This window comes from Mobula hypostoma, chromosome 1 (assembly GCF_963921235.1).
Source record: "Mobula hypostoma chromosome 1, sMobHyp1.1, whole genome shotgun sequence".
NCBI lineage: Eukaryota > Metazoa > Chordata > Chondrichthyes > Myliobatiformes > Myliobatidae > Mobula > Mobula hypostoma.
The window spans coordinates 213,092,435-213,236,613 of record NC_086097.1 but is presented as its reverse complement, the minus strand read 5'-3'; the positions used below and the strand labels follow the sequence as shown (position 1 = coordinate 213,236,613).

The following is a 144,179-nucleotide window of genomic DNA, read 5'->3' as shown; positions in this document are numbered from 1 at the left end:
GAACACAGATCAATAAAGATGACTGCCATTAAAGCAGTAAGTTCTTCTAAAAGTCCTGTGAGAAAGGTGCCGCTCAGAGAATAGATTGTTCCGAATACACATCAAATAGGACTTGCCAGCTAGTCCACCATTTCTCCACCACAGAAGACAGTTTAAGCTAAATTATGAAATATATTTAAGAAGGAGGCGATGTAGTCCTTATGCTCCAAGAGGTGATGTATACGGGGAGAAAACAATATCACTTGGATGGCCAGACAATTCATTCTGACTGGGCTCATTGGACTGAATGGCCTCTACCCATTCTTATTTACTGTGCCTCAGTGTGCAAATCCTTCCCAGGGCAGATGTATGTAAAAAAAAAGATGCATCCTTCATGATTTTGAGCCAACTCCAAGAATTCTGTAGTCAACAAAGTATTTTTGAAAAGTAGCTATTCTGATTAATGTAGAAATGTGTTAACTAGTTGTGGGCAGTGTGTAAACTCACAGACAGGAGAAGAAATGAATATTGTTAAAGATGATTACATAATGATAGATGATATTCAATACACCGATATCACAAAGTAGGAATGAACGTTTGCCACTTAACCTCTCAGGCGCATTCCACAATTATATGAGATTATGGCTGATTTGTGACCTAATTCCATAGAATGACCTTTTCCCCATTTTCCTGTAAATCTTTGATTAACCAATTTTACATTAGCTTTTAGCTTCAGTTTGTATAAGATTTGCAAAGTTATAGCACTCTGCGCATGAAAGTTATTCCTGACTTTGTCCTGAAAATTTTGGCTCTGAATTTTGGACCTCCTAGCCAAAGAGTCAACAAGTAACACTATTAGTTTCTATGACCCTATCTGTTTCTCTTAAAGCTTGTTAGCTTCAATTAACAATAAGAAAACCAATGATGAACTCATCAATTTTTATCAACTCATTTCATGCATTTGTACACTAAACATGGCTAAAAGTGCTTTCTGTTGTGTGAGTATTTCGGCAAAGACACCAAGGATGTGCTTGATAAGGGGTTAAATGATATCGAAAAAGAGAATAGGTAAATTTAATTTGCTGTTAGAGCTATGCCAGGTTTCACTGATGTGTGCATTAATTAGCGCAGATGTCAGAACAATCCCTGTGATGGGCTTGATTGACAGATCTAGTGTACCTGAATTTTCATACATACCAAGAATTTCTGAGTTAAAATACCAAACATTGAAAAGGAGTAGAAGATGATGGCCAAATGTATCCAAAGAGCAAAATGATAGAACCCAGATAAAATGCTAAAATATTAGAGACTATTGTTCATTATGGAGAGATAAACATACCAACAATATGTTATAAACACAAGGATGTCTGCAGATGCTGGAAATCCAAAGCAACACACCAGGTGCTGGCGGAACTCAGAAGGTCAGGCATCATCTACGGAAATAAGTAAATAATTGACGTTACAGGCCGAGACCCCTCCTCAGAATTGAGAAGGAAAGGGGAGGATGTCAGAACAAAAAGGTGGTGGGAAAGGAAGGAGGCAAGCTGGAAGGAGATAGGTGATTTCAAGGTGGGTGGGAAAGGCCAAGAGATGGAAAAGAAGGGATCTGATAGGAGAGGAAAGTGGACCATAGTTGAAATGGAAAGAGGAGGGGACCCAGGAGGAGCTGTAATAGGTAGGTGAGAAGAGGTGAAAGATCAGAGTGGTGGAGTGAAGAATAGAGGAAGGGGGGGGGTGACATTTTTTACTGGAAGGAGAAATTGATATCCATGCCATCAGGTTGGAGGCTACCCCGACAGAATCTAAAATGTTGCTCCTCCACCCTGAGGTTGGCCTCATCTTGGTGCAGGAGGAGGCTGTGGACCAACATGTCAGAACAGGAATGGGAATTAGAATTGAAACGATTGGCCACTGGGAAGTTCTGCTTGTGAGGGATGGAGTGGAGGTGTCCCATTTCACGATGGGTCTTACCAATGTGGAGGAGGTTGCAGCAGGAACACTGGACATATTAGATAACCTCAGCAGATTTGACAGTGAAGTGTTGCCACCTTCACCAGGAAATACTGTTTGGGGCCCTGAATGGAGGTGAGGGTGGAGGTGCAAGGGCAAGTGTAGCACTTAGGCTGCTAGCAGGGATAAGTGACAGGAGGGAGATTAGTGGGGAGGGACGAATGGACAAGGGAATCACGGACAGAGCAATCTTTGTGGAAAGTGGAGATGGGAGGGGAGGTAAAGATATGTTTAGTGGTAGGATCTCTTTGGAGATGGTGGAAGTTGCGGAGGATGACATGTTGGATGTGGAGGCTGATGGGGTGGTAGGTAAGGATGAGAGGAATTCTACCCTGTTGAGGGGGCAGGAAGATGGGGTGAGCACAGATGTCTGGGAAATGGAGGAGTTACGGGTGAGGGCAGCATCAATGGTGGAAGGAGGGAAAGCCCATTCTTTGAAGAAAACAGGACATCTCTGATGTACTGGAAAGGAAAGCCTTATTCTGGGAGCAGGTGTGGTGGAGACGAAGGAACTGAGAAAAGGGAAAAGCATTTTTACAGTAGATAGAGTGGGAAGACATAGTCAAGATAACCGTGGGTTTATAGAAGTTGTTGGTTGAAATTTTGTCTCCAGAGATGGAGACAGAGAGATCGAGAAAGGGGAAGGAGGTGTCAGAGATGGACCAGGTGAATTTAACGGCAGTGTGGAAGTTAGAGGCAAAGTTGATAAAATCGATGAGCTCAGCATGGGTGCATGAAGCAACACCAATACAGTTGTCAATGTAACAGAGAAAGAGTTGGGGAGTATTGCCAGGAAAGGCTTCCAACATGGACTGTTCTCCACAGCCAATGAAGAGGCAGGCATAGCTGGGGCCTATGTGGGTGCCTACGGCTACTCCTCGGTTTGGAGAAAGTGGGAGGAGCCAAAGAAAAAATTGTTCAGGGTGAGGATTAGTTCTGTCAGGTGGAGGAGGTTGGTGGTGGAGGGGAATTGGTTGGTTCTTTTGTCAAGAAAGAAGCAGAGTGTTTTGAGGCCTTCTTGATGGGGGATAGAAGCGTACAGGGACCAAATATCCATGGTGAAGATGAGGCAGTCGGGGACAGGGAGTTGAAAGTTACTGAGGAGATCAAGGGCATGAGAAGTGTTGTAGATGTAGATGGGAAGGGACTGGACCAGGAATTGAGGTATGAGAACACAAGTTCAGTGGGGCAGGGGCAGGCGAAGACATTAGGTCTACCCGGATTTTTAAATCTGGTCTATGACATGTTGGATATTCTGATAGTGGCATAGTACCAAGACGTGGCTGCATTACTCACAATGGATTTGAAATGAATTTTAAAAGTAATGCATACATTTGAAATTGGTTTTTAACGCAGCTGCATAGAATAAAGAATAATTCTGTTCATTACAATATAACCATAATAAATATCAACAGCGGCAGTAGAAGGCAGGCGCAGCACCACCAAACACGATGAGTTCTTTCTCCTTGCATTGGGGTTCTTCTTAAAAACAGTAGCCAGTGCGCAATGCGAGGCATCAGCGGCAGCAGAAGGCAGGCGGAGCACCACAAACCACAGTGAGTTCTTTCTATTTGTGTGTGGATTTTAAAAAATTGTTTTAAACCATAAAAGAGAGATAGAGTCCAGAGGAACAGCCATTGTTGGAGTGGGGGCTAGAGTTGGAGTGGGAATTTAGAGGCTTTGACTCAAGAGGCTGAGGCCAAATAAACAGGTGAAAAGGGTAGGTTTTTCCTTTCGTTATTGCTGACTTGGTCTTGTTTGCCCATTGTGCAGTGCAGTTAGGATGGCAGCTGTGACAGTGGACTGTAGGAATTCATGGAACCTGTGGGAAGTGCAGCCAACTCCAGTCCTGGAAAGACCATATTAAGGAGATGGAGCTGGAGCTGGATGAACTGAGGATCATCCGCAGGGCAGAGCAATTGACAGATAAGACTTTTGAGCAGGTGGTTACACCCAGAGTGCAGAAATTGAGGAGTAGTTGGATGAACACTGCGAGAGGTAAAGGGAGAAAGAAGTCAGTGCGGGGTTCCCCTGTTGCCATTCCCCTCAGCAACAGGTATAGCCCTTTGGATACTGATGAGGGGGATGATCTCTCTGGGCAAGGCGGCAACAGCCAGACCAATAGCACTGTGGCTGGCTCTGAGCCTCAGAAGGGAAGGGTGAAGTCAAGCGGAGCAATAGTCATAGGGGACTCGATAGTTAGGGGACAGATAGGAGATTCTGCGGCAGCAAAAATGACTCCAGGATGGTGTGTTGCCTCCCGGGTGCTAGCGTCCAGGATGTCTCTGAGCAGTTGCAGAATATTCTTGAGGGTGAGCAGTCAGAGGTCATGATACATATTGGTACCAATGACATAGGTAGAGGTCCTGCTCCATAAGTTTAGGGAGTTAGGAAGGTGGCTGAAGTGCAGGACCTCCAACTGCAGGGTCATCTCCGGATTACTCCCGGTGCAACAAGCTGGGGAAGGTCAGAACAGGAAGATAGTGCAGACGAATGAGTGGCTGAGGAGATGGTGCAGGGGGCAGGGTTTCATGTTCTTGGATCATTGGAACCTTTTCTGGGAAGGGGTAACCTGTACAAGTGGGACAGGAAGGTGGATGCACTTAGACCATGAAATCCACAAACTAACATGGTGCTCAACCAATGGAAGCAACAAGAACCAGATTGACCATTTGATGATCAGTGGTACATGGTGCAGTTCCTTGAAGGATGCAAAGGTGAAGAGAGGAGTAGATACAAGAAGTGATCACCACTTTATTGTAGCAGTGATGAAACTCAAGCTGAGAAGTACTGAGGCCAGATCACAGGTACGTTTTGACACTGAGAAGCTCAAGGACACCTGTGTGAAGACGGGGTTCACCATTCAGTTTAAGAACAGATTCCAGGCCTTGCAAGACCTTGATGAGGATGTATGAGTAGACAGGATCGACACACTATGGAAACTAATTGCCTCAGTCTTCAAGGAGTGCAGTGAGGCTTGCCCAGGACACAGAGCTGGAAAGAAGAAGAGAGAATGGATACAGTAGGAAACATGGACAGCTTTAGAAGAAAGATGGAAAGTTAAGAAGAAAGTTAAGAAGATGGAAAGTTAAGAAGCCAACACAAATTAAGTGGAAACTTTGGCTAGCGTATACTGAAGCTATTTAGAAAGTGAAAAGACATGTAAGAAAGGATAAGAGAGTCTACATGGAAGACTGTGCTGAGGAGGCCAAAACAGCAGCCATTCGAGGTGATCAGGGAAATACGTACAAGATTTCAAAACTGGTATGTGGAAAGTTCCAGGCCAGATCCAGTGGTCCCATGAGAGATAAGAATAGTCTCCTTTTGACAACTGAGAAAGAGCAAGAGCACGATGGATGGGATATTTTTACTGAATAGACCACCACCAGATGGAGAACCTGACATACAAAGGAGGCAGCAGAGGACCTCGACATCAACACAGATCCACCCAAGAAAGACGAGACTGTTGGTGCAATTAAATCAAATTAAAAGTAGAGCAAAGCTCCAGGACATGACAATCTGAACACCGAACTTTTCAAGCTGAACCAAAAGTTGCACCAGCCATCCTGCACCCACTGCTTACTATAACTCACAACACGCTGCAGGAACTCAGCAGGTCGGGCAGCATCCGTGGAAACGATCAGTCAACGTTTCAGGCCGGAACCCTCCCGAAACATTGACTGATCGTTTCCACGGATGCTGCCTGACCTGCTGAGTTCCTCCAGCGTGTTGGGAGTGTTGCTTTGACCCCAGCATCTGCAGAGTATTTTGTGTTTACTGCTTACTATAATCTGGGATTGGCGACAAGTACTCAAGAACTGGACAAAGGGAGTTATTGTGAGGATCCCCAGGAAAGGAGCACTAAATGATTGCAAAAACTGCTGTGGCATCATACTTTTGTCAGTGCCCAGCAAGATTCTCGCCCAAAGTCATTGTCCAGTGGATTACAAATGCTGTTGATGTGTGCTTCAGGAGAAACAGAGGCTGTGTTGACCAAAACTTCATGCTGCATAATATCATTGAACCATGCACAGAGTGGCAGAGACAACTGTATGTAAGTTTTGTGGACTTTGAAAAGGCTTTTGATAGCATCCACAGGGAGATCCTGTGTCGAATTCTCAATTCACACGAGATCCCTTCCAAGATTGTCCAGCTTATCCAGAGTTTCTATGCTAACTTCACCTGGGCAGTTGGGGACTGCAGTTTGAGCTTTGAAGTCAAAACAGGATTCAGGCAAGACTGTGTAACATTGGCAATATTATTTAATGCAGTGCTTGACTGGGTTATGAGGCTAACAATGAAATATAAGCAGAAAGTCATCAGGTGGACTCTTTTCTCTACGTTAGAAGACCTTGACTTTGCAGATGACATGCAGGAGAAGACTTAGTGCCTGCGTACCCTTGGTGGACAGATTGGACTCAGAACCAGCCAGAGAAAGACTGAGACCATGACCCTCAAAGTAGAGTCCCCTCCTCCCATCGAGGCATATGGTGTTGACATACCCAGCACCAACAGATTCACCTACCTGGGCAGAATCATTCGGCGGGATGGTGGGACCAGGGACAACATCCAGAGTAGACTCTGCAAAGCTAGAAACATCTTCAGATCATGAGCACCATATGGGGATCAACCAAATACAGCATCCACAGCAAGGTGAAGCTGTACCAGAGTTGTGTTCTGTCCACATACTTGTACGGGTCAGAATACTGGCGCATGACAGGGAACGAGCTTGCCAGGCTGTTATCACTCCACACCATGAGCCTCTGGAAGATCCTCTGTACTTTCTGGCCAAGAAAGATCTCCAACCACACCCTCCTCCTTAAGTGTCACCAAGAGGACATGGCCATAATCATCATGAGGAAATGTTGGATATGGATTGGCTATGTGATGTAAAGAGAGACCAATTCCATCATCAAATCAGCACTTCATTGGACCCCTGAAAGACGGAGGACACATGGAAGATCAACTTGGTGACGTACTATAGGGGCAGAAATGAAGACCTTGAACCACACCTGGAGCACAATAGAGAAGATGGCCAAGGACAGACAGAGATAGAGGACCTTCATTGCTGCCCTAACTGCCAGTGGTGTAACAGGCAAGAGCACATAATGCTGCCTGACCTGCTGAGATCCTCCAGCATTTCTTGTGTATTGCTTAGAATTTATGTATATTTGGAAGGTCAAGGGTAGATCAAGGATAGCAGACATGGTTTGGCACAGGGAGGTGTTACCATTTTAATTTGACTCTTCAAAGAGCTAACGAAGAAGATTAATGACGGTAAGGCGATAGATGTTTATAAGGATTTTAGTCAGTCATTTGACAGGGGCTTACATAGTGGGCTGGTCCAGAGGTTAAGGCACATGGGATCGAAGACAAACTGGCCAACTGAATCCAAAATTTACTTGTTGATACGAGTCAGAGGATAGCGGTGGAGGGATGCACTTTGCACTTTTTACTGATGTGAAACTCTCTGAAATGACATTAAAGTAGTGCAAATCTAAAATTTATCACAAATAAGGTTTTTAATCTCACAGAACTATCAGCTCTAATGAATGAGGCAAACAAGATTCTGTGGACACCAGAGGAACTCAGCAAGTCAGGCAGTATCAATGGAGTGAAACAAACAGGCACCTGCATTGCACAATTATCCCTAATAAGGACATGCATTTATAAATGTGTGTAAATTATATTCCTGAGAATCTTCTCCAATAGCTTCCTTACCCTTTGTACCCATGTGCCATTCCAAGGAGAGGAGTGGACCATGAGTGCTAACAAGATGTCAGGCAGAGTATGCTGAGGTCTTATGAGTAACCTGACAGTCTTGTGCTAACTCATTGCTGGTGTAATGCTCTGTAAGGTTTCACAGCTAATGTAATGGTTTCTCTGTAGAAGCAGCGTTTGGGTTATGACTAGCGATAATGGGAGCTTTGGAATGTGTGGCGTCCAGTGAGGGGAGTGTTGCTTCTTTCTTATGTGTCTGAGAGGAGGTATTTGTGGTCTTTTGTCAGGGAGAGATGAAGAGAGAAGATGTGAGAGGAGCAAGCTGGTAGACTGCAGGATGGAGTGGACTTGGAGTGAGGGTCCGAGAGTCGACGTCACTCGGAGGAAATTGATGGGGATCTAAAGGACGGGAAACTGTGAGCTCCAACATGCACATTAGACCGTTACATGAAAATGGACCCCTTTTCTTTTTGTTTTCTTTACTAACCCTATAGTCAAATTAAGAATTATAAAGCTCAATTGTTTAATTGCGTATGGTGTACTGTCTGATATTTTGTGGTACTGAGCTGTAACAGGGGAACACATCATGCAGCATCTACACAAACGAGATTTCACCAGTTTGACGGGGGCAGAGACTGTCTTCCCCTAGACTAACGCAACCGGCCGGACCTGAGGACACTGGCAATTTTTTTTACTATTTTTAAATGCTTCTGATAATCAGGGTTAAATAATTTAAAAATCAGTAACTTTAATAGAAACACCTGTACATTCTGCAAATTAAGTAAAATAATGAAGAGAAAATAAAGAAAAATAAGTCAAGCATTTTCTTGCACTTGTATTCTTTTGGCAAGTGTAATGCTGAGGAGCTGGATGCCAAGTGTCTAATCAATAGCAAATGATATATATAATCTGGCTCAATGGTGATCGTGGAATTTACTCTCTAAGAGAACTAAGGGAGATGGCCATGAGCCTTGTAGACCATTCATCTCACCTCCAAGATCTTACTGCAGAAATTCCTCAAGCCATTCCTTGGCCCATCCAACATTTGTTTCTTCGTTAACAGCCTACCATCTAAATGTCAGAAGCTGGGAGGTTTGACATTGGCTGCACAATGCTCTTCAGATAATGCAGCTGCGATGTAACAGTTACATTAATATAACAGATAATGTGCCTGTAAGCTTCTACACACTGACCACGTCCAGGCATGGATTATCAAGTGTAAGGAACTTCCATGAAACTTTAGTACAAGAGTTGACCATTTCCAAGAACAGGAAGTTTAAAATGCTTCCTGACATTCACTTTGCATCCACCATCATCAAAAATCTCGGAGACATAATTAACCAGAAACCCTTTTCTTGTGGCTAAAAGAATAGATCAAACTGGGTATTCTGCTACAGTGGCCCACAGTGTTTCCGTACCTTCAATGCAATGATGGGATGTAATAGAATACTCTTCACTTGACTGGATGACCCTATCTTCAAAACTCTTAAAACTCTCAACAGCACCCAGGGCAAAGCTACATGCAAAAGTATTACTTGGAAATCTTCCAAAGGGAACCTATTTGTCTCAGGAGACTGAGTGGTTATATCCAGGAACTGTAAGAAGTAAGCAAATCACAAACAAGAGAAAATCTGCTGGAAATCCAAACAACACACTCAAAATGCTGGAGGAGCTCAGCAGGCCACACAGCATCTAAGGAAAAAGGTACAGTCGACATTTTGGGCCGAAACCCATCCTGGAGTCCTGCCGAATGGTTTCGGCCGAAACCTCAGCTGTACAGGATGGGAGGGGTATTTGATTATGCTGTCTTAAATTGTTAAATTAATCTAGAATTTAAGAAATACAAATTTTTGCAAAGGTGACCATGAAAAGGATTGCCCTGAACACTTATCCTTTCTCTCCTATACACAAAAGAGCATAGCTGATACCTCTTTTTCATCTTTTGTGGCCTTCATTTGAGTCAGGAAAATGAATCAGAGTCATGGTGGAATTGGGAGGCAGAACAAGTTTTGCCCCTCATGTTCTCTCTCATTTGGCTAAAATTTAATATATGTTCCAGCCCAGGGTGGCAAGGGTCATGGAGTCATAGAGTACTATAGGAAAGAGACAGGCCCTTTGGCCCACTTAGTTCATGCCAACTTGGTCTTCTGCTTAGCCCCATCCACCTACACCTGATTCATAGCCCTCCATACCTCCCTCATCTATGTACCTATCCAAACTTCTTTTAAATGTTACAAATGAACCTACATCTACCACTCCGCAGGCAGCTCATTCCCACAGTCACTCCGCCTTCTGAGTGAAGAAGATCCCACCTCAGGTTGCCCTTAAATATTTCACCTTTCACCCTAAACCTATAACCTCGAGTTCTTGTCTCACCCATTCTGAGGGCAAAAAGCCTGTACACACTCACTACATCTATACACCCTCATAAATTTGTATCGAGATAAATTGCGTAGTTCCTTCAATGTCATTGCAAAATTCCTTTACCCGTTTATCGGCAAGGCTGAACAATCCTTGAACCATTCTCACCAGATTTTATGTTGTTGAATTCTTGTGTTATTTTCTCAGGGAGCAAATACGTCAACAAAGCAGTGAAATAATTCAAACATGGAAAGAGAATGGAAGAGCGTTGTCAAGTTTGTCTGTTTAAAAGAGGATTTATTTTTGAATTTCAATTGCTCTAGTATCTTGCTTGTGCCCACAAAGTTTAGCAAGCTGGCTTCCAATAGATCGCTGAGGAGCTGTCTCAGGGAAACGGCGGTAGATTCACTGGTAGGGAAAGCTTCCGTCTTCTCCCAGGAAGGCAGTGTCTGCACTATTACAGCCATTATACTGCAAGTTCCCTTGTTGTTATCTGTCTGGCAGTCAGCCTGTCCTTGGTGAGATGGTGCTGTCTGCAGCCGGATCTTCTAAGCTCACAGTTGCACAAGGTCATCCAAGGCAATCTATTTTCTGCATCAGTGAAGGACAACAAACTTCCACCAATTGTGCTCTAACCACTGGGGTAGCATCCTCTGGTAAACAGGACAGGATACTTGAGAGAGTAGATGAGCAATGGCCTAGAGAACAGCTTCCCAACTATTAATTGGGATTGCCATAGGCTCAGAGATTTTTCTAGAAGAGCTTTTTCATGCAGTATGTAAATAGAGCAACAAGGGAAAGAGCATTACTAGACCTTATCTTGGAGAATTTAGCTGGTCAAGTGGAGAGAGCATAAATGAGAATCATTTTAGAGATAATAACCATGACCAGTATTAAACCGTAACCATAACTATTATTAAGGGCTAAAGCCTATTTCATTAGCATAACGGGTGTCCTGGCAAAGGTAGATCGGGAGCATCTACTTACAGGTAAATCTAGATCTAAGGAAGTGGGAAGTATTCAAAGGAGAAATAGCAAAGTTCAAGGCCAATATAATCGAGAAAGCATAAGACCCATGGTTACAAGTACAGGGAAACTTGAATGTAGAAAGATGTTGAGCATTGGATAAAGAAGGGAAAGGAAGTATATCATGGGAATAAAGATGCCTGTCAATAAAATAAGAAATATATGAAGGCAATTAAAGATAAATTAGTAAGGCTAAGTGGGGTCATGAAAGATAAATGGCAGACAAATTAAAGTAAATCCAAAGGTGCTCTGTATTAAGGAAAAAAGAATAACCAGGGAAAAGGTAGGATCCATTCGTGACAACATAGGTAATCTGTGAGAAGAGCCAAAAGGTATAGATGAGATACAATGTGAATATATCCCATCCATATTCACATGATCAGTTGGAAATAGGGAGTAAACAGACACAGCAAACATGGATTGGTCAAAGAGAGACACAGTCTGTGCAATTTGATTGAATTCTTTGAATAGGTAAGAATATGTATCAGTGAAGGAAGGTAGGGAAGTAGATGTGATTTGCATGGACATTAGTATGGCCTTTGACAAGATCTCATATGAGACACTGGTTCAAAATTTTAGAGTCTATTGGATTCGGGACAAGCTGACAAAGTAGATCCAAAACTGGCTTGGCAATAGGAGAGAAAAGCTGATGGTAGAGGAGTAATGCAACTGAATGCTTGTGCAAAGCAGTATCCACTAGGATTGATGATAGGTTGATGCAACACTGGTAGATAACATGGTTCTGAAGGCATACATAATAAAGGCCTTCTTTAATTGGGATACTGAGGTTCTGCTTCAATTTTATAAAAATCCCTGGTCAGATACAGTTCTGGAAACCAAGCTATAGAAAGATTGTGATAGTGCTGCAGAAGGTGCAGAGGAGATTCACCAGGAATTTTCCTGTAATGGAGCAGACAGTATGAGAAGAGAAGCTAGGCCTGAAACAGAGGAGATTAAGAGGGATATGTTTGACGTGTATACAGTTACGGATATAGATAGGGTAGTTTGCAGAAAACTTTTCTCCATATCAGAGATAGATCATACTACAGGATCTAAGTTCAAGGTAAGAGGGAAAAGATTCAGAATGGGACCTTCTTCACCCACAGGTGGGTAAGCTGCTAGGATGTACTGTAAGACAGCAGTTGAAGCTAGCTTACTGACAATGTTTAAGAAATGTCTAGTTGCATCTCTGAATCACTTGGGAACATTGTGGATCAAGTGCTGGGAGGTGGACTTTACAGATTCCATTAGTCACAGGTTAGTGTGGATGATTGTTTCATTTCTGTACAATTCTATGACTTTATGACTTCAGAGATGTCTAGGACAACTTGTAGAGAAGAATTCAATGGATTAAAAGACCAAGATACCAAGTGAATTCTTAACTGCTTCAATTTACAAGTGTATAATTTAAATTGTTAATTTAATGTATAATGTCATATTAACAATATTTTAAATCACTGCATGTTTGTTTTAAGGGAAAGTGATGTTATGTATAGGATACCTTTAATAACAAGTAATATCAATTGTTATGATTGACTAACAGCTGCTTTCAGATTTTGGCTTTGGTTTAGACATGTCTTGATTAAAAGATGTTCTGCTTATATCTCTACCTCTGTCTATTTGCATAAAATGTGAGCAAAATAGCAGAAACCACAGAGACTCAGATAGCCAACTGCTTGCAAGAAGATTGCTAGTGTGGTGTTTTTTTTGGTGCTGATTTGCACTCAGTGATACACAAAATGCACTGGAGTAACTCAGCAGGCCAGGCAGCATCTATGGAAAAGAGTAAACAGTCCCGCAGAAGAGTCTTGGCCTGAAATGTTGACTGCACTCTTTTCTATAGATGTTGCCTGGCCTGCTGAGTTCTGGCAACATTTTGTCTGTTGCTTGCATTTCCAACATCTGCAGACTTCCTTGTGTGAATGAGCTTTAAACCACTATTTACTTGCATGTTGTGACCATTACACCACTATTTGGTCTTGAGATGTGCTCTTGTGGTTAATTTTCATCTTCTGCTTCAAGAGTTTGATCATTAGCAAGCTGGAAACTACTTGTTGTGATGTGATCTTAAATGGATTGCTGATTTGCATCTCCTTTGGAGACCATCTCAGTATGTGCAGTTCACAGAGTGCTGATAAGTCACATCAATGCAATAGATTAATCTTAAAACTTGCAAAGAACTCTGCTCTTATCATTACAGCTGCTCTTCGATATCAAAGCTGGCTTGGATACTTAAGAATTGTTGGGTTATATTGATCACAATATTTTTTTCTTTGTTGACACTTGTATGGTCAACAAAATCCACAGGTAATCTTCTGCGTGCTCCATTCAGATTTCAGAGAACTTCCCTGTGGACAAGATGGCATCTGCTGTAGAGTATTCTTTCTTTTTCCGCCACTTCTTTTGGTGTTTCAGACTATCATAATATGCTGCTGCCTGAACTAGTCTTCTTTGGAGAACAACCTTTTGAAGCTATGTGAAGAATAGTGACCAGTGGCTATTTTTTGTTCCATGTGGGGTCTTAGGAATACTGAGACAGAAAACACAAAAAGAGAATTAACCATCTCTGATCCCAGATTCACCTTATTATCTTTAATAATTATTTTCTAAGATAAATTGGTTGATTCTATTTATGTTTTCCATCTCACCATCCTCTAGCTAAAATAATGGAAAGTACTGAAAGGGTAGTTTATAATGTAAAAGAACAACATGGCCTAATGTGGCCTTCTTCCACACATTGAGCTTACAGAGTATCCATGTTACACAATAATGTAGACATCAGTTAGACTAAACCACTTATATTTTAATGCTAGAAGCCTGACAGGCAGTTTATTGCTTGATATACTTGGTTAGGCCCAGGGACTTAATGGTGGATAAATCCCCAGGCCTGATCAAGTATATCCTAAGATTCAACAGGAAGCAAGGGAATAAATCTCTGGGATCGTGGTAGAGATCTTTGTATTCTCCTTAGCCATGGGTGAGATACCAGAAGACTGGAAGATGGCTAATGTTTTCCCTTAATTTAAAAAGAGCTGCAAGGCCAAGCAAGGAAACTGCAGACTGGTTAGCTTCACATCAATGGTGGGAAAGTTACCGGAGGTGATTCTGAGAGACAGGATTATTTGCATTTGGAAAGACCAGGAATGATTAGAGATAGTCAGCATGGCTCTTTGCATGGGAAATTATGTCTCATGCAACCTAACTGAGTTTTTCGAAGAGGAGACCAAAGTGAGAGCAGGGTAGTATATATTGTCTATGTGAACAAGGCCTTTGGCAAGGTTTCGCAGGGTAGTCTGATCTGGTAGATGAAATTGCATGGGATCCAGAGTGAGCTAATCAAGGTAACACACACACAAAGTGCTGGAGGAAGCATCTATAAAAGAGAGTACAGTCAACATTTCAGGCTGAAAACCCTTCATCAGGGCTCATCAGAATATATTTATAATATTATTGAATTGACTTCATTACTCACATCCTTCACATACATGAGGAGTAAAAATCTTTACGTTATGTCTCCATCTAAATGTGCAATGTGAAATTATAGTAATTTGTGATAAATAGTATGTGCAACAGGACAGACAATATAACATAGAACTACAATTGTATCAGCATGACTTAATCAGTTTGATGGCCTGGTGGAAGATGATGTCCTGGAGCCTATTGGTCCTGGCTTTTATGCTGTGGTACTGTTTCCTACATTGTAGCAGCGGGAACAGTTTGTGGTTGGGATGATTCGGGACCCCAATGATCCCTTGGGCCCTTTATACACACCTGTCTCTGTAAATGTCCTGAATAGTGGGAAGTTCACATGTACAGATGCGCTGGGCTGTCCACACCATTCTCTGCAGACTCCTGCGATTGAGGGAATTACAGTTCCCGTATCAGGCAGTGATGCAGCCAGTCAGGATGCTCTCAATTGTGCCTCTGTAGAAAGTTCTTAGGATTTGGAGCCTTATGCTGAACTCCTTCAACCATCTGAGGTGAAAGAGGCGCTGTTGTGCTTTTTTCATGCTACTTGGTAGGTGAGACTTGTGGCTGTGAAACAATAGCAGGTTTTGGGGCCTCCCCGATCGTGGTTGTAGGAGTTGACTCTGCGACTGCAGGAAATGGTTCTGACAACTCTGGCCACCTTTCTTCTCTAACAATTGAATCTGGTCTCTACAACTGATTGATGTGTAATCTGCAGATGTTATCACTGCATAGAATGGTCCAAATTCTGTTGTTAATCTTTCCAAGTGCCCACATTTGATCACCTCTGTAGCCCCTCACCAGGTCTGTTTGTCCAGGAGTGAAGCAGTAAACCTCCTTATCTGAAGAGCCCTCTATTTGTCTTAGCTGTTTATCCTGCATGCTCCTTCTGAGATTGGGTTTGAGGAGATAATTGGTTGGTTTTCCTTCATATTTCATCTTTTATCTCCTTATGGGTTTTTAGTTGCCTTCTGATGGTTTTTAAAAGCCTCCCAATTCTCTAACTTCTCAGTAATTGTTGCTATATTATATGCCCTCTCTTTTGATCTTATGCTGTTTTTGACTTCCATTGTCAGCCACAGTGCCTCATCCTCCCCCAGAATACTTTTCACCTTTGAAATGTATCTATCCTGTGCTTTCTAAACTTTTACATATATCCATCCTGTGCCTTCTAAGCTTTGAAATATATCTATCCTGTGCCTTCTAAACTTTGAAATATATCTATCCTGTGCCTTCTAAACTGCCCACAGAAACTCCAGTCTTTGCTGTTCTGCCGTCATCCCCTTCCAATCAATTTTGACCAGCTCATCTCTCATGCCTCTATAATTCCCTTTACTCCACTGTAATACTGATATATCTGACTTTATTCTCTTCCTCTCAAACTGGAAGGTGAATTCTATCATATTACGGTATGATCGCTGCCTCGTAAGTGTTCCTTTACCTTAACATCCCTAATCAAATCTGGTTCATTACCTATTTTGGGCCCCCTTTTTGAGTAAGTATGTGCTGGCATTGGAGAGGGTCCAGAGGTGTTTCAAAATAGTGATCCCGAGAATGAAAGGGGTAATGCATGAGTGTATGATGGCTCTGGGCCTGTACTCGCTGGACTTTAGAAGGACCGGGGAGGGGGAGGGTCTCATTGAAACCTATTGAATATTTATAAGCCTAGACGAGTGGATGTGAAGAAGATGCTTCTTATAATGGGGCAGTCTAGTACCAGAGAGCACAGCCTCAGAATAGAAGGACGTCCCTTTAGAACAGAGATGAGGAGGAATCTCTTTAACCTACTGCATGGAGGCCAAGTCATTGTATATATTTAAATTGGGAGTTGATGGGTTCCTGATTGGTAAGGGCATCAAAGGTTATGGGGTGAAGGCAGGAGAATGGGGTTGAGAGGGATAATAAATCAGCCATGATGGAATGGTGGCGCTAATTCGATGGGCCGAATGGCCCAATTCTGCTCCTATGCCTTATGGTCTTTATAATTTCATTAACGAACATTTTGGTACCATGCTTCAGTATCTCTCACAAAGATACCAGAAATTAGTCTATAATATCAACAACAAATTAATTTAAAAAGTTATGCTGTCAGGACAGGATTTCTTACTGTGGCTTTCTTTGATACATGTGGTCAGTCTCTTGAGCATTCTCTTACTGGAAAAGTTGCAACATTAAACAGAGAATAGTTTGTCACATAATACAATAAGAAAGGGGTACAGCCATTAGACTAATGATTATTCTCATTCAATACTATATATGGTAAAGATATTACACCCCTTTTCAAATACTGAAATAAAATCAATAAGAAAGAAACAAACGTTGAAAACAGTAGACCAGTCTCTGTGCCTTCCAGATGCTTACATATAAGCAGTGGCCCTTGCAAGTTGAGTTGTCATACTCCTAGGTCATTTTTGCTGAGCTGAGGTATTTCCATTTTTCAGGGTTTGTGGTGCATCCTCTGCCATCTCTACTACTGCTTCTACGAAGCAAGACTTTTTGGTGGTTGTTCTGAGAACCACCTCCTCTGAGATGGTTGCCCTCCTCGTTTGTAACCTTATTTCATCTGTGCTGTGGTGTGGTGTGGCTGGCTGGTGAGAAACACTATTTTATAGTCAGGTTCAGACATTACAGTGAGACTGCTGTGCTGTTCATTCTGATTCCGCAATCCTCAGTCTTATTAGAGTACATCGATATGTCTTCTTATGTCTACTTATCTCACTTTAGTTTAATTATTTACTTTATTTAGTGAGACACTGCCCTTCTGGCCCTTCATGTCACACAACCCCAGCAACCCCACAACTTTGATTAACTTTACCCTAACAATGGGACAACTTACAATATCCAGTTAACCTACCAATATGTCTTTGGTCTGTGGGTGAAACCGGAGAACTCAGAGAAAACCCACACTTTCAGTAGTACAGAGATTCCATACAGAATGGCACTGGAAATGAACTCCCGACTCTGCAAAGCCCTCAGCTGTAAAGCATTGTGTTAACTGCTACACTACCGTGGCACCCAACACCAGGTGAACATTAATGTACCTCAAAACTGTGAGATTGTGTGCCAATGCAGGATTACACAAGTTTCTATAACTCCTTGGTCTTTGTAACTTCTATTAGAGATCTTGTCACTAAATGATGCTATCCTTAATGAGACTTGTGCTCCATGGAACTGATACCAGTCTCCTGATACAGTGCCTCAGAAATGTTAATAATCTGTTGGAAGATTGCTGCGACTCTCTAAAATTCTTTGAACTCTGGTAAACAGAGTTGTGCTGACAGCAGTCTGAGATTGCATGGCAGAACTCTGGATAAACAATTTTTGTTGTAGACTAAACGAATTTATCCAGTAATTTGCATAATCATGGCTGTATTGCTGGGCAGAGTTCTCAAGCAGGAATTACAAAAGAAAGGCAGCAGACAACATAGACATAGCAGATTTTAATCAACAGATTTTAATCCCAACAGTATAGAGGGAGGCCACATTTGCAGCTGTAGATCTCCCAAACATAATGCATCTGGGAGGATATGTCTTGCAGAAATAACTGCAACCTCCTGCAAGCAGAGTTCTGACCACAAACTCATGTCTTCAGAAGTGAAGATTACTGACACATATTAACATTTGTATCATTCCATGCATTCTCTGATTTCCACCATATAGCACAGCTTGCAGCTCTTTTTAGCATTAGAAACATTATTGGCACTAGCTAATCATGAATGGGGACCTTATCTCCTTCTCTTTGAAGAAAAACCGTTAGGCATATAGAGTATATTTCTCAGTGTTATGAGTTTCTTGAATGCATGGAGTGACAAATTTCATTCAAGACGTACCTTGCATTTTCCATGTGAAGTTTAACATGAATCAAAAGGACTAACACTTCCCTGACCACCTGTGACGATGAAGTGAACATTCTCTTCCCTGAAGAGATTTATGATTTTATTACTAATTATTTATGGTGCAACTGTAACGAAAACCAATTTCCCTCGGGATCAATAAAGTATGACTATGACTATGAGAAGGGTCTCAGCCCCAAACATTGACTGTTTACTCTTTTCCATAGATGCTGCCTGGCCTGCTGAGATCATCCAGCATTTTGTGTGCGTTGCTTGGATCTCTAGCATCTGTAGATTTTCTTTTGTTTGTGAATATTCTCATGAATATTCTCATGATCATTGTCTTGTTTCAGTGGAACTCGCAGCCTATCAATGCACCATATTTTAATCACTACATAACATCAAAACAAGCCTTCATGTGGACTTCACAGAATGGTGTGGCCAAGTGCATCTTAAGAGCTGAATCAGGATATGAAGTAATGCTGGAGCAATTGCACATTTGCAGAAAATGCACATACAAGGTACATGAACAAGCAGTGTCTTGGCTGGCTTACTTCTGATAAACACACTTTTTTTCATGAGTCTGATGGACTTGGTAAAACTGATCAGGTGATAATCTGTCCAGCAGTCATCTCTGCAAATCATGGCCCTTGTGATAGTCACGTTATGGCTGTCCCTAGCTCGGACAATGACATAGTCAATAAGATGCCACTGCTCAGGGATGCTGCCAAGATGCCTTGAATGTGTTTTTCTTGCAAGAGAGACTGTTCATGATAGGATTGTGCTCAGCACAAATGGTGAGTAGTAATCCATTTGAGTTGGTGTTGCCAATGCCTTCCTTTCCTATGGCACTCTTCCAAAGGTTGAAGTCCCAACCAACCCTGGCACTGAAGTCCCCTGAGAGAATTATCTTAACCTCCTTGAGGATGCTCAGTGTCACATCTAGACAAGTGCAGAAGGTCCCCTTTTCATACTCACCTAAGTCCAGATATGGTAAGCACTCACGACAGTTGACATCTTGTTATTGGCAAGTACCAAATGGATAATAACGAGACATTCACTGCTCCCCACAGGATTGAAAAACCAACACTATGAATCCTGGCAACACAAACAAAATACTGGAGGAACTCAGCAGGCCAGGCAGCATCTAGGAATAGCGTACGTTTGACTTTTTGGGCTGAAACCCTTTGGCAGGACAGATTTCCAGCATCTGCAGATATTCTCTTGTTTGTGACTATGGATCCTATCAGTTGTCTTTCCTTTCCATTAATTGCTCTTCGTCTGCTCCATTAGTTACTCTTCATCTGCCAGGTGGGTTTCAGAAAAAGCAACTAGGTCAATCTGACATCTCAGTTTTCTGGTGATAATTGCAATTTTTTCTCTCTGGTCAATCACAGGTTGCACTACCAATGAGAGTGCACACACTCCAGGCTCCAAAGGTCATGTTTCTTTATTTCCAATGGCATATGGTGATCCCAGTGGATGTGATAATCCAGCCAGGAAGTTTCCAGGCAGGCTATTTTTAGGTCACCTTTTCCTGCCCCTTCTGAGTGGGGTGAGCAGAGTGAATCCTAAATCTGGTTGCAGCTGCTCCGCCTTCACTGATGTTGGAATGTGTCATCGTCTTCCGCCAGCTCCTACTTTGGGATCTTGTTTGGATCCCACTCAATAGCCTCTTTTAGGCAAAGCAGGAATATCCTGAGGTTATTGAAGAACTCTAGGGTCTGCTTAAATCTACCACCCCAATACCTGCAAAAACATCCTTGGGTACACATCCAGAAAACATCAGGATTGGTTTGATGATAACGACATGGAGGTATAACAACTTATCTTTTAGAAAAAGAAAGCCTTCTGTGCCTGGTAGAACGATATTGGCAGCAAGGCCAAAAGGGAAGCTTGCTACAGAGCCAAGGTACAGTATCTGTCCTGCACAGGGTGAGAGAGCTAAAGAATTCTTTGTGGACTGAGAAAGGCCTGATATTCCAGACAGTGGCAGACTATTTCAGATCTCCCCCTCCCCCTCCCACTTTCAAATCTCTTACCATCTCTTCTTTCAGTTAGTCCTGACAAAGGGTCTCGGCCCAAAACATCAACTGTACCTCTTCCTAGAGATGCTGCCTATTTTTAGGTGTGTTGCTTGAAATTCCAGCATCTGCAGATTTCCTCATATTGGCAGACTCTGGTGTCACATGAGGCTACTTCTGTGCCATCAAAGTAGTCTATGATCCAAGTTACTGTCAGGTTTCGGTGGGACTTAAGTGCAGACCAATGAATACTTTTTCACCAGGATTTATTAGGGAGCACAAAGGCAACAGTCTTTCAAAAACAGAAGGCAGGCACAAATCTGAAATGGCAGGCAGAGGTCTTAACCGGGAAAGGCAATCAGTGGAGGGCAGACAAACCAGAGCGCACAGGCAAAAATCAGGTCCAAGAACAGAAAAAATCCAAAACACAGAATCAGGCAAAATCAATTGGCAGAAGTCACAATGACAGGCTAGAACAACACAGGTCAGAACTGGGACAAAATAGCAGAGAACACTACTCAAGGCAGGGTTTAAATGGACAGAGTAATGAGTGAAAATTAGAAACAGGTGGGTGCAAATGAGGACACAAGCAGGTAATTGGAGGAGGTCCAAAAAGGAAAGGGGCTGGGCCAAAACCCACATGGCCAGGTGAAAGAAAACAGAAATTAAAGACTGTTGTGATCCAGAGCTACCAGCAGAGGCCCTTGGACCCAATGTTCAGGCTGGATCCTTAACAGTTACTTTGGATTAAACCCCCTGCACTCAAAGGGTGGAAAGAACTTTCTAAAGAATTGGAAGGATATGAACGATTGATGGAGAGAGCACTTTCAGGAGTTTCTTAACCACAACAGCACAGCTGAACCAGAGGTTACTTATCAAATCCTCCAGAGAGCTGTGAGAGAAGACATAGGGAAACATCCCAGTATGAAATAGGTTCATGATGCCATCAGGAGCCTGAGAATCAATAAAGCTACTGGTCCTGACAGGATTCCAGCAGAGGTTCTTAAGGAAAGTGGACCAGCCTTCCCGCACCAGATACATGTCTTGCTCCTGAAGGCAACTCCAGGCAGAGTGCTTGCATGTTTGCTTGTCAGTCAACTCCTTCTGCGCTCTGAGGAAGAACTCGTTGAATCACAGTGTGGATTCTGTCCATCTAGAGGTAGCACAGGCATGATCTTCACAGCATGCCAACGATAGGAAAAATGCTGCGAACAAAGGCAACCTTTCTAATTGGCTTTCATAGATTTGACAAAGGCATTTGATACAGTAGACTGCCAAGCTCTCTGGCATATGAGGACAGTACTTGTCAATATATGGCTGTTCTGACAAGTATTTACCAGTACTAAGGCTGCATGACGGCATGTCAGCCATGTTACGCAGCAACAGAGGTGCTGAATTAGACCTCCTTCACTGTCAAGGTAGAAATTAAAGATGTTTGCCATCTTTACTGCTGCCATCCTTCACCTCAGTGGCCAAGACCTACCACAAGGAATCCCAATCATGTATAGAATGGACAACAGGCTTTTCAACCTCAGCTGGTTCAAGGTCAAGAACCACTGCTGTCATGGAGCTTCAGTATGCAGATGACAATACCATCACAGCAGACTCTGAAGAAGACTTCCCTTGCATCCTGAATGTCTTTGCTGAGGCATATAGAGCCCTGGGTCTTGCCTGAACATAAAACAAGACCCAGATCCCTCATCTGCCACTGCCCAACCAGCCAATTATCCAGCCCTCCATACAAGTTGATGATATCCCTCCTGAAAATGTAGGCTACTTTCCCTGCCTTGGCAGCATTCTCTCCTCAAAAGCAGACAAAGACTTACAGATCAACCATCGACTCAGTAGTGCTAGTGCAGCCTATGCAAGATTAAGGAAAAGAGTCTCTGAAGACCATGACCTACAGGTCCAAACAAAACTTTTATTCTCTAGAGTAGTTGTCCTTCCTACATTACTGTATGGAGCTGAATCATGGACCACCTACAGGAGACACCTGAAGGCCCTGGCACAATACCACCAAAAAACCTTGCAAAAGATGTTGAGGGTTAGCTGGAAGGAGAGACACAACAGTGTATAGGGGAAGGCCAACATGAACAGCATTTCCGCTATGATAAAGTAACACCAACTCTGATGGTTAGGTCATGTCATTTGGATGCCGAACTCATGTCACTCCAAACAGATCCTTTACTCCCAGTAGAACGAAGTTCAGCAAGACCCTGGAGGCAAGGAAACTGCTTCGAAGATTATATCAAATTTAATCTGAAGAAATTCAACATTACATCTAAAAACTGGGAAGACATTGCACTTAATAGATGCACCTGGAGGAAATCCGTTCAAGATGGAGCTGCGCTACATGACAGCGAGCTCCGTCGTGCCTCAGAGAACAAGCAGCAGCTGTGAAAAGAGCAAATGAACAACCAAAAGACCCAACTACTAACCATAGCTACCATTTACTTGTGTCCACACTGCACAAGAATTTGTGGATGCCTCTACAGCCATCTGAAGACCAACCCTTTAGGAGAACAACTTACTTGAGTTGAGTGATCACACTACTAGATGGACAAGGCAGCAACTTTTAAATAAAGTTTCATTAAAATTTCAAGGCTCAAATTCAATGTTAATCCAAACCCTTTAAACAACCACAATCCATTGCTGTCACTTTCTCTCCTGTCAAGACCAAGCCTTTCATCTTCCTTCTCATTTTCCTTTCATGTTCCTTCTCAGTCAACAGGCATCAGGAATCCAAAGCCAGTCCTCATCTTTCTGTCTGAGTTGTCCAGGCTGGATTCCCACAATTCTCCAAATCGCAGACCACACCTATCCCCAACCAACCCCTTCCCGATATTCTTGTAAGGAAAGCAGATCAAATAATTCACCATTCATCAGCGGTCTTATTGCCACATTTCAGATTCCATTCAGCAGTTCAGTAATGCCCAGGGCCATACATCAGTCCATATAAAGTCCAGATACATTCTCCATACAATAAAGTAGCAGTTGCTCTATTCCCTTATCGACAATCGTAGATGCATTTTGCAATTGTGGAAACAGCTTTTAAAACAGTAAGGAATAAAATTTAAATAAATTACTCAAAAAAGACAATAAAACCACTTACTTATATCCCTCACATACTGGACAATTATAGAATTCAGATCCAAAGTATTATGAAAGTTGCAAAGTTCCATTTAATATTTTCATTCCCTCAGCTAAAAGTTATTTTCTATAGTTATAACAAACATTTTCCATTTCAAAGCTGCTTTGGCATATTAGCACAATCCACCAGTGCTTTCAGAGATTCATCAAGCAAATGAACTAGATGTAATGCCTCAGAAAGAGATAGTAGGACAGACGAAGTTGTTAATTTATTCAGATACATTGTGGAGTAGGCCCTTCTGGCTTTTCATAGAGCATAGAAACATGTCTTTCAACACATCTAGTCCAAGCTGGCCTAGTTTTCTGTCTACTCCCATCTACCCACTCCCAGACCATAGCCCTCCATACCTCTGTCATCTATATACCTATTCAAACTACTCTTAAATGTTACAATTGAACCCATATCTACCACTTCCACTTGCAGCTCCTTCCATGAAGCACTTCCTCCTCAGTTTTCCCTTAAATATTTCACTTTTCACCCTAAACCTATGGCCTCTAGTTCTAGTCTCACCCAGTCTGAGAGGAAAAGCCTGCATGCATCCATCCTCATAACTTTGTATACCTCTAAGGTCTCACCTCATCCTACAGCAGTTCAGGGAATAAAATCTACTCAACCTATTAAACCTTTCTGTATAATGCAGGTCTTCAGGTCCCAGCGAGATCTGTGTAAAGGACCAAAGACGTGATCAAAGGGCAAGGATTTAAAATAAAAGTTTGGAGGAGAGAGAGTTGGAAAGCTGTTGGCAGTGAATACTAGATGGATTGGTGAAAAATTGAGAAATTCGGGGCTACAGGGAAATGGCACAGAAGAGTTGAGGCCCTGATGGTCATGTTGAATGGCAGCCAGGCTTTGAGGCCCAGGTCCGCTACTCCTGTTCATATTTTCTTTATGTTCTTGTGGGTTTTGAGGATGTGCAAAAGGCTAGACCTGGAGGAGTATAGATGTGTCGATTGTAGGATTGGAGAAATGAAGTGTAAAACAAAGGCATGAAGATATCTGAAAGCATGAGTGAAAATGTCAATATTGATGTCTTGATTAGCTGGAACTACTACAGGTCAATGTGCATGGCAATGCCAGGCTAGGAAATAGGCAGCATACTCCCAAGGGGAAAACAGAAATTAAAGTTATTAAGGCTGGAGATACCAAGTGCTTGATAAAGTCTTGAGTGCAGTAGGGCTCATGAAGGGAAGCAGCTGGGTTATTTTATGTAGATGGAATAAGCATATCTTAGAGATGGCACAGATATGAGCTCTAAACTCAACTTGTGGTCAAATGTAACACCAAAGTTGTGAGTAGGTGAGTACAATTTCAGATATTCAGCAGTTGGTGGATGGGAAACAGAGTTTCTGAAGAGGACCAAAGAAATGACGGTAAAATAAAGTGTGGATGCTGGAAGTCTGAAAATAAAAAGCAGGAATTAAAAATGGGAAATCCGAAAACAGAAAGCAGGAAACCTGCAATCAGCAAAGCAGTATCTACAGAAAGAGAAACAGAGTTAATATTTCAGGCCAAAGACACTTCATCTGTCCTATGTTCATTTCAAAAGCAATACCTTTTGAATAACCTGACGAAGGGTCTCAGCCCAAAGTGTCGGCTCTTTATTCCTCTCCATAGATGCAGCCCATCCTGCTGAGTTCCTCCAGTATTTTGTGGGTGTTTGCTTTGCAGAATCTCTTGTGTTTTTGAAGGTGAGACAAAGCTGGGTGTCATCAGCACATTGTGTTCTTGAAGGAAGGATTCCGATGTCTAAAGACCTTGGTTTGGAAATGGAAGTTGGAAGTACAGTGGTAGTCTACAATGATGGAAAGGTCAAGTGTTTTCTTTTGGAGAGGGCATAATGATGGTGGATTTCACTGAGAGGGGATCAGTACATGAGATGAGAGCTGTGAGAAACAGCAGTCAATGTGACAGCCAGGAAGCAAAATTAGGTGTTTGTCGGTTTATCAGGCTGACGGAGCAAGATATAAGTCTCAAAGGTTTATTAATTCATTTTTATTTATTTATTGAGATATAGCATGGAAAAGGCCCTCCAAGATCTTTGATTCATGACATCCAGCAACCTCTGATTTAACCCTAGCCCAATTATGAGAAAACAATACAATGCCTAATTAACCAACCAACCAGTACGTTGTTGGGCTGTGGGAGGAAACCGGAGCACCCAGAGGAATCCCACACAGTCACGGGGAGGACGTACAAACTCTGTACAGGCAGCTGTGGGAATTGAACCTGTGTCACTGGTATTGTAAAGTATTGTGCTAACCACGATACCAGGGAGAGTGGAGAGGGATGTAAAGTCTGACTGACCATCAGATGTTTGGCCTGGTGTCTTGTGCTAACAAGTGGATTGATAGGCAGCAGGTTAGATAGTGACAAACTGAATGGCAATGATGCCCATGGGATTTCCATCAGTGCCATCGGAGTTGAGCGTAGTGGAGGCAGGAGAAGTCAAACAACTATTTTAATAGATAAAAGTAAGACAAATTGTACCTGTTTATCTGTGAACTGGTAAGGGGTGTATTCTAAAGCACAGCTGATGTCATAAAATTTGTTTCTACATTATCTGAGTGGCTAATGGTAGGACTAATTAATGGTCAGTCATTTACACACCACAAAGGAACTACAGCAGGGTCCTCTGGTTTCGTTTGAAGTACTGAGGTATATATTCTTTCCTGCCTTTTGAGGTCTGAGTTCATCACACAGACCATAAACAGAATGTAACACCTCCCACAGTCTAAGCAGTTGGACTTGAGCTGGTAAGTAAGAGGATTTGAATAAATTTCAAAGTACCTGTCACATATATGCTGGGATCTCCTGTTCTTGGCAGTAAATATAACTTTGTAGAAAGAACTGAGCTCTGTGTATTTCGGGTCGGCAGTGCGGTTATCTGACTTCCTTCTGCGAGATTGAAACTATCCACCGAAGGTCTTGCACGATCGAAGAAGTCGTCGGAAGGTAAGGGAGAAGCGAAATGCTTCTATAATTGTTATAAACTTATGCTATTCACTGTAATTCGAAAGTAATCTTAAAAGAATAACTATTAAATATTATTTGTTCCTTAACTAAAGTTTCAGTGCTCGGGGCAACATTTATACTTACGAGAGAATGGTACTAAATCTTTGCTTGTATCGCTGCAAAATTCTAGCCTGAAGGTCAAAGAGCAAATCTGCAGTTGCACCCTGACGGTGTCAATTAATTGTATCCATTCTACGAACGATTGTAATTCGACCAATTAAAGATCCTGAAACAGGCAGAAAATAATATTTATTCGCATCCTTTCTTGCCTGCCTAGGGAGCATTTAAGCTTTAACCCTTGGAAATATTGGAAGAGTTAACACAACCTGGCATGTCTCGGTAGTAGGGGTGGTGGTGTGGATAGCAAAAATTTACGTGGCGAGCGGTACCCGGATCTCATAGTTTCAAAATATAAACCTGAATTTTACATTAATGCGCCTTCCATTTAAACACCTCTACACTTGTAGTTTACAAAGTGGAAGTCTGATTCCAGATTCCGATATTAGGTAAGTGGCTTATTGTGGTTTTTTTTGTTATTGTTGAAAATGAAGTTTGAAGGTCCGTCTGTAAATCCCAATGATGTTTCAGTCAGGACACAGAGTGGAGCCTGGGAATCGGCAGCGAAGCGCGCAGGTAGAGAGCGAATCGCTTCCTGCGCGCGCCCGACGACCGGCGAAGGTGCGCGTGGGGGCTGGTCCTTGTGCGCGCGATCGGGACGGGTCTCCTCGCAGCTGGAGCCGCTCAGATCCGGGCAGCGTTCCAAATGGCCGATTGCACTTTCATCGAGGAAGCTGAGCCTGAGAGGAATAAGGAAGGGTTGGATTGGGGGTATGAAGAAGGTGAGCTTCTGAAAACTTTTTAAAAATTTGAACTGTGCCAGTGGAAGCGTGGTAGCTGACATTACACGAAATCGTCCGCTAATTATACCCTCCATAAACCTGAAAAATAGTTCTTGTTTTGGATTTGTTTCCTTCGCAGGACGTCTATTTCTCTCCGCATGTAATAATTAATTTACCTTTATGTTGATTCAATGAACTATATTTAAGGACATTAGGTTACTTTCTTAATTTTTAGTGCTGTGCAAAACTGTGTGAGGTCCAATTATTTATTGGTATAATAACGTGCTAGAGATAAACCGTCTCCGAGTATTACAGCAAATTTGCTTTACGTTCAGTCTGCAAAACTGCGCGTATATGGTTATTGTAAGGGTTTTAATTTTATTATATTTGAAAGGATCTACGTCTATTCTATTTTAGGAGTGGAATGGGGATTGTTATTCCCTGCAGCTAATGGAGTGTATCAATCTCCTATAAATTTGAACTCCAGGGAGGCAAAGTATGACCCTTCGCTACTGGACGTACGTTTATCCCCAAATTATGTGGTCTGTCGTGATTCTGAAGTAATTAATGATGGTCACACCATTCGGATATTACTGAAATCCAAATCAGGTATGTAAAATTTCATATATTTTAATTTTTACGTTAATTATGGAACGTTTCTTTTTTTGCACGAACTCATATTTCTAATATATTTTACTCTTAGAACTGTTATTCGTAAATTACAATGTAGATTGAATCGATGCTCAGAAGTGGTTCCCAGTAGACTTGTTAGCTTTTTTGCTATTTGTAGTGAGGTTATGAAAACATCTACTACTTTGCCACAAATGAAGCACAGAGATATTTGGAAATCCCTTTTTTTTCCAAATCCACAGAAAATTGACTTCTGCACAAAAATAACTATGTCGCAGAGCAGGTGCTAAATTTAGCTATATTTAGAATAGTTTATTCGAAAGTTGGTGTCAGTGGACAATGTTAAAATTTTATTATAAAAATGCCCTGTTGCAAGTGTCCCTGATGTAGCACCCATAAGTTATTCAGATTTTCATTGCCAGATATCAAATTTCAGGGCTCATTTGACAACACGGTGAGTTTTCGCAACCTTCAGACCTAATAGTTCTTGCTGTGTGTTGTGTGGTTTTCTAATATCTGTCCAGAACTATTATAGTCATAGTCATATTTTATTGATCCCAGGTTTTCGTTACAGTTGCACCATAAATAATAAATAGTAATAAAACCATAAATAGTTAAATAGTAATATGTAAATTATACCAGATGGAAATAAGTCCAGGACCAGCCTATTGGCTCAGGGTGTCTGACCCTCCAAGGGAGGAGTTGTAAAGTTTGATGGCCACAGGCCGGAATGACTTCCTATGATGCTCTGTGTTGCATCTTGGTGGAATGAGTCTCTGGCTGAATGTACTCCTGTGCCCACCCAGTACATTATGTAGTAGATTGGAAACATTGTCCAAGATGGCATGCAACTTGGACAGCATCCTTTTTGCAGATACCACAGTCAGAGAGTCCAGTTCCATCTCCACAACATCACTGGCCTTACGAATGAGTTTGTTGATTCTGTTGGTGTCTGCTATTGATCTGTATAGAGCATAAGAGATCTCAAGAACTGGAATTATCAGGAAAACATCTTATCTGCACTGTGCTCTGCATCCTTGTAAGTAAATTTAAAAGCATTTTTCAAAAGTGCCACATTGCTGTAATGAAGTTATTATGGCAGTATATAAATTATTGATTGGCTACCACCTTACAACAAGCTGCACAACAAGCTTAAAAAAAGTTCTGATTTTTTTTGGTAAATCTTGATTGAGAATTTGGATAGTAGGGATAATCTCCTTGTTCCTTTTCAAAATGGTGTTCATTTATAATCGCCCAGAGATAGTTGATAGTGTGGGTTTGCTGAAATCAGCACCTCTGACAGTACAGCTCTTTCTCTGTGTTGCAATAATGAGTTGGTATGGATTTGGGTCATTCAGCCCATAGACTCTGCTCCTCCATTCCATCATGGCTGATCTCAGATCCCACTCAACTCCATACACCTGCCTTCTTGCCATATCCTTTGATGCCCTGACCAATCAGGAAACTATCAACTTCTGCTTTAAATATAACCATGGACTTGGCTTCTATCTGCAGTTTGTGTCAGAGCATTCCACAGATTCACTCTCTGGCTAAAAAATTTCCTCCTTACCTCTGTTCTAAAAGGTTTCCCCTCAACTTTGAGGCTGTTCCCTCTAGTTCTGGATACTCCCATCACTGGAAACATCCTCTCCACATACACCCTATCTAGTCCTTTCAACATTTAGTAGGTTTCATTGAGATCCCCTCACCCACATACTTCTAAATTCCAGTGAGTACAGGCCCAAAGCTGCCAAACACTCCTCATATGTTGACCCCTTCATTCCCAAAATCATCCTCTGGACTCCCTCCAATGACAATACATCTTTTCTGAGATATGGGCCCTAAAACTGTTGACAATACTCCAAGTGCGGCCTGACTAATGTCTTCTAAAGACTTGACATTATCTCCTTGCTTTTCTATTCCATTCCCTTTGAAATAAATGCCAACATTGCATTTGCCGCCTTCATCACAGACACAACCTGTAAATTAACCTTCTGGGAGCTTTGCATGTGGACTTCTAAGTCCCTCTGCACCTCTGATGTTTGAATTTTCTCCCCATTTGGATAATAGTCTGCACTATTGTTCCTTTTACCAAAATGCATTATCATACATTTCTCAATGCTGTATTCCATCTACCACTTTTTTGCCCATTCTTCTACTTTGTCTAAGTCATGCTGAAATCGCATTGCTTCCTCAGCACTACCTACCTCTCCAACACGAGGAAATCTGCAGATGCTGGAATTTCAAGCAACACACATAAAAGTTGCTGGTGAACGCAGCAGGCCAGGCAGCGAAGACGAGAAGGATCCCGGCCCGAAACGTCAACTATACCTCTTCCTAGAGATGCTGCCTGGCCTGCTGCGTTCACCATCTACCTCTTTATCTATCTTTGTATCATCCGCAAACTTTGCTACAAAGCCATCAATTCCATTATCTAAATCATTGACAAACAATGTGAAAAACAGCTGTCCCAGTAGTGACCCCTGAGGAAAACCACTAGTCACTGGCAGCCAATCAGAAAAGGCCCCTTTTATTCCCACTTACTACCTCCTGCCTGTCAGCCATTCCTCTATCCATGCCAGTATCTTCCCTGTAACACCATAGGGTTTTATCTTGTGAAGCAGCCTCATGTGTGGCAACTTATCAACTGCTTATAAATTCAAGTAAGTGACACCCACTACCTTTCCTTTGTCCACCCTGCTGGTTACTTACTCGAAGAACTCTAACAGATTTATTAGGCAAGATTTCACTTTACAGAAACCATGTCGACTTTGACTCATTAGTCTCCCATTACCCCGAAACCTCATCCTTAATAATCGACTCCAACACTTTTCCAACCACTGAGGTTAGGCCAACGGGCCTGTGGTTTTCTTTCTTTTGCCTTCCTCCCTTCTTAAAGAGAGGAGTGACATTTGTAATCTTCTAGTCCTCTGGGACCATGCCAGGAACAAGTGATTCTTGAAAAATCATGACCAATGCACCTGTTATCTCTTCAGCATCCTCTCTCAGGTCTCTGGGATGTTGTCCATCTGGTTCAGATGACTTATCCATCTTAAGACCTTTCAGTTAACCTTGCATTTTTTTCCTTTATAATAACAATGGTACTCACTCCTGCTCCCCTAAACGCACGGACCTCTGGCACACTGTTAGTGTCCTAGCGCAAAGTACCCATTGAGTTCATCTGCCATTTCTTTGTCCCCCCATTACTACCTCACCAGTATCATTTTTCAGTGGCCCAATATCAACTTTCATCTCCCTTTTACTGTCTATATAAGGTAAAAAAACTTCTAATATCCTGTTTTATATTATTGGCTAGTTTGCCCTCATATTTCATCTTTTCCCTTCTTAAAGCTTTTTTAGTTGCCTTTTGTTGGATTTTAAAAGCTTCCCAATCATCCAACTTCCCACTCACTTTTGTTACCTTGTGTGCCCTTTCCTTGGCTTTTATACAGTCTTTAAATTCCCTTGTCAGCCACAGTTGCCTATCCCTGGCATTTGAGAACAACTTCTTCTGTAGGACATATCTATCCTGTGCCTTGTGATCTATTCCTAGAAACTTCAGCTACTTCTGTTATGCCATCATCCCCTCCAGTATCCCCCTCCAGTCCCCCTGGGCAAGCTCCTCTCTCATGCCTCCGTAATTCCCTTTATTCCATTGTGATACTAATACGTCTGACTTGTGCTTCTCCCTCTCAAAAATTGCAGTATGAATTCAATCATATTATGTTCACTGCCTCCTAAGGGTTTGTTTATGTTAAGCTCCCTAATAAGATCTGGGTTATTGGACAACACCCAATCTAAGTTAGCCTTTCCCTGAGTAGGCTCAAGCATAAGCTCCTCTAAAAGCCATCTCATAGGCATTGAACAAATTCCCTCTCTTGTGATCAGACACCAACCTAATTTTCCCAATCCCCATTACAATTGTAATTTACATTCCATTATATGCCCTTTCCAGCACCCATTTCAATCTCAACCCCACATCTTGGCTACTATGTGGAGGCCTGTATGTGATTACCATAATGGTCATTTTTACCCATGCAGTTTCTTAAGCACAAAGATTCAACATTCTCTGACCCTAGGTCACCTCTTTCTAAAGATGTAGTTCCATCTCTTATCAACAGAGCCACACCATCACCTATACCCTCCTGCCTGTCGTCTTGATACAAAGTATATCCTTTGATGTTAAACTCCCAACTATGGCCACCTTTCAGCCAGCACACAGTGATGTTCACAACGTCATACTGACCAATCTCTACCTTATTCCGAATGCTACGCACATTTAAAAACAGCAACTTTAGTCCTGCGTTCTTCCCCCTTTTGAATTTTGCCTCTGTAGTACAATTTAGCTCTTTGCTCTGTCTGCATTTGTAACCAATCATTGGCTTGTCCTTCCTTACATTAATGTTACACCCATCATCTACTTGTAAACCTGCTGGCTCATCCTCAGCTCTATCATACTGATTCCCACCCCACCCCTCCCGCTCTATTAGTCTAAACCACTCCCAACAACTCTAGTAAACCTACTTGCAAGAATATTGGTCCCCCTTGGATTCAAGTGCAACCCATCCCTTGTGTACAGGTCACACCTGCCTCAGAAGCGGTCCCAATTATCCAGAAATCTGAAACCCTGCGCCCTTCTCCAATTCTTTTGCCACACATTTATCTGCCACTCTTTCTATTTTTATCCTCACTGTCGCGTGACGCAGGCAGCAATCCCGAGGTTACTGCCCTTGAGGTTCTGCTTCTCAGCTTCCTTCGTAACTCACTGTATTCTGTTTTCAGGGCTTCCTCCTTTTTCTACCTATGCCACTGGTACCAATATGTACCACAACTTCTGGCTGCTCACCCTCCCTTTTCAGGATATTGTGGTTCAGAAATTCACAGACCCTGGCACCTGGGAGGCAAACTACCATCCATATCTCCCACAGAATTAACTGTCTGCCCCCTAACTATATTCCCCTTTTACTGCTGCCATCCTCTTCAGTTCCCTACCCTTCTGAGCCACAGGGCCAGACTCAGTGCCAGAGGCACGGCCGCTGTTGCTTCCCCCAGGTAGGTCATCCCCCCAACAGTACTCAAAATACAGTACTTATTGTTGAGGGGGACAGCCACAGGTCTGCTCTCCACTATCTGACATTCTCCCTTCCCTCTCCTGACAGTCACCCATTTATCTGTCTCCTGTACCCTTGGTGACTACCTCTGTGTAGCTCCTGTCTGTCACTGCTTCACTTTCCCAAACAAGCCGAAGGTCATTGAGCTACAGCTCCCTAACATGGTCTCTAAGGAGCTGCATCTTGAAGCACCTGGTCCATCAGGGAGGCTGGTAGTCTCCCGGAAATCCTACATCTGACACCCAGAACAGGACACTGGCCCTGGAGACATACCCCCTATTCTCTCAGTAGTTAAATAAGAATTTACTTATTCACTTTGCCTCCGCTTGTTCTCGCCGAAGCCCTATTGAGGCAAAGCCTTACTAATCTGATTCAGTCCACTCCAATGATGACCACTCCCGCGATGACCGCTCTGCTAGACGGTACCTCTCTTTTATTAGATAGTGGTTTTTAAAGCTCTTCGTCGGACTTGTGCGGGAATGTTTCTACTATGTCTGCGCAGTACTCCAAACAAAGACTCTCTTTGAAAAAACTTCCTGCTTTTTTCAAGCAGGAAATGACTCAAAATCTGATGCTGGTCAGCATGCTGTCATTGACCCATAATTGATAAATAATCATACACAATAATTTGAAGAGGAGAGTGGGAGTGATTCAAGATTCAATAGTTAGGGGAATAGGCAGGAATTTCTGTGGATGTGAAAGAGACTGCTGGATGTGAATATATCTCCCAGGTGCTAGGGTCAAGGATGTCTCAGATTGGGTCCACAGCATTCTTAAGCAGGGAGGATGAGGAGCAATTGTGTTACATATTGATACCAATGACATATGTAGGAAAAGGGATGAGATTCTAAAGAATGAATAGGTGGAAATCCGAGAATCAAGACCTCAAGTGTGGTTATTGCATTTGACTGCCCAGATTGCTACCTGTGCTACATACTGGTGAGGGTAAGAATAGGATAATATGGCAGGTGAATGTGTGGCTGATGAATTGGTACAGGGGGCAGCTTTTCAGATTTGTTGATCATTGGCATCTCTTCTGGGGAAGGTATGGCTTGTTCAAAAGGAATGGCTTATCCCTGGCCATATTCTGTGGACAGATTTGCTAGAGCTGCTGGGGACGATTTAGGTTGGATTGGCAAGGGGATGGGAACCAGAATGATAGAGCAGTTGGTGTAAAGGTAGATACAGTCTGTAGACAGGTGGTGAGGAAGGATAGTCATAAATACAGTCAGTTGGATGGGTTGAAATATAAGAAGTATCAGGAACAAGGGTGACGAACTTAAGAATATGGATCAATACACAGAACTATGGTATTGTGGCCATGACTGATGCTTGTCTATTACAAGAGCAGGAATGAATGCTGGTTGTTCCAGGGTTTAGATGTTTCAAAAGTTACAAGGAGGGAGGTAAGTAAGGTGGGGGAGTAGTTCTAGGCTCACTCAACCTCAGGGGAAAACACCTGCTTGCATTAACTCTATCTATGCCCCTCATAACTTAGTTACACTTCTATCAAATCTCTCAATCAAATTTCCAACGCTCAGAAGAATAAAGTCCTTATTTAACTTTTCCTTATCACTCAGGTCCTCATGTTTCGGCAACATCATTGTGAATTTTCTCTGTACCCTTTCAATCTTATTTATCATTTTAGGTGACCAGAACTGGATACTGAATTTCAAAGTAGGCCTCACTAGTCTCTTATACAGCTTCAACACAACACCCCTAATCCTGTTCTATATTCAGTACATTAATTTATGAAGGCCAATGTGCCAAGAGCTCTCATTCTACCTGTCCACTATCTAGCTGTTATGCCACTTTCAAGGAAGTAGTAACAGGTCTCCAGCCAGAGAGGCCACCATCTACACCCACTCTCTGGTTTCTTCTGTGAAGCCAATATTGAATCCAGTTTACTACCTCATCCTGAATGTCAAGCAACTAAACCTTCTTGAGCAGCCTCCAATGCAGAATTTTGTCAAAGGCTGTGCTAAAATCCATGTTGACAACGGCTACAGCCTTTCCTTCATCAACTTTCTTGGTAACTTCCTCAAAAAACTCTATAAGCTTGGTTAGACATGACCTATCATGCAAAAATCCATGTTGGCTATCCCTAACCATGCCCTGTCTAACTTATATATCCAGTCCTTTAGAATACCTTCCAATAATTTACCAACTACTGACTTCAAGCTCACCAGCCTATAATTTCCCAGTTTATTCTTCGAGCCTTTCTTGAACAAAGGAATAATATTTAGCTACATTCCAGTCCTCACACGTGGCTAAAAGCATCTTAAATACCTCTTCCTCTTCCTGTGCCACTGTCATTTCAGGAAGGCTTCTGAAACAATATGTGGCCAGGTCTACTAGAGGCAAGGCCATACTGAATCTCGTACAATACTAGCAGCTATGAACTTGTCAGTTGACGGATCCCTTGTTGGATGAATGTTTCAGAGACACCGACCGCAGCTTCCTAATATTTACCATAGACTTGGACAGGGATAGAAGCAGATGGTATGAGAAGGTATTGAATTGAGGAGGGCGAATTATGTTGCTATTAGGCACGAAATGGGGAGCATAAATGGGGAACCGTTGTACTCGTAAAAATCCATAACCCATATGTGGAGGTTGTTTTGGGAGCACTTGCAGGGGATTATGGATGGGTTTGTCCCATTGAGGCAGGTAAAAGATGGTTGCCAAGAGATGTAGAACATCTAGTGAAAAGGAAGAAAGAAGCATATTTAAGGTTTAGGAAGTAAGGATCAGACAGTTCCCTTGAGAGTTACAAGTTAGCCATGAAGGAGCTGAAGAAGGGACTTAGGAGAGCTAAAAGGGGGTATGAGAAGTCCTTGGTGCATAAGATTATGCTTTTGGTAATGATCTTTGCATTCTCATTGGCAATGGCATAGTAGCTGAAGCTTGGAGGGTGGAAAATGTCATTCCTTTGTTCAAGAAATGGAATATGGATAATCTTGGGAATTATATACTAGTGAGTCTTATATCAGTGGTGGACAAATTATTTGAGAAGATTCTTAGAGGCAAGAATTCCAAGCATTTGGAGAAGCTTCGTTTGATGAGGGCTAATCAGCATGGGTGTGTGCCTCATGAGTCTGATTGAATTCTTCAAGGAAGTGACAAAACAAATTGAAGGTAGAACAATGGATGGGGTGTATTTAGATTTTAGTAAGGTACTTAATATGGTTCCCCATGGTAAGCTCATTCAGAAAATCAGGAGACATGGGATCAAGGGAAACATGGCTATGTGGATTCAGAACTGGTTTGCCCATAGAAAGTAGAAGGTGGTTGTAGATGGACCGTATTTAACTTGGAGGTCAGTGATCAGTGGTGGTTTGCAGGGATCAATTCTAGGACTTCTGCTGTTTGTGATTTTCATAAGTGACTTTCAGAAAGTGGAAGGCTGAATTAGTAAGTTTGCAGATGACATGAAGTTTGATGGTGTTGTGGATAGTGTAGAGGTTACAATGGGACATTGATAGGATGCGGAGTTGGACTGAGAAGTGGCAGCTGGAGTTAAAAATACAAAGATTCTGCAGATGCTGCAAATCCAGAGCAACACACACAAAATGTTGAAGTAACTCAGGTAGCATCTATGGAGGGGAATAAACAGTTGATGTTTCGGGCCATGACCCCTCATCACGACTGGAAAAGAAGGGTGAAGAAGCCAGTATAGATGCGGGGAGGGAAGAAGTACAAGCTGGCTGGTAAGGGGGGAGGTGGGTGGGTGGGGACAGGGGATGAAATGAGAAGCTGGGAGGTGAGAGGTAGAAGAGATAAACGGCTGGGAAAAAATAATCTGATAGGAGAGGAGAGTGGATCATAGGTAAAAGGGAAAGAGGGGGGCACCCGAGGGAAGTGATAGGCAGGCGAGAAGAGAAGGGGTATAGAGGAGCCAGAATGGAGAATGGAAAAAGAGAGAAAGAGGAGAAATTATTGGAAAAATTGATGTTCATGGCATCAGGTTGGAGGTTATCCAGACAGAATATGAGATGTTGCTCCTCTAGCAATAGATGGGGCCATGGAGTGCCGTGTTGGAATGGGAATGGCAAGTGGAATTAAGATGGGTGGCCACTGGGAACTTCCACCTTTTGTGGCGGGTGGAGCGATGGTGATCAACCAAAGGGTGGTCCCAATTTACGTCGGGTCTCTCTGTTGGTAAGGAGGCCTTACTGGATTTTCAATCTGGAAAAGGATGAAGCAAGGCAGTTTGGAAGGTTGAACTTAAAGGCAGAGTAAAGGATTCAGGATTCAGGATTCTTAGCATTGTGGAGGAACAGGGTAATCTTGGTCCAAGTCCATAGATCCCTCAAAATTGTTGCGCTACTTGACAGGGTGGTTAAGAAGGTGTATGGTGTGTTGGCCTTCGTTAGTTGGGGGGACTGAGTTCAAGAGCCGTGAGGTTATCTTGGAGCTAAATAAAACCACTCTGGAATATTGTGTTTAATTCTGGATGCCTCATTATAGGAAGGATGTGGAAACTTTAGAGAAGGTGCAGAGGAGATTTACCAGGATTATGACTGGATTGTAAGCAGGTCTTTTGAGGAAAGTTTGAGTAATTAGGGCTTTTCTCTTTGCAGCAAAAGAGGATGAGGGGTACAGTAACTTGATAGAGGTGGACAAGACGATAATAAGCAGAGACTAAGTGGACAGCAAACCCCCTTTTCCCAGAGCAGAAATGGCTAAAACAATAGAGCATAGTTTTAAAGTGTTTGGAGGAAAGTATAGTAAGGACGTCATAGGTATGTTTTTTTACAGAGAGTGGTGGGTGCAAGAAATGCTTTGCCATGGGTAATGGTAGGGATGGGTACATTAGGAACTTTTAAGATACACTTAGATAGGCACATGGACGAAAAAATAAATAGGCTATATGGGGGCAAGCATTAAATTGGTCTTGGAGTAGTTTAAAAAGTTGATAAAACATCATGAGTCAAAAGGCCTGTAACTGCTTGCTCTATGTTCTGTAAATATTAAGAATTTGTAAAGGAAACTTGGAATCAGATAATTTGTAGCCAGGGCACCCATACATTGAAAGATACAGACTGGATACGGAATATCTTAAATATGAGAAATTCTGCAGATGCTGGAAATCCGAAGCAACACACACAAAATGCTGGAGAAACTCAGCAGGTTAGGCAGCGTGGATGGAGATGAATAAACAGTCGATGTTACGGGCCGAGACCCTTCCTGAGGAAGGAGGAAGACGCCAGAGTAAAAACCTCAGGGGAGGGGAAGGAGGATCTCTGGTGGCGAGTCTGAGTGAGTACAAGGTTGAAGAGTTGGAGGGCAGCAGAGATCACAGAGGGGGAGCGGTGAGAGAGGGTCTCACTGAATCCCGTTGAAGAGAAGGTCTCAGCCCGAAATATCTGCTGTTTATTCATTTCCATAGGCGCTGCCTGACCTGCTGAGTTCCTCCAGCATTTTGTGTGTGTTGCGAAAGAATGCTTTTTTGTTTGGATAGAAAAGAAATTATAGAACCTATTTCAAAATAGATAAAATAGATTGCGATAACTTGCTAATTTGCATGAAGCCCAGCGACCTGGTTCATCATTGACCTTGGATGCTGTTACTGAAATTGGAAGATTTGAAATGTTGATTTCTTCAATTCATGCTTACAATGAGCAAGTGTTAATTTTCTGTTACTTATGAATTCCCTTTATTGATTAAGTTTGTTGAGTTATATTTCATTTGGTAATATTCTTCTTTAACATTGGGTTGTAGAATTCAGAAACAATTTAAGTGCTGCCTGTTACTTCACTATTAACACCAGTTTTTAATGCAATAAATTGAAGAAAATAAAAGTAATAAAGCTAAAGTTGTACTGGATCCATGACCACAGATTCTAGATGCACAAGGTCCAACCAACAGATATAATGTGGTAAATATAATGAACTGTCCTCAACTAGATTAATCTAAACTCTGGAGAGAGTAATTAAACTGCATTGCTCGTGCAGTGATACCCAGTTGTGCAGACAGTTGAGTAGCTGCCTCACCACTTCATTGACCTGGTTCATTACTGATCCTGGAAGTTGTCTGTGAGGAATTTGCATGTTCTCTCAGTGATTGCATGCATTTTTTTCTGGGTGCTCCTGTTTCCTCCTGCATTTGTAATCTGCAGGTTATCAGTTGATTAGCCACTGTAAATTGCTCCTACTGTGTGGTTGACTAGTAAAATCAGGGGGTATTGCTAGGAATGGTGGGAGTGTAAAAAAAGAGGATTAGCGGAGATGGGTGTTTAATGATGGCAATGGACCTATGGGTTGAAATGTCTGTTTCTGTGCTGTATGACTCCACAGTTCGATCTTTGGAAGCTAGAACTTTTCTTCCTATTACTTGTTACTTGTCAGTGATGTCAGCTTCTTTACTAATCCACACTCGTGCCAATGCCCAGTGTTCTGCCTTAGCAACAGTGACTGAAAAATAAGACTGAAACCTTGGCGCATGCTTGCTTGACTCATCCTGGACCATAACTTCGATTTTTAAAGCCAAGATGCCTTGAATTAATTTGTGCATTTCTTCTTCTGTTCCTTTGTTTAATTTTATCTTCCTGGGGTTGAAACTTTGACAGGATCTTTGTTACATTTTGTAACTCCAGAAACTAATTGAAGGAAAAACACTGGAGCAGGGATACTTGTCTATTTAGTATTTTTAACTTTTTTTTTAGTGAGGTGTTCACATATGACGTGATGGCATAGTGACATATACCATTCATGTACTTCTTAATTAATTATGTTAAAAAAGAATGTTTAATCAAACAATGTATTTACAACGTTACTCAAATATTACCGAAATATTCAATATACTTCACTCCCCCCCCTTAGCAATAAACTCCAACTCATTATAGGATGCATCTCATCTCAAATATATAATGCATTGCTCTCTAGTCGTCATATATATTCTTGCATAATTGGCTTGGATTTGGCTTTTGACTGCAAATCTCACAAGTAGCTTCAGGATTCAAATTTCAAGGTTGTTTACTGTCATTTCCAGTATGCGTGTATAAAGGAGACAAAGTATTTTTTTTACACTGGATTGAATACACTACAAAAAATACAATAAGATAAAGAACACAATAATAACACCACAAGAAAGATACTGTAAATACATACGGTAACATTGATTACATGTCCATAAAGAGACCTAGGCATAGGGGTGTCTGTACATAAGGTGACTGTCGGGAAATGATAAAGTAGTGGTGGTTGGGGATGTGGAGGGTGGGTTAGTAGCCTTACTGTTTGGGAAAAGTAACCGTTTTTGTGTCTGCTGGTCCTGGCATGAATGTTGTGTAGCCTTCTCCCTGATGGAAATGGGACCAACAGTCCATGAACAGTATGATAGAATCCTTCATGAAGTTACTGGCCCTTTCCCAGCACTGTTCTGTATAAATGTCTTTCGTGGTGGGTAGGCTAGTACTGTTTGAGCAGAGTATACAGCCAGATGCTCAATACGCAGTCCTATGGGGCACCTGCGATTAGGATGATGGGAAGGGAGGAGTGGTTGTGCATCTTGACTATCTGAGGTTTGTTGGTTAACAAGTCCAACACACAGTTGCACAGATGATGCATCAAAGTGGAATTTGGGAATGGATATCATTGAATTGGATGTAAGTGCTATTAATGGACATCAGTAACAGATTTTAAGTTAGCAGGTGAGAAATGGAATTTCCTGGAAAAATCTGTTGTTGAGCAAGACTGCCCCTCTCCTCTGGCTTGTTTGTGTATAGTATTGAGCCTTTTGCAAAAATCCATCAGAAGGGACATGAGCAGTAGAGGTGCTCTCTCTGAGCAGCGTGAGTCTCTCTATAGATAAATGATATAGCTGTCTTTTGCTCAGACCCATGATCAGTCTGCAGACTGATGAACATTTGCAACCAATTTGAATAGGCCTTATCAATCAGAGTCAATTGCACCAAAGGAGAGATCATGCCCTTTTGTAGTTAGTATGACTAATCCTTTGTTCCCTTCACTACTCACATTGATTACCTGAAGATGTTGGGAATATGGTTTGGAAGAATCAGGGTATGCTGCAAGAACTGTGTTGAGTGTTGATTAAACACTGGGGATGTTGGAATGTCATTCCTTTTTGATTGTGGGAAGGAATCTGGTTGACATGTGCATGGTATTCTAGCTGTTGTTATAAATGGCGCTGGTTTACTTCATATCCTACTCCTGTGTTGCAGCAGTCACCTGAGCTGAGTTCAACTTTACCTTTGGATCCAAAGTGGATCATATCCACAGGGATCTGATGCATATATTTCCAGGCAAGGAGGAACCCTCTTTCTCATGCCATCTATATGTGTGGCTGCATGTAGATGCTGTGTTCATAAACGTCGCACCTCAAACAAGTGCAACTTGTCCAGTGTTGAAAATGATGGAGCTGGCTAAAGTGCCATGAAATATTCCATTTATATATACTGTATATTCCACTTGAGCCTCATAGAGATCTACCTGAACAAGAACATATTTGACAACAAAAATCAGAGCACAAAGTAAATTTATTATCAAAGTACATATATGTCATCATATACTACCCCGAGATTCATTTTCTTGCAGGCATTCACAGCAGAACAAAGAAATACAATAGAATCAATGAAAAGCAGAATAAACGGTGTAAAGACAGTAAGGTAGAAGGGCTGAAATGTGTGTACCTCAATGCAAGAAGCATCAGGAACCAAGGTGATGAACTGAGAGCTTGGATACATACATGGAATTATGATGTAGTGGCCATTACAGAGACTTGGCTGGCACCAGGGCAGGAATGGATTGTCAATATTCCTGGATTTCAGTGCTTTAAAAGGGATAGAGAGGGCGAAAAAAGGGGAGGAGGGTGGCATTACTGGTCAGGGATACTATTACAGCTACAAAAAGGGTGGGTAATGTAGCAGGATCCTCTTTTGAGTCAATATGGGTGGAAGTCAGGAACAGGAAGGGAGCAGTTACTCTACTGGGGGTATTCTATAGGCCCCCTGGTAGCAGCAGAGATACAGAGGAGCAGATTGGGAGGCAGATTTTGGAAAGGTGCAAAAATAACAGGGTTGTTATCATGGGTGACTTTAACTTCCCTAATATTGATTGGCACCTAATTAGTTCCAAGGGTTTAGATGGGGCAGAGTTTGTTAAGTGTGTCCAGGATGGATTCCTGTCACAGTATGTGGACAGGCCGACCAGGGGGAATGCCATACTAGATCTAGTACTAGGTAATGAACCGGGTCAGGTCACAGATCTCTCAGTGGGTGAGCATCTGGGGGACAGTGACCACTGCTCCCTGGCCTTTAGCATTATCATGGAAAAGGATAGAATCAAAGAGGACAGGAAAATTTTTAATTGGGGAAAGGCAAATGATGAGGCTATAAGGCTAGAACTTGCGGGTGTGAATTGGGATGATGTTTTTGCAGGGAAATGTACTATGGACATGTGGTCGATGTTTAGAGATCTCTTGCGGGATGTAAGGGATAAATTTGTCCCAGTGAGGAAGATAAAGAATGGTAGGGTGAAGGAACAATGGGTGACAAGTGAGGTGGAAAATCTAGTCAGGTGGAAGAAGGCAGCATACATGAGGTTTAGGAAGCAAGGATCAGATGGGTCTATTGAGGAATATAGGGAAGCAAGAAAAGAGCTTAAGAAGGGACTGAGAAGAGCAAGAAGGGAGCATGAGAAGCCCTTGGCGAGTAGGATAAATGAAAACCCCAAGGCATTCTTCAATTATGTGAAGAAAAAAAGGATGACAGGAGTGAAGGTAAGATTGATTAGAGATAAAGATGGGAAGATGTGCCTGGAGGCTGTGGAAGTGAGCGAGGTCCTCAATGAATACTTCTCTTCGGTATTCACCAATGAGAGGGAACTTGATGATGGTGAGGACAATATGAGTGAGGTTGATGTTCTGGAGCATGTAGATATTAAGGGAGAGGAGGTGTTGGAGTTGTTAAAATACATTAGGAGAGATAAGTCCCCAGGGCCTGATGGAATATTCCCCAGGCTGCTCCACGAGGCGAGAGAAGAGATTGCTAATCCTCTGGCTAGGATCTTTATGTGCTTGTTGTCCACGGGAATGGTACCGGAGGATTGGAGGGAGGCGAATGTTGTTCCCTTGTTCAAAACAGGTAGTAGGGATAGTCCGGGTAGTTATAGACCAGTGAGCCTTATGTCTGTGGTGGGAAAGCTGTTGGAAAAGATTCTTAGAGATAGGATCTATAGGCATTCAGAGAATCATGGTCTGATCAGGGACAGTCAGCGTGGCTTTGTGAAGGGCAGATCGTGTCTAACAAGCCTGATAGAGTTCTTTGAGGAGGTGACCAGGCATATAGATGATGGTAGTGCAGTGGATGTGATCTATATGGATTTTAGTAAGGCATTTGACAAAGTTCCACACAGTAGGCTTATTCAGAAAGTTAGAAGGCCTGGGATCCAGGGAAGTTTGGCCAGGTGGATTCAGAATTGGCTTGCCTGCAGAAGGCAGAGGGTGGTGGTGGAGGGAGTACATTCAGATTGGAGGATTGTGACTAGTGGTGTCCCACAAGGATCTGTTCTGGGACCTCTACTTTTAGTGATTTTTATTAACGACCTGGATGTGGGGGTAGAAGGGTGGGTTGGCAAGTTTGCAGATGACACAAAGGTTGGTGGTGTTGTAGATAGTGTAAAGGATTGTCAAAGATTGCAGAGAGACATTGATAGGATGCAGAAGTGGGCTGAGAAGTGGCAGATGGAGTTCAACCCGGAGGAGTGTGAGGTGGTACACTTTGGAAGGACAAACTCCAAGGCAGAGTACAAAGTAAATGGCAGGATACTTCGTGGTGTGGAGGAGCAGAGGGATCTCAGGGTACATGTCCACAGATCCCTGAAATTTGCCTCACAGGTGGATAGGGTAGTTAAGAAAGCTTATGGGGTGTTAGCTTTCATAAGTCGAGGGATAGAGTTTAAGAGTCGCGATGTAATGATGCAGCTCTATAAAACTCTGGTTAGGCCACACTTGGAGTACTCTGTCCAGTTCTGGTCACCTCACTATAGGAAGGATGTGGAAGCATTGGAAAGGGTACAGAGGAGATTTACCAGGATGCTGCCTGGTTTAGAACGTATGCATTATGATCAGAGATTAGGGGAGCTAGGGCTTTACTCTTTGGAGAGGAGACATGATAGAGGTGTACAAGATAATAAGAGGAATAGATAGAGTGGATAGCCAGCGCCTCTTCCCCAAGGCATCACTGCTCAATACAAGAGGACATGGCTTTATGGTAAGTGGTGGGAAGTTCAAGGGGGATATCAGAGGAAGGTTTTTTACTCAGAGAGTGGTTGGTGCGTGGAATGCATTGCCTGAGTCAGTGGTGGAGGCAGATACACTAGTGAAGTTTAAGAGACTACTAGACAGGTATATGGAGGAATCTAAGGTGGGGGCTTATATGGGAGGCAGGGTTGAGGGTCGGCACAACATTGTGGGCTGAAGGGCCTGTACTGTGCTGTACTATTCTATGTTCTAAGTTCTAAGTTCTACACAAAGACTGACAACCAACCAATGTGCAGAAGACCACAAACTGTACAAATACAAAAAGGGACTACTAATAATAAATAAATAATACTGAGAACATGGTTTGTAGAGTCCCTGAGAATCCATAGGTTATGGAGTCAGTTTGTTGTTGAGGTGAGTGAAATTGATGTTGTTTATTTGAATTTTCAGAAGGCCTTTGACAAAGTGCTGCACATGAGTCTTCTAAGCTAGATAAGACCTCATGGTATCACAGGAAAGATACTAGCATGGATCAAAGACTGGCTGACTGGCAGGAAGCAAAGAGTGAAGTTTTCTGGTTGGCTGCTTGTGACTGGTGATGTTCCGTAGAGATCGGTGTTGTGATGGCTTCTTTTCACATTATATGTCAATGATTTGGATGATGAAGTTGAGAGCTTTATAGCCAAGTTTGCAGAGGAACGAAGATAAGTGGAGGAGTAGGTAATGTCAAGGAAGCAGTCTGCAGATGGACTTGGACAGTTTAGGAAAATGGACAAAGAGGTGGCTGATGGAATATATTGTAGGAAAGTATATGGTCATGCACTTCGGTAGAAGGAATAAAAGTGTAGACTATTTTCTAAATGGGGAGAAAATTCAGAAATCTGAGGTACAAAATGATGTGGGAATCCTCATGCAGGGTTCCCTAAAGGCTAACTTGCAGGTTGAGTTGGTGGTGAGGAAGGCAAATGCAATGTTAGCATTCATTTCCAGAGGACTAGAATATGAAAGCAAAGGTGTATTGCTGAGGCTTTAGGGCATTAGTCAGATTGCAGATTGTACGGAGTATTGTGAGGGATTTTGTACCCCTCACCTAAGAAAGGATGAGCTGGTATTGGAGAGTGTATAAAGAGGTTCACAGGAATGATCCTGGAAATGAAAGGGTTAACATCGGAGGAGTGTTTGATGGCTCAGGGCCTATACTCACTGGAGTTTAGAAGAATGAGGGGTATCAAAATTGAAAGACTAGATAGAGTGGATGTGGAGAGGGTGATTCCCTTATTGGGGGAGTCTAGGACCAAAGGGTACAACCTCAGAATAGAGGGATGTCCCTTCAGAACAGAGATGAGGATAAATTTCTTCAGTCAGAGGATAATGAATCTCTGGAACTGATTGCCACAGTGGGGACCAAGTCATTGGGTATATTTAAAGGGGAGGCTACTAGATTCTTGATTAGTAAGGGCATCAAAAGTTATGGGGATAAGGCTGGAGAATGAGGGTTGGAGGAATAATAAATAAGGCATGGTTGCATGGCAGAGTAGATCCGATGGCCTGAATGCCTTAATTTTGCTCCTATATCTTATAGTCTAAATTATCCATGCTGGTTCAGGAGTCTGTTGGTAGAACTGTTACTGAACCTGGTGGAGATACAGGACCCTACGGCTCTCTTGAGGCAGTGCTCTTTGTGGATGTGCTGTGGTGGGGAAAGCTTTTCCTGTGTTGGACATCCTCCACTTTTTACTGCCTTTTCTGTTCTTGGGCATTGGTATTTCCGTACTGGGTTGTGATGCAATCAGTCAGGATATTCTGCATTGTGCATCTGAAGAAGTTTAGATGTCATGCCGAATCTGCGCAAACCTCTAAGAAAGCTGTCACGCCTTCTTTGTAATGCCATGTCGACACGGAATGTTCCTAATGGCGTTTGAGAAAAGGTGCTTCCTTGATCAGACTATCAAAGCAGAATGTCTCATCACCAGAACTTTCAAATAAGCACAGATCACTTGACCAGTGGCAGGTGTTCTCATTAGATTCTTCATATACAAGCTGATTCCCCATCTTAGTGCATGTTGTCCTCAACATTGCTGCAGAGTGGATTGCACCATTGTCCTTCTAAAGTGTGCTTTTTAACAACATCTAGAAAAGGATCTAACTATCTTTGATTTTCATCCTGAGCTGCTTCTCAATATGGAGCTCTGTTGGGTATGTACTGAGGAAACCATTGATTCCGGCTGGGAGAGGCACTATGTTCTGTCCAAACCTTGGTGGCCTTCGAGTAAAAGGACTTGTTTTTGACCAAATGCTACAGTGGCTCACTCCAACATGCAGAAGGACATGCATGTTGTAGCCACCAAAGACTATCCAGTATCTTGCTGCTATTGGACAAAGAAGTTCTAGACCCTGTATAAATATTTGGGCTGTCATTATGCTCATGAAAGAAATAATGAATATTGACATAATGTATATACTGTAAATAAAATAATATGCTAGGTATAGTGAATGATAGAGGAATGTACATCAAAGTTGCTGGTGAACGCAGCAGGCCAAGCAGCATCTATAGGAAGAGGCGCAGTCGACGTTTCAGGCCGAGACCCTTCGTCAGGACTAACTGAAGGAAGAGTGAGTAAGGGATTTGAAAGCTGGAGGGGGAGGGGGAGATGCAAAATGATAGGAGAAGACAGGAGGGGGAGGGATAGAGCCGAGAGCTGGACAGGTGATAGGCAAAAGGGGATACGAGAGGATCATGGGACAGGAGGTCCGGGAAGAAAGACGGGGGGCGGGGGTGACCCAGAGGATGGGCAAGAGGTATATTCAGAGGGACAGAGGGAGAAAAAGGAGAGTGAGAGAAAGAATGTGTGCATAAAAATGAGTAACAGATGGGGTACGAGGGGGAGTTGGGGCCTTAGCGGAAGTTAGAGAAGTCGATGTTCATGCCATCAGGTTGGAAGCTACCCAGACGGAATATAAGGTGTTGTTCCTCCAACCTGAGTGTGGCTTCATCTTTACAGTAGAGGAGGCCGTGGATAGACATGTCAGAATGGGAATGGGATGTGGAATTAAAATGTGTGGCCACTGGGAGATCCTGCTTTCTCTGGCAGACAGAGCGTAGATGTTCAGCAAAGCGGTCTCCCAGTCTGCGTCGGGTCTCACCAATATATAAAAGGCCACATCGGGAGCACTGGACGCAGTATATCACCCCAGTCGACTCACAGGTGAAGTGATGCCTCACCTGGAAGGACTGTTTGGGGCCCTGAATGGTGGTAAGGGAGGAAGTGTAAGGGCATGTGTAGCACTTGTTCCGCTTCCACGGATAAGTGCCAGGAGGGAGATCAGTGGGGAGGGATTGGGGGGACGAATGGACAAGGGAGTTGTGTAGGGAGCGATCCCTGCGGAATGCGGGGGGGGGGGAGGGAAAGATGTGCTTAGTGGTGGGATCCCGTTGGAGGTGGCGGAAGTTACGGAGAATAATATGTTGGACCCGGAGGCGGGTGGGGTGGTAGGTGAGGACCAGGGGAACCCTATTCCTAGTGGGGTGGTGGGAGGATGGACTGAGAGCAGATGTACGTGAAATGGGGGAGATGCGTTTAAGAGCAGAGTTGATAGTGGAGGAAGGGAAGACCCTTTCTTTAAAAAATGAAGACATCTCCCTCGTCCTAGAATGAAAAGCCTCATCCTGAGAGCAGATGCGGCGGAGACGGAGGAATTGCGAGAAGAGGATGGCGTTTTTGCAAGAGACAGGGTGAGAAGAGGAATAGTCCAGATAGCTGTGAGAGTCAGTAGGCTTATAGTAGACATCAGTGGATAAGCTGTCTCCAGAGACAGAGACAGAAAGATCTAGAAAGGGGAGGGAGGTGTCGGAAATGGACCAGGTAAACTTGAGGGCAGGGTGAAAGTTGGAGGCAAAGTTAATAAAGTCAACGAGTTCTGCATGCGTGCAGGAAGCAGCGCCAATGCAGTCGTCGATGTAGCGAAGGAAAAGTGGGGGACAGATACCAGAATAGGCACGGAACATAGATTGTTCCACAAACCCAACAAAAAGGCAGGCATAGCTAGGACCCATACGGGTGCCCATAGCTACACCTTTAGTTTGGAGGAAATGGGAGGAGCAAAAGGAGAAATTATTAAGAGTAAGGACTAATTCCGCTAGACGGAGCAGAGTGGTGGTAGAGGGGAACTGATTAGGTCTGGAATCCAAAAAGAAGCGTAGAGCTTTGAGACCTTCCTGATGGGGGATGGAAGTATATAAGGACTGGACATCCATGGTGAAAATAAAGCGGTGGGGGCCAGGGAACTTAAAATCATCGAAAAGTTTAAGAGCGTGAGAAGTGTCACGAACATAGGTCGGAAGGGATTGAACAAGGGGTGATAAAACAGTGTCGAGGTATGCAGAAACGAGTTCGGTGGGGCAGGAGCAAGCTGAGACAATAGGTCGGCCAGGACAGGCAGGGTTGTGGATCTTGGGTAGGAGGTAGAAACGGGAAGTGCGGGGTGTGGGAACTATAAGGTTGGTAGCAGTGGATGGGAGATCCCCTGAGCGGATAAAGTCGGTGATGGTGTGGGAGACAATGGCCTGGTGCTCCTTAGTGGGGTCACGATCGAGGGGTAAATAAGAGGAGGTGGTATCCGCGAGTTGTCGCTGCGCCTCGGCAAGGTAGAGGTCAGACTCCCTTGTCCATTCGTCCCCCCCATCCCTCCCCACTGATCTCCCTCCTGGCACTTATCCGTGGAAGCGGAACAAGTGCTACACATGCCCTTACACTTCCTCCCTTACCACCATTCAGGGCCCCAAACAGTCCTTCCAGGTGAGGCATCACTTCACCTGTGAGTCGGCTGGGGTGATATACTGCGTCCGGTGCTCCCGATGTGGCCTTTTATATATTGGTGAGACCCGACGCAGACTGGGAGACCGCTTTGCTGAACATCTAGCCTCTGTCCGCCAGAGAAAGCAGGATCTCCCAGTGGCCACACATTTTAATTCCACATCCCATTCCCATTCTGACATGTCTATCCACGGCCTCCTCTACTGTAAAGATGAAGCCACACTCAGGTTGGAGGAACAACACCTTATATTCCGTCTGGGTAGCCTCCAACCTGATGGCATGAACATCGACTTCTCTAACTTCCGCTAAGGCCCCACCTCCCCCTCGTACCCCATCTGTTACTCATTTTTATGCACACATTCTTTCTCTCACTCTCCTTTTTCTCCCTCTGTCCCTCTGAATATACCTCTTGCCCATCCTCTGGGTCACCCCCTCCCTTGTCTTTCTTCCCGGACCTCCTGTCCCATGATCCTCTCGTATCCCCTTTTGCCTATCACCTGTCCAGCTCTCAGCTCTATCCCTCCCCCTCCTGTCTTCTCCTATCATTTTGCATCTCCCCCTCCCCCTCCAGCTTTCAAATCCCTTACTCACTCTTCCTTCAGTTAGTCCTGACGAAGGGTCTCGGCCTGAAACATCGACTGCGCCTCTTCCTATAGATGCTGCTTGGCCTGCTGCGTTCACCAGCAACTTTGATGTATGTTGCTTGAATTTCCAGCATCTGCAGAATTCCTGTTGCTAGAGGAATGTCCTGCTTTGCATAATTGCCAATTTTACAGATGAAAAGTATTTAGTGGGTGGTGAAGTTTGGGGAAAGGAACTATTTTCATGAGGCTTCTAAGATAATAACTGTAATATACAAAACAATCTATTCTGGCTATCGAAACCAAGATTATCATTCTGTCACAAAATCAAACTATACAAAGTCTACAGATAGATTTTTAAACAAAGTGCAGATAATCCACCAATTAACATCTGTGGAGAGCAAAACAGTGTTAAAGTAATTTTATTTCTTTCAGGTAAGGGTGAAAGATGTTGCTTGAACTTTTGAAAATATTCAGCAATTTCTGTTATTCTTCCATTCTGTCTTGATTTCAGCTAATTAAGAATGAATGAGTTATAGGACTTTGACCTTTCTCATCCAGCAAATACTTGTGCTAGGGCTATTTGAGTAAATTTGAGATACACAGTGGAATAAAATTTGAGACTTGAGTTTGTCCAAGGAAGAAAATAAATAAGCACAAAATTAATTTCAACTTGTGTTTCTTGAAGCATGTGCTGATGGTCCGGCTTCACATAACTGAAAAAGGCAATATGAACAGTTTGTGCAAATCCCCCTTCCACCATTGTAATATTTTGTAGTTGCCTGTACTATAGCCCACCCTCTTGTGAAATCACTATTTAAAGATATACCTGTCAACACTTTTTAAGAAATGTGCATCTTCCCTTAATTGTACAGATCTAGATTAATTATCTAGTATTTTTGCAAAGCAGCACAATCTTTCAATGCAATCCAAAATGCCAACATTTGGACTGGTGTACTTATTTATCCAAATACATTCTGGGTATTATTCTATGACACTTAGTGATACATGCACTGCAAATTCTGGTCATGAGCCTGGAGTACTCAATCTTGCATAGTATATACACGTCTTGATAACTTTTGTAAATAATTTCACTATGACAAGTGCAATGTCTGAAGCAGTTTTCCGTATTCTACCTGCGTCAGTCCATCATTTAGTTGTCTTTTTTAATGTTCTAACATGTTCTGTATATCTTAATTTTAGTGAAGATTTTGAGAAGCGATAGCCTTATTCCATACCTTCGGGAATTTTCCAGTTGATCCAATGCAGAATTACTGCCATTAATAGCAGCAATCTTGTGAGAATAGAGTAGTTTCTCATCAAACCAAAATCTACACGGGATTTAATTTTATTCATTCAGCTACTCAGTTATACTTTCCCAAGATATACCGAAGCATGAAGAGTGATTGATATTACTTTGGCAAAAATGGCAATCAATTTGTGCATAATCCCTAAAAACTACATTGTGATAACATCATTTATGCTACTTGCTGTTAATTATTGGATAACTATTAGCCAGAACTCTTGTTTCCCTATTCTTAAAAAAATGATTTCTTTTATGTCCACTTTAGCAACACAAAGAGCTTTAATTCAATACCTCTTCGGGAAACAAATGGTTTAGAAAATGTAATGCCCCTGAAGGAGGATCAAATGTAATAGGTCCAGGATAGCTTCACCCACCACTTGTAATTAGCTGATGATTAATTGTGACAAGGTCAGATAAGGAATCATTTCAGTATGCTGCAAGTTGAACAAAAATAATTCACCTAGTTTATGATCCATATTGAGTTATCCCACAAGAATTCTCTTTATGGTGTGTCACCAAAAAAGAACCACATCGATTCAAGTAGGACATGTCAACCTAGAAGATAATTTGTTCAGGCTTTTATAAATTTTTGTATACTTAACGAGGAAAGTGGTGTGTAATTTAAATTTTAAAATCTATAATTAATTGCATGGTCTTTTGTCATATTTGGATTTTAATGCACTCAATTAACACACTATTTTTAACTCTATTACTGATGAATATAGAGAATTAACTTTGCAATGATAGATTCAGTGCTTTGTTTCTAGGTCACTTTATGACCTAAAAAAAAACAGAAGTTTCTTCTCTGTGAGCAGCTTTTAGTGTATTCAGTTCAAATTTAAAATTCTTTATAAATATTTTACTATTAGTGGGCATAGTGTAAATAAACTTGGGATAAACATGCAAAAGTTAGTCAGTTAGAAATTCTAAGTTGTCCTAAAAAAGAGTTATAAGTGTGTTTTTCGAGTCGTACGACTGTTTTGTGGAAGGTTTTGGTTAGAGGAATTGCTATTGCACTCAAGGCTTAAGAAAAGATCTTGCACAGATTGCACACAATGGTATTTTCTCTGATAGTTCTGCTGTTCCAGAAATAGAGCATGAACGTGATGCATCCGTAACCTTGGGAGAGGGTTTGACAGGGATTGAGTGTGGAGTGGGGAGAGATTTAGGCTATACGGAGAAATGGGATGTAGTTGAAGAATAGATTGGTGGTTGGTCACTAAGGATGATAAACCAGGATGAATTCTTTGGGCAAAAAATACCTGAGTCTGTGATAAGGATTGGCTGTAATAAGGAGTTAGAGGTTTAATTGGAGGAATAATTGGAATTTTGGAGAGAGGAGGTTTGGAATGTAAACTTTGAGGTGGGGGAAGAAGTTGGAGTAAAAGGGTAGAGTTAACATTAAGAAAACAACTTGATGGAGATGTACTTGGGGAAAATAATGAATGCCTCATTGACAATACATCAGATAAGGTTGTGGTCTCTCTCTTAATGCAGAAGCAGGCCTCAACTTTCTAGTTTGCAAACCCACAGAAGCTGTATAAATATTAATATTTTCTGTTAATGACATCAAAATATGTTTACGTGGGTCTGTAATTTATATGCAAACTCTGGAACAAACTTCTGGTATAATACTATAAGAGGAGAATTCTCCTTATAGGAGCACAATTAGGCTATTTGGCCCATTGAGTCTGCTCTGCCATTTAATCATGGCTGATACTTTTTTCCCCTCCTTAGCCCCACTCCCCATAACCTCTGATGCTTTGTTCAATCAAGGACTATCAAGCTCTGCCTTAAATACACCTAATGACCTGGCCTCCACAGCTGCCTGACATAATAAAAATTCCACAAATTCACCACCCTCTGACTAAAGAAATTTCTCTGTATCTTTATTTTAAATGGATGCCCCACTATCCTGAGGCTGTGCCCTCTTGCCCTAAACTCCCCCACCATGGGAAACGTCCTTTCCACATCTACTCTGTCTAAGCCTTTCAACATTTGAAAGGTTTCAATGAGGTCTCCCCTCATCTTTCTAAATTCCAGCAAGTACAGACCCAGAGCTATCAAACATTCCTCATATGATAACCTTTCATTCCCAGAATCATCCTTGTGAACCTCCTGTGAACTCTCTCCAATGCCAACACATCTTTTCTTAGATGAGAAGCTCAAAACTGTTCACAATACTCAAGGTGAGGTCTCACTAGTGTCTTATAAAGCCTCAGCATCACATTCCTGCTCTTGTATTCTAGACCTCTTGAAATGAATGCTAACATTGCATTTGCCTTCCTCACCACCGACTCTACATGCAAGTTAACCTTTAGGGTGTTCTATGCATATTCGCTCATTTGAGTTTAGCATCTGTAATTTGGATAAAATTACCTCATGGGTTCCTCTGAGGTAATGTACCTAATAAAGCTGTCTTTTCTTGTGTAATGCAAAAATAGATGTCAACTTTCCAGCTGGGGTTTTCAGACCCACAGAGACCTCATGAAAAAGATGAGCAAAAGTGGAGAATGATGTAACCGCTTTTCTCACCAAATGTGTCCAAACAACTTAATTGCAAATTAAAGCTGCACTTTATCTTAAACTACTTTTATTTTAAATTACTTTTCTATTGCAGTTTTGACTGGCGGTCCATTGCTTGGAAACCATGAATATGAATTGCATGAAGTTCGATTTCACTGGGGTAAAGAGAACCAGCGTGGTTCTGAGCATACAGTTAATTTTAAAGCATTTCCTATGGAGGTAGGTGCTACACCAAAAAGGATATTTGTGAATTGTTGGTGCAATTGAGTTTACTACTTCAGAAGTTTGTTGTTTGCAGTCAAAAATAAGAAATATTGCCTCTTCCTGAAAAGAAGTTTGGTACATTATAATATACAATTAATTTTCTTTTGATTGTTGACACTCATTGTGCAGCCCTTACCAAATGGCTTAAAAGAATATTTTGATTAATAAACATGAGAAAATCTGCAGATGCTGGAAATCCAAAGAACACACAAAATTCTGGAGGAACTCAGCAGGTCAGGCAGCCTCTATGGAAAAGAGTAAACAGACAACATTTCGGGCCGAGACCCTTCATCAGGACTGTTCACTCTTTTCCTTAGATGCTGCCTGACCTGCTGAGTTCCTCCAGCATTTTATGTGTGTTATTTGGTTTAATACTTTGCTTAGTGTTATGTGATGCATTTTCCAGTTGGTAGTGAGAAACTGGATGCTGGATCCTGAATAGCTTTGCATTATGTTGGAGCATTTCCAAGCTGTCTCCTATCATTCCTTGACAAATTCTTGGATTTTTAAAAATTTATCAACCAGTTTAGGACTTGAACCTCTTTATTCACCTGGACACTTCTTGTGAACTCTTTTTCTCTTGATCAAATTGGCTAGGAGATGGAGGAAAAGAAAAAGTTTTAATGTTGTTCTTGCCATAGTGCCATAATTTAGCAGTCAGGATACCTTGGACACATTCCATCTCAACTGGATAAATATTTATTTTAATGGCAATCGTAAATTTGCTGTATTTTCTCCGCTTTGCTGCCTTAAACTTTTAGCTGCTTATTGTGGAAAATACTTTTTAATAATGGACCTGTGTGGAACTTCTTAAAAAGGTCACTTATTTCAATCTTAAGACTTGGTCACTTTATTAGTCTTTCTTTTAAAGGTGAAACCTGATTTTTTAAAAAGATAGAAATATCTCAAGTAAGCTTCTTTTAAATAAGGTTAGTGAGTACCTGAGCTGAAATATCTCACTCTGGAAGCAATGTCCTTTTGGTTTTGCATTCTCCCTCAAAGTAACATAAAGTGTTCCTCTCCATCTGAAAGTGGAGAGTAGTCACACTACTTAAAAACATCTGTCATCTGTGATTTGGATTTCAACATTATTTTCACTCCAATCAAGCTAATCCCCGTAGATGTAGAAAAGGGTTCCAAGAAATCTTTATTTTAGATTCCTCGGTCTGTGTTCTGTGATGGTGGATTATAGGCTGGCAAATGAAAAATGAGGGAAGGTGCTACCAAAAAGTGGTTGCACTAAGCAGCTGAAGAAGAGGCTGGTCCTTCTCTTACAAACACAGAGTTTCTTACAGGTTTCTCGAGTGGTGAGGCAGCAGAATTAGTGACAGCCCATAGCTCACCCTGATGCATGGACCCAAAATTCCTTTGTCCATTAATGTTGTTACACTACATTTGACCTATCAAAGTGTATAGATTTGCGAGTTTTGTTGTGTCTGTGCACAACTACATATCAATTAAATAAAAGCACACATGCAAGAGATGGCTTTAACAGGTGTATTCCCAATGCAGTGAGAGAAAGAAAGAGAGCAATATACATGCGTAGACAACAGTACATGTACAGACAACAGATCAACACATAGTGCTAAGGGGGGGAGTTATTTCTCTAAAAGAAATAGATCCATTGTGTACATTATACTTCCTCCCCCTTTAGATTAATACAACATAAAACTGTATATGTACAAAACATTCTGTTTACCTTTCATAAACCCATATTCCAAATAAACATGCTTTCATACCAACAGTCCATAACTAGCTTCACAGTTCCAAAGGTTCAGTCTTTTGGGTAGCATTCTATTTCTATCAGGATAGCGCCTCTGAACCTGTGGAGTGGCATCAAGTTTGGCAGGTGTCTTGTCAACGATAAAATTCTCATTGTGCCTCTGGACCTATGGAGTGGCATCAGGTTTGGTAGCTGTCTTGATAAATCTATGTTCTCGGTTTCCTGTGCCACATTGCTGTCAGTGACATGATTATCACTGTAAAGTAAGTCTGGTGACTGTAATGTCTTGTTGGATGCAATTGACTCAGGTATGTTCTTCAGTTGAGCATTCTGTATCTGGTCCATATGACGTCTCCTTGACTGATCTCCATCATTCACTGTGCACATCAGTGGTCCAGTTCTTGAAGCTATCCTATCAGATGTCCACTTGTCTTCTCGGTAATCGTGCGCCAAGGCTTCCTGTCTAATCTCGAAGTTCCTTGCATCTTCATTGCAACTAGCTGAACTGTTTATTCTGCATGTCCCTCCATAGATCTGGTTTCAGGAGGTCTATGTGAGATCTCAGATTCCTGTTCATGAACAGTGTTACAGGTGTTTGATTTGTTGTCACATAAACAGAGTTCCGATACACCAAGGGGAAGTTGTCACCTTGTGCAGTAGAGAAATGTCCTCCTCGTCCATCGCTTTAATGGACTTCTTCAAGGTCTGGTGGTGAGGAGATGACTTGAAATGTCTGATGCCATTTTTCTTCATGAACAGTTGAAATTCTTCTGGCGTGGTCCGTTGTCACTCACAATTTGTCCTGGTAGGCTGTTTCTGGTGAAGATTGTCCTCAGAGACAGTCTTTGCTGAGATGGTTGATTTCATCGGTATGACCTCCACCCACTTCAAATGAGCATCCACAGCAATCAGAAACATGGAGTCCATGAATGGCCCAGCAAAGTCAATAGGTACTCTTTGCCATGGAGATGACAGCTGCAGTCACTGGTGTAATGGTACCTGTGGGGGGTGCATTTTGAACTTTTTGGCATCCAGAGCAGGTTTTGGCCAAGTCTTTAATCTGTTTATCTATTCCCGGCCACTACACGTAGCACCAGGTGAGACTCTTCAACTTAACTGTACCCAGGTGTCCTTCATGCAGATTTTCTAACACTCTGGTGGACAATTTAAAGGGAACCACAACACGAGATCTGTACCTCAGCATTCTTTGATGGATTGACAGTCGGTCCTACCTCGCTGAGAACTCTGGATACATAGGGTTACCATGAGCTGGCCATCCTTGCATGGTGACTTCATAGACTTTTGACAATGTTGGGTCATTTATTGTTTCCCTTTGTATTTCAGAACGTGTTACTGGCAACTAGTGCGTGGACCACTTCTGCTGGGTCACAGTATGAAGACTTGTCGTGTTCAGTTGTCAGTAGTGGATGATGTGTCAAGCCATCACCATTGATGTGTCGATTGGTACCCTTGAACTTTATGTCATAAGAGTGGACTCCTAGGAATAGTGCCCAATGTTGTAACTGGGTAGCAGACATCATTGGAATTCCCTTCCTGGGACTGAAAATAGACACAAACGGCTGATGATTTGTCACTAGCATAAACTACTGTCCATAGTGGTAGTGGTGGAACTTATTTATTCCCCATACTAGACCAGGGCCTATTGGTCGATCTGTGCATAGTTGCGTTTCGTGCTCATCAGTGATGTTGAAGCAAACACAATCAGGCATTCAGATCCATCTGTCATAATGAGTTACAAAATGGCTTCAATGCCACAAGGGTTGCATCACACACCAGCCAGATGGGCAGGGATGGGGCATAATGGGTGAGCAGTTCATCGGATTTTATTAATTTCTTTGTTTCCTGAATAGTCTTTCACATCTTTCTGACCATTCCCAATTTGCTCCTGTCTGTAACAATGTGTTCAATGGATGTAGCACTGTAGTAATGTTTGGGGAAAAACCGGTGGTAACAGTTTACAAGGCCCAAGTATGACCTGAGTTGTGACACATTTTCTTGTTTGGGTGCCTGTAGCACTGCTTCAGTCTTCCCTTGTGCATTATGTAAGCCATGCTTGTCAATGACCTGTCCACGACATGTCCACAATATGAGATTTCATTCTTTCAAAACTCACATTTCACTCTCTTTGCACGCAGACCATACTCCCTCAGCCTGGTGAGCACTTTGCCAGAGTTCCGAAGGTACTCTTCACTATCCTTGCCAGTCACAATGATGACAGCAAGGTAACGTTGTGTTCATGGGATATCTTGGGCACTTGGTCCATTCTTCTTTGTCAAATTGCTGGAGCTGATGCGACGTCAAAGACAAGGCAATTATACTGGAATAGTCCCTTCAGAGTGTTGATTGAAGCAGACTTTCTGCTTGACTCCTCCGTTTCCATTTGCAGATAGGCTTGAGACAAGTCACTCTGAAAACCTCTCCCCACCTGCCAAAGATGCAAAAATGTCTTCTATTCGTGGCCAGCGATACTGCACAATACACAGCAACAGGGTTGACACTCACTTTGAAATCCCCACAGATGCGAACACCTCCGCCCTTCCCTTTCTTGATCACCGGGACAATGGGCATGACCCAATCACTCCACTCAAACTTGGAATGAATTCCAGATGCCTCCAAACTCTGATGCTCAGCATGTGCTGTAGGACGTAGTGCATAAGGCACTAGACACACTATGGAATATTGGTGTTGCTGTTTCATGCAGTTCAATTCTGGCCTTAATTTCCCTGAGTTTACCAACCCCCTTCTCAAACAACTTCTCATTAGCATTAAGCAGCTGTGCCAGTCTCTGGTTAGTGCTACCATTTGGGCTGCTGTTGCTTGTTGATTCACTGAGAGCTTTGATTGAGTGCCAGTCTAGTTGGATTTTTCTCAGCTATTCATGTCTAAAAAGTACTGACATCCATACATTACATTTACTTTCAGTTTGCCTTTGGGGAGATTTTTTGCCTGTGTAAGTCTTTATTGTCACTGAGGTCTCCTAAATGGTATCTTAGAAAACTGTCTGTTGTCGTGAGCCTCTGTAGTTATGGACAAAGCTGACCCTGTATTTTCATTTTCAGCTCCATTTTCAGTTTTACACCAGATATATCTATTGTGATCCAGATGATTTTGTGATCTGCTCCAGTTATACTATGCAGTTATAGGCATGACAGTTCACCTTTGTCAGACTCTATGTTGTCTGATTCTGTTTTATAATCGGTAAGTTTATACATTTGCTTAGTTTTGTGTTTGAGACTTTTCAGTTAGTGGTGCTTTTGTCTGCCTTCACACTCTCTCCATGTGACCTTGTCTGTGACACTTTCTGTAGACTTTTTCTTTGAAACAACTGTCATTTGCAACATGGGAGGATTTGTCACATTGATAACATCTTTGGCTTTTTGCACCAGTCAGGGACATCTTGGGTATTTCACATTCTAACTCCTCTTCTGTAGTTCTGTTGCATCCTTTGCTGCAGTCTTGAATCATATTGCAATAGTCAATGTCTGTTCTAAGGTTAAGTCTCTTTTGGTCAGTAGCAGCTTTTGAGTGCTTTGACAATGCATGCCACCTACAAGCCTGTCCCTTAATGCATCAGAAAGTCCATCTCTAAAGTCACAGTACTGGGAAAGCATGCACAGTTCTGCAATGTATTCAGAAAGGCTTCCATCTTTTGTAAACATGGTTTTGGTTCCTTTTGTAAAATCTACATCTCTCAGCTATAACCAGCAGTTTAGGGCTCAAGTGATTTTGCAAAATTGTTACAATTTAATTGTATGTTTTGCTTGCTGGCTTTTCAGGGGTTACTAGGTTGTGTAAGGGGCTGTACATTCTTGGGCCCATTAAGCTAAGAAGTGTAAGGGCTTTCATTTGTTCCTCCACGTCATTCGTGTTACAATACAGTTCAACCCTCTTGATATACGACTCCCAACCTTCATTAGTGCTATCAAGTTCGTCAACTTTCCCGACTGAAGACATTGCCACGATTTTTTCACTTTAAGTTCAACATGTCTTTCATTGTTACTCACATGTCCGTTGGCTTTCTTGTGCCAGGGCATCAAAGGTTATGGTGAGAAGGCGGGGCAGTGGGACTAAATAGGATAAAATGGATCAGCTCATGATAAAATGGCGGAGCAGACTCGATGGGCCGAATGGCCTACTTCTGCTCCTTTGTCTTATGGTCTTATGGTCTTATGGTCTATGGTCTTATTTATCCCTCGCTGTTTCTTTCCGTAACTGTCAGTGCAGTTCATGATATTTTCTGATATTCAGGGTCATACCCTTCACCAATTTGTTGTGTCTGTGCACAACTATATATTGATTAAATAAAAGCACACACACAGGAAATGGCATGAACTGGTGTATTCGCATTGCAGCGAGAGACAGAGAGAGAGAGAACAATGTGCATGCATAGACAAGACTGGACTGGACAACAGATCAATATGTAGTGCTGGGGGAGGGGGGTCATTGCTCTTAAAGAAACAGATCCATATATTACAAGCATGCCTGCAGAAAAATGAATCTCAAGGTTGTATGTGGTGACATATATGTACTCTGATTTTGAACACCTCACACTTAGATTCTAAGTTCCATCTGCCTTTTCTCTGCCCATATCTGTAACTGATTTACACAGACATAGAACATTACAGCACAGTACAGATCCTTCGGCCCTTTGTGTTAACCTACTCTAACATCAGTCAACCCCTTCCCTTTCACATAACCCTCCATGTTTCTGTCATCCATGTGCCTGTCCAAGAGTCTCTTAAATATCTCTAATGTATCTACCTCTACCCTGACAGGCCTTCCATGCATCCACCATTCTGTGTAAGAAAAACTTACCTCTGACCTCCCTCCTATACTTTCCTCCAATTGTCTTAAAATTATGCCCCCTCATATTAGCCATTTCTGTGCAGAGAAGAAGTCTCAGACTGTCCATTTGATCTGTACCACTTATCATCTTGTACACCTCTACCAAGTCACCTCACATCCTCCTTCGGTCCAAAGAGAAGAGCCCTCAGTTCACTCAACCTATCCTCATAAGACATTCTCTCCAAACCAGGCAGTACCCTGGAAATCTCTGTACTCTCTCTGAAGCTTCCACCTCCTTCCTACAATGAGGTGACCAGAACTGAACACAATACTCCAAATGTGGTCTAACCAGGATTTTACAGAACTGCAGGACAGTATCTCGTGGCTCTTGAACTTAACCCCCTGACTAATAAAGTCTAATTTATATCTTGCTGTGTTCTTCAATAGCTCTTTGCACTGTTTTCTTCTCTACCAATATTTGCGTTATCTGCAAAAACACTTGTTGACACTGCTTTCCAAGTCGTGGATTGGTAACATTATATTAAAATTATATGCATTGGTAACAATAGTAGCTTTAGCATCGATGGCTGTGGAATGCCACAGGTCATGGACCTCCAGCCAGAATAACACCCTTCCACCAATATCCGCTGTCTTCAGTGGGGAAAGCCAATTCTGAATGCAAACTACGAAGTCACCATTGGATCCCATGTTTCAGCCTACCATGAGGGATCTTGATTAATACCTTAGTAGAATTCATGTATACATCATCCAGTAACCATCACTCAAATTCATCACCTTAAAATTCATTATGGTTTGTAAGATCCTATGCAAGGCCATTCTGATGGTCCCTAATCAGGCCATGTTTTTCAAAATGCACATAAATCCTGTTCTCTCCACAGCACAGGTACACCGCATGGCTGTGTGCTTAGCCCCCTGCTATACTCGCTTTACACATATGACTGTGCGGCTAGGCACAGCTCCAATGCCATATTCAAGTTTGCCGACGACACCACTGTCGTTGGCTGAATCAAAGATGGCAATGAATCAGCATATAGGAGAGAAGTTGAAAATCTGACTGACTGGTGCCACAGCAACAACCTCTGACTCAATGTCAGCAAGATCAAGGAGCTGGTTATTGACTTCAGAAGAAGGAAACCAGAGGTCTATGATTTAGTCCTCATTGGAGAGTCAGAGCTGGAGAGGGTCTGCAACTTTAAACTCCTCAGAGTTAACATTTCAGATGACTGGTCCTGGGCCCAGCACAGAGTGCAATTATGAAGAAAGCACAGCAGTCCCTCTACCTTCTTAGGAGTTTGCAGAGATTCTGCAAGACATCTAACACGTTGAGAAACTTCTGTAGATGTGTAGTGGATAGTATATTAACTGGCTGCATATCAGTCTGGTATGGAAACATCAATGCACTTGAATGGAAAATCCTATAAAAAGTGGATATCATGGTTAAAGCCCTCCCCATCATCGCGCACATCTCCACGAATCACTGTTGCAGGAAAGTAGCATCCATCATCAGGGACCCCCACCACCCTGGACATGTTCTCTTCTCACTGCTGCCATCAGGATGATGGTACAGGAACCTCAGGACTCCCACCACCAGGTTCAGGAACAGTTATTACTTCTCAATCATCAGGCTCTTGAACCAAAGAGGATAATTTCACTCAACTTCATTTGTACTATCATTGAAATGTTCCCACAGGCAATGGACTCACTTTTAGAGACTCTTCATGTTCTTGATATTTATTGCTTGCTTGCTTTATTTATCTATCTATCAATCTCTTTATTTAATATTCTTTCTTTCATTTTGTATTTGCACACTTATTGAACACCCAAGTTGGTGTGGTCTTTCATTGATTCTATTATGGTTATTATCTATAGATTTATTGAATATGCCCACATGAATCTCATAGTTGTATATGGTGGTATATACTTAGATAATAAATTCAATTTGAACTTTGATCCCCTTCAAAAACTTCTCTACCTCTGGTGTGAGTATCCCTAGCCTGTAATTATCTGTATTTCCCTTATTGAGCAAAGAAAGACATAGCCTACTCTCAGGATTTTGTCTGTTTACTACAGAAATCTTTTTCTAGACCCTAACAATTGCCTCTTTTGATAACTGGGATTTATCTATCTTGCCTTTGGGGTATTATCCACCTTGATGCCCTCTAAAAGACCCAGTATTACCTTCCTCCTGATCCCAAAATGCACAAGCATATTATATGTCTCAATGCTCTTAGTATACATTGGGGGAAAAAAACAGCAAAAAGTACTCATATGGTACCTTACCTACATCCTCTGACTCCAGGCATGAATTTACTATGTTCCTGAGTGGTCCTAGGAGAAGGTGACCACTGTGCTAAATATTAGAAGACAGGTGCAGTGAGTAGAACTACTTCCTTATGGGTGCAGCCCTAGTTCAAGCTGACCCTTTATCTGCCTCTATGGCATTTGCACACTCTCTGTATGATGATATGAGTTTTCTCCAGGTGATACAGTTCCTCCTACATTCCAAAGAATTTGGTACACAAGAAAATAGGAGCTGCCAGTTCCCTCATTCACTGTGATCATGGCTAATGTTTGTTGGACTCAAATCTCTTCTCTGCCAGTTCTGCTCAACCCTCATTTCATTGACGGGGTCATAGAGTAACAAAGCATGTAAATAGTTCCTTCAGCCCAGTATCCATGCAAACCAAGATGCCCATCTCTCACCATGTCATTGGAACGTTTCTGTGCAATGAGTTTTATTTAAAATCTGAACTGGTCACAATTGTCTCTAAAAGTTTCCTACCCATGTACCTGCCTCATGTCTTTCAAATGTTGTTATTGTACCTGCCTCAGCCACCACCCTTCACTTGGAAAAACTTGCGATCAGATCTCTTTTTGAAATCTTTACCCTCTCACCTTAAATTTTTGTACTCTAGTTTTTGATTCTCTTTATCTGGTAAAAAGACTGTGCATTCACGTATCTATGCCCCTTATGATCTTATACACCTCTGTAAGATCACCCTTCTGTCTTTTACCCGCCGAGGAATAGAAGTCCTAGCCTGCTCAACTTCTTTCTAGAATTCAGGCCTTTGCACCCTGGAAGCATTCTCATAGATCCTTGTTCTGTTTTTAGCTTAGTGCTGTCCCTTCTATAACAGGGTAATCAAAACTGTACACGGTACTCCAGTTGTGACCTAACATATGTCTTGTACAGCTTCCATACTCAGTGCTCTGACTGATGAGGGCCACCACCCTGTCTACCTATGACACTACTCTTGCGGATCTATATACAGGTACTTGTACTCCATTCCACAACATGCCTCTGCACTCTATGTTAGTAGCCCTTCGGATTTGAAGAAGACATGCTGTTGTGCAGTTCACCTGTGGGGTTTGGGCTGAGATGAATTGCACAACAGAAACTTGTGCGTGATGGAGTTTTAAGTGGAACAGCCGTTGCACAGGGGTAATCCCACTCTCTCGGCAGAAGGGACATTGATCCAGTGGCATGGACAACTGTTACGGCTAGAGACCTCTCCTGCTGCAGTGGATGACGAGGACGTCTAAGTGTCTTGTCGTGCTCTTAGTGCTCCACAACACCTGCTGGGTCTGCCTTCATGACTGTTGGACCATTAATTGGTCTCCTCCACTCGATCTGCCAGGGCCAGACTTCACACGCTGGGACAGGCAGATCCCCTGCTTCACGGAGGGTCGAAGACCCATCGGCTACCCTCACCTGGTTTGGCCCGTCTGCCGAGATGGTTTACTGGGGTGTGTTACAGCTACTTGGAGCCACAGGTGAGAACTGAGCTTCAGCTGGGGACCAAAGATGGACGAGCTGCCCTGAAAAGGCCCCGGCAGGCCCCCCCACCAGAGGTGCTACCCCTCCCTAGACACCCCATACACCGTACTCTATAGTTCACTGTGAAAGTCATACGCTAGTTTGACTTCCCAAAATGCAACACCTCACACTCATTTATCATAATCCATTTTGATTACAACTTTAAAAAATAGAATAGGTTAGTATGGATCATTCCCTTCTAAATCAGGTTGAATGCTACTAACTCAGATTTTGTGCAAATAATTTAAAATTCATGCCAAATAAATATTTTCTTGGCTATAAACATGGCTACCTCACGTGACCTATTTATCCAGCTGATTCCTCAAGTATTTATCCGTCTCCACCTTAAATATATCTAATGATCTGGCCTTCCCTACCCTCAGGGGCAGGGAATTTCAGAGCCTCACTACCTTCTGAGAAAAGGAATTTTTAGGGACTTTGCTTTGAATAGACCAGCCTCCTATTTTGATTTGTGGTGGTGGTGGGGGGCGTTGGTGTTTGATGGGAATGTAGAGAAAATTAAATGGAATTAATTTACATGGGCACTGTCTCGGTGGACTAAAGGGTTTGTTTCTGTGCTAGGTGACTCTAACTCTGAAAGCTGAAATACTTTAAAATGGTTCGCAGAAGCCAAGAGTGGTCAGGGTAAAAATGTGGAAGGACTAAGAAAAAGATAATAATCTTTCTTCCTATTACAGTATAGTGAGTAAAGGGGCATGGACTACTGACGTATAGATTTACTTGAATAGATTTGCCCATTCATAATGGAAAACGTATAGCGTGACCTCTCCAAAACAGGTATGCCAGATATTTGCTGTGTCAAATCAAAGTATTCAAGAGGTTCAAATGGATTCAATGCAAGAATCTCTCCAAAGGTGGAGCAAATTAAAAAAAGTTGAAGGACACCTTTGATGTACTTAGAAAGAAAACGAATATTAAACCACCATTCAAAAGGCTCATAAAAAAGATAATGGCAGGCTCAGTCCTCTTTAATCTTTCTCCTAGTCCACATAGCCAAGATAAGTATTTATTTGGAGTAAATTTGAAATTATTTATGCAAAGACGGAATTAGTGGAAGTCCACATGGATTTAGAAGGGGATGATCCATACTAACATTTTCATTTCTTTTAGAAAGTAGTAATCAAAATGGACTACGATGGGACTCATTATTTATTTCCCAAATGTAATACGCTAACATTAAGATGATCTAAAGCATCCACTCTTATTATAGCGGGAAGGCTTAATTGTTTCAGACTTAAATATTTAAGACTATTTAAGCTATATTTGCTGGAGGATGTCACCAGAGAACTGCAGTACTTATACAAGGCTCACAAAATGATGAAGCTGACGGTATTATCATTACAGCCTTCCCAAAAGATTGCACAGGGCAAACATACTGGTATGGGATCAAAGTCACATTCATATCTCTTCATTCTGTTCGTTATTTTCGATGATCTGTTTTTGTGCTGGGGAAGGTTGATGGGGGAGTGGTTTGAGGTTTGCAAGTTCTGGTTTCTTTTTCTTTTTGTGCGGAAGAAAACTGATGTTTTTCTTTAAAGATGGCACCTCCGTCCAATATTCCTTTGGTTGACATGTTCCAGATCGATCCTGAAACCATATATTTGGCGCTCTGTCCACCAGAGAAAGCAGGATCTCCCAGTGGCCACACATTTTAATTCCACGTCCCATTCCCATTCTGATATGTCTATCCACGGCCTCCTCTATTGTCAAGATGAAGCCACACTCAGGTTGGAGGAACAACACCTTATATTCCGTCTGGGTAGTCTCCAACCTGATGGCATGAACATTGACTTCTCTAACTTACGTTTATGCCCCACCTCCCCCTCGTACACCATCCGTCATTGCCCATCCTCTGGGCTTCCCCCCTCCCCCTTTCTTTCTCCCTGAGCCTCCTGTCCCATGATCCTTTCATATCCCTTTTGCCAATCTACTGTCCAGCTCTTGGCTCCATCCCTCCCTCTCCTGTCTTCTCCTATCATTTTGGATCTCCCCTTCCCCCTCCCACTTTCAAATCTCTTACTAGCTCTTCTTTCAGTTAGTCCTGACGAAGGGTCTCGGCCCAAAATGTTGACTGAGCCTCTTCCTATAGATGCTGCCTGGCCTGCTGCATTCACCAGCAACCTTTATGTGTGTTGCTTGAAATTCCAGCATTCCTCGTGTTTGCGACCATATATTTCACTTCTTGTAAGTCTTTTGCATTTGCTTTTCGTCTTGGATGTGATTCTGGAACTGTTCAAACCTGTGATTTGCTGTTTGGAGATCATTTGGGTGTTCCAGCATTCTGCAGTCTCTGAGAGGATTCTGGAAGACAGAGGCAGCGTGCGTGAACTTCGTGGTGAGGAGGCTGCAAGGTGCAAGCTGATGTCCAACTCCATTTCGCTGATTTAAGTTTCCATTATTCGCCAATTGAAACAATGAGGGAGATTGAACCATCGAGGCGAGTGCAGAGGGTGAGCACCAGCTGCCTCTTTTGATTGATCTTCTACCGAGAGGGGAGGTCTGCATTGAGCCCAGAAGGTGTTACCCAGGTTCTCTGCATTTTGGATGTGGACTCGGACTATAGACTTTTTTTTTCAGTCTTAATAGATTTTTATACTCTGTGTTTTTCACCCAGTCTTTCTTGTTTTGTTTTCGTTCCAGTTTTGTTCATTTTTTCTGTGCAGGAGGAGGGATTTAGGGGGTGATGGTCGTGCTGCCTTTCATTTCTTTCTTGGTTTCATGGCTACCCAGAGAACTGAAGAATTTCAAGTTGTATACTTTGATAACAAATGAACTTTTGAATCACTTCAAGCAACACACATAAAAGTTGCTAGTGAACGCAGCAGGCCAGGCAGTATCTATAGGAAGAGGTACAGATGACGTTTCGGGCCGAGACCCTTCGTCAGTCCTGACTGTACCTCTTCCTATAGATGCTGCCTGGCCTGCTGCGTTCACCAGCAACTTTTATGTGTGTTGCTTGAGATTCCAGCATCGCAGATTTCCTCGTGTTTGCGTTTTGAATCACTTCTGTGGGTTTCTCTATTTTAGGACTGGAGAAGACAATCTCAGAGTTGTATTCTGTATCCATGCTTTGATAGTAAAATGAACCTTTGAATCTTTGATATGTAGTAGGAGTCCCAGTTGAGTGTTAAGGAAAATTTACATATGAAGGCTATGTGAATGTATGTGACTGTCACCTTAGTGTTAAACTCTTAAACCATTTAGGCTGGAGATTATTGATATGCCTTCTGCAGTCTTTTTCGAAGTGATGTCTGAATTTCCTTTTACTATGATGGTTGAATTTCTTTTCACGATTTATTGCCATATTTGGGTTTGTTGCATTGACAGTGATGGCATGAACACATTTTTTTTCACTGACTTGAAATGCCTGTGTTACTTACTTTCAAACAGCCTGCTTGCTTTACTATGCCCATTCCTCTGTGAAAACACTGGGTCTCTAAATCATGAGCAGATGTGTTTTCTCAAAGAATCTTCTAACTATTTCTTGTTAAGTTGTTTATTGAACTTGACCCTTTGAACAGCTGCAGTGGGTCACATTTTTCACTGATTTACCATGAGTTGGGCTGCAGCATGAATGAAGTACAAACATCTGATCTGTTGTGTTCTGGCAACAAATGTGACACAGGAAAGTCAGGGTTATTTTTGTTTTTATTCTGTATTAGTAACCTTTCATCCAAGTACAAGATTTTTATTTGTTTCTTCAGACCCAGCAGAAAATACTTTTAAAATTATGATTAATTTTAGGTTTCCAAATTCAAATATCTAGCTTTTTAAAACAAAGATTATTTTCTGATGTATATAATATCTATATTTTTCAGCTCCATCTTATCCATTGGAACTCAACTTTGTTCAATAACATTGATGAGGCTATGGGGAAGAAAAATGGAATCGCGATCATTGCTTTGTTTGTTCAGGTAAATATTGTTTTAATCTTTTTTCACAGAATGTGGATATCTATGGCAAAGTTAAGATGTTTAATGACCATTTCTGATTGCTTTTGATAGTCAGTGACTTTTTGAGTGTTATACTTGTGTTGAAATAACAACTTTTTAATGGAGTTTCAGAGTCTAGATCCAGCACTGATGAAGGAATGATCACACATTTTTATGTCACAGGGGTGTGTAACTTGGAGGGGAGCTAGCAGCTAGAGTAAGCATTCACTCATGCTAGGGTTAAGAGGGTGTCCAGGAAGTATGAACTAAAGTTGGAGGAGCAACGTCTTATATTTCGTCTGGGTAGCCTCCAACCTGATGGCATGAACATTGATTTTTCGAACTTTTCTTATTTGTCTCCCCCTTTCACCATTCCCCATTCCCATTTTCGTCCTCTCTCACCTTATCTCCTTACCTGCCCATTACCTCCCTCTGGTGCTCTTCCCCCTTTTCTTTCTTGCATGGGCTTTGGTCCTGTCCTATCAGATTTCCCCTTCTCCAGCCCTGTATCTCTTTCATCTCTCAACTTCACCCCTCACCCACCTATCACCTAGTGTTTCTTCTTCTCCTCTCCTCGCCTTCTTATTCTGACAACTCAACTTTTTTTTTCTCCAGTTTTGCTGAAGGGTCTCGGCCTGAAACGTTGACTGTACTCTTTTCCATAGATGCTGCCTGGCCTGATGATTTCTTGCAGCATTGTAGTGACTTTAATATCTGAGGTGTTTTGTATCATCTTAACTCTGATCTTAAACTTTCCATGACAATTGTATTCTTAATTTGTGAAGTTCCCCAAGAAGTGCTTTGGTTTCTTTATGTCTGTTCCAGGAAAGGATAGTATTCAAAGAACCTGCTCAGATTGGTGAAGAGCATTATCAACAGAAGGCTCCTTGGTAGAAAGGGATCATCAGATCTTCCATGACTACAGTCAATACCTCCTGGCAAGAAGTTGCTAAGCTAACTGTTGAGTGCAATCTGCAAATGCCTGCAAAGGTAGCAGATCCTTGATCTGCTCCTGTGGGCTGAACTAAAAGTGGACTCTATTTTCTGTTTGAATATGGAGCTTGAATGACTTCTCGAGTACAGATGGAACTGAAAACTAGAGTGTGGCGTAGATTTCATCTCAGTGAGGATTCTCGGGTTCAGCCAAACATGTAGATATTGCATATAATATCTACACATCAGCAAAGATTCCTGTATACCCTAGGGTTATGAGGTCTTGGATTATGTGCCTTGTATGCCCCTCCTAGTTGGTACCTGTGGCTGTGTGTGATGTTTCTGCCTCCATGCCATCCAACAAAAATTGTTTTGTTATAATTATTAACAATATATGGTGCTTTATATTTGTAGTTAATTTTAACATGTCCTAGTGCAAGGTAAAATAAATTTGAATTCTCGAGAATGTGACATTGGTTGACTGTATATCCAATCTGTCAAGCTGGATCTGTAGACCTGGATGGTGTCTTGCCTCAAAAATGAAACTTTACTCGGTCTTGTCATACTTGGCACTATAGTGCACATGATGTTAGGAAGCAGCAGTATACATGGTCAAGAGAAAGAATAATTACAAATATGGAAGCAACTTCTGGAGAGGAATGCATGCAAACAGGGGGTAAAGTGAGGTTTTTTTCCTGCAGATGTGTTAAGTATGGGAAGTTAGGAAAAAGGTATTGATTGGATAGTAACCAAGGCAAAATTTTGCATACCAGTATATATAGGGTAAATGATGTGAAAGGAGATTCTTGCCTTAACACCTCTTGAAACATCACATGTCTTTGTCCTTCTGCCATGCCCTATTATGCTGTGGCACATCTTGTTGAACCTGTTCATCAGATTCCGTGTGCAAATTATCATGAGTAATATGACTAAATCAAAAGTTTAGTTCTGCAGCGATTGACAGTTAGCCCAAAGGCATTTAGAATTGGGTCAGAATCCTTGCAGATGATGGTCAAGTATATCTATGGAGACTTGGGTATCAAAACTAAAACCTAAAGCAGAAGTGAGCGATTTTCTGCAACCTGCCTCATTTTTCTTTCAACCCAGCCTATCTCTCACCTTATTGTTGGAATACTTCTGCACAATACATTTTTTAATGTTTGTTTCATATTTTCCTTCTCTCACACCATCATTAGCTAGAGAATTGTGAATAGATCACATGGCCTCACAACTGTTCTGTTGTTATTAATATATATATGACTACAGAATGGGTAAGGGAAGAGCTTCCCTCCTGGCTTCACTGGAATAGTAAGGATGTACATGAATATATTTAAAAAAGAAATTGAGTGTAAATGCACGATTATTCCTTACCCAATTGCTTCTGAACTCCATCTAAAGGTTTCTTTGGTCTTTAATTTGGATCATTGGGATCTCTTCTTGGGAAGGTATGACCTGTACAAAAAGGGTGGGTTACACCTGAAGCTTAGGGGATCAATATCCTTGCAGGCAGGTTTGCGAGAACTGTTGGGAGGTTTTAAACTAAGTTGGCAGGGAGTGGGGGGACGGTTACCGGAGTGATAGTGGAATGGATAGGGCAGTTGGTATTCAAGTTGATGCAGTGTGTAGTGAGACTATGATGAAGGACAGGCAGATGATAGGGCAAAATTTCAGTCAATGGGATGAGGTGAAGTGTAACATGGGAGCAAAATCAAAAAGGGTGATGAATAAAGCACTGAAGATGTTGTATTCGAATGCACACAGTATACGGAATAAAGATCTTGTAGCGTAGTTAGAAATTGGCAGATGTCACATTGTGGACATCGCTGAGATGAAGCTGATAGAAGCTTAAAGTTGAGAGCTTTACATCCAAGGATACACTTTTAATCAAAAGGACAACCAGGTGGATAGAGGGGGAAGGGTGGCTCTGTTGGTAAAAAAAAAATAGCCTTAGAAATAGGAGGCATAAGATCAGAAGATGTAGAATTCTTGTGGGTAGAGTTAAAAAAATTGCAACAGTAAAAAGACATTGATGGGAGCAATATACAGGCCCCCAAGCAGCTAGGTTGTGAGATATAAATTAAGATAGGAAAAAGAAAAGGCATGTAAAAGGGCAATGTTATGATAGTCATAGGGGATTTCAATATGCAGATAGATTGGGAATATCAGGTTCGTGCTGGTGGATCCCAAGAAATGGCATTTGTGGAATGCATATGAGGTGGCTTTTTAGAGCAGCTTGTGGTTGAACTCACTAGGAGAAAGGCAATTCTGGATTGGGAGTTGTGTTATGAACCAGATTTGATTAGAGAGCTTAAGATAAAAGAGCTCTTAGGAGACAGTGATCATGATATAGAAACACAGAAACATAGAAAACCTATGGCACAATATAGGCCCTTCGGCCCACAAAGCTGTGCAGAACATGTTCCTAGCTTAGAACTACCTAGGCCTTACCCATAGCCCTCTATTTTTCTAAGCTCCATGTAGCCATCCGGGAGTCTCTTAAAAGAACCTATCGTTTCTGCCTCCACCACTGCCGCCGGCAGCCCATTCCACGCACTCACCGCTCTCTGCGTAAAAAAACTTACCCCTGATGTCTTCTCTGTACCTACTTCCAAGCACCTTAAGACTATGCCCTGTCATGCTAGCTATTTCAGCCCTGAGGAAAAGTCTCTGACTGTCCACAGAATCAGTGCTTCTCATTATCTTGAACACCTCTATCAGGTCACCTCTCATCCTCCGTCGCTCCAAGGAGAAAGGCCAAGCTCACTCAACCTGTTCTCGTAAGGCATGCTCCCCAATCCAGGCAACATCCTTGTAAATCTCCTCTGCACCCTTTCTGTGGTTTCCACATCCTTCCTGTAGTGAGGTGACCAGAACTGATCACAGTACTCCAAGTGGGGTCTAACCAGGGTCCTATATAGCTGCAACATTACCTCTCGGCTCTTAAACTCAATCCCATGATTGATGAAGGCCAATGCACCATATGCTTTCTCAACCACAGAGTCAACCTGCGTAGCAGCTTTGAGTGTCCTATGGACTCGGACCCCAAGATCCCTCTGATCCTCCACACTGCCAAGAGTTTTACCATTAATGCTATATTCTGCCATCATATTTGACCTACCAAAATGAACCGCTTCACACTTATCTGGCTTAAACTCCATCTGCCACTTCTCAGCCCAGTTTTGCATCCTATCAATGTCCCGTTTTAACCTCTGACAGCCCTCCACACTATCCATAACACCCCCAACCTTTGTGTCATCAGCAAATTTACTAACCCATCCCTCCACTTCCTCATCCAGGTCATTTATAAAAATCCCACAAAGAATAGGGGTCCCAGAACAGATCCCTGAGGTGACCGACCTCCATGCAGAATATGACCCATCTACAACCACTCTTTGCCTTCTGTGGGCAAGCCAATTCCGGATCCACAAAGCAATGTCCCCTTGGATCCCATGCCTCCTTACTTTCTCAATAAGCCTGGCATGGGGTACCTTATCAAATGCCTTGCTGAAATCCATATACACTACATCTACTGCTCTTCCTTCATCAATGTGTTTAGTCACATTTTCAAAAAAATCAATCATGCAGTCACATCCACAAAAAATTCAATCGGAGGGCATAAATGAGTGTAGTTGCTATTATCAAGCAGCAGATGCTTATGAACCTGAAAGATCTGAAGGTAGATAAGTCACCTGGACCAGATGGAGTACACTCCAGGGTTATGAAAGCTGAAGAGGTTGTGGGGGCTTTAGTAATGATCTTTCAAGAATCACTGGATTCTGAAATGATTCTGGAGGACTGGTAAATTGCAAATGTCGCTCCACTCTTCAAGAAGGGAGAGAGGTTGAAGGGAAATTATAGGCCAGTTAGCTTGACTTCAGTGGTTGGAAAGATGTTGGGAGTCCATTATTAAGGGTGAGAGTTTTTGGTACTTGGAGGCACAAGATAACCTGGGCACAGAGCATGGTTTTCTAAAGGGGAAATCTTGCCCTACAAATCTGTTGGAATTCTTTGAGGAAATAACAAGCGGAATAGACAAAGGAGAGTCAGTGAATATTGTTTATTTTGTTTTCAGAAGGCCTTTGACAAGATGCCATGTATGAAGTTGCTTAACAAAATAAGAGCCCATGGTATTACAGGAAAGCTATTATTAGCATGGATAGAAGATTGGGTGACTGGTAGGAGGCAAAGAGTGAGAATAAAGGGGGTCTTTTCTGGTTGGCTGCTGGTGATTCATGGTGTGCCACAGGGGCGGGTGTTGGAACCTCTTCTTTCACATTGCATATCAATGATTCGGAGGAAGGAACTGATGGCTTGGTGGCCAAGTTTGCAGACAGTATGAAAATAGCTGGAGGGGCATGCAGTGTTAAGGAAGCAAGGTGTCTTCAGCAGGACTTAGATTGGGGACATGGTCAAAGAAGTGGCAGATGGAATATAATGTAGGGAAGTGCATGGTCATGCATTTTGGCACAAGGAATAAAGGTGTGGACTATTTTCTAAGTGGGGAGAAAATTCAAAAATCAGAGGTACAGAGTAACTTGGGATTCCTTGTGCTTGATTCTCTAAAGGTTAACTTGCAGGTTGAGTCACCGGTAAGGAAGGAAAATCCAAAGTTAGCATTCATCTTGAGCGTACTAGAATACAAAAGCAAGGATGTAATGCTTAGACTTTTTAAAGCAGTCATCAGACTGCTCCTGGAATATTGTGAGCAGCTTTGGGACCCTTATCTAAGTAAAGATGTGGTGGCATTGGAGCGAGTCCAGTGGTCGTTCATGAGAATTATGCCAGGAATGAAAGGTTCAATGTATGAGGTGCGTTTGATGGCTCTGGGCCTGTACTCGCTGAAGTTTAGAAGTATGAGGGGGGGATCTCATTGAAACTTATTGAATATTGAAAGGTCTGGATAGTGGTTATGGAGTGGATGTTTCCTATAGTGGGGGAGTCTAGAACCAGGGGACACAGCCTCAGAATTGAGAGATGAGATGAGGGTAAATTTCTTTAGCCAGAGGATGGTGAATCTGTGGAATTGATTGCCATAGGTGGCTATGCAGGCCAAGTCATGGGTATATTTAAGGTTCTTGATTCAATGGTTCTTGTATCAATGGTTAGGTGAGAAGGCAGGAAAATGGGATGAGAGGGATGATGACAGATCAGCCATGATGGAGTGGCGAGGGCAGAACAGACTCAGTGGGCCGAATGTCTCATTCAGCTTTTGTGTCTCATGGTCTTGTGTTCCAATTCATGATGTTGTTGTTTTGGTTTTAAAACTAGAATCTGCATTCCAGCTTAATAAATGTATCTTATTTCTAGTCAGTGACCTAGTGTTTTGTTCATAACTGAGATGTGGTGACATACTGTAGACAAAACAAGTAATGAGATTCAGGTTCATTACGTGCAATATACAAAAATCAATGGAACATGTGAATATACGGCAGTTCATTTGTGGCTGTGTGAATGTCTTATGTTTTATGTACTTACATTTTCTCACTGTTTTATGGTAAATGTGTATTTTTATTTGACACAGATTGGAAAGGAGCATGTGGGTCTAAAGGCAGTCACAGAAATCCTTCAGGAAATTCAATACAAGGTAAGCTATAGATTACTTCCCTGCCAAAAGAACAAAAATATCTTGTAATATAAATTTGACAGAGGAAGTTAGTGCAGGCAACCGGGGTTTATGTGTGCAAATATGATGGAGGAAAGTGGCATTTAATTGGGCAAGGAACAAATTACGTAAAAAGTTGACGTAATAAAAATCCAGCTTGAACTATGTAGGTCACATAGCCTACTGCTGTGTGACCTACTGGAGAAAGAGCATATTTAACTGGCTCTGCTTTGATTTCAATAATTTTACTGTATCTTATGCTCATAATAGCAAACTCACTTGTCAGTGATCCGCTCATACATAATTCACTGAGCACAGTGAAGTATCTACAGTGGCTACTGATCAGTTCGCTCTTTCTCAGGCCACAATAAATCTGGGCAAACTAGCTTCCACTGAAATGACAGATGATACACCAGAAAGGAATACAATCTGCTGCACATCAATTTTATATTGTTTTTCTTATTCCTTTGCAGCCAAGGTGTACTTTTGAGTATAATCACATTTGTGAGATAGGAACTGCAGCATTTGATTTGTCCACAGTAGTATCCTAAAAACCAGCAGTGAGCTCATTACCCAGTGAGCAGAATTTTTTTGTTTAGTGATGTTGGTTGAGCAGAAAATGTAACCCATGCTCTCGAGGATACACTTATTAGTTCCTGATTTGATGCCTCATGTAAGGAACATCGTCTCTGACAATGAACCACTCGGTCAGGATTGTGCTCAAAACCCAGGATCATAGAATAGAAGTTTTTTTTAAATGGGACAGGATATTTTTCTTTCAAGATGTTACTGAGCTGTGGCCCCCATTGAGACCGTGGCTCAGACTTTGTTGGTTTTTAAGTTCATAGGGATGGTTTTGGGGACAGAGAGAGAGAGGAGTTAAGTTTAGGGACAGGGTTATGGAGGTCAGGCCTCCATTCCATATTCCGTGTTTAAAGGCCAGGGACGTGGACGGGTGACGAAGAACGTCCTCAGTCCAGACCTCTGCTCTGCACTCAAACGCTTTGCGAGGCATAAGGGTGTGGCTGGTAGGCGCATCTGGATTTTGTGGCCCCCACCATTGTCTCATACCATGGTCGAGGGAGTTTGAAAGTCAATTGGTAGTCTGGAAGTTGAGGCCTGGGGTTTGAAGGCTGAAGGCCTGTCTGTGTGTGAGGGAGGAAAGGGGCTTGTTTTGCTGTTGTTGTCTTGTTGTTTGTGTTTAGTTTTGTTGTGTTCTGTGTTCTGCTGAGCATAGTGGTGCCAGAATGTGTGGTGGCTCTTTGGGCTGCCCCCAGCATATCCTTGGCTTGTGTTGGTTGTTACTGCAAATGGCACATTTCACTGTATACAGTATGTCGATGTTCACATGATAATTAATTAAATCTGAATCTGTGAAATGGGACTTAAACATACAACTCATCACATGAAGTGGAAAAAATGCTTAGCAACAGCAGATGCTTATCTGCCATAAAATGTTACAGACAACTCCATTCCAAGAAATATCATATTCATCTTGCAACTAGTCATTTCCTTTATGCTTACACTGGGGAAGTACCCAGTAAGATAAACTTGCATCACATGCTGGAAGACTTGCTACACTCTCCTAGCAAAAGAAAGCATTGGATTGGAGAAAAATTATTGTTTTTGTGGGACCAAATAAGTATTTCTTCACTGAACAAGCAACTGAAGGATCCCAACACTAACATGAAAGTCCAAAAGTTGAGCTCAATAGTTTACTGACATTCTATGAAATTCACTGCCATTTATGATGTCAAATCCACATGTATTTAATGTCATGTTGAACCTGTTTTATTTCAATGGAGAAGAAGAATTGTGATGGTTACTTTAGATTTTCAACTGTTTATTTGTTTTAATGGCTTTAAGTTTTAAATTTTAAATACTTGCATATCTTCAAATCAAAACCATTATTTTAACAAATATCAAATGTTATGCTTTTGTCAGTGGGGTGGGGGTTGGAGTGGGAGAGGCTACTGAAGGTGAAGCTGACTTGTTCGCTCGCAAGTTCCCTACTGGGGGAATCACAGAATCTCACTGTTGGCCAGATGATGTGCAGGGACAGTCAGGGTATTGCACCTGAGTGAAGTTGTTGAGAAGCTGGATTGCTACAGGAAAGAAGCTTCAGAGATGATGTGTAGTCCTGGTGGTGATGGACTTGTAGTGTCTCCCTGATGGCAATTCGGAGAACAGGTGACTGCTAGGATAGGTCTCACCAGCAATGATTTTTTTTCAGCTCTTTTCTTCACTCTGGTGATGAACTGGTCTTTTAATGTCGATAGCTGACAGCCAATGATCTTCTCCACTGAATGAACCACCTACTGCAACCTGAATTTGGAGAGGGAGGATGTAGCGGGAAACCAAACGGTGATAGAGGTGGTCACAACACTCTCAATGATGGCTGAATAAAAATTCATCAAGATACGTCCTGAGATGTTAAGCTTCCTAAGCTGGCATAGGAAGAGTGTTCTCTGCTGGTCTTTCCTGGTGATAATTGTAACGTGCATGTCCCACTTCAATGTATTGGTACTGGAGGTCTCCAGGATTTTGAATGACTCAACCATGGACACGGCCTCGCCATTAATTTCCAAGGGAAGCAGATAGGGGGTTCTCAGCAGAAGTGAATCCTCAATTCCATTGCTAGTGTTCTGCAGAATGTGATATTTAATGATGTTTTGAACCTCAATAAATATGTATTACACAATATGCTAATGATCCCCATTCAAGTGAAAATAGTTTCAAAAGCACGTTTTCTTTTCATTATTTTTCTTCTGAGGTACCTGTAGTCATTTTCTATCCATGAGTCATGCAAGGATGTTATTGATTGGAGCTTTTTGATGGATCCATTGGGATTATCAGTTTTAAATAAATTGGGTAGTGAAACTTCCTGTGAAGGAAGAGTATTGTGAATTCTTCCCTAGGAGATATTGATGTCCATGGGACACCAGTGTAGAAATTCTTTTAGTGTTGGAGCAATTTAGCATTGTGTTTAGGGAATGGATGAATCTTTGAATGTAGTGGGATTGGATTACAGTGGAACTTGAGGCCTGGGGTTTGAAGGCTGAAGGCATTTCATTTTCTCACTTCAGGATAATTAAGACAAGACCAGATGCAGATTGCCTGGTATCATCAACGTTCTATGTTGGTTTGGTTGGAGGCACTGTGGTTGGGGATAATTAGGGATATTTGTGAGCTGGCAGATATCTTTAGAGGGCCAATAAGGAAAACCCGTGGAAACCTATTCAGAAAGGCCAGAATATATACCATAAACTTGTGTGCAGAATGGATGAAGATCAAATAGAAAATAATACATTATTTAAGTGCAAAGGGAAACTGATCAAATTTAGTTATGTGCTATTTTTAAGGCCGTAAGACATAGGAGCAGAATTAGGCCATTTGGCCTGTCGAGTCTGCTCCACCATTTCATCATGGGTGGTCCATTTTTTCTCTCAGCCCCAATCTCCTGCCTTCTGCCCATAACATTTCATGCTCTGACCAATGAAGAATCTATCAACCTCTGCCTTAAATATACATACAGACTTAGCCTCCTGTTTGCCTGTGGCAACAAATTCCAAATATTCACCACTCGCTGGCTGAAGAAATTCCTCCTCATCTCCATTCTAAAAGGACGCCCTTCTATTCTGATGTTGTGTCCTCTGGTCTTAGACTCTCCCACCAGAGGAAGCATCCTCCCCACATCCACTCTATCAAGGCCTGTCACCATTTGGTAGGTTTCAATTAAGTCACCCCCCCATTCTTCTAAGGTCTAGTGAATACAGGCCCAGAGCCATCATACGCTCTTCATATGACACGCCGTTTAATCCTGGAATCATTTATATAAGGGAGAGACTAGATGTGCCAGAAATGGAATAGACATAGTCAAGGCTGCTTTCAACAATGATAGAGGGGAAACTAAGGTTGAGTTAAGATGAAGTCCTTTTAAAAGCAGATGCAATGGAGATGGTGACACTGGCAGAATGTAATGGACTCTTTATGAAACAGGGTGGCAATCATATAGCTGTAAAAATCAGAGTTTATGGTTTATGTTGGTTGCTAAACCATCCCTCAATGGGTATCAGATATTTAAAGAAGGGATTTGGAAATGGACCTTAGGTTTTCTTGGCTTCTGTCTCTGGACTTCAGGAAAGATGGGGTTGAGTGAAGAGGGGTAAGATTTTGCAACAAACGGTCCAGTCACATATCCTGTGAGCATTTTCTCTCAGGACAATTGAAGGATAATTGAACTATATCCCAGATGGAATTGACATCTTTAGGCGAAGAGGAAGAAAGGGTGCAAATGAACTAACGAATATATCCATATGGCAGTTGGATAGTACTTTTACAATAAATTTTATGGATGAATTTTTAAAATAAAGTGAGGGAGAATTATTATGAGATTATTTAGATTTGTTTTCAAATGTTGGCCCTGAATTATGAACTGTTAGGAGATCAGTGATCTCATAGAATTTTTTGAGGATGTAACTAGTAGAGTGGATAGGGGAGAACCAGTGGATGTGGTATATTTGGATTTTCAAAAGGCTTTCGACAAGGTCCCACACAGGAGATTAGTATGCAAACTTAAAGCACACGGTATTGGGGGTATGGTATTGATGTGGATAGAGAATCGGTTGGCAGACAGGAAGCAAAAAGTGGGAATAAACGGGACCTTTTCAGAATGGCAGGCAGTGACTAGTGGGGTACCGCAAGGCTCAGTGCTGGGACCCCAGTTGTTTACAATATATATTAATGACTTGGATGAGGGAATTAAATGCAGCATCTCCAAGTTTGCGGATGACACGAAGCTGGGTGGCAGTGTTAGCTGTGAGGAGGATGCTAAGAGGACGCAGGGTGACCTGGATAGGTTAGGTGAATGGGCAAATTCATGGCAGATGCGATTTAATGTGGATAAATGTGAGGTTATCCACTTTGGTGGTAAGAACAGGAAAACAGATTATTGTCTGAATGGTGGCCGATTAGGAAAAGGGGAGGTGCAACGAGACCTGGGTGTCATTGTACACCAGTCATTGAAAGTGGACATGCAGGTACAGCAGGCGGTGAAAAAGGCGAATGGTATGCTGGCATTCATAGCAAGAGGATTCGAGTACAGGAGCAGGAAGGTACTACTGCAGTTGTACAAGGCCTTGGTGAGACCACACCTGGAGTATTGTGTGCAGTTTTGGTCCCCTAATCTGAGGAAAGACATTCTTGCCATAGAGGGGGTACAAAGAAGGTTCACCAGATTGATTCCTGGGATGGCAGGACTTTCATATGATGAAAGACTGGATCGACTAGACTTATACTCTCTAGAATTTAGAAGATTGAGGGGGGATCTGATTGAAACGTTTAAAATTCTAAAGGGATTGGACAGGCTAGATGCAGGAAGATTGTTCCCGATGTTGGGGAAGTCCAGAACGAGGGGTCACAGTTTGAGGATAAAGTGGAAGCCTTTTAGGACCGAGATGAGGAAAAACATCTTCACACAGAGAGTGGTGAATCTGTGAAATTCTCTGCTACAGGAAACAGTTGAGGCCAGTTCATTGCCTATATTTAAGAGGAAGTTAGATAAGGCCCTTGTGGCTAAAGGGATCATGGGGTATGGAGAGAAGACAGGTATAGGGTTCTGAGTTGGATGATCAGCCATGATCGTACTGAATGGCGGTGCAGGCTCGAAGGGCCGAATGGCCTACTCCTGCACCTATTTTCTATGTTTCTATGTTACTTTGTAAAATTGGTTCCATTGAACTCATTAATATTGAACCTCAGAAGTAGATAGGAGCACCTGAATCCCTATCTCATAGTGTGTTTACAGCTATTAACTCTGGGTGAATTTCTAAGAATATATCTTAATTTAACTGCTGTGTGAATTTTTTCCCTGAACCCCTATCTCATAGTGTGTTTACAGCTATCAACTTTGGATCAACTCTAAGAGTGTATCTTAACTGCTGTGTGAATTTTTTTCTAAATGGTAATGTGGCTCTTTTTTTTAGGGAAAATTGAAAACAATTCCTTGTTTTAATCCTAATACACTACTTCCTGGTAAGTTTTCATTTATAATATTTAAAATATAATTCAAATTAATAAAGAAATCAAGCGAGGCAATTTGTACAAAGTGAATGTCTCCAATTTCTAATATTTTGTAAATGCTTTAGATCCGCTCCTGAGAGACTACTGGGTATATGAAGGATCTCTGACCATCCCACCATGCAGTGAAAATGTGACCTGGATACTATTCCGATACCCTTTAACAATCTCTCAGTTACAGGTATATAATGAATCAGAACATTTCTAGAGCTTTATCTTTTAAGTAAAGGTTACAGCCTTAGTGCTCTACCACCTGCATGGATTCAAAGTAGAGGTCAAAGATGAAATAGCTGATATTTTTTCAACTGCAGCTATGTGATTATTGGGATTAAACAAAGGAAAAGTACCGTGTTAGTTTAGCTGGTAAATGTCATTGTTTCAAGTTGTGTAATGAAGCAAATTGCTTATTTAGTTTCAATTTTGGACATAACTTAAAAATAGGGCTTTTTAAGTTTTAACTATGTATGACTGAAATGAAATAATATTCAAATTATTCTGCAACATTTATCTGGATTAGAAATAATTTGTAATTAATACCTTTTACAACTTCAAAATATCGCTGATGCTTTAGAGTTTGCTCTTAGAACTTAGGATTCATGCTGATGCAGAACAAGGTCCCATAACACCAATGAGATTCACCAGCTAATAGTTTATCGATGTTACAAACATGAGAAAATCTGCAGGTGCTGGAAATCCAAGGCAACACACATGAAATGCTGGAGGAACTCAGCAGGCCAGGCAGCATCTATGGAAAAGAGTAAACAGTTGACGTTTCGGGCCAAAACCCTTCATCAGGACTGTTTACTCTTTTCCACAGATGCTGAGGCCTGCAGTTTCATTGATGTTAGCCTGTCAAACCATCAGGGGATAATGCTTGCATTTTTTTGAATGATTCAACGGGATATTTTTAGCTCACTTTGTGAGGGCAGATTTTTAAATGTAATTTAGAAGTGACTGGCTTTCATCGAAACCATTGACAAAAATGAACTCCACAACTCAACAAACAGGTACATTTGAATACATTCTTTTATCAACCTTGTGTAAGTCAATGAATTCTGGTGTGCCCGCAGCTAATGGTCTCACTTTACAGACTCTTTATCTTGTTATTTCATGCTCTCGTTATTTATTGCTATTTATTTGTATTTGTATTTGCACAGTTTGCTGTCCATTGATCCTGTTTACAGTTACTGTTCTATAGATTTGCTAAGAATGCCCACAGGAAAAAGAATTTCAGGGTTGTATGTGATGATATGTATATACTCTGATAATAAATTATACTTTGCACTTTAAAATTTCATTTTTGAAGGTTATGTTGGGCTGTTTCCCAGAGAATTTGAAAAATAATTTCACATCCTTCTCTTATAAATTTCTTTCTTAAGATATCAGTATTTCAATTTCATTCCAACCAAAAATGTTTGAATTCTGGTTATTTTTTGGTGCAAAATATTTTGAACTTTTATGATCAATATTTTAATTATACTTTTCTGGCATTTGATCCTATGCAATACATCGGACCAGATTGCTGTGACTGGAGGTTTTATGGTTCAGAAGTATGGAATACACTAGATGGAGGCACAATTTGGTTCCTTGCTCCATTCCATAACTTATTGAGTTGATAAATTAGATTTATTTCCTAGCTGATTCCACACCTTGTATAAACTATAGCTAGTTCTGTTCATTCATTCATTAAAGTTACTTGCTTTCCATATATCACTATTTTTTCAATAACAATAAATTATACCTTGTGTTTTTTTAGTTTGTAATTTCAATTATTTAAATCAACTTTAACTATTTTTAAATGTCTTTCATCATTGACATCAGAAAACAGGCCATTGATGACAGAGGCTGTTAGAACATTACTGGAGAAAGAGTCTTCGAATGTGTCAGCATTTTAAGCCCACACTGCTCACAGGACGGTTGAAGTGAGAAGAGGAGATTGCCAGGGTGAGAGAGGTCTTACAGGAAATGGACAGCTGGTGGAGAGGAGGCTGGTTTTTGAGGTAGCCTTAGCAGTGTTCAAGACTCTCTGAAATATTTTGCGTCCTTGCATAAAGCAGTTGCTATACCAAGTTGTGATGCACATAGAAAAGATGGTTCCCATGGTGCATCTGTAAAAATTGGTGTTGGTTATCAGTGATAAATTTCCTGAGCTTTCTGAGGAAGTAGAGGTACAGGTGTGCTGTATTGGCCATAGCATCCATGTGGTTGAACCAGGGCAAATTGTTGGTGATGCTTACACCTAAGAACCTGAAGCTCTCAACCATTTCCACCTCAGCCCCACTGATATTCTACCTTGTTTCCTGAAGTCAATGACCAGCTCTTTTGCTCTGCTGGCATTGAGGGAGAGTTTGTTGTCTTGACACAAGGCTAATAGTAGGATTCTTAGGAGTGTGGCAGATCAGAGACATAGATCTTGGGGGGTCCATATCCCAGTATTCAAAAGCTGCTGTGGAAGCTGATATGGTGATTAAGAAAGCATATGTTGTGTTGGCCTTCATTAGCTGGGGGATTGAATTGAAGCACCAGGAGGTAATGTTGCAGCTCTATAAAACTCTGGTTAAACCATACTTGGATCTTGTTTTTGGTCCTGGTAACTTCATAGGAAGGATGTGGTAGAGAAGGTGTAGAGGAGATTTACCAGGATACTGCATGATTAAGGAGCATGTTTTATGAGGAAATGTTGAATAAGCTAGGGATTTTCTGTTGCGAGTGAAAGAGGGTGAGGGGGGATTTGATAGTTGGATATAAGGGGCATTGACAGAGTGGACAGCCAGCACCTTTTTCCAAGGGTGGAAATAAGAGGGTGTAACTTTAAGATGATTGGAGGAATGAATAGGGGATATGTCAGATGTAGTACACTGCGGTACCAAGAGCCTGTACTGTGCTGTACTTTTCCATGTGCTATGACACATACCACTAGGGTCTCTATCACTTTCCTACACTCCTTCTCTTTAGTGTTTGAGATCCATCCCACTGCTGTATTTTGAAAGTTGCATGGCGCTCTAGCAGCTGATCATGGATGAAATACCCTGGTTAAGATTTTTACTGCTATGCTGTAGGTATTGCATTTTAGCACTTCTGTAAGAGGCTTTGTTGCTCAACTTAGGAATGTTGTGTCAGCCATTCAGGATGGTGGAATTGAGAGAAGATTCTAGAGAATGCTGGCTGGGCAGAGAGGTTTTTGTGAAGGACACTGGTGTGGGTTGAGGTCTTTTTGGCGAGAGCTGGGAGAAGTCGGGGTGGAAGATGGCTGAGGATGCTGTCCACGTTGCACAAGATGCTTTGCACCAATGAATGGCTTCAAGGAGGAAGAACCAATATTCCCGTGGGAGAGCCCGTTTGTTCAAGATGGATTTCAAGCGATATTCGGAAGGTGGTGTGTGCTTTCACGCAGACCAGGGGTCCAGCGCGTGAGTTAAAGAAAACTGCAAGATGAGCTCCAACTTATGTGCATGTTTGACTGTTTAGTTATGATGGCCCCTTTTGTTACTTTTTCCTTTCTTATGGTATGGTATGGTGTGGTATGGCAATTGTCCCGTATCGGACTGCAAAGTGTGTGGTGAAAACTGCTTAGTAGATTATCGGCACCCAATTGCCCACCATTGAGAACATCTACCATAAACACTGCCTGGGCAGGATGAAAAGCATTATCAGGGATTCATCTCACCCTAACCATGGACTTTTTACTCTCCTCCCATCCGGTAGGCGCTACAGGAGCCTCTGCTCCCGCACCAGCAGGCACAGGATGAGCTTCTTCCCTGAGGCTGTGACCCTCCTGAACCTCTCATCACAGCGCTAAGCAGTATTGCATCCGTATTGTACTGTCTCAGTACTTTTATATTTGTGTGCTGTAGCACTTTTTTATTCGCAGTTATTTTGTAAATAACACTATTCTTTGCATTTCTGGTCAGATGCTAAATGCATTTCATTGGCTTTGTATCTGTACTTGGCACAATGACAATAAAGTTGAATCTAATCTAATGTAATTTAAGCTAACATTCTTAAATATACCTTCTTTATAATTGTATGCAGTGTACAATCTGTTATTTCTTGCCTACAGGCAATTGCAAGGGGCAGTAAATCACGCAGCATTCACACAAACCGGGGTTTGGGTGGGCAAGACATCCCAACCACAAGGGTTTGGCGGGACCAAAGCCGTATACACCCTAGACATACGCAGCCTGCGAAAGGTGGTTTTCTCACCGTGGAGGCCGGTGCCTGTTAGTGAGGGGCTAACGAGTTGCATTCCCAGAAACGTTCAGTGAAAGGGGATTTCACTTAATACAGACTGTCATTTGTATATTATAGTGTTGGTAAAAACACCATGTAGTGTGATGCTGCCTCCAAATGATACGGGTATGAACCATTGGAAACCCAATCGTGGCGCATTTCTTTCACAGTTAGATTAGATTATGAGGCCACTCAGTCCTCGATTATTGACATTTAGAAATGCATGCATTAAGAAATGATACAATGCTCCTCCAGAGTGATATCACAAAAAGAACAGGACAAACCAAAGACTAACACTGACAGAACCACATAATTATAACATATAGTTACAGCAGTGCAAAGCAATACCATAATTTGATAAAGAGCAGACCATGGGCATGGTAAAAAAAAGGTCTCAAAGTTCTGATTGACTCCCGGTAGTCCCGATAGCAGGTGGCAAAAGGGAGAAACTCTCCCTGCCGTAAACTTCCAGACACCGACAACTGCCGATGCAGCACCCTGGAAGCACCCGACCACAGCCGACTCTGAGTCCGTCCGAAAACTTCGAGCCTCCGACCAGCCCTCCAGTACCAGGCACCATCCTCTGCCGAGTGCTTCGATCCCACCCCGGCCGCCGAGCAACAAGCAAAGTCGAGGACTCGGGGCCAACTCCTCCGGAGATTCTGGATCACACAGTAGCAGCGGCAGCAAATAAGGCATTTCAGAAGTTTCTCTAGATGTTCCTCCGTACTCTCACGTCTGTCTCCATCAAATCAGGATTGTGCACGGCACCCTACTTGACAAATAACAGATATCATTCACCGGAGCGGCTGCTGCAAGCTGTGTCGTGCCACCATCTTCTCCTCCTCCTTGGAGGAGAGTTTCCATGGCCTGTAAGGACTTTGACAGAATCTGCCACAACCCATGTATTTCTGAATTCCCAGAATGTGTTAGAAGAGAATATGTTACCTGCCTGTCAAGGTGGCCTTCAGTACTGTTTGGGAAACTTTTTAATTTTCTGATTGCATGATTTTATGACTTTAAATTCCTTGGCATTATCATATCAGAGGATCTGTTCTGGAATCACCGTGTAAGTGCTATCACAAAGAAGGTACGACAACACCTCTACTGTCTCTGAAGGTTGTGCAAATTTTGCATGTCCTCTGAAACTTTGACAAACTTCTACATTTGCACAGTGGAGAATATGCTGACTGGATGCATTATGGTCTAGTATGGAAACACCAATGCCTATGAACAGAAAAGACTACAAAGGATCGTAGACACACCCCAGTCCGTCATAGGCAAACCCTCCCGACCACTGAGCACATCTTTAAGGAGTGCTGCCACAAGAAGGCAGCATCTATCATCATGGACCTCCACAATCCAGGCCATGCTCTCTGCTCACTGCTGCCATCAGGAGGGAAGCACAGGAGCATTGGATTCCACACCACCAGATTCAGGAAAAGTTATTACCCTTCAACCATCAGGTTCCTGAACCAGCGTTAGTCCTGACGAAGGGTCTCGGCCTGAAACGTCGACTGTACCTCTTCCTAGAGATGCTGCCTGGCCTGCTGCGTTCACCAGCAACTTTGATGTGTGTTGTTTGTCTATAGTTTCTCTGTTTTGCTGTGAATCTCTGCAAGTAAATGAATCTCAGGGTAATATATGGTGACATATTTGTACTTTGGCAATAAATTTGTATATTCATGTTGTCTCTGTCCTTTTTAAATGTCCTGTCTGGTACCAAATCCTCTTTGTTTTGAAAGAAGCAATCCATGGGGTATGGTACACAGTGCTACAGAAAAGGACTAGTAATCCGTAGGCCTGAGCTAATGTTGCAAGAACCCAAGTTCAAATTCCACCTTCTGAATTCAGTTAATAACTGACCTGGAAGAGAATCGTATTTGTTATAGTGATTTTGAAACTACAGGGTTATCTTAACAACCCAACAATTCCCTTCACAGAAAGAAATCTGACCTTGCCCCAGTTGGGCCTCTTTATCACATCAGTTTCCTTGCTGTTAATTTCCCTTTGAAATGGCTTAGCAAGGGAGTCACATCAGTGGCACTAAATCATGGAAATAAATGATGCTGCCTTGGTCAGCCATCTTCTGTCCCAGCATTCTCCAGCTATGGAATGCCTTCAATGCTATTTGCACAATGTACCTCTTGTTAAAGGTGCAGGTTCGCATTCTCAAACTGGTGCTAGCCTCTTGTAGATAATGAAGAGTGTTAAAATACAACATTGAAAATAGTTGATAGCTTTATTCATGATTATAAGATCTTTTAGGACCTCTGCTGGTTTAAATGTGTGCCCTAATTCTATATTGAGTCCTGAGACCTTTCCACTTTTGACCTATTTCTAACTGACACCTTAAAGATATGTAAATATTATTTCAACAGTTGCCCACTTCCTAACCTTGTTATGAAAATGGATTGTTTTCGTTTTACTTTTAACTTAAAAAAAATTCCAGACTTTTTGGATAGAAATTGTTGGAAGTTATGGGGCTACTTATGCTATTATATACACTGTCCATATAAATTAACATGTTGAAGATGCTCAGGCAGCATCAGCAAGGAAGAACCAGAATTAGCATAACAGGCCTGTGGCCTATTATCAGATGGCCTAGCAGGTGGGAGTCTATTTGAGAATGAGGAACAAAAGCAGCTCTGTACAAATTTACCAATACCTCGAAATTGCGCCTAGGATAGCGAGGCCATAAACAAATAATCAAACTAAGTGCTAGGGCTTATTTCTAGAGAGGTCAGTTTAAAAAGAAGGGAAGTTATGTTCAACCATTATTTAGTTACACTTCTGATTACCATATTATGCAAGGATGAACAGATAGTATGTCTTTACTATAAAGAAAAGTAAGCTGAGGGGTGTTCTTTCTTTTTAAATCTTTTTATTGAATAAGTATACAAAAAGGTAAGCCATATAAACATTAATACAATGTTAAAATATAATAAAATTCCAGAAAGTATCAATACCAAAAAAAAACTACAAACAATGTAATTTAAACATAAGAAACCAAGATAACATAATAGTATACTAAATTTTATATATATCAATAGAAAAAAAGAAAAAAAAAACCCCAAAAAAACCCACCGTGCAACTAACTAAAGGCAAAGCAAAGCAATGGGCTAACTTGAAACCAAACAGAGTTAAACTTAAAATCACGTCCTCCATCCCGACCTCCATTAAAAACAGTAAAAAAAAACAAGAAGGGTATATATTACATTAAATGAAAATATCGAATAAAAGGTCCCCAAATCTGTTCAAATTTAAATGAAGAATCATAAAGGTTACTTCTAATTTTCTCCAGATTCAAACATAAAATCGTCTGAGAGAACCAAAAAAAGGTAGTTGGAGCATTAAGCTCTTTCCAATGTTGTAAGATACATCTTTTCGCCATTAAAGTAAGAAATGCAATCATTCTACGGGCTGAAGGGGAAAGATTACTAGAAATTTTAGGTAGTCCAAAGATAGCAGTAATAGGGTGAGGAGAGATATCTATATTTAATACCTTAGAAATAATATTAAAAATATCTCTCCAAAAAGTTTCCAAAGTAGGGCAAGACCAAAACATATGAGTTAAAGAGGCTATCTGCCCCGAACATCTATCACAAAAAGGATTAATATGCGAGTAAAAACGCGCTAACTTATCTTTGGACATATGTGCTCTATGAATCACTTTAAATTGAATTAGGGAATGTTTAGCACAAATAGAGGAAGTATTAACTAATTGTAAAATCTGCCCCCAATCATCCACAGAAATGGTAAGCCCCAATTCCTGTTCCCAATCTACCCTAATCTTATCAAATGGAGCTTTCCTAAGTTTCATAATAATATTATAAATCATAGCCGATGCACCTTTCTGACATGGATTGAGGTTAATTATCGAATCTAAAATATATGTAGGAGGAAGCATTGGAAAGGAGGAAAGTATAGTACTTAGGAAATTTCTAACTTGTAAATATCTAAAAAAATGTATTCTTGATAAGTTATATTTATTAGATAATTGTTCAAAAGACATAAGGGAACCATCTAAAAATAAATCCAAAAACCGTAAAATACCCTTAGTCTTCCAAGTTTGAAAAGCACGATCCGTAAAAGAGGGAGGAAAAAATATGTTACCTAAAATAGGAATCGCTAACCCGAATTGATTAAGATCAAAAAATTTTCTGAATTGAAACCAAATGCGCAAAGCATATTTAACTATCGGGTTAGACACCTGCTTAAGGCGTTTCGAATCAAAAGGGAGAGAGGAGCCTAAAATAGAGCCAAGTGTATAACCCTGAACAGATTGTAGTTCCAATGCTACCCATTTAGGAATAGATAGTATATCCTGATCAAGTAACCAAAATTTCATATGTCGAATATTAATAGCCCAATAATAGAATCTAAAGTTAGGTAATGCTAAACCTCCATCTCTCTTAGCTTTCTGTAAATGTATTTTACCCAGTCTCGGATTCTTATTCTGCCAAATAAATGAAGAAATTTTAGAGTCAACTTTATCAAAGAAAGATTTTGGAACAAAAATTGGTAATGCCTGAAACACATATAAAAATTTTGGCAAAAAAAATATCTTAACTGCATTAATACGACCAATCAAAGTTAAATATAAGGGAAACCATTTAGATGAAAGTTGAGTAATATGGTCTATTAATGGTAAAAAGTTAATCTTAAATAAATCTTTATATTTACAAGTAATTTTAATCCCAAAATAAGAAAAATAGTTATCAATCAATTTAAATGGAAATTTATAATATAAGGGAAGATGTTTATTAATCGGAAAGAGTTCACTCTTACTAAGATTTAATTTATAACCTGAAAAAAAACCAAATTGTGCTAATAACTCTAAAACAGCAGGAATGGATTTCTCAGGATTAGAAATATATAAAAGTAAATCATCAGCATAAAGTGATAATTTATGGGACTTTAATCCCCGAGTTATCCCAGTAATATTTGAAGATTCTCGAATGGCAATTGCAAGAGGTTCTAATGCAATATCAAATAATAGGGGACTAAGAGGACAGCCTTGTCGAGTACCTCGAAAGAGAGGAAAAAAAGGTGAGTTTAAAGAGTTAGTACGGACCGAGGCTACAGGGGAATGATATAACAGTTTAATCCAGGATATAAATTTCAAGCTAAAATTAAACATTTCAAGCACCTTAAATAAATAAGGCCATTCTACTCTATCAAAAGCTTTCTCGGCGTCTAAAGAAATAACACACTCAGGAACATTTTGTGAGGGAGTATAAACGATATTTAACAATGTACGAATATTATAAAAAGAGTAACGACCTTTAATAAAACCCGTTTGGTCTTCCGAAATAATAGAAGGAAGTACTTTTTCTAGTCTATTTGCTAATAACTTAGAAAAAACTTTAGAATCAACATTTAATAAAGATATTGGTCTATAAGATGCACATTGAGCAGGGTCTTTATCCTTCTTTAGTATTAAAGAGATTGACGCTCTATTAAAAGATTCAGGAAGTTTACCAAGTTTCAGAGAAGCCTCAAAAACCCTACAGAGCCAAGGGATCAATAAAGAAGCAAGACATTTATAAAATTCAACGGTAAACCCATCCGGGCTAGGAGCTTTCCCCAAATTCATAGAAAAAATAACATTCTTAATCTCATCCATAGTAATGGAAGTATCTAATATAGAAGACATATCCTGTGAAATCTGAGGGAAGTCTAACTTATCTAAAAAATCATTCATATATTTAGAATCTCGAGGAGACTCTGATTGATTCCACACCACCAGATTCAGGAAAAGTTATTACCCTTCAACCATCAGGTTCCTGAACCAGCATTAGTCCTGACGAAGGGTCTCGGCCTGAAACGTCGACTGTACCTCTTCCTAGAGATGCTGCCTGGCCTGCTGCGTTCACCAGCAACTTTGATGTGTGTTGTTTGTCTATAGTTTCTCTGTTTTGCTGTGAATGTCTGCAAGTAAATGAATCTCAGGGTAATATATGGTGACATATTTGTACTTTGGCAATAAATTTGTATATTCATGTTGTCTCTGTCCTTTTTAAATGTCCTGTCTGGTACCAAATCCTAGCAACACACATCAAAGTTGCTGGTGAACGCAGCAGGCCAGGCAGCATCTATAGGAAGAGGCGCAGTCGACGTTTCAGGCCGAGACCCTTCGTCAGGACTAACTGAAGGAAGAGTGAGTAAGGGATTTGAAAGGTCTGGTACCAAATCCTCTTTGTTTTGAAAGAAGCAATCCATGGGGTATGGTACACAGTGCTACAGAAAAGGACTAGTAATCCGTAGGCCTGAGCTAATGTTGCAAGAACCCAAGTTCAAATTCCACCTTCTGAATTCAGTTAATAACTGACCTGGAAGAGAATAGTATTTGTTATAGTGATTTTGAAACTACAGGGTTATCTTAACAACCCAACAATTCCCTTCACAGAAAGAAATCTGACCTTGCCCCAGTTGGGCCTCTTTATCACATCAGTTTCCTTGCTGTTAATTTCCCTTTGAAATGGCTTAGCAAGGGAGTCACATCAGTGGCACTAAATCATGGAAATAAATGATGCTGCCTTGGTCAGCCATCTTCTGTCCCAGCATTCTCCAGCTATGGAATGCCTTCAATGCTATTTGCACAATGTACCTCTTGTTAAAGGTGCAGGTTCGCATTCTCAAACTGGTGCTAGCCTCTTGTAGATAATGAAGAGTGTTAAAATACAACATTGAAAATAGTTGATAGCTTTATTCATGATTATAAGATCTTTTAGGACCTCTGCTGGTTTAAATGTGTGCCCTAATTCTATATTGAGTCCCGAGACCTTTCCACTTTTGACCTATTTCTAACTGACACCTTAAAGATATGTAAATATTATTTCAACAGTTGCCCTCTTCCTAACCTTGTTATGAAAATGGATTGTTTTAGTTTTACTTTTAACTTAAAAAAATTCCAGACTTTTTGGATAGAAATTGTTGGAAGTTATGGGGCTACTTATGCTATTATATACACTGTCCATATAAATTAACATGTTGAAGATGCTCAGGCAGCATCAGCAAGGAAGAACCAGAATTAGCATAACAGGCCTGTGGCCTATTATCAGATGGCCTAGCAGGTGGGAGTCTATTTGAGAATGAGGAACAAAAGCAGCTCTGTACAAATTTACCAATACCTCGAAATTGCGCCTAGGATAGCGAGGCCATAAACAAATAATCAAACTAAGTGCTAGGGCTTATTTCTAGAGAGGTCAGTTTAAAAAGAAGGGAAGTTATGTTCAACCATTATTTAGTTACACTTCTGATTACCATATTATGCAAGGATGAACAGATAGTATGTCTTTACTATAAAGAAAAGTAAGCTGAGGGGTGTTCTGACTAAACTCTTATAACCATAAAGATTTTTGTTTGAGTGAATGCAGTGAAGATGTTTCCACTTATATGGAAGAGTAAGTCAAGAGACCATCATTGTAAGATAGGCACAAGGAAATCTGATGGAAAATTTGGAAGAAATTTGTTTTTATCTCAGAGGTGAGAATTGGCTGTCATGGAGTAGTTGAAGTGAGCACTGTCAATATGGTAAGGAGTATCTGGGCAAACACATGATGGGGAAGAGAAATGAGAGTTATTAGATTATGAGGACACTCAGTCCTCGTTTATTGTCATTTAGAAATGCATGCATTAAGAAATGATACAATGTTCCTCCAGAGTGATATGACAAAAATAACAGGACAAACCAAAGAATAACACTGACAAGACCACATAATTATAACATATAGTTATAGCAGTGCAAAGCAATACCATAATTTGATAAAGAGCAGACCATGGGAACAGTAAAAAAAAGTCTCAAAGTTCCGATCAACTCCCGATTGTCCCCGATAGCAGGCGGCAAAAGGGAGAAACTCTCCCTGTCATAAACCTCCAGGCGCCGACAACTGCAACCCTGGAAGCACCTGACCACAGCCGACTCTGAGTCCGTCCGAAAACTTCAAGCCTCTGACCAGCTCTCCGACACCGAGCACCGAGCACCATTTCTGTTGAGCGCCTCGACCCTGCCCCAGCTGCCATGCAACAAGTAAAGCCGAGGACTCGGGGCCTTCTCCTCCGGAGACTCTGGATCACACAGTAGCAGCGGCAGCAAAAAAGGCATTTCAGAAGTTTCACCAGATGTTCCTCCATTCTGTCACGTCTGTCTCCATCAAATCAGGCTTGTGCACAGCACCCTACTTGACAGATTACAGATATCATTCACCAGAGTGGCTGCTGCGCGCTGCGTCACGCCGCCATCTTCTCCTCCTCCAGTTATGCTGTAGATTAGGATGGGGAAATATGGCAGGAAGGTTGAGTGGACTAGTTGAGCCGATAGCTCGTTTCTAGGATGGGCATCCTATGTAGTCTACGAGGCTGCACACCAAAAGCTGCCTAATGCGGTTATATTGGAAAAATGATTTTGAAACTGACTTAGACATGATGGTTCTGATGGCCTCCTATCCCATGATTCTTTGCTGTTTCCATGAATAATCAAGTCAATGGAAGGCTTAATGCTGAAACAGCATTTGTGGTACAAGGTCAGATATTGACAAAGTTTGCATTGATTATATTTGCACATCCTGAACAACTTACAGTAGCTTGTCACTATAGCGCTGCAGAGGCACAAGATACGCAAGATATGGATGTAGTAATCATTGGCATACAAAATCAGATTATGCCATTTATATAAAGGTATCAAATGCTTAAAATGATTATTTATTATATATTTTGAAATTTGCTTACTTGTGAATCTGATTTAATATTTTATTCTAGATAGAAGAGTTTAGAAGGGTCCGTTCCCACATAAAGGGAGCAGAACTACCTGAAGGATGTGATGGGATTTTAGGAGACAACTTTAGGCCAACCCAGCCGCTCAGTGACCGAATCATCAGAGCTGCATTCCAATAAGAAACAACAATAATAACCTGAGTCAGCTTCAGGTAATCCTAAACTATTTCCACTACTAACATATTTCATTAAATGTGTAATCATAAATATATGTTGGTCTAGTATATAGAAGTTTATTTATGTATTTGCAAACCTTTGCAATCTAGGAGCTTTGCTTTATAGGAGCCATGGCTGGGAGTGAAGATCTCTGGGGTTGCCTGTGAGTTCTTGTAAAGTTTTATGGTGGGTGACAAACGAACATAAGGTGCATTACTACTGAGTTGGCGTGTGGAGCAAAGAGACAGAAAGTATATCTACTAAATCTCCCCCCAAAAGACTCAAATAGTATCAAAAAGTCTAATGCTTTTCAGAAAAGCAAATACTCTTATATTCATTACGATAACAGTGATATTCTAACAAACTTTCCATGTTAAACTGAGTCTGTCTTAAAGATCTTAATTTAGCAATTAGATGTTTCCTTTGCACCTCATAGGAACTGTATTCAAATAGTATATGCTGCACTGTTTGTTGACAAGTCCACAAATACCCGGATCATGCATCTTAATTCTGAACAAGGAATTATTCAATCGAGTAAGTCAAGTTTGTTGTCATTTAACTATATACATGTATATAACGATATAATGTATATAGAAACAAGACAAGATTTCTTTGAACCAGGGTATAAAACACGGTAGTACACATAACACATGCTAACTCATGAAGGTAAGGATAAAATCTACAGATGAATCACACATAAATAACAAACTAAAGTGCATTAATCTTAAATATTGTACTGGAACAGTTTAACCATGACACTTCAAGTACGATGTGTTAGGGAAGGCACATGACCTGTGGGAAGAAACTGTTTCTCATCCTGACCATTGTTGTTTTTATGCATTGTAATGTGCTGCCGGATGGTAGAAAGTCAAAGAGGATGTTGGATGGGTGTAGTATGTCCAATATGTAAACACATTAAGTATAACTTCTTCCCTCCTTTTCCACCTCCCAGCTGAGTTCCCGCCGACCTCTGAATTTTATATAAATGACATCCTTTCTTTTCTTTATCAGAACTTCATTCCCACAGTGCTTGAATAGACTTTTAAATTATGGCCTTCATCTACCCCTTATGCAAAGGCACTACTACATTTATATCTTTAATTTTAAGTGATCGCTTGGCAAGAATGTCTGCCACATCATTTCCTTCAACACCAGCTGTTAAGTTTTCTAACTCCAAAACATTAAACTAAATAGAAGAAGAACAAGAGAGCCAGGAAAGAGAGTCTTACTTAAAGCCAGGTGAGCACCTATCACATGGTAGAGCCATTGTGTATGCAATTCAGCTATGCAATTCCCATAAGGAATTGTTTAAATGAAAAAGAATGCTTAATCGAACAATATATTTACAGTATTGCTGAAATATTAAATACACAAGACCAACATGGGCAGGAGGCCATTTGAAGTGTATACACAGGCCTAGACCCTGCAGCCTCAATAGATGCTGTCCAATCTTAATAAGAATGCTTGGCCCACAATTTGAAGTACCCATTTTAATAGATAATAAAACCGAGAACGAATCAGAGCACAGAACTACATAGTCAATGCATACTTCTTTGACTCATTTCACGGCTAAAATGATAGCAACTATTTCAGGCTTGAATACTGATACTTTGTCTGATAATCATTTCTAAATAGTCACCTGAAATTTTGGAACATAAGCAGAAGCACTTGTATGACCTGTCACTGGGTCTTTTCAACCATTTGTGTAGAAAGAAGGAATCCGTAATATCTGATGTGCATATACTGCTGGACTTCCTGTGCCACTGATAAACACACACTCTGCATTTTGATCTTTACCTGAAGGCCCAAGTTAACCACAGGCAAAGAGAAAAACCATGGAGGACTGACAGAAAGGGGATACACTGGGACCTCAATTCACATTGTACAACCCAAGATTTTGTGCCTGTTCATTTCCCATCCACCCAAAACTGAAGGCCTTATAAGTACCGTGCTCTCAGCACACAACTAATGTTGCTAATGTTGGGTGACCAGCTTTGTCCTCTTATGTTAACCCGATAAACCATTGCTAACTGTGGCATGCCTAGTTTGCTTCTGAGTTTCACTCTACAGGAATTTAAAATTGGCACCTTGCTAATTATTGTTAACATTTGTTTGGCTAATTAACAGTAGCCAATAAAAAAGGTAGGGTCAAGTGGAACAGATCTCTTGGAGTGGCTAGTGTGAGTGAACCAGTGTAGGCGTGAGGAGCTGAGGTTTAGGCTGAGGGCTTCAGTGTGAGGAGGCTGAGTAAGGCCCAGCTGTTTGGAATTGGAGTGGATCTTTTAGCAGGCATCAGTGATGAGGCACAGGTATGAATAAATAAGGTTTTATTTCCCTGTTGATCTTTAGTACTTGATTTAGAGTAGTTAGGGTGCCAGTCAGGGCAGTGGCATGCTCCTCCTGTAAGACAACAGAAAGATTGGGAACCTCGTGGTCTCCCTGCTGTGGTAAATGCGCATGGTTGTAGTTTTTGACAGACTGAGTCAAGGAACTGGAGCAGGAGTTGGATGTTTTTGGAATCATCTGGAAAGCTGAGTGCTTCACAGATGAGGCTTTCACTGAGGCGGTCACACCTAAGGAATAGACTTCAGGTAAGTAGGAGACCATCAGGAAAAAAAGTGTCGTAGGCACTAAGTGCAGGGCTTGCCTACGGCCTTTCCTCTCACTAACATGTCTACTTTGGATACTTTCAGGGGCTAGCAGCAGTAGTCAGGCCTCTGATACTGTGACTGGCTCTGAGGGAAAGGGTGCAGTCAGACAGGGTGATAGAAAACTCAGTAGTGAGATGGACAGATAGGAGATTCAGTGGTTGCGAGGTGGTGTGCTGCGTCTTGAGTACCAGGGTCAACGATATCTCTGAGCAGCTGCAGAATATTCATGAGCAGGAGGTTTAAAAATCAGAGGTCATTGTACATCTTGGTACAAATGAGATGGATAGAAGAAGTGATGTAGTTCTGCAGAGTGAGTATAGGGAATTGGGTAAGAAGTTGATAACTAGAAGACCGCTGAAACGTCTCAACCCAAGCAAGGCTGCAGGACCGGATGGTGTCAGTACCAGGGTGCTCAAAGACTGTGCCCCTCAGCTATGTGGAGTACTTCTCCATGTATTCAACCTGAGCCTGAGGCTCCGGAGGGTTCCTGCACTGTGGAAAACGTCCTGCCTCGTCCCTGTGCCGAAGACGCCGCGCCCCAGCGGCCTCAATGGCTATAGACCGGTGGCATTGACCTCCCACATCATGAAGACCCTGGAGAGACTTGTTCTGGAGCTGCTCCGGCCTATGGTCAGGCCACACTTAGATCCCCTCCAGTTCGCCGACCAGCCCCGACTAGGAGTTGAAGATGCCATCGTCTACCTGCTGAACCGTGTCTGCGCCCACCTGGACAAGCCAGCGAGCACTGTGAGGGTCATGTTTTTTGACTTCTCCAGTGTGTTCAACACCATCCGCCCTGCTCTGCTGGGGGAGAAGCTGACAGCGATGCAGGTGGATGTTTTCCTGGTATCATGGATTCTTGATTACCTGACTGGCAGACCACAGTACGTGTGCTTGCAACACTGTGAGTCCGACAGAGTGATCTGCAGCACTGGGGCTCCACAGGGGACTGTCTTGTCTCCCTTTCTCTTCGCCATTTACACCTTGGACTTCAACTAGTACACAGAGTCTTGTCATCTTCAGAAGTTTTCTGATGACTCTGCCATAGTTGGATGCATCAGCAAGGGAGATGAGGTCGAGTACAGGGCGACGGTAGGAAACTTTGTCACATCGTGTGAGCAGAATTATCTGCAGCTCAATGTGAAAAAGACTAAGGAGCTGGTGGTAGACCGAAAGAGAGCTAAGGTACCGGTGACCCCTGTTTTCATCCAGGGGGTCAGTGTGGACATGGTGGAGGATTACAAATACCTGGGGATATGTATTGACAATAAACTGGACTGGTCAAAGAACACTGAGGCTGTCTACAAGAAGGGTCAGAGCTGTCTCTATTTCCTGAGGAGACTGAGGTCCTTTAACATCTGCCGGATGATGCTGAGGATGTTCTACGAGTCTGTAGTGGCCAGTGCTATCATGTTTGCTGTTGTGTGCTGAGGCAGCAGGCTGAGGGTAGCAGACACCAACAGAATCAACAAACTGATTGGTAAGGCCAGTGATGTCGTGGGGATGGAACTGGACTCTCTCACGGTGGTGTCTGAAAAGAGGATGCTGTCTAAGTTGCATGCCATCTTGGTCAATGTCTCCCATCCACTACATAATGTACTGGCTGGGCACAGGAGTACATTCAGCCAGCGACTCATTCCTCCAAAATGCAGCACAGAGTGTCATAGGAAGTCATTCCTGCCTGTGGCCATCAAACTTTACAACTCCTCCCTTGGAGGGTCAGACACCCTGTGCCGATAGGCTGGTCCTGGACTTATTTCATAATTTACTGGCATAATTTACATATTACTATTTAACTATTTATGGTTCTATTACTATTTATTATTTATGGTGCAACTGTAACGAAAACCAATTTCCCCCTGGGATCAATAAAGTATGACTATGACTATGACTAAGCAGGACCTCAAGGGTAGCTATCTGTTGTTTACTCCTGGTGTCGTGTGCTAGACAGGTCAGAAATAGAAGGATGGACTAGATGAATTTGTGTCTGGGGAGCTAATGCAGGGGGTTGAGATTCAGGTTTTTAAACGCTTAAGAGCTCTTCTGGGGTTTAGGTGGACTGTTCACTGCAGCTGCTCTACGGTGAGCTTACGCATGGCAGCCACAATCAGGGCCGCACCAAAAAAAGATTGAAAGACAATCTGAAATCGTACATCAAATGGGCAGACCTCCACCCTTGACAACTTGAGAAGTCCGCAGCCGACAGGGCTGTGTGACGCGCCCTGACCAGAAAAGCTGCATCTGACTTTGAGGATGACTGAAATCAGTGCCTTGCAGCAGCACGAGACAATAGACAATAGGTGCAGGAATAGGCCATTCGGCCCTTCGAGCCAGCACCGCCATTCACTGTGATCATGGCTGATCATCCACAATCAGTATCCAGTTCCTTCCTTATCCCCATAACCTTTTATTCCGTTATCTTTAAGAGCTCTATCCATCTCTTTCTTGAAAGCATCCAGAGACTTGGCCTCCGCTGCCTTCTGGGGCAGAGCATTCCACATATCCACCACTCTCTGAGTGAAACAGTTCTTTCTCTGAGTGAAAAAGTTTTTTCTCAACTCCGTTCTAAGTGGCTTACCCCTAATTCTTAAACTGTGGCCTCTGGTTCTGGACTCACCCATCAGCGGGAACATGCTTCCTGCCTCCAGCATGTCCAATCCCTTAATGATCTTATATGTTTCAATCAGATCCCCTCTCAGCCTTCTAAATTCCAGTGTATACAAGCCCAGTCGCTCCATTCGTTCAACATATGACAGTCCCGCCATCCCGGGAATTAACCTTGTGAACCTATGCTGCACTCGCTCAATAGCAAGAATGTCCTTCCTCAAATTTGGAGACCAAAACTGCACACAATACTCCAGGTGTGGTCTCACCAGGGTCCTGTACAGCTGCAGAAGGACCTCTTTGCTCCTATACACAATTCCCCTTGTTATGAAGGCCAGCATGCCATTAGCTTTCTTCACTGCCTGCTGTACCTGCATGCTTGAGACCAACGCCACAAAGCTGTGTATGCACCTGTTCTAACAACCGCCATTCTATGTCCAACCCGCAACCGCATGTGTGCTTCGGCCTTTGGCCTCCAAAGCCACATGTGTATCCACACAACACACATCAAAGTTGCTGGTGAACACAGCAGGCCAAACAGCATCTGTAGGAAGAGGTGCAGTCGACGTTTCAGGCCGAGACCCTTCGTCAGGACTGTATCCACAGATGACTGCACAATGTTCAGTCTTCCTCAGACCCCGAGAGATAACCACCACAAGAGGACATATGTTCACTTGAACCTGAGGGGAACCAATATCTTTGTAGGGAATGATGGGAGGGATTGGGGGGATGGGACTCTAATCAGGAGCAAGTCATGGGATCCTATTGCTGTCTGTAAGGAGTTTGTACGTTCTCCCTGTGACTGCTCTGGTTTCCTCCCTTAGTCCAGAGGGTTAGTAGGTTATAAATTGTCCCATTGTTAGCCTAGGGTTAAATGGGGGAGGCGGTGTTGCTGAGACGTGCAGCTCAAAGAGCTGGAAGGGCCTATTTGAGCAATAGCTTAATAACTGAAATGAATGAAACAGCAGCAAGTGAGGGCAAGTTTACTAATCTGAATTGCCTAGGCCACAGTATAGGCAGAAAGAGGTTTAACAGATGAACTCAGAGTATGAGTTAGTTCTGAGGACTGGGATGTAGAGCTCTAATGGAACCATGGTTGAGAGAAGAGCAGTACTGGCAGCTCAGTGTTCAAGTATACAAATGCTACAGATGTAACTGAGGTACAGATACGTGAAGAGTGGTTGTTCTTTTGATAAGGAAGGTCATAACAGCCGCACTCAAAAAGATTACTTTATGAGAAGTCATCCAGTGAAGCTACATAGGTAGAATCTGGAAACAAAAAGGGGAGAATCATTCTAATGGGGTTGTATTAAAGACCCCACAATAATCAAAGTAAACTGCAGCAGGTGTGTAGAGAAGTTGCTCATTGTTGTAACAATATTAGGATTGTATTAATGGGACATTTTAATTTCCTGGCACTGACTGGATCACCTAGAGCGTTAAGGACAGAATGAAATTTGTGAAATATGTCCAGTACAATTTCCTATAGTGGACCCTTCTCAAGAGGGTACAACACTGGACCTTCTGTTGGGTAACTGAAGTTGTAGTTAGAGAGCACTTTGGCTCTAGTAACCATAATTCATTACTTTTAAGATAGTGATAGAAAAGAATAGGACAGGTGCACAGGTTAGGGGTACTAAAATGGCACAGGGCTAATTTTGGTGGAATTAGGCATGATCTAGGAAAAATTGATAAGGCGTTGCCTGTTTGAAGGGAAATGAATGAATAGCAAGTGAAGGATTTTAAGAATGTGATATCAAGGGTCCAGGAGCAGAACACTTTTGTTAGGCTGAAGCATAAACCTGCAAGTTTAGGAAACCTTGGCTGATGAGAGATCTTGAGGCTGTGGTTAAGAAAAATGTAGGAAGTATACATTGGGTATAGGAGATTGGGGACAAATGAATCCCTTGACGACTATAAAAAGATAAAGAATACTCTTAGGAGGGAAATCAGGAGAGCAAAGGGGTTATGAGATGGATCTGGCAGGTAAGGTTAAGGAAAATCCCAAGGGGTTCCATAGTTATATTAAGAACAAAAGGGTAGCAAGGGAGAGAGCAGGTTCCTTTGGAGATCAGCATGGCTACCTATCTATGGCTTGAGCTACAGGAGATGGGTGGAATTTTAATGAATATTTCTTCTTCTTGTTTTCTGAGGAGAAAGTCAGATTTGCTCAAGAGATAAGGGAAGCAAGTGGTGATGTTTTGCAGGACATTCATATTGCCAGGGAGGAGCTACTTGCATTGAGGTGGATAAATCCCCGACTGTAGGCAAAGCAGCTTGGTTCATTGGGTGATTTTTTACTATTTCATTGAGTCTTAGTGTTTCCTCTTTGGAACTGTGTGGTTCCACCTCCACGCGATGCATCCTGGATGGCTTCATTTGGTGAATGGAACATTTTTAAAATAAGTTGGGTAATGCAGCCAAGACCTGCTTTTTTAAAGGGGAAAAAACTGGTGGGGGAACTTTTATGGGACTTGCTCACACCTGATGTCCTCAGACTTTGTGGGAGGGTAAAGAAGAAATTGCGGAGGCCATTATGGAGATATTTTCTTCATTGTTAGCCAATGCTGGAATTCCTGAAAACTGGAATGTGGCTAATGTTGTTTTCTTGTTTAAGGGTAACAAGAACATACCAGGGAACTACAAGGCTTCTAGCCTGGCATCAGTAGTGGGGATGTTGCTGGAAGTAATTCTGAGGGACAGGATAGTCTGATTGGAAGGAGACAGCATAGCTTTGTGCATGGAAGAGGTAAGCAAAAAGTTAGATATTGGGTAGGGTGTTGAATGTTGCTTGTTTGGACTTCAGTAAGGCCTTTGGCAAGATCTCGCATGGCATGCTCATCTGGAAGGTTGGCTCCTCTGGAATCCAGGGAGAGCTAGTTAGTGGATTCAAAATTGTTTCAGAGGTTGGAAGCAAAAGGTGGTGAAGCCTATTTCTCAGAATGGAGGCTGATGAAAAGTGGTGTGCTGTAGGGGCCAGTATTAGGACCCTTGTTATGTGTCATTTATATAAATAATTTGGACGTGAATGCAGAAGACATGATTAGTAAGTTTGCAGGTGCAAAATCAATAAGTATCTGGAGCCTTGCCCCACAACCTGTGTCTAGTTCTACCACGAAGCGAGACTGGAACCTTGCTGTGTCAAGATATGGAACTGTCTATCGTTGAGTTGGAACTGTCTCTGTGTCCATGCCTTCACTAGGTAGGTCTGGCCGTTTGTCGCTGCCTAGTGTTAGGAACCATTTCTGTGTCCACACCTGTGCTAGGTAGGTCCGGCCATTTGCCGCTACCTATTGTTGGGACCCGTCTCGTCGTGTTCAGCATTCTGTGTAGAGCTCTGGCCCCTAGTCCTGTTCCCAAGGAGGGGTCCTGGCTCTGTGTTCCATGCCCCTGTGTTCCTGTCTGTCAAGTCCAAGGCTCTGTGTTCCCCTGCTCTAGACCAAGGCTCTGTTTTCTTGTCCTCCCCAAGACCAAGGCTCTGTGCTCTGTGTTCCTGTCGTTCCAAGGCCAAGGTTCCGAAGTTCCTGTCATCCCAAGTCTAAGGCTCAGCTGTTCTTGAGTTCCAAGTCAAGGCTTCATGTTCTGGTCCTGTCCATGTGCTTCGTCCTCTGCTGGAGTTCCCTTGTCTTGCCCAGGAGTCTCTCGTTCTGTCCTGTAGCCTCGCCTAGTCCTGTGTCCCAAGACCACGTCATGTGTTCGCCTAGTTCTGGAGCCTGCGCCCGAGTCAAGACCCAGGTTCTGGGTCCTTGTCTAGTCTCTGGCTCGGAGTCCGAACACAAGCCATGAAGAACCTAAGCCATGTCCAGTCCTGTAGCCATGTGATGTCCTCGCCTAGTTCCGGGCTCCGAGCCCGAGTCAAGTCCCAGGTTCTGGGTCCTTGTCCAGTCTCCGGCTCGGAGTCCAAGCCCAGGCTCCTAGTTCCCAGTTCCTTGTCCTGGTCCTGCTTGCCTAGCCAATGTCCTAGCCCATGTCTGTGTTCTTGTCCCAGCTCTCTAGTCAAGTCTTGTTCCTAGTACTTCAGTATCTGTGCCTTGCATTTGGGTTCGCCATCAACGCCCACCTTATGACAATTGTAAATTACGAGTATCTTGTCAGTTAGGGAAGTGGGTTGAGAGTGGCAAATGGGTTTCAATACAGACAAGTGTGAGGTGATGCATTTCGAAAGTCAAACCAGCATAGGACTTTCACTATGAATTGTAGGGCACCAGGGAGTGTCAAGGAACAGAAGGACCTAAAAGTACAAGTGTATAGCTCATTGAAAGCTACATCATGGGTAGACTGGTGAGAAAGCTAACAGGCTGGCCTTTAGTTATGGATTGAGTATAAGAGTTAGGATATTATGTGGCAGTTGTACAAGTCATTGGTGAGGCTGCACTTGGAATTACTGTATATAGTTTTGGTCACCCTGTTGCAGGAAAGACGTGGTTAAACTGGAAAGGGTGTAGAAAAGATTTGAGGATGTTGCCAGGACTGGAGGGCCTGAGTAGTGGGGAGAGATTGATGAGGACTTGGTCTTTATTTCTGTGAACATAGAATTAGTGATGTGCTTATAGATGTTTGTAAAATCATGAAAGGCAGAGATAAGGTGGTTGGTAACAGTCTTTTCTCCACGGCAGGTGAGTCCAAAACTAAGGGGCATAGATTTGCGGTGAGATGGGAAATATTTAAAAGGGATCTGAGGGCATATTTTTCATACAGAGGGTTGAGTATATAGGAGGGATTACCAGTGGAAGTGGTTGAGGCTAGGACAGTAACATAACTTGGATAGATGGATGGAGGGACAGGACGTAGAGAGATGGTCCAAATGCAAGAAAATTGGGAGTAGATGGATAGGCACCATAGTATGTGTGGATTGGTAGTGCTGGTAGGGCCGGTGGACCTGTATCCATGCTGTATCGTTCTATGATTCCTAGGCACGTTTGCTGCATTAAGATGTGATTGTCTTTAAGTTGGTGTTCAGTATACTTCTGTTTTTGCAATGTTTACTTTCTGAAGCATTGTGAATAAATAGACCTTAAAAAAAATCTTTAATCACAAACAAAGTTCTTCACTTGTAGCATTAGCGACACTTCAGATTTTCATCTATGGCTAAGTTACATGTTCTTTTTATGTAGAACGGAAATTGTAGGTTCTTTTTGACTTGTGCAGACCTATGGGGGTGCTGGTTTTAGAAAGCAGATTATTAATATCACATTTCCGTATTGCAGAAAATGAATAAAATATTTAATTTTCCATTGGGGAAGTTTATTCAATAGAATTTTATAGTATTTTGTCATTTGATGAAAATGTAGCTGCAAACATTTTGATTTTACAGTGTAAAGAAAACAATATTAGAAGTATGAAGGAGGAACGCACATAAAATGCTGGAGCAACTCAGCAGGGCAGGCAGCACCTATGGAAAAGAGTATAGACGATGTTTCGGGCCAAGACCCTTCATCAGGACCGGAGAAAAAGATGAGGAGTCAGAGTAAGAAAGTGGGGAGAATGGAGGAAGAACCACAAGATGATAGGTGAAATGGTGGGGGGGGGGAGAGGGGTGAAATAAAGAGCTGGGAATGTGATTGGTAAAAGGGATACAGGCTGGAGAAGGGGGAATCTGATAGAAGACTAAGGAACAAAGCAGAGGTGGAGGAGCACCAGAGGGAGGGAGTTGATAGGCTGGTAAGGAGATGAGGTGAGAGGGAAATGGGAATGGGGAAAGGTGGGGGAGAAATTACCAGAAGTTAGAGAAGTCGATGTTCATGCCATCAGGTCGGAGGCTACCCAGAGAGAATATAAGGTGTTGCTCCTCCAACCTGAGCGTGGCCTCATTGCAGCAGTAGAGGAGGCCATGTCAGAATGGGAACGGGAAGTGGAATTAAAATGGGTGGCCACTGGGAGATCCCTCTTTTTCTGGCGGATGGAGTGTAGGTGCTTGGCAAAGCGGTGTCCCAATCTGCGTTGAGTCTCACTGATATACAGGAAGCTACACTAGGAGCACTGGATTCAGTAGATGACCCCCACTGACCCACAGGTGAAGTGTCACCTCACCTGGAAGGACTGTTTGAGTTCCTGGATGGTAGTGAGGTAGGAGGTGTAGGGGCAGGTGAGGCACTTGTTCTGTTTGCAAGGATAAGTGTCAGGAGGGATGAATAGACAAGGGAGTCATGTAGGAAGTGATCCTTGTGGAAAACAGAAAGCAGATGGAGGGGCAGGAGGAAGGAAATGTGTGCTTGGTAGGATCCTGCTAGAGATGGGGGAGGTTATGGAGAATTTTGTGCTAGATGGAGAGGTTAGTGGGATGGTAGGTGAGGACAAGAGAAACCCTTTCCCTGGTGGGGTGGTGGGAGGATGAGGTGAGAGCAGACATGTGTGAAATGGAAGAGATGCGGTTGAAGGCAGTGTTGGTGGTGGAGGAAGAGAAGCCGCATTCTTTGAAAAAGGAGGACATCTCCTTTGTTCTGGAATGAAAAGCCTCGTTCTGAGAGCAGATGTGGAGAGGGAGGAATGGAGAGAAAGGGATGGTGTTTTTACATTGTAATTGGGTGGGAAGAAGTATAGTCCGGATAGCTCTGAGAGCTAGTGAGTTAATAATTGACAGCAGTAGATATGCTGTCTCCAGAGATAGACAGACAGATCGAGAAAGTGGAGGGAGGTGTTAGAAATGGATCAGATAAATCTGAGTTGGAGGAAAAGTTGATGAAGTTGAGCCCTGCATGGGTGCAGGAAGTAGCACTGACACACTCATTGATGTAGTGTAGGAAAAGGTGGGGGAGTGATACGAGTGTAGGCTTAGAACGTAGATTGTTTCACGTAGCTGACAAATAGTCAGACGTAGCTAGGATTCATGTGAGTGCTCATGTCTACACCTTTTTGTTTGAATGGAGTAGGAGGAGCCGAAGAAGAAATTATTAAGGGTGAGAATGTTCCACAAGTCGAAGGACAATGGTGGTGGACACCTCCCTCCCCTTTCTAGATCTGTTTCTATCTCTGGAGACAGCTTATCTACTGCTGTCTATTATAAACCCATTGACTCTCACAGCTAACAACAGGAATTCTGCAGATGCTGGAAATTCAAGCAACACACATCAAAGTTGCTGGTGAACGCAGCAGGCCAAGCAGCATCTATAGGAAGAGGTGCAGTCGACGTTTCAGGCCGAGACCCTTCGTCAGGACTCTCACAGCTACCTGGACTATATCTCTTCCCACTCAGTAAAAATCCTTTCCCTTTTCTTTGTTCCTTGGCCTTCTGTCTCTGGGAGATTCCCTCTTCTCCAGCTCTATCCTCTTCACCAATCAACTTCCCAGCTCTTTACTTCTCCCCTGTCGGCTTCATCTACCACCTTGCGGTTCTTCCTTCCCTCGCCACTTTCTTACCCTGACCGCTCATCTCTTTTTTTCTCAGTTCTGCTGAAGGGTCTCGGCCCAAAACGTCAACTGTAGTCTTTTCCATAGATGCTGCCTGGCCTGCTGAGTTCCTCCAGCATTTTGTGTGAGCAGTTTGGATTTCCAGCATCTGCAGATTTTCTCTTGTTTGTGATTAGAAATAGGAAGATGGAGATTATAATTTTATAGCTGAACAAAGCATATGACATAGGGTTTTTCAGACTGAAAGGTTAATCTTCGCTGTTTAAACATTTCCAGATTCAGAGCTTGTGCATTGTGTCTTGAAATAGGGTTTCTATGCTGCAGCCACTCCATTTGAACTACCTCAGTGTGCATGAATTGTTTAGATTGGAGAGGAAACTTGAAATATTTTTCATTTATTCTTTTGGTGGTGTTTGAGAATTACTGGCCTGGAGGAACAGTAATATATTTCAAAGTCTAGTTTGTGTGTGACTGAAGAAAACAAGGTGATGGTGTTCCTGTGCACCTGCTACCCTTGTGCCTTTAGAAGTTTGAGATTGTATTCATTCTACTAGTTTTAAAATGGCAATGGAAAAGAGAACACTGGTCCACAAATTAAAATCCTAAATTGAGCACAAGGCAAATTTCAAAAGCATTGGGTAGAACCTTACAAAGGTTGAAATGTACTAGGTTAACTTTTTCTGCAGATGTATTGATTGGACTCCTTTCATCTTGTCCTATTCTATTTGCTTCATGTGGAGAATGGACTGGTTTCCACACCCTGAACTGATTAGTGCATTAATTTGTGTGTGCATCTGGGGGTAGTGGGGTGGTTATAAATTTTATTCAACTGCTATAGTTTGAGTTTAGCCCAGTCAACCAATTAAAATTAGCATCTAGTATTTTCTGTAAAAATCCTGATGTTGGTCATGGGATTCAAGTTTGCATATTGGCTTCTTGCCTGGAATTGACAGGTGTTTCAGTCTTATTATTTCCATGATGCACCTTGGCTGATGAGCCAAGTAACATCCTTAAAATGCCGTGGGTTCTCCTTTAACCTTCTCTCAATCTACTCTTCCATGGCTGAAGGCTCTTGATCACTGAACTCCAAAGTGCTGAGATCCTAGGGTTCCATGGATTGAGAGCCCACAGAAGCTTAGAATGACAGAAGGAGCAGACCACCTTGCAAAATACTCACTTGGCTATGCTGCCCAGAATGATATAAGAATGGTATCAAGTTATCTTTGATTCTGATGGTCTTTATAGAAGAATAGCTTGTAAATGGCTAATTAGTTTGTGCATCTCTTCAGATTTTGGACAAAGAATTTTGCAGCTTCTGACTCTAACCCTTGCTTTTTTGGCTGTCTTGTGAATGATCATACATATTTCTTCAAATTTAAATTACGTAGAAAGGTCTTCATCACTGAGTGCTGGGTCCTGCCTTTGGGCACTAGGCTGTAGAACTGATGTCTGAGCTTTGATGTTTCTTCCCCCACCTTTCATCAACTCATTTGCATCAGTTGCACATTGATTATAACCTTGGACCTCGTCCTATTTTCTTGACTATTCCCATTCATCTTTAGCTTATGTGTTCTAATAAATTGTGCACAAGCAGGCTAACTTATTTCATCAAGACCCACATTCAACAAGTCAGAAAAACAGCTTCTTCCCATTTGTCATCATATTTTTGAATGATCCATGAACACAGCCTCATTATTCTATATTTTTGAGCTGTTTGTTTATTTTGAGATTCATAGTAATTTTGTCTTTGCACCATGCTATTGCTGCAAAACAACAAATTTTGCATGTGTATGTTAGTGATAGTAAATGTGATTCTGAAAGGGCATTCAGAGTTTGGATGTAAAGCAGCTCCATCTAGTGTTGGAACAACTGAAAGAAAGCATAATAACCTGCTTCAGACAGTTTTAAGTCATTTCATGGAATCGACAATGATTTGCTTCTGCTGCAGTCATTATGGCATTTGAGGTAACTGATGATATTGTAGAAACTGCAGATAAGCCCACTGCTCAGCAGGAGGCATTTTATGGGCCAGGTGGATGGAAGTTTGTGAAATAGAGCTCGCTCTTACCATCCGGTAGGAGGTACAGAAGCTTGAAGGCACACACTCAGTGATTCAGGAACAGCTGCTTCCCCTCTGCCATCCGATTCCTAAATGGATATTGAACCCTTGGATACTACCTCACTTTTTTATCTATAGTAATTTCTGTTTTTTTGCACAATTTTTAATCTATTCAATATATGTAGACTGTATAAAGTATACAGAATAAGATTTACTTATTTTGTCGTCGTGGCTATCCCTCGAGGTTGAAGATGATGGTCTTCGTTCTGTACAGAGCGAAGAGGCCTGTGCATGTATTTGTTTATGTGTACTTGATGTTGCACTCCAAGAAGCACACGATACTTCACAAATCAACCAACTGATTCCAATGGCATGGAAACCATGACGATTGGAGCTGATGGATTTGTTGCAGCCTTCATCTGCCTTCACAGCCGTTGAGTTTGAAGTAACTTCTTCCGCCTGTTCCATCGTTGAGGTCTTGGTTGGATTGTTCTTTGTCAGGGACCTCACCCTCGACCTTACCGCCATGGGTGACCCTACCAGGAGCATAGCTCCAGACAGCATTGCTCTCGGGATCACAGGGCCACACAAGCTTCTCTACCATGACAAGGTGACAATCCACGGAGAAGATTTATTTATTTATTATTATTATTTTTCTTCTATAGTTTGTATTGTATTGAACTGCTGCTGATAAGTTAACAAATTTCACATCACATGCCGGTGATAATGAACCTGATTCTGATTCTTTTGCCATTTTGGCTTTTGTGCCCTGTATGTTTGGACTTTAGTTTGATAATATCATCCCAAATGCTTGTTTTACTCTGAGTGCTCATGGGTCAGTAATTCTGAGGAGTCACTGGGGATGTTGCATGTTTTCTATGAAAACTGGAGAATATCCTTGAATCCTTTTTGCTCTGCCTGAACGGTAATTACATCCTTAGACAGGGGCTGGAATAGGATCCGATTCAAGAAGAGTTTTGTGGCGTGTCAGAAAACTGACTGAGACTGGACCTCAGTGGTTGAGATTTTAGCCTGGGAGAAGAATCAGTTTGCTTGTTCTTCCATTAAATTTGGAGGATTTTACAGCACTTGTCGAGGACCTTGTGCACCTGGTGGACCTTTGTCTTCGTAGGCTAGGATTTCATTATCCCACCCCTACCGAGCTCCTATTTAGCTTTTGTTGGATGGTGTCCTCATTTTCACAGTCCCATCACTTTCTCTGGAACAATTCTTAGCCTGGATATCAACATCTTTGTCTGATCTCAATCAAGAAGTTCTGATGTTTCCTTGCACCCAATGATGCAGTCCTGTCACTCATCGTTCTGGGAAGAATATCTTAAATTGCCATTTACTGTACTGTGTTATCTGGTTGAGGAAACAATACTGGCTTTTCTACAGTGGCCTGCAACTGAACTGTTCATTTGGCCCTAATGATGTTATCTGCATCTAGATTGCATGCTTTATGAAATAACCTGTTCTGCATGCTGCCAGATCTGATATGTAGCCTGTTCTGGCAGATCTGTTGAACTTGTTGATAATTGCTGTATGGCTGTCATCTTAAAGTGTCACTCTATTTTGTCCCTGTGGCAGTACTCTTGAGCCGGTCTTAGTAGGATCCTTCTCCATTACTGCTGTGTCCAGCAACATGATCACATAATTTGGTTCTAGATGACTAGATTTTAGAAAGTGGGGTTGAGGAGCAATCATATTTTAAATAGTAATGACTTTGGAGGATGCTGATTAATGAAACAAAAGTTAAGAATCATGGAACTAAGTCCGTAAGGTAATTAATATTATATTAATAAAAGTTTAACTTATTCTTTTTTAAATTTATACCTCCTGCTAATAGCATTTTTAGAGTTCCCTTCCATTATGTTTGTCACATTGTTTGTCAGATCAACTGGCCTAAAATTGCATACGTTTTAATAACCTTAACAGATCTTTCTTTTGAAGTTGATGTGCAAGCAGTCCTGCTGTATTGCTCTATGTTTACTTGTACAATCATTGAAGAATCTTTATGCATCTGTGTTTGACTTCCAGTGACAGCTGCTGTGTTAACAGAAGTTTTGTTTAATTTCCAAAAGCAAACAACACCAAAACCACATTGCAGTCTGTTCTTTCTGGAACATATACTGTTAACAAACCTTGTTGGAAATATTTGCTTGCATAATGCTCAGATTTTAGAATAAAACATGTAGGCACGGTACTGGATACCATATGGTTAATTGTCCTGAGTGGTTTTCTGGTGAATACAATTCAATTAAGTGTGCACCTCCAAAGTGCACTTTGAACCCTTCCCTGGGATTAGTGTATAATGCATGGATAAAAAGGAAAGCTGGATTTTGGAACATGCTATTACAGGGGAGAAAAGTGAAAGAGCCATTCTGATGACAGGATATTAACAATATGTAGGTCAGTTAATAATTTTTTGCTAGTGTGCAAATTGGGATTTCAGCAACATCCTTGGAAGCTCCAGTTCCAGATTTCTTTTAAGTAGTTTGCCAATGGGGAAAAATAGTAGGAAACTGGGGAAGAATTTTCCTTCATTAATTGATAGCTTCATTCTCTGCAGACATAGGCCATTTCAACCATGTGAACTGAAATACTCAGCCAGAGCAAAGAACTGATGGTCACTATTTTAGTGGAAAAACTAAAGCATTTCTAATTGGTAATTTCACGCATTTGGTCAGAAGGACCTTCTGTTAGGTTAACTAGCCATTGATTATGAAAACCAAGACCTTTGCACAATGTGCTGCTGCAATGAACCTGGATAATTGAATCTATAATATTGATGAATCTATTTAATTTTGTACTGATAAAGTCAGACTTATGAAGTTGTGGTAATGATTAAATGGGAACCATATTAAGCCATTACTACCTTTTAAACCAAAGAACCAATAACTTCATAACACTGGATAGGTAAAGTATATGATACAACAGAAATTCACCAAAACACTTATATTTAGAAATGTATCTTACTTTCCAATCTGAAGTGATGACCAATAAGACTACTTCATGAAGTATTGTATTAAGTTGCTATGATTTTTGCATCGCTAAATTTATACATTCTGATTTGAGTGCCTGATCTCAATTATATGCAGGCATTGCTTCTATATATCATCACGTCTTTGACAAAGCCTCAGAGAATGCATAGATGGGTGGAGTGCTGGCTTCCTGTACTGAAACAATGCCATGGTTCTGTGATGGACTCAAAAAAGATGAAATATTAAACTGATAATGCATGACTTGCTAAGTTTTGACCTTCACTTGGAGGTCAGTCCATTTATTTGCTTCAAGAGCATTCCTTTCTTGCATTCATAATCACTGCATGCTCTACATGCTGGGAAGGCTGAGAGTTTTAAATGTAATGAAACTTGCAATGTGGTTGAATGCTTTGTTCAGCTGAATTTAAATGAAATTATCTAACTAATTTGCATTTTCTTTTACACAAGTTGTTAAGAGGCACTTTTAGCTCCCAGTAACTTGGATATATATTACTATTCCTTCATTATTATCAATAGGCCAGTGTCCTGATTTTCGTTCCCCCTCTGGGGCAGGAGCACGACTTGCGGGAGCTTATAACATTACAAAGTAAAAGCTCACCTCAATCCAAGGATAATTAAAGCAGCACTACCCACATTTTGAATAGAAATGACAATCAATCTGATTTCAATTTTGGTTGCTGCTCCTCTTCCACAGCCAAAAATTGGCGCTGCAACTATAGTCACATCTGTTATGCAGGGTCCAGTTTTGAGAGCTTTTCATGGGTCACAAGAGACTGGATAAGGCTCACATTGGTCACAGACACCTAGAGAAAGGAAAAATTACTGCAGAAGTTTGTTTGCTGGTTGAAGAGAAACATTATTCTTTGTAACATATAGGTTACTCAAAAGGTTTGATTTCATTTTGCCAATGAAGAGCCATACTTTGAGGGGGGCGGGTGAACAAATGAGATTTTTTTTTACATTTAAGTGTCTGTGTACATACAAAACATGTTTTATGGAAGCACCTTTTATATGTGGCTTTAACCTTCAGATGAATATATGCATAGAAATATTGCATTTGTTTGCACAATACTTTACCTCATTAACTTATCTCAAACTTAATATAATCAAAGAACCTGGGTACCAAAGAGTTTTCTATACACATGGACAAATGAATCGTCTAATGACACAATTTGAGTGCAGCATCATTTTCTGGTGGTTTCACGGAGAAAGTTGGTTGTACCATGATTGCCAACTTGAGGATGGGAAGGAAAATTGACGTTCTGAATGACATTTTAGCCCTTCCTTTGCTCTCCAAATCCCAGAAGAAAATATTCACAATTTAATTTTCACATCCTTGAGATATTCTAAAGTGGTTTGAGACTGAACTACTGAGCTGAATAGACTATGATACTTGGAACCCAAAGTAAAAGGTGATTGTGTGGAAAGACAGCTGTTTAGGAAACTTGCCAGGGCTGTTTTTTTCCTTTTTCAAGGTGTACAGAATCCTAGAACAATAGTCATGGTATGTATTTTACTTGGTCCTGTCTCTTAATTTAATCTAGAATGCGGATTAAATACTTGAGCCAATTCAAGAGTTTTATTTTCTATTTTTGCCCTGAAAAAGATGTGACCATTGTCCAAATTTGCCTGTTAATTTGTTCAATGTTCCATTGCACTGTAAACCTGTGGGTTGATTGAATTTATCTGGTTTAGACAAAAATTTAAGCTATTTCTTCTTCTTATTTGTTCTTGTGTGCTTAAAGTTTAAAAAAAATCAGTTGTTAGTATTCAGAAATAAAACGGTGCACCTACCTCATTTGATAATATTTTGTGCAATTTTGATTGGACCATATGATGCACAAACTCTGCTAAAGATACATATGCAGAGTATTGTTGCAAACCCAGTTGAATAGCCCAGATAAAAATTATTGAATAATTTGTACGACAAGAATTCTACAGTGGCAGACTCTGCTGATATATTAGAACTGTTTTCTTGTTATTCCATCTGTCTGCTCAGTTAAATGAACAGGGTGAGCCCTCCACTAAGGAATTTCTCAAGCATGAATGTGCCATTCTCTTTTAACAGGGTGAAGACAATGAGCCCACAGTATCCCACTATATGAGAAATGGATCTTTCTGAAGCTGCTGCTCCTTCAAAATACAAAGCATGTTTTGTGTTGCCTTCTATAATTAATGCAGTCTTGAAAAGCAGCTGTGGCAGTTGGCTTGTTCTCATAGTCCTGTTAAATATTTGCAAAAAAAGCTGATGCGCAAGAACAAGGGCCCATTTTTGGTGCCCAAAGCTTCATATAATTGTTTTTGTAGACTGGTTATGCATTTGGCTTTTGTAAATAGTTGTTTGTAAATGTGCAAAAATTCTGTAATGTATTTAATATCATTTAATGGTGATATACTTTACTGAAGCTCTTTATAAGCTTGACATGTGAGGTACTTGCTAGATCTTTGCTGCTTTCAGGCGTACAACTTTGGAATATAGTTACACTAACAGATAAGTTTGTTCGTGGACATACCAATGTGATTTAAGAGTTATCTGCATGAATGAATAAAACTGCACTGAGTGCAAGAAAAAATCAAACATTTCAGTACCCATTTGATTTTATTCTGTTTATTCTGCTTAATCATGAGCAGGTTATTTTAACATATTTGAACAACCTGTTATGTGATGTTTACTATGAATTGTACCTGGAGGGAAGAGCTATAATCTGTTTGTCATGTATATGATTTTAATTCTGGTAGCAGAAAGTCATATCACTTTGAACAAAGTAGTTTGAAACATCTTATTGAGCCATGATGCTCCTGAATATTCCCCTAATTCAGAAATTCCGAAATTGTCCTGCTTTACTCTGTGTGGGTGGGGAGAGTTGATTGAATACCTTGAATTTAAAGGCATGTCTTTTGAAGAGCATACTGTTGAACTGTATTAGTGGAGTAGAAATTTTCATGATTTCAGTGTAGTATAATTTAAATCGTATCTTTGAAATGGCAGAGGGGTTTCCAGATTATTTAAATGTTTGGCTTTAGCCGCATATACATAAACAACACTTAAGTATACTCTTTGTATCAAGGATAACCCTTTAATGTAACTTCACTTGAACCTGGCAGGAGATATAAATAAGAAGAAAAGTAAAGAAAAGCACTTAACAAAATTAGAACCAAATCACAAACCTTTGGTGACAATTATTCAAGAATAATGACAAAAGAAAATGTAGGAGCTGTTGCATTGATTTAATTGGTTGCATTGTTGTCAATCAAATATATTTCTTACATTTACTTATTCAGCCACTTATTGGATTGTGTAAAATATAAATTGGCATGTGTCTGGTGAATTGCTTTAAAACCATACCAAACAAGTTGAAGATCTCAACCAATTTATCTAAATTTGATTTCAGTGGAAACTCTTTGTTGGACTGGATGGGATAGTGTGTCAAATGTGTTCAGGAAAGTTTCCTTAATCAATATGTAGAGGTACCAACCAGAGAGTGCAAATCTAGATCTTCTTTTAGGGACTGAGACAGGGCAGGTGGCAGAAGTGTGTGTAGGATAACACTTTGTAACTCGTTATCATAATTCCATTAATTTCTAGATAATTATGGAGAAGGATAGGATTGGGCCTTGGGTTGAGATTCTAAGTTGGCGAAAGGCTAATTTTGATGGTATCAGAAAACATCTGGCAGCTGTGGATTGGGATATGTTGTTTTCTGGCAAAGGTGTGCTTAGTAAGTGAGAGTCTTTCAAAAATGAAATTTTGAGAGTAGATAGTTTTTATGTTCCTGTTAGACTAAAAGGCAAGGCAAACGAGTTTAAGGAACTTTGATTTTTGAGAGATTGCAAGGCTCTGGTTAAGAAGAAGGAGATGCATTGTAGCCATAGGCAGCAAGATACAAACAAGGCACTTGAGGAATATAAGAAATGCAAGAGAACACTTAAGAGGGAAATCAGGAGAGCTAAAAGAAGGCTAGAGGTTGCTTTGGCAGACAAAGTAAAAAAGAATCCGAAGGAACGCTATGCTAGAGATATTAGGAGCAAAAGGATAGCAAAGGGCAAAATCAGCATCCACTGAAATCAAATTTAGATAAATTGGTTGAGATCTTCAACTTGTTTGGTATGGTTTTAAAGTAATTCACCAGACACATGCCAATTTATATTTTACACAATCCAATAAGTGGCTGAATAAGTAAATGTAAGAAATATATTTGATTGACAACAATGCAACCAATTAAATCAATGCAACAGCTCCTACATTTTCTTTTGTCATTATTCTTGAATAATTGTCACCAAAGGTTTGTGATCTACTGAAAGATCAGCGTGCCCATCTAGGCATGGAGCTGAAAGAGATGGGAGAGGTCTTAAGTGCTTTTTTTTTTGGCATCTGTAGTAATGTGGGAGATGGATTCTCTCTATAGATCTGAGGTCATGGTCTATAGATTACAGAAGAGGAGGTGATTGAGGCAAATTAGGGTGCATAAATTCCCTTGATCAAATAAAAACCTTTGGACCTTTTGCGGGGCAAGTACAACAAGTACAGGGCAGTAGCCTAGGCAGTGGAATGTTCCTCCTATGAGATTTGAGATTTCAGGGTACCTGTGGTCTCTCTAATGACAACTACGGGAAGTGCACCAAACTTCAGCTCCTGACTGACAAGGTCAAGGAACTGGAGCTGAAGCTGGATGTACTCAGGACCAAACCGGAGGCTGAGAACATCATCGATGAGACTTTTGCTGAGGTAGTCACACCCAGAGTGTAGGCTTTAGTTAGTAGATGGGTGACCACCAGAAAAAGTATAGGGAGTAAACAGACAATGCAGGGCTTCCCTGAGGCCGTTCCCATCAGCAATAAGTACGCCCTTTTAAATACTGCTGCTGGTGGTTGGGGAGAGAGTTGACCTATCAGGACACAGCAACAGCAGCCACGCCAGTGGCACTGTGACCAGCTGTGAGGCTCAACAGGGAAGGGTAAAATCAGGCAGAGCGATAGTCATAGGAGCCTTGATAGGGAACTAAACAGTAGATTCTGTGGCTTCAGAAGAGAAGCCAGGATGGTGTGTTGCCTTCCAGGTGCTAGGGTGCAGGATGTCTCAGAGCAACTGCAGAGGATTCTCAAGAGGGAGGGTGTGCTGCCAGAGGCCGTGGTGCACATTGGCATCAATGACATGGGTAGAAAGGGGGAAGAGGTCCTGCGCAGTGAGTGGAGGGAGATAGGGAAGAGACTGAATAGTAGGATCTCCAAGGAAGTAATCACTGGATTACTTCCAGTATCACGTGATACTCAGGGCAAGAATAGGATAATAATACAGATGAATGAGTGGCTGAGGAAGCGGGGCAGGGTGCAGGGTTTCAGGTTTCTGGATCATTGGAGTCCCTTCTGTGGAAGGTATGATCCGTACAAACAAGACGGACTGCTCATGAACCCAAGGGGGACCAATCTCCTTGTGGGCAGGTTAGCTAGAGCTGTTGAGGAGGTTTTAACCTAATTTGGTAGGGGGATAGGAACCGGAGTGATGGGACAAACAGCATAGAAGAAAATGCAGTGTGTATTGAGCCTGTGAGGAAGGACAGGCAGATGACTGGGCAAAATTGCAGTCAGTGGCACTAGCTGATGTAACATGGAGGCAAAAATCAAAAAGGGCATGAATACAGGAATGTCGGAGTTATATTTGAATGCAAGCAGTTTATGGAATAAGGAAGATAATCTTGTAACGCAGGTATGATGTAGTTGGCATCACTGAGACGTGGCTGAAAGAAGATCAATATTGGGAGCTTCACATCCAAGGATACACCTTGTATTGAAAGGATAGGCAGGTAGGCAGAGGGGGTGGGGAAGCCCTGTTGGTAAAAAATGAAATCAAATCCTTAGACAGAGATGACATAGACATAGACAAGATGTAAATTCCTTGGTGGTAGAGTTAAGAAACTGCAAGGATAAAAAGATCCTGATGGAGTTGTATACAGGCGTCCAAACAGTGTGGGATATAAATTACTACAAGAGAAAGAAAAGGCATGTAACAAGGGCAATGTTGAGATAGTCATGGGTGATTTCAACATGCCTTTAGATTGGGGAAAATCAGGTTGGTGCTGGATCCTAAGAGCTGGAATTTCTAGAGTGCCGACAAGATGGCTTTTTAGAGCAGCTCGTGGTTGAATCCATGAGACGAAAGGCTATTCTGAGTTGGGTGATATGTAATGAACCAGATTTGATTAGGGAGCTTAAGGTAAAAGAACCCTTAGAAGGCATTAATCATAATATGACAGAGTTTATCCTGCAGTTTGAGAGGGAGAAGATAAAGTCAGGTGTTTCAGTATTTCAGTGGATTAAAGAGAATTCCGAACCTGAGAAAGGAACTGACTAAAATTGATTGGAAAGGGGGTAAAACAGCAATGGCTGGAGCTTCTGGGGCAATGTGGAAGGTGCAGGATAGGCACACCCAAAAGATGAAGAAGTTTTGTAAAGGGGGGATGAGGCAATCATGGTTGAGGGGGGATGTCAAAGGCAATATAAATGCAAAAGAGAGGGCATATAGAGCAAAAACTAGTACAAAGTTAGAGAATTGGGAAGCTTTTGAAAATCAAATAAAGGCAACTTGGAAAAAAAACATAAGGAGGGAAAGGCTGAAATATGAAGGTAAGCTAGCTAATAATATGAAAGGACACCAGAAGATTTTTCAGCTATATAAAGGGTAAAAGAGAGATGAGAGTGGATATTGAATCTCCAGAAAATGACAGAGGAGAGGTTGTAATGGGAATAAAGAAATGGTGAACAAACTTAATAAGTATTTTGTGCTAGTTGACGTTCCCGACGAAGGGTCTCGGCCCGAAACGTCGACTGTGCTTCTTCCTATGGATGCTGTCTGGCCTGCTGCGTTCCGCCAGCATTTTGTGTGTGTTGCTTGAAATTCCAGCGTCTGCAGATTTCCTTGTGTTTGCGAGGAAAAAAAAATATGTTCAGTTATCCTGACTTTAGTAGTTGGGCAGATGCTGGAGTCCATTATTAAGAATGAGTTTTCAGCATACTGGAGGTGCATGATAAAGTGGGCCAAACTCAGCATAGTTTTCCCATATTTCCTTAGGGGAAATCTTGCCTGACAAATCCATTGAAATTTTTTGAGGAAATACCAGAAAGGAGAGGTCAGTGGGTGTTTACTTGGATTTTCAGAAGGCCTTCCACAAGGTACTGCATATGAGGCTGCTTTACAAGATAGGGGTCCACAGTATTACTGGAAAGATATAGCGCAGACAGAAGATTAGCTGAAAGGTAGGAGGCAAAGAGTGGGAATAAATGGGACCTATTCTGGTTGACTGCCAGTGACAAGTTGTGTTCACAGGAGTCAGTGTTGGTACCGCTTCTTTTCATGTTATATGTCAACGATTTGGATGTTGGAATTGATGTCTTTGTGGCCAGGTCTGCAGACGATACAAAGAAAGGTGGAGGGGCAGCTAGTGTTGAGGAAACAGGAAATCTGCAAAAAACCTGGATTGGGAGAATGGACAAAAAAGTAGCAGATGGAATACAGTGTAGCGGAGTGTATGGTCATGCATTTGGTAGAAGGAGTAAAGGCATAGACTATTTTCTAAATGGGAGAAAATTTTAAAAATCTGAGGTGCAAAGGGACTTGGGAGTCCTTGAGCAAGATTCCCTAAAGGTTAACTTGCAGGTTGAATTGGTTGTAAGGAAAGCAAATGCAATGTTAACATTCATTTCAAGTGGACTAGAATATAACAGCAGGGATGTGATGCTGATGCTTTATATGGCTTTGGTTAGACCACATTAGGAGCATTGTGAGCAGTTTTTGGTCCCTTATCTATGAAAAGATGTGCTGGCAGTGGAGAGGATCCAGAGGAGTTTCACGAGCATGACTCTAAGAATGAAAGGATTAACATATGAAGAGCATCTGATGACTCTGGGGTTATACTCACTGGAGTTTAGAAGAATGAGCTGGGATCTCATTGAAACATATTGAATATTGAAAGCCCTAGATAGATGTTTTCTGTTGTTTCAGAATAGAGGGATATCCATTTAGAACAGATATGAGTCGAAATTTCATTTCCATGGACTGCTATGGAGGTCAAATTATTGAGTTATTGAGTATATTTAATGTGGAGGTTGACAGGTTCTTGGTTAGTCAGGATATCAAATGTTACAGGGAGAAGACAGGAGAATGGGGTCAGAGGGATAATAAATCAGCCATGATGGAATGTCAGAGCTGACTTGATGGGCTGAGTGGCTTAATTCTGCCCCCCATGTCTTATGGTCCAAATTACAGGACCCTGGCAGAGGCACTTAAAACCTCCTTAGCCACGGGTGAAGTGCCAGATGATACTGTAGCTAATGTTGTTCTGTTGTTGAAGAAAGGTTCTAGGAATAAGCTGGTAAATTATAGGCTGGTAAGCCTGACATCAGTAGTGGATAAATTATTGGATGGTATTCTAAGGGACCATCTATATAATTATTTGTGTAGCTAGGGCCTGATTAGAGACAGTCAACATGCCTTTATGCACTGTAGGTTGTGTCTAACCAATCAGAGTCTTTCGGAAGTGGTTACCTGGAAAGTTGATGAAGGAAAGGCAATGGATGTTGTCTACATGGATTTTACCAAGATTTTTACTAAGATCTCACTGGAGAGATTGGTCAAGAAGTTTTAGTTGCTTGGCTTTCAGGATTAAGTTCATAAATTGGATTTGACAATGGCTTTGTGGGAGAAGCTAGATTGATGGTAGATGACTGGAGGCCTGTGGCTAGTGGTGTGCTGCAGGGATTGGTGCTGGGTAAATCGTTGATATGAATGACAGTATGGTAAACTGTGTCAGCATATTTGTGGATGGCACCTATATCAGGTGCGTAGTGGACAGCAAGGAGGTCTATCAAAACTTGCAGCGGGATCTGGACCCGCTGGAAAAACAGGCTGAAAAATGGCAGGTGGAATTTAATGCAGACAAGTGTGAGGTTTTGCACTTTGGAGTATTTTGTGCAGTTCTGGTCACCTACCTACAGGGAAGTTATCAATAAACTTAGAAGAGTGTAGAGAAAATTCACGAGGATGTTGCTGGAACTTGAGGACCTGAGTTAAAGGGAAGGGTTGAGTAGATTTGAAATTTATTCATTGGAGTGTAGGAGAATGAGGGGAGAGATGTATAAATTTGAGGGGTGTAGATAGGGTTAATGCAAGTAGGTTAGCTGAAACTAGGACTAGAGGTCATCGGTTAAGAGTGGAACATGAAGTGTTTAAGGGGAACCGGCGGGCGGGGGCGACATCTTGACTCAGACTGAGATGTGAGTGGGTAATGAGCTGCCAGCAGAAGTGACAGATGCAGATTCAATTGCAACATCAATTGCCAGTTTGGATCAGTTCATGGATGGGACGGGGATGGAGGGCTATGGTCCCGGAGCAGATCGGGTCAATGGAACTAGGCAGAATCACAGTTTGACATGGACTAGAGGAGCCAAAGGGCTGAAATGCTCTTATTCTTCCTTGCTCTAGGAGCAGTGGTAGGCCAGATGGCCTGATAAGACTGATTTCATCATTCAAGATCTTGCCGATCTGATCGTGGACTCAGCCCCACCTACCTATCTTTTTTCCATAACCCTTAATGTGCAACAGTCTAATTCTGCCATCAATATATTTAATGAAGTAGCATTAACTTTTTCCTGGGCTGAGAATTCCTCACATTCACTACTGTTAAGAAATGCTGTTCTTCTTATTCTTCATGCTAAATCTACTTCCTGAATATAGGCAACTCAATCTCTCCTCAAAGGCTAACTCCCCACCACCCTCCCCCCCAAACATTGCCAAGATCGACCTGAACTGCATACAGTACTCAAGGTGTAGCCTCACCAGTACTGTGTACAGTTGCAGCATAACTTCCCTGCTTTTAAATTTGATGTCTCTAGTAGTGAAGGCTAACATTTTGATAGTCTGTTTCACCTACAAGTCAACCTTATGCATGCATCAGCACTCCCAAGACTCTCTGCGCAACAGCATGTTGCTAACTTTCACTATTTAAATACTAATCAGATCTGTTTTTCCTTCCCAATTAGGTGAACGTATTTGTCAACATTGTACTCTATCTGGCAGATCCTTGCCCACTCACTTAACCTATCTACTGTATATCTCTCTACAAACTCTCCACATCCTCTGCACAATTTGCTTTTCTACTCAACTTGGTTATCAGCAAACTTAGATATGCTACACCCTGTACTCTCTTCCAAATTGTTGATGTATATCGTGAACAGTTGCAAACTCAGTACTTATTCCTGTCGCACGTTGTTTGTCACTGACTTCCAAACAGAGGAAGGTCCATTTATCCCAACTCTCTGCCTTCTTTTGATTAACCAATACTCTATCCATGCTGATACATTACCCCAAACTCCATGCATCCTTACATGGCACCTTATTGTACACCTTCTGATAATCTAAATATTCCCCTACTCTCCCCTATCCACTGCACTCATTATATCCTCAAAGAACTCTAGTAAGTTTATTCAATAGGACCTGCCCTTGCTGAATCAAGGCTGAATTATGTGCTGGATAGTTCTGCCAGCTTTTAAATGGTGAAGAGAACAATGCAATAGAATGTAGATATACTAGTGAATCTTGGATGCTATTTTGGTTAATATTGTATTATAACATGACAGGATTTTATCAACAAGTTGAATTGCACTGCTTGCAGGCTGCTGGCCTACATGACTTGTTGCAGTGCATGGGTCAACTTCTGCCTCTTAATAATCAGAAGTATTTAAAAACAGTCAAAATAGATTTAATCAAACATTGAAACATGAAAAATTACTTTAAATCTAAGTATAGAAATTAATTTAGAACATTAAGTAAAAGAAACACCTTGTCAATCCACTGCAATGTAAAAGACAGGAAGGAGCAAAACCACAGGTGCTGCCACATCTCATGTCCCACTCAAATCCCTTCTGGCACCTACAATCACTCCACGGTCAAAGTCACTGAGATCACATTTCTTTCCCCATTCTAATGTTTTGTCCGAAACTGAACCTCTTGACCACGTCTACCTGCTTTTTATGCATTAAATTACTACCAGATGATTGGCTAATTAAATATTTGCACTAATGTGTGGGAGTACCTAATAAAGTGGCCACTGAGTGTACATTGTATATAGGCAGCACAGCCCATTAACTTGAATAGGGATCCCAACCTGGATTGATACGGTATTTATTTTGCTTAATGTTTTAAATTAATTTCTGTACCTAGATGCTTTAAAGTAGTTTTTATGCTTCAATTTTTATTATCTATATCTACTTTCTTTTTGCAATAAAGATTATAAAATGGCTCTTTAAATTTTAAGTACACTATATAAAAAGTCCTAGTTTGCTCTTCACATTTTTTACAGTTCCAATAGGTTTGTTTCTCTTTGTATTATTATTCTTGTGGCCCATATGTAATATATCTTTTTGTATTTTCAAAGGAATTAATTTTGTTCTTAGGATGATATTTGAAGAGCAATAACTTCCTTCCTTTCAGCAATGCCCTGATAGCATTTTTGATGGTATATATTTGTAGTGCAGCTTTGCATATCCTTTTCCTTCAGAACAAACATGAGGGAATTTCAGTGAGATTGAGGTCCACTGTTGAAATTCACAGGGAGACTGGCAGCAGTGTGTCTTTCGGAGTGCAGTGCTTGTTACCACCAAGTAAGTTTGACACACCTGCACTTGACTACACGTGCACATAACAACTGCAATGGCTGTCGATTTCCTGTGAGATCCTGCCTAGTGTGGCCAGTGGCAAGCAATTTGATATGTGCATCAGAGAGATCAAGGGATGGCATTAAGGGTTATATCTAAATACGGCAAATGAGTTTGTAAGATTATTGGGAGCTTGTATTGGCAGATCCTAAATAGAGTCACAATGATCTGTATTGATCAGTCCTCCAGTTAAGTTAGATTCAAAGTTAGTACACCATTCTGTAATTTTTTTCCTTTCTTTGCACGTTGTGAACAGGATTTTTGGCAGCATAATTACTGTGAACTTGAGCTTGGTGATCAACGTACAGCAGCACCGTTCTCGGGAGGAAACATGAACAATTTTGATGCAGGTCATCTTTCTCTGATTTTGAGAAATTTAACCCGAAGAAAAATGCTTTTGGAATTTGATTCCAACCCATGAACATTGACTAATTTGCACAAATGCTACATCAGTCCTTTATTCATCTGTGTTTCTATCCACTTGTTTTCCTTTGCAATTCAAATCGATGATGCTTCAGAATTTTTGTGTTTGTGTTAATTAGCAGTGCTAATTATGATAATGTGTTTTTTCACAGGTTGCACAACTAGTCTTTTTGAGACTGTAGAAATATTAGAAATAGCTGGGAGGTCAAACATTATGTCATATTCAGTACTATTCACAACAGTAAAGGACCTTGTGTCCAGGTACCATACCTGAACAACATCCAATATGAGTCACCATGGGTGCAACCAGTAACAATCAAACTACAAAAATGCCAATGGTTATTAAGGATGGATGTAGACATCTACGGGCTGTTCAGTGCAATTGTTATTAAATCTCCTATCAGTATTGTTGGGTGTTGTGCATAATCAAAACTATCTGGACTAATCATGAACAAAAAAATAAATTAAAATCAGAATAGCTTGTATGTTCTTACTTGGGTAGCTCATCATTTGACTCAGTTAAAGACTTGCCAGAATCTACCATTCCTGTGAAGGGATGGGTCCTCTTAAAAAAAACTTGATGCCACTTGCGGCAAAAGCTCATTAAATTCTCGCTTTCCTTAACTAATGTGCTGCGATGAATCACCAGACTAACTGCAACAGCTCTGCTGGTCCTGCACTTCTCTAGTACTAACCAAAACACAAGTATTATTGCTTGATTAACTTCTTGGAAACCCCATTGGACATTCTGAAAGTACTTTCCATAGAAGGACACAATTTTTCTGTTAGTTTTACCACTGTTCAAAAGACTCAAGATTGTTTAATGTTATTTCCTATACACGAATGTAAGGAGAACGTAATAATTTTTACTCTGGATCTGTTGCCGCACGAACATAAAACAAAAGGTAAGGGAAACAATAACAATAATAAAAGACACACACAATAAATCTAAATGCATTTAATTGCTTATACACATAGATTGATTATATGTCCATGAAAAATTTCTGATTTTTGATTTCTTGAAGTGATGCTAGGTGACTAATGGGAAATAATAAAGTTGTGGTGAAGTTAGTGGGTGGAGGTGCTGATCAGCTTTGCTGTTTGGGAAAAGTAACTATTTTTGAGGCTGGTGTTCTGGGTGTGGATGCTACCTAATGGGAATGGGATGAACAGTCCATGAACAGGTTTTGCAGGATACTTCAGTATGTTACTGGTCCTTTTCTGGCACCTTTCTGTATATATATCCTTGAAGGTGGGTAGACTGGTGTTGGTGATGTGTTGGGCTGTTTTGACTACCCGTTGTAGAGTTTTCCTGTCTGCTGCAGTGCAGTTTCCATACCAGGCAGTGATGCAGTTTGTCAGGATGCTATCTACCGCTCATCAGTAGAATGATGTGCAAAGTCCAGCTGTCTTCAGACTCCTCAGAAGGTCGAGGCATTGGTGAGCTTCCATGACTCTATAGGATGTGTTCTGGGGCCACGAGAGGCTGTTTGTGATATGCACTTCCAGGAGTTTGAAACTACTTGCAGTTTCCACTGCCGTGTCACTGATGTAAGGAAGCTGTGAGTGGTGCAAGTTCTCATGCAGTTGGTAACTATTCCTTTTATCTTGTTGGCATTAAGGAAGAGGTTAGTTTGCTTGGCACCAGTATGACAGATAAATAATAAAATTCGAATCTTCTGCACCTCAATTGTATTTTTTGAAAAATAAGTTTAGTTAAATGTAGCTAATTACTGCAACATGTATTTTTACCTGCAGTTCTGAGTCTTGTTGACCTTGTACTTCATCTCTCACTGACAGTGCATTGAAATGAGCTAGCCATATTTACTATTGAATGTTCAGCCAAGGCACAGTAATAGGACTCTTCATTATTGAATTAGAATCAATGGATTTAAACTCCAATCCAGATGAGTGTATGTGATCTAGACAGGAGTGGAGTTTTTGTTTAGTTGAATATGAATGCTGTTGTTGTTGCTCAGATTTGTTAGTCCCTCAATGCTCTTGAACTGAAGAAACAGTTAAGAGCCATCTGCATTTATGGGTCTGAGATTGCATAAAGACTAGACCATGTTGGAGTTCCTTTTGTGAAGGACATTACTGAGACAAATAAGTTATAAAATACCAGCAATTTCTGGAACATTACAGAGACTGGAAATTTAAACTCGTGTCTAGATCAATGGTTCAGGACTATGACTACCTGCCCAGCAACTTTATAGCTACACCCTTCATTGTTGTGAGGAGTATTTTGTTATAATGAAGAGTTAAGCCAATGATTCAACTGCCTGCTTAGGTGTAATCATAAAATCTCATGGAATGGTTTAACGTCTGGTGGTAGGCATGCATTTCTTTGTTTTGTCTGGCAGCTCATCTCATTGCTAACTGTGAGATCTTGCTGCATTCAGTTATATGGGTTCATCATACCCCTAATACTATGAAGGGAACTAAATTCTGAAATTGGCCTGTTATTGAAAGGGGGCCATTAAACCATCTGGAAATCCTGTATAGTGATCTAGTCCAATTTTTCGGTCAGATAACTACACTAAAGCACCCATAATTAGTTTGCATCTCTTGTGATGGCTCTGTCAATAAGATCTTAGGAAAGATATACAGAAATGTTTATATTTTATCGTTCTGTTACACCACTGACTTGATATACCAACAGGCTATATCCCGTCTTTCTCCTGGTGAATGACAGCTGTTAGTCATGGCATTTATCCAAGGAAATTGCCTAAGACGTTGTCATTATCGGCCTAGTTTTAAAGTAAATAGCTCCCGTGTGGCTGTAGCCCCTGAACTGATCTAGTTGGGCAGGTAGTTAACATCCAGGAGTATTTTTCTTAATCAATTTTGTTACTTAAATTAAAAATTTAATTTATGTAAAAGGATATAACTTTTGAATTATTGAAAACAATTGACCTAACAAAATGGAACTATTCCTAAATTTAAAGATTTAAAAGAAGAGCCCCTCGAGGGAAAATGAAAATTTAGGTAAGATAATTAAAAAGATTATTTTAGGTTAAAGTGACAACAATAGTTTATGATTAACTCAATTGTGATGTTAAGCAAATTTTGTAAATGAACTTATATTTCCTAAAACTTCATTAATGGAGATTAATAGTACTGCTGTAAAATAAGTTTGCTCATAAATATGAACATTTACCTGTAATTCGAATCCAGCTGGTATCTTAGTTTTTGACTAAACTTACACTAAATTTGTCAAATGAGCCATGGTATTATTTCTGATGTATTATTAGCCATGTCTGAACTTAACAGCATCTTCATAGTTTCTAAAGGATTGTTTTTATACTTGTCACTCTACTTATGCTTAAACATTGCAATGGAATTTACTAATGGGTGCACATCTTCACCCTGCTGCCTAGCTAGAACATTAAAAAGTAATATATAGAAAAGTTGCATTGTTGATCAGCTTGGTTTAAGGGGAAAAAAGTGTCTCATTCCTATTTGCTGGTTTTACCTGTTTCAAGCAGGTGTATCAGTTATAACTTTAGCCCAAGAGAAATACAAAAAAGCTGATTTAGCAAATAACGTTTTATTCAGTTTTGCTAAAACTTCAGGCAATAAGAATCAACCAAATTTAAAGATTCTATTTTGGTTGCTCAGATATATAATGCCTTTTTGTTCCTTTGGCTGAACGTGATATATTGCCTGCTTTTAAATAAATGTAAATTGACTTATTGGTCTGTTATCTTGGCATACCTTTCCTGAGGTCTAGTCTGAGCGTTTCAGTAAATATGTAATATGTGATACATACTGCACATCTGACAGTAATACAGGTGGGTAAAACTCTGTAAGTACATATTGTAGAAATAAAACCAAATAAGTTATACATACAGCTTCCTTGATCTGCCGACACCTGCATTAAATTCTTACTTAATCAGTTGTTGGTACTGAAAAATTAAACTAGAATAATTAGCTTTAGCTGTGAAGTGACCGATTAGAGTAAGAGCTGTGAGAAATCACTTTCTGAAAGAAATGCTAAATAGTAGTAATTAAGTAAGATGTATGTCACACATCATTATGAAATCATTCTAAAATTAGCCCGGAGTCTTAAATCTCATTTACACAGCAAATTAAATCAGTATATGGATCAACTGAATTTGAATTAATTAACTCTATTCCATTTCTCCCTCCATTTATAAACCTCAAAGTCAAGCTAGCTGCATAGAAACCATGAAATTTCTGCTCTGCCAAACATATGTAATAAAAACTACATTTCTTCATAATGAGTATTAATAAGAATATACAGGGAACTAATGGATATTTCTGAGACAGAGCATTTCAACTGATGTTCAAGTTGAATGAAAGAGAAGGACATTCTGTAAATGTCACATGTATTTAATTGAGATCACTGACTAACAGATGATTGCACATATTAACTGTTGCTTCTATTATGGAATAATAAAAGCCATTTTTATAAATCCTCTTGAGCCATGAGGATATATAAAACTGTTGCTAATACATTTTAAATGGCAGATTCCAATGTATAATCCAGTACAAATCAACTTGTCCCTAACCAAATGAGATGAGGAGAACTCAAGCAAGAAGGCAGCATTTGTGTGCGCCTCTTCCTATAGATGCTGCTTGGCCTGCTGCGTTCACCAGCAACTTTGATGTGTGTTATTTGTGTGCATTTTCATTTTTTTCCCTTATTCTCTAAACATAGATCTGTGTAGCTGTGCAAAACTACCTCAAGCCAGTGAAAGGAGTAAGGGAACTTTTTTTTGCATTGCTATCTCCACAGAATTCCATTTTTGATTTTATTTAGATTAATTGTTTCTTTTAAAGAGGTATTTATATGTTGAAGTTAACTACATGGTGTAATGGCGCCACCAACTGGCTATTAAAAATGGTACAAGGCAAACCCTGTGATTTTCAGTTTCCTTCTATTAGTAATGCACTTAATTCTGGAATATCACTGGATAGCAGACCTTGTTAACAAAAAAATCAGAACCTTTGATATATATCAAGGAAAATACTGTTAAGCAAAATAAGATCTTCTATCACTTAGAATGATGACTAATTTCATGAATGTTTAAACAATTTTCATGATTTAGGCAAGAATTAACTTTGCTATGAAATTAATGCTGAGTGGGGCATGACAATAGATGGATGTAGACTATTGAAATATCAAATATGAGTATCAAATTTTAATGAGAAATTACAACTTGGGAATTAATTTGCTTCCTTCCTAGTCAAAGGCAAGAGATTGGGGCAATCAGTTATATGGATTCATAAATGAGAATGTATTTTTAAGGGTTTGCGAACCATTCATTAATAGAGGCAATAAAGTGCTCTGGTTGAAAGCAAAAGTTGGGCCATTTGTAGTTACAAGGTTGCTTACAGTTAGGTGATGATGAGAGAGTATATTAATGATAGTTAGAATCCACGGCCAAGAGTCCTTCACCTTCTCGGCTGGAGTAGACAATAAGAAGGCCTTGTATGTAAAAATTTAGCATCTCCAGAAATAGCTTGCATCCATGTACTGGTGTTATTCTAACAATCACTCTAACAAGTTATACAATACTAGCACACATAAATTGTTTCCTTTGGCAAAGCAATTAAAATGGTTTGTTTAGGCAATATGTTACCTATAGGATGCACATGTAATATGTAAATGTAAGTATTTTAGTTGCAAGCTTGGATATAAGAAACTTAAACTTATTCTTTTTATTTATTCATTTACGAGATGTAGGCATCACCAGCTAAGCCAGCATTTATTGCCCATCACTAGTTGCCCTTGAGAAGGTGGTGATGAGCAGCCTTCTTGAACCGTTGCAGTCCCTGAGGTGTAGGTACACCCACAGTGCTGATAGGGTGGGAATTCCATGATCTTGACGCAGCGACAAAATGAAGGAATGACGATATGTTTCCAAGTCAGGATGGTGAGCAACCAGGAGGGTGATTTCCAAATGGTGGTGTTCCCAGGTATCTGCTGTTCTCGTCCTTCTCAATGGTAGTGGTCATGGGTATATACCATAGTTTGAAAACATTATAATTAATTGATCTTGTATCAGGACAGAAGAGTTTTCAGAAAAGTGCAAATTAAAGAGCAAGTCAATGTTGAATTTTGTCAATGTATCATTTACACATACTCAAATTTGAAGCACTGTATTACTAATCTTTAACTTAACCATATTAATTCAGGAATTTTCAAAGAAAAGTAGTTTACATTATATATTCCAGAATTATAAAGCATTATTGAATGCTTTATAGACAAGAATTAACTTAAATGTACCATATGGCTGTACTGACTGACTGACTGTAACTTTATATAATCTAAGGTATAGAACTTATAATATTTTGTTACATTTATAATTATGTAGACCTGGTATTAGCAATTAAACCTACAGAATTCAATTAATAAAACCCAGAAGAAGGTTTTATTTGAATAAATGAGGCTCTTAATTATATAATGTAATATAACTGACATAACAGTTAATTGGAATAATTTATAATTGGTATTATAAATTATATTTAACTGTTTAGTTTCACCAATGATCTAATATCATTTGGTACCGGAAAAGATCAACTTCATCACTGAATTCAAATCTACAATCTTTCACTGTATCAGATTAAGAAAAGGCAGCATTTCAGCTGCTAACCTTGTAATCTTCCATATTGAATGATACATGGAGGATGCATTCAGGGAAAGAAGGACATACAAAGCCAAATCTTCCAGTCCAGTGCCAAAAGTAATTCTGGGGCTTGTTTGCAGTTTCCCTAGAAATCATAATTTTCAGTTCGAAAGTGAGCAATGCCAGTGTTGCATAGGTTGACTACTTTGTGGAGTCCAATTTGGCAGGATGAACTTTCACAGGATTCCCAGCATTCAGGCTGGAAAGCCTGCCTGCTCAGCTTGTGTTAAGTTTAAGCCACTTTAATACAGCAGTCCTATCCACATAGAATTGACACCCAGGAGAAAGTTAAATTGACCTTACTGTGTTGAAGTTAGTTTTATTGCTTTCAATTCCTTTTTAGTGTGTTTCTGTATTGTATTTTAAATACAAAATGTAAAGTTGTTTGAATATTTTTAAAGACTGAAGTCCAAATGAATATTGGTAAGTGTCCAAAACATTTGTAAGTCGTCAATTACAATGAGCCAACCTCCTGAGCTGTTCCCAATGTTGCCAATGCCCTCCCAGCGGAAGATTGCACCCATGCCTGCTGTACATCAACTGAGGTTGAATGATGCCAGCTCTAGTGACTTCAGGGCAAAAGAAGAGCTATTTAGTGTGTCCTCTGAATAATACGCATGCATATTCAGCTGCTAGAAAAGCATAGTAACTGTCACACCAACCATCTGCTGGATGGTAAGGACACCAACATCTGCTTCTGCTGATTTTTTGTTAACCATCTTAATATGCATTAGTAAACTTGAGTTCGTTGTGAGGAAAGTCTCATCATCTAAATGAGGCCATCCTCCTTCTCATGCACTCCACTATTGTACCCAATTGTACCGAGCAAGTTGACAACCCAGTACTAAACGTACAAGGAGCAGTATGTACAATCAGTGACAAAATGATGTTATCATTCCATGTCACATACTTCATACATCAGTACTAGCTCAGCGTGAGTTGGCATGTAGTTGGCAGGCAAGAAGCACCCAAAAATGAGGCAACAGTCTGATGAAGTTTTGCCAACATGTTTTCTGTATTTAAGGATACATCTTACAAGCTACAGCAAGAATTAAGCATTCTTATAATTAAAAGTTTAAAGCAAACTCCTACAGTTACATAACAGTCTGCAACAATCTGGAAATTAGTGAATGGCAAACTTCATGAATATTTTCATTGTTTACACTGGTCTTGTGGATAAGTTTTATGGATGGGATAAAAGTGGTTAAGTTTACTCAGCCAAACGTGCTAAAGTGTATACTTTGGTGTGTCCTCCTGATAAGTTTGAAAGTATATGTGTCGAAAATGTGAAAGTAATTCAACTTCAATAGATCTGACACCAATGGGAGTTGTGTACAATGGAGAGGGGGGAGAAAAAAACTAGCAAAAAAACAAAACTTCTGAACAGTAGCAAAAAATATTGGTTCGCTAAAGTCTGATACTCACTTCGCCAACCATTTAGTATTGCTGTAACCCTAGCTTTGGTTCTAGCATTTACTCTCCCACCCCCCAAATTGCCCAGCCAAGAGTTACACACACAATATGGGAAACGGAAGTAGGAAGTAGACCCAACAGTCTCTTCAGACAACTCCTCCACCCATTAAGGTCACATTATATCGAACACATTACAATCTCCAGTAAAGTTTCTGGCTTCCAGTAAGCTGGAGTCAAATCATTGTGCAGCACAGAAATAAGCCTCTTGGCCCATTACAATTATCAATTATCTATATTGTTTCAAGTTATGAGCATTTGATCTGGAACTTCCTATGCCATGTTCAGTCAAGTACTCATCTACATACTTGCTAGCATGGCCAGCCCATCCTACATTCCAACTATTCTCTGGTTGAGTAAATTCTTTGCAGGTACCCTCTAAACCTTTTAGCCCTTATCTTAAATATACACCTCCACTCAGGGGAGAGGTTTCCTACGATTTTTTCCATTGATATCTCAAAACATTTTGTGAATTTGTCCTACTCTAGTTCCACTGGCTAAATTTTAAAAAAACTTAGATTCTTAAAGAAAGAATTATTGGGTACTGTTGTGCATTACCAGAAAAAAAAAACATTGCTCATGCACATTGATTCAAGAAGAGTTTCTTATAAAATAGTAAGTTAAAATAGAGTTTCACATTGCCATGGCATCTGAAAATAACCTTTACTATTAAACATATTATTATATAACTTCCTTTATATTTTTCAATTGTTGTCATACTGTATTTAGTTCTATATCTCGGGAAAGACATTGACTTTGGGGAGAATATGATGCAAATTCACTATTATGACAGAAAAAATGGGTAAAATCATGAAGATTGGCTGAATGAGCCGTGTACTTCCTTGAGGATGCAGACTTGAAGTATTTAATAATATTCATGGACAGAAACTATTTTCCTTGTAATAGTGGGGCATTATTATTAAAGTTTAGCTGAAAACTTTTTGGAATTAAGCTAGGTAGAAACTTTTCACTCAGGGGATGGCATAAAAATGGTGATCTCTTTATTGCCCTTCCAAAAACCTAAGAATGCAGGAGGATTTTGAGCCTTCAGGAAAGAGGTTTATAATAAATTACCAGGTAATTAGGGAGAGAGATCAATGTGGTTGAGGTACAGGTCTCCCATTATCTAAATGAATGACAGAGATAACTTGTGGTTTTGGTTGTCCCTGGGTTATTTTGAAATATAGTCTTTAGAAAATCCTCTGGATTCATTGAAAGAGAAAGTTATCCATGTCAACCAGAGCAATATCTCTCACACTCTGGCATAGTTACTTGCTTCAACCAGGTTAACTCTTTCACATATCTGACACCAAACTCCTGAAAGAAACATTCTATTTCTTGAAGAAGTTTAAGATCCTCACTGACTGCTCAGGATGATATTAACAACCTTGTTTCAATGCATTCGGAGCACCCAAAATCACCTGAAAAGAGCAGAAGAGCATCACCATCTGTAAACTATCCATCCACTCACTCTCACAAGTAAGTTACTCTTGACCCAGAGAGACGGCCTAAGAAGCAGATAGGCAAATATTACATTCAATTTAAACACGGCAAATTCTCACCAATGAAAGAAAAATACATTCTGTAACCGCTTTATTAGGTCTACTAATACATCTGCTTGTTAATGCAATTATCTAATCAGCCAATCATGGCATCATTTCAATGCATAAAAGCATGCAGATATGGTATAAAAGAAGTTTGGTTGCAGTTCAGACCAAATGTCAGATTGGCGAAGAAATGTGATCTAAGTATCTTAGATCGCAGAATGATTGTAGATGCCAGACGGGGTAGTTCAATTATCTCAGAAACTGCTGATCTCCTGGGACCTTCATGCACAACAGTACCCTAGAGTTTACAGAGAATGGTGAAAAAAACAAAAAAAAATCTAGAGAGAGGCAGTTCTGTGGGTGAAAATGCCTTGTTAATGAGAGAGATGGGAGGAGAATGCATAGACTGCTTCAAGCTGACAGGAAGGCAACAATAACTCAGATAACCACACGTTATAAAAGTGGTGTGCAGAAGAGCATTTATGAAAGCACAACATGGTGAACCTTGAGCTGGCTGAGCTACAGCAGCAGAAGGCCATGATGTACACTCAGTGGGCACTTTGTTATTTACCTCTGGTACCTATACCTAATAAAGTGGCCACTGAGTGTACAGTATATGACTATGGAATTGAATTGAGTTGAATTGACTTTATTACTTACATCCTTCACATACACGAGGAGTAAAAATCTTTACGTTACTCCTCCGTCTAAATGTGCAATGTGCAATTTATAATAAATTTTATGTACAACAGGATAGTCAATATAACATAGAAAAACAGTTGCATCAGCATGAATTAAGCTGGCTGACGGCCTGGTGGAAGGAGCTGTCCCAGAGCCTGTCGGTCCTGGCTTTTGTATTGCAGTACCATTTCTCGGACGGTAGCAGCTGGAACAGTTTGTGGTTGGGCTGACTCGGGTCCCCAGTGATCCTTCGGGCCCTTTTTACACACCTGTCTTTGTAAATGTCCTGAATAGTGGGAAGTTCACATCTACAGATGCGCTGGGTTGTCCGCACCACTCTTCGTGGAACCCTGCGATTAAGGGAGGTACAGTTCCCATACCAGGCGGTGATGCAGCCAGTCAGGATGCTCTCAATTGTGCCCCTATAGAAAGTTCTTAGGATTTGCGGGCCCATACCAAACTCTGAATGATGAAAATGGTAGAGCTATAAACATAAACATCAGAAGAAATTAATCAGTACCAAATGATCTTTAAGTCACCCTACATTGAAAGATGCAGGTGTGCTAAACAGATCCTTGTCCATCTCATTCAGTTGAGAAAGTAAACCTATGTGTCGAAGGGCCAGAATGAAGAAAAATATAGTTGCAATATTTTATATTTCCAATAGAGGGCAAAGTAGGCACATTTTAAAAATGAAAATAGTGAAATCTTATTTTACAGAAGAGAATTGTTTTGTGTTGACTTTCATGAGGGTTAAAGCAACTCAAAGATTGATGTGGGAGAGGTGGGTTTGAATTTGTTGGACATTGGCATCAATATTGGGAAGGAGGAAGATATTCCGATGAGACAGGCTCCATCTGAACCATGCTGGGAGCAGTGTCCTGGCGAACTGCTTAACTAGGGCTGTGTACAGGGGTGTGAGTACAATGTTCTGGAAAAGAATGGATCGAAAGATGTAGAATCCTTGTGGGTAGAGTTAAGAAACTGCAAGGATAAAAATACCCTGACGGGCCTCCAAAGAGTAGCCAGTAGTGGCACTGTAGCATAGCGGTTAGCTTAATGCTTTACTTCACTTGCAAACTGGGTTCAATTCTCTCTGCTGTCTGTAAGGATTTTGTGTATTCTGCCCATAACCACGTGTGCTTCCTCAGTGTGCTCCAGTTTCCTCCCACATTCCTAAGATATAGTGCATAGGAAGTTATTTGGTCACATGGGTATTTGGTCACAAGGGTGTAATTGGTCACATGGGCATTTGGTCACATGGGTATTTGGTCACATGGGTGTAATTGGTCACATGGGTATTTGGTCACAAGGGTGTAATTGGTCACATGGGCATTTGGTCATGGGTGTAATTGGTCACATGGGTATTTGGTCACATGGGTATAATTGGTCACATGGGTGTAATTGGTCACATGGGTATTTGGTCACAAGGGTGTAATTGGTCACATGGGTATTTGGTCAAATGGATGTAATTGGTCACATGGGTATTTGGTCACAAGGGTGTAATTGGTCACATGGGTATTTGGTCAAATGGGTGTAATTGGGTAGTGCAGGCTCATAGGGCCAGAAGGACCTGTTGCCATGATATATCTCTATATAAATGATAAAGCAATAAACATGTGGGGTACAAATTACAACAGGAGATGGAAAGGCAATTAAAAAGGGCAATATTTTGGTGGTCATGGGGAATTTCAATATGCAGGTAGATTGGGAAAATCCAGTTTGTGCTGACAAGAAATTTGCGGAATGCCGACAAAATCATAGAGCAGCTTGTGGTTGAGCTCACTAGGGAAAAGGCAATTCTGGATTGGATGTTCTGTAGTGAACAAATTTTATTAGAGAGCTTAAGGTAAAGTAATTCTTAGGAGACAGTGATCATAATATGATAAAATTCACTGCAGTTTGAAAAGGTGTAGCTAACTTCAGATGTATTGGCACTACAGTTGAGTAAAGGGAACTACAGAGGCATGAAAGAGGACCTGGGCCAAAGTTAATTGAATAGGAACACCAGCAGGGTTGACAATGTAGCAATAGTGGCTCAGGTTTCTGGAAGTAACCATAAGATATAGGAGCAGAAGTAGGCCATTCAGCCCATCAAGTCTGCTCCGCCATTCAATCGTGGGCTGATCCAATTCTTCCAGTCAGACCCACTCCCCTGCCTTCTCCCCATACCCTTTGATACCTTGGCTAAATAAGAACCTATCTAACTCTGTCTTAAATGCAACCAATGACTTGGCCTCCACAGCCGCTCGTGGCAACAAATTCCACAGATTTACCACCCTCTGACTTAAGTAATTTCTCTGCCTCTCAGTTCTAAATGGACGTCCATCAATCCTGAAGTAGTGCCCTCTTGTCCTGGACTCCCCTACCATGGGAAATAACTTTGCCATATCTAATCTGTTCAGGCCTTTTAACATTTGGAATGTTTCTATGAGATCCCCCCTCATTCTCCTGAACTCCAGGGAATACAGCCCAAGAGCTGCCAGACGTTCCTCATACAGTAAACCTTTTATTCCTGGAATCATTCTTGTGAATCATCTCTGAACCCTCTCCAAAGTTAGTATATCATTTCTAAAATAAGGAGCCCAAAACTGTACACAATACTCCGAGTGTGGTCTCACGAGTGCCTTATAGAGCCTCAACATCATATCCCTGCTCTTATATTCTATACCTCTAGAAATGAATGCCAACATTGTATTCGCCTTCTTCAAAACCGACTCAACCTGGAGGTTATCCTATAGGGTATCTTGCACAAGTCCCTTTGCATCTCTGCATTTTGAATTCTCTCCCCATCTAAATAATAGTCTGCCCATTTATTTCTTCCACCCAAGTGCATGACCATACACTTTCCAACATTGTATTTCATTTGCCATTTCTTTGCCCATTCCTCTAAACTAAGTCTCTCTGCAAGCTCTCTGTTTCCTCAACACTACCTGTCTTTGTATCATTGGCAAATTCAGCCACAAACCCATTAATACCGTAGTCCAAATAATTTACATACCCAACACTGACCCCCGTGGAACTCTAGTGGTAATCGGCAGCCAGCCAGAATAGGATTCTTTTATTCCCACTCTCTGTTTTCTGCCGACCAGCCAGTGCTCCACCCATGCTAGTAACTTCCCTGTAATTCCATGGGCTCTTATCTTGCTAAGCCACCTCATGTGCGGCACCTTGTCAAAGGCCATCTGAAAATCCAAGTATACCATGCCCACTGCATCTCCTTTGTCTACCCTGCTTGTAATTTCCTCAAAAATTGCAGTAGATTTGCCAGGCAGGATTTTCCTTTCAGGAAAGCATGCCGACTTTGGCCTGTCTTGTCATGTGTCACCAGGTTCTCCGTAATCTCATCCCTAACAATCGATTCCAACAACTTCCCAACCATTGATGTCAGGCTAACAGGTCTATAGTTTCCTTTCTGCCACCTCCCACCCTTCTTAAATGACGGAGTAACATTTGCAATTTTCCACGTCTTCCAGTACAATGTCAGAATCTATTGATTCTTGGAAGATCATTGTTAATGCCTCCGCAATCTCTCCAGCAGGATTGATACATCCCAAGTACAGAACAAACATTCTAAAGGGAAGATGAAGCAACCAAGGCTGACAAAGGAAGCCAAAAACAGCATAAAAGCAACAGAGAAGTTATATAATATATCAAAAAAATGGGGAACTAGGGAATTTGGATGCTTTTAAAAACCGACTGAAGGCAAATGAAAAAACAACAAGAAGAAGAAGATGAATAGAAGAAAGACCATGAGACCTAGGGGCAGGATTAGGCCAGCCAGCTATTCCAACATGACTGATTTCAAAGGTCCAAAGTTTCATTTTATTATCAAAGTAGGTATACAGAATACAACTCTGAGATTTGTCATCTCCAGATAGCCATAAACTAGAGAAAACTGTAGAAATAGTTGAAAGAAAGACATTAGTCTTCCCACCACACGGAAGGAAAAAGAAACAAAAATTCAGAAACTCCAATCCTTCTCAGCCCTTCTCTCACACGAAAGCTAACAGATCACCCACATATAGAACCAACAACATGAATATCAAACCCCAAGCCTCAAATCCCCAGCCTGCCAATCTGCAACAAGTATAGGCAAGAACATGAAAAAAAAACATAGAATTGAAAGAAGCCAATATGAACTACGGTTAGTTTGAACTGCAGTCCAAACTGCTCACAATACTCAAAATGCAGCTCACCAGTACTTTATAAAGTTTCAACATTACATCCTTGCTTTTAACCTTTAGGGAAACCTGCACAAAGACTCCAAAGACCATTTGTGGCTCTGTCTTTTGTATTTTCTCTCCATTTTGAAAATAGTCAAACCTTTCATTTCTTTTACCAAACTCCATGACCATCTGCTTCCTGAAACCGAATTCTGTCTGCCACTTTGCCCATTCTCCTAATCTGTCTAAGTCCTTCTGTAGCCTCTCTACTTCTTCAAAACTACCTGCTGCTCCACCCACCTTCATATCAACTTTGCAACAAAGCCATCAATTCCATCATCCAAATCATTGATATATACTCTACAAAGAATCAGTCCCAACACAGACCCCTTTAGAACACCACTAATCACTGGCAGCCAACTAGAAAAGACTTCCTTTATTCTACTTTGTCTATCCTGCTTATTATTTCTTCAAAGAATTCCAACAGATCTATCAGGCAAAATTTTTTCCTTGAGGAAACCATGTTGACTATGGTCAATATTATCATGTGCCTCCAAACATCCTGACAACTCATCCTTAATAATCAACTCCAACATCTTCAGAGCCACTGAGCTCCGATTGACTGGCCTATAATTTCTTTTCCTTCTCCTCCATCCATTCTGCAATGACATTTGCAATTTCCCAGTCCTCTGGAACCATTCCACATTTAGTAATTCTTAAAAGATCATTACTATTGTCTCAACAATCTTCTCAGCTGTGTCTTTCAGAACCCTGGGGCATAGTTCATCTGGTCCAGGCAATTTATTTTCCTTTAGATCTTTCAGCTTCCAAAACATCTTCTCCATTGCAATAGCAATTACACTCACTTCTGCTCCCAAACACTCTCAAATTTCTGGCATACTGTTTGTGTCTTCCACAGTAAAGACTGATGCAAAATACTTAAGATTGTCCACTACTTCTTTGTCCCACATTTCTATCTGTCCAGTGTCATTTTCCAGCGATCCACTCTCACCTTTACTCTTCTGTATATCTGAAAAAAACTTCTTGTATCTTTTATATTATTGGCTAGCTTACTTTCGTACTTCATCTTACTTCATCCTTAGTGTTTTTTAGTTGCTTTCTGTTTGTTTTTAAAGGCTTCCCAATCCTGTAACTTCCACTAATTTTTGCTACATTATACGCCCTCTCTTTTGCTTTTATGCCGTCTTAGTCTCCTCATATCAGCCACAGTTCCAACATCTTCCCTTTAGAACTTTTCTTCATCTTTGGGATGTATCTATCCTGCATCTTCCGAATTGCTTCCAGAAACTCCAGTCATATGAAGTTGGTTAGTCAATAAAAGCTATTACTTAGGAGATGTTGCTTGAGAAGTTGAAAGGTCTGACTGTAGATCAGTCATTGGACTGTTGGACTGGATGGACTACACCCCAGGGTTCAGAAAGAGATAGCCAAAGAAATTGTGGAGACATTACTAGTGATCTTTCAAGATTCAATTTGTTTTTTATATCTTTATATTGTAAGAAACAGGTAGGAGCAGGCCCTTCTGGCCCTTTGAGCCTCACGGCCCAGCAATTCTCAATTTAAACCTACCCTAATCATGGGACAATTTACAATGACCAATTAAATGACCAACCAGCACATCTTTGGGCTGTGTGAGGAAACCGGAGGATCTGGAGGAAACACATGCGGGCACGGGGAGAACGTATAAACTCCTTACAGACAGTGGTGGGAATCACTAGATTCTGGAATGGTTCTGGAGGACTGGAAAATTGCAAATGTGATTCAAGTGTTTAAGAGTAAAGTGGAAAAAAGATAGGAAATTAAAGGCCAGTTAGCCTTACATCTTTGAGGTTATTAGACTTGATGAGTCAGTGAATGTTATTGGATTCTCAGAAGGCCTTAACAAGGTGCCACATATGAGGCTACTACACGAGATAAGAGCCCATGTTATGACAGGAAATGTTATAGCACAGATGGAAAGTCGATTGTTTGGCAATAGGCAATGTGTGGTAGTAAAGAGAGTCTTTTCTGGTAGGCTGCTGGTGTCTAGTGATGTTCCACAGCAGGGGTCCCCAACCATTTTTGCACTGCGGACCAGTTTAATATTCACAATATTCTTGCTGACCGGCCGTTCGGTGGGGGGGGGGGGTGGAGTAGCAGTCAAATATGTTGGGTTTACCCCGAGAAAGACTACAATGACCATAAAGCCTTGCACGGGCACCAGTGCACATTCGTGTACGTGCCGATTTTTCCCCCTATAAATCATTTTTGGCGACTCTGTCCAGGGGTGGGGGGGTCAGTGTAAATCACAACCGGAATATAGGTGGTAAGTGGCTAATACACTCAATTTCGGGTGTTCAAAAGGGTTTATCTAACGAATTTAATACTAAACACACAGCGCATATTTTCCTTGCATGAATACAGTGATAAGTCAATTATCAGGGGAGGACAGGGGAGCTTGAAGTAAGTGTTGAACGAACTTCCAGTAGAAGTGGTAGAGGCAGGTTCGATATTATTATTAAAGAAAAATTGGATAGGTATATGGACAGGAAAGGAATGGCGGGTTGTGGGCTGAGTGCAGGTCGGTGGGACTAGGTGAGAGTAAGCGTTCAGCACGGACTAGAAGGGCCGAGATGGCCTGTTTCCGTGCTGTAATTGTTATATGGTTATATAAGTCAATAGCATCATAACATTTTAAGTAACGTTTGGATATCAAACACACAGCACATATTTTCCCCGTATGAACATATAAAATCATTGCAACACACCAATATTGCTGAATCAGTAGGAGCCCTGGGCTTGTTTCCCTGCAACAAGACGGTGCCATCGAGGGGTGATGGGAGACAGTGATACTCGAACGGGGTTCCTTATGTCCAGTCTATTCCACAAATTAGTTTTCGTTGCATTCATTGCAGAAAACTCCGCTTTGTGAAAAATGTTGGAAATGGAAGCAACGTTTTCAGTGCTTTCGTGGCTATCTCAGGATATTTAGCCTTGACTTTGATCCAGAATGCCGGCAGAGATGTTATGTCAAACATACTTTTCAGCCCGCCGTCATTTGCAAGCTCGAGGAGTTGATCTTCTTCCCGCGCTGACACGGATGCCGCGTGCGTCCAAGTTCAACAGTGCGCGTGACAGGGAATGAGGAAAGGTGCAGCTGACTCATATCGTTTCCTCACGGCCCGGTAGCGGTCCACGGCCCGATGGTTGGGGACCGCTGTTCTACAGGGGTCAGTCTTGGGTTTGCTACATTTCACATTATATGGTATGAAAATGGATGAAAAATTAATGGCTTTATGGCTGATACAAAAATAACTGTAGGGGCAAGTAGTGTTGAGAAAGCAAGGAGTCCGCAGAACGACTTGGACAGATTAGAATGTGCAAAGAAGTTGCTGATGGAATACAGTGTAGAGAAACGTATGAATTATATTTTATTAGCTTATTTGTGGTAGTTTTTTTGTTTTATGTGCTGTGTGTGATAGATGTTTTGTGGGTGCACCATGGTCTGGAGGAATATTTTTTCATTTGGTTTTACAGTATATATGTACAGTCAGATGACAATAATCTTGAACTTGAACTTCATCATCATACATGTTGGTAGAAGAAATAAAATCAAAGACCATTTTCTGAACAGGAAATAAATTCAGAAATCAGATTTGCAGATGGACTTGGGAGTCCTAATGCCGTATTCCCCAAAGGCAAACCCACAAGAAAGACAATGCATTCATTTCAAGAGCGCAAGTATACAAAAACAAGTATGTCATACTGAGTCTTTATAGGTCATTGGTCAGTTTGCATTTGGAGTATTGAGAGAAGTTTTCAGCCCCATATCTAGGAAAGGATGCTGGCATTGGGGAAGGTTCAGAGGAGACTTATGAGAATGATCCTGGGAATGAAAGTGTTAACTTGTGTAGAATGTTTGATGGCTCTGGGCCTGTACTCACCGGAGATGCCATTGAAACCTACTCAATAATGAAAGGCCTGGATAAAATGGACGTAGAGTAGATATTTTCAAAAGTGGGAGAGTCTAGAATCAGAGGACACTGCCTCAGAATCAAAGGGTCTCCCTGCAGAACAGAGATGAGAAAGAATTTCTTTAAGACTATAAGACATAGGAGCATAATTAGGCTATTCTACCCATTGAGTCCACTCTGCCATTCCATTATGGCCGATTTATTATCTGTCTCAACTCCATTCTCTGTAACCTTTGACACCCTTACTACTTCAGCCAGAAGGTGGTGAATCTGTGGAATTCATAGCCACAGATAGCTTTGGAGGTCAAGTTATTGAGCATATTTTAAGCATAGGTTGATAGGTTCTTGATTGGTAAGAGTGTCAAAGGTTGTGAGGAGAAGGCAGCAGAATGGAGATGGTAGTGAAAATGATTAAATCGTGGAGCAGCCTCAATGGGCTAAACGGGCTAATTCTGTTCCTAGGTCTTATGGTTTTATGCTCTTTTATTGTCTCAATATAATGCATTTTAATTTTGAAGGAGGATTTTTTATTCATAATGCACCCAATTTACTCATTGATTTCTCATGCTTTCTTGAGGATGTTTTAAGTGCAATTAAAACAATTTACAAATTAACAAATTTGGAAGGAGAATAAGAGTTAACATTTCAGGTCACTAACCTTTAAAAGGCCTGAAACTCAGTTTTCTTATAGCAGATGCTACCTGATCTGTAAAGTATCTAGCGTTGTGAAAGCAAAAGAATGCAGATGCTGGAAAGCTGAAATAAAAATAGAAAATGTGGGGAATATTCAGCAACACCTGTGAAAAGAGAAATGAAATATCAGATTGATGGCTTTCTACCAGAGCTACAAGACGTTAAAAAAAAAGTGTGTTGAAATTACAAAAGAAAGGGAGGCGGATCATGACAAAAAGAGAAGGGTGGAGATAAAAAATGACTGAACAATGCAAGTAGTGATGATGGCTGAGAGATGCTGGTTGAAAGCTAGTGGCAGCTGTTCTGCTTGGAGTAAGTAAAAATGTAAAGAGATCAATGAGGACAGATGAAACAGAGAGAAAAAATACGATACTGAAAGACAGAAATTACAAAGAATACTGGAAGTATTGGTCTTGGGAAGGAAAGGGGTAAAAGGGCAAGTGTTGCATTTCCATTTTTTTTGAATGGAAGATGTCATGAGACGTTGGTGTAGACGAAAGAGTGTCTTTATCAATGTCATGGTCTGGATCATGTCTAGTGCCCTCACCTTTCTATCTACCCAACCTACAGTTACCTGGTTAAATATAGAGATGCCATCAGGTTGTGCTTCCACTCCCTGTAGTCCACCTGACTGGCTGGATGCCACAATGGTGCTCATACACCTTCTCCAGCCTTTAGTAGCTGGAACTTTGACACATATGAAACTTGTCATAGATTTTAATACTTCTGGAAATATCTAATATTCAGAGACATTTAAATTGTTAAAAATTGAAGTGTATAATAAAAATGTTAAACATTGAAAAGTTATAAATGAATATAGTTAATTAAAATGTTTAAAACACTCATAAATAATTCAGAGCATTAACCTGAAGTAAAGAAATTAAAAGAGTAACTTCTTCTAAATCTTTTCTCACTTGTAGTACAATGATAAAACAAATGGACAGATTTTCTCTTTTTTAAAAAATGTATTTGATTTTTGAGATCAGGATGTCACTGGCAAGGCCAATGTTTAATGACCATCTTTAAGAAACCACTGATAAGCCAGCTTCACTACAGAACTTCTGGTTAAGATACTTCGACAATGTTTTGAGTAGAGTTTCCAGGGTTATATCTATAGTGTACTTAATATTTCAGTAACATTTGAGTAATATTGTACATTTTTTGCTTGATTAAACATTCTTTGTTTACATAATTCATTATGGGTTATATATAAAAGTATGTGAA

At 41.2% G+C, this 144,179-nt stretch overlaps 1 protein-coding gene across 3 annotated transcripts; it reads left to right on the top strand.

Moving 5' to 3' along the window:
* The first annotated feature begins 26,269 nt into the window (after positions 1 to 26,269).
* On the top strand, positions 26,270 to 114,207 carry ca8 (carbonic anhydrase VIII). Of its 3 annotated transcripts, none has more exons than XM_063064037.1 (11): positions 26,270 to 26,326; positions 26,449 to 26,525; positions 27,174 to 27,424; positions 27,842 to 28,033; positions 53,707 to 53,831; positions 68,083 to 68,178; positions 74,651 to 74,713; positions 80,716 to 80,764; positions 80,878 to 80,990; positions 93,803 to 93,969; positions 111,736 to 111,856. In XM_063064037.1, exons 3-10 carry the CDS (start codon positions 27,349 to 27,351, stop codon positions 93,935 to 93,937), a joined length of 849 nt encoding a protein of 282 aa, XP_062920107.1. In that variant the 5' UTR covers positions 26,270 to 26,326; positions 26,449 to 26,525; positions 27,174 to 27,348; the 3' UTR covers positions 93,938 to 93,969; positions 111,736 to 111,856. The 3 variants fall into 3 exon arrangements, with proteins under 3 accessions (XP_062920107.1, XP_062920088.1, XP_062920097.1); XM_063064018.1 differs by lacking the exon at positions 111,736 to 111,856 and adding an exon at positions 113,708 to 114,207 and having other exon boundaries at positions 26,274 to 26,326; XM_063064027.1 differs by lacking the exons at positions 26,270 to 26,326; positions 111,736 to 111,856 and adding an exon at positions 113,708 to 114,207 and having other exon boundaries at positions 26,359 to 26,525.
* The last annotated feature ends 29,972 nt before the right edge of the window (positions 114,208 to 144,179 follow it).

Bases quoted from the DNA above. Each gene is read 5' to 3' on its own strand.
- ca8 (XM_063064018.1), top strand. From the start codon at position 27,349: ATGGCCGATTGCACTTTCATCGAGGAAGCTGAGCCTGAGAGGAATAAG. The intron at 28,034-53,706 runs GTATGTAAAATT...TTTCTATTGCAG, and splicing joins ATTACTGAAATCCAAATCAG to TTTTGACTGGCGGTCCATTG. The intron at 53,832-68,082 runs GTAGGTGCTACA...TATATTTTTCAG, and splicing joins TTAAAGCATTTCCTATGGAG to CTCCATCTTATCCATTGGAA.